The 117,074-nt window shown below is 35.6% G+C and overlaps 17 protein-coding genes, 3 long non-coding RNA genes and 4 pseudogenes across 32 annotated transcripts; 16 read left to right on the forward strand and 8 right to left on the reverse strand.

Annotated features, from left to right (window-relative positions):
• Positions 1–2,423: 2,423 nt before the first annotated feature.
• LOC104746883 (DNA-directed RNA polymerase D subunit 2b) lies at positions 2,424–8,605 on the reverse strand. Of its 7 annotated transcripts, none has more exons than XM_087489039.1 (8): positions 8,433–8,605; positions 6,890–7,318; positions 6,458–6,685; positions 5,444–6,324; positions 4,800–5,091; positions 3,767–4,660; positions 3,376–3,683; positions 2,424–3,134 (listed from the first exon to the last, which is right to left on the reverse strand). In XM_087489039.1, exons 2-8 carry the CDS (start codon positions 7,262–7,264, stop codon positions 2,633–2,635), a joined length of 3,480 nt encoding a protein of 1,159 aa, XP_087345165.1. In that variant the 5' UTR covers positions 7,265–7,318; positions 8,433–8,605; the 3' UTR covers positions 2,424–2,632. The 7 variants fall into 7 exon arrangements, with proteins under 7 accessions (XP_087345165.1, XP_010466726.2, XP_087345167.1 ...); XM_010468424.3 differs by having other exon boundaries at positions 6,872–7,318; XM_087489041.1 differs by having other exon boundaries at positions 3,295–3,683; positions 6,872–7,318.
• Positions 8,606–9,088: 483 nt separating this feature from the next.
• On the reverse strand, positions 9,089–10,557 carry LOC104748502 (beta-glucuronosyltransferase GlcAT14A pseudogene; annotated as a pseudogene). The gene is made up of 3 exons (XR_015581646.1): positions 10,496–10,557; positions 10,259–10,413; positions 9,089–9,672 (listed from the first exon to the last, which is right to left on the reverse strand). The product of XR_015581646.1 is annotated as a beta-glucuronosyltransferase GlcAT14A pseudogene (transcript).
• Positions 10,558–11,404: 847 nt separating this feature from the next.
• LOC104746884 (protein TIC 22-like, chloroplastic) lies at positions 11,405–13,966 on the forward strand. The gene is made up of 7 exons (XM_010468426.3): positions 11,405–12,060; positions 12,149–12,223; positions 12,805–12,861; positions 13,080–13,139; positions 13,235–13,315; positions 13,409–13,444; positions 13,557–13,966. The coding sequence occupies exons 1-7, from the start codon at positions 11,518–11,520 to the stop codon at positions 13,635–13,637; spliced, it is 933 nt and encodes a 310-aa protein (XP_010466728.1). The 5' UTR covers positions 11,405–11,517; the 3' UTR covers positions 13,638–13,966.
• A 3,254-nt stretch (positions 13,967–17,220) lies between these two features.
• LOC104748503 (uncharacterized) lies at positions 17,221–18,192 on the forward strand. The gene has a single exon (XM_087487144.1). The coding sequence runs from the start codon at positions 17,305–17,307 to the stop codon at positions 18,190–18,192; it is 888 nt and encodes a 295-aa protein (XP_087343270.1). The 5' UTR covers positions 17,221–17,304.
• Positions 18,193–18,316: 124 nt separating this feature from the next.
• LOC147926659 (uncharacterized) lies at positions 18,317–18,829 on the forward strand. Its single transcript, XM_087488109.1, has one exon. It carries the CDS (start codon positions 18,317–18,319, stop codon positions 18,827–18,829), a length of 513 nt encoding a protein of 170 aa, XP_087344235.1.
• Positions 18,830–23,593: 4,764 nt separating this feature from the next.
• LOC147926660 (uncharacterized) lies at positions 23,594–24,295 on the forward strand. Its single transcript, XR_015582549.1, has 2 exons — positions 23,594–23,743; positions 23,901–24,295. It is a non-coding gene; the product is annotated as an uncharacterized LOC147926660 (long non-coding RNA).
• A 1,465-nt stretch (positions 24,296–25,760) lies between these two features.
• On the forward strand, positions 25,761–26,514 carry LOC147926661 (putative defensin-like protein 252). Its single transcript, XM_087486885.1, has 2 exons — positions 25,761–25,891; positions 26,033–26,514. The coding sequence occupies exons 1-2, from the start codon at positions 25,825–25,827 to the stop codon at positions 26,254–26,256; spliced, it is 291 nt and encodes a 96-aa protein (XP_087343011.1). The 5' UTR covers positions 25,761–25,824; the 3' UTR covers positions 26,257–26,514.
• A 5,967-nt stretch (positions 26,515–32,481) lies between these two features.
• On the reverse strand, positions 32,482–35,818 carry LOC104748504 (uncharacterized; annotated as a pseudogene). The gene is made up of 10 exons (XR_015581647.1): positions 35,804–35,818; positions 35,527–35,576; positions 35,124–35,193; positions 34,782–34,905; positions 34,560–34,690; positions 34,320–34,455; positions 33,948–34,234; positions 33,607–33,672; positions 33,226–33,467; positions 32,482–33,059 (listed from the first exon to the last, which is right to left on the reverse strand). The product of XR_015581647.1 is annotated as an uncharacterized LOC104748504 (transcript).
• Positions 35,819–39,577: 3,759 nt separating this feature from the next.
• Positions 39,578–41,458, forward strand: LOC147926662 (glutathione S-transferase T3-like). Its single transcript, XM_087487145.1, has 2 exons — positions 39,578–39,735; positions 41,005–41,458. Exons 1-2 carry the CDS (start codon positions 39,578–39,580, stop codon positions 41,456–41,458), a joined length of 612 nt encoding a protein of 203 aa, XP_087343271.1.
• Positions 41,459–42,994: 1,536 nt separating this feature from the next.
• Positions 42,995–43,861, forward strand: LOC147926663 (uncharacterized). Its single transcript, XM_087487146.1, has 3 exons — positions 42,995–43,202; positions 43,341–43,469; positions 43,530–43,861. Exons 1-3 carry the CDS (start codon positions 42,995–42,997, stop codon positions 43,859–43,861), a joined length of 669 nt encoding a protein of 222 aa, XP_087343272.1.
• Positions 43,862–46,344: 2,483 nt separating this feature from the next.
• On the forward strand, positions 46,345–47,928 carry LOC104746886 (putative xyloglucan endotransglucosylase/hydrolase protein 16). Its single transcript, XM_010468428.2, has 3 exons — positions 46,345–47,078; positions 47,167–47,360; positions 47,454–47,928. The coding sequence occupies exons 1-3, from the start codon at positions 46,806–46,808 to the stop codon at positions 47,860–47,862; spliced, it is 876 nt and encodes a 291-aa protein (XP_010466730.1). The 5' UTR covers positions 46,345–46,805; the 3' UTR covers positions 47,863–47,928.
• A 467-nt stretch (positions 47,929–48,395) lies between these two features.
• On the reverse strand, positions 48,396–51,519 carry LOC104746887 (uncharacterized). The gene is made up of 8 exons (XM_010468429.3): positions 51,120–51,519; positions 50,876–51,030; positions 50,688–50,781; positions 50,330–50,598; positions 50,122–50,215; positions 49,224–49,930; positions 48,893–48,991; positions 48,396–48,760 (listed from the first exon to the last, which is right to left on the reverse strand). Exons 1-8 carry the CDS (start codon positions 51,445–51,447, stop codon positions 48,662–48,664), a joined length of 1,845 nt encoding a protein of 614 aa, XP_010466731.2. The 5' UTR covers positions 51,448–51,519; the 3' UTR covers positions 48,396–48,661.
• A 570-nt stretch (positions 51,520–52,089) lies between these two features.
• LOC147926664 (uncharacterized) lies at positions 52,090–53,403 on the forward strand. Its single transcript, XR_015582550.1, has 2 exons — positions 52,090–52,723; positions 52,886–53,403. It is a non-coding gene; the product is annotated as an uncharacterized LOC147926664 (long non-coding RNA).
• Positions 53,404–56,263: 2,860 nt separating this feature from the next.
• Positions 56,264–57,376, forward strand: LOC147926665 (uncharacterized). The gene has a single exon (XM_087487148.1). The coding sequence runs from the start codon at positions 56,264–56,266 to the stop codon at positions 57,374–57,376; it is 1,113 nt and encodes a 370-aa protein (XP_087343274.1).
• A 5,064-nt stretch (positions 57,377–62,440) lies between these two features.
• LOC147926666 (uncharacterized) lies at positions 62,441–68,461 on the reverse strand. 2 transcript variants are annotated; one of them, XR_015582551.1, is made up of 3 exons: positions 68,222–68,461; positions 63,089–68,024; positions 62,441–63,000 (listed from the first exon to the last, which is right to left on the reverse strand). XR_015582551.1 is itself a non-coding variant. In XM_087489085.1 (2 exons), the coding sequence occupies exon 2, from the start codon at positions 67,431–67,433 to the stop codon at positions 66,477–66,479; it is 957 nt and encodes a 318-aa protein (XP_087345211.1). In that variant the 5' UTR covers positions 67,434–68,024; positions 68,222–68,461; the 3' UTR covers positions 62,441–66,476. The 2 variants fall into 2 exon arrangements, 1 of the variants encoding a protein (XP_087345211.1); XM_087489085.1 differs by having other exon boundaries at positions 62,441–68,024.
• LOC147926667 (uncharacterized) lies at positions 62,597–66,355 on the reverse strand (annotated as a pseudogene).
• Positions 68,462–68,716: 255 nt separating the features above from the next.
• LOC147926668 (uncharacterized) lies at positions 68,717–69,444 on the forward strand. Its single transcript, XR_015582668.1, has 2 exons — positions 68,717–69,116; positions 69,196–69,444. It is a non-coding gene; the product is annotated as an uncharacterized LOC147926668 (long non-coding RNA).
• Positions 69,445–71,958: 2,514 nt separating this feature from the next.
• Positions 71,959–72,420, forward strand: LOC147926669 (uncharacterized). The gene has a single exon (XM_087487149.1). The coding sequence runs from the start codon at positions 71,959–71,961 to the stop codon at positions 72,418–72,420; it is 462 nt and encodes a 153-aa protein (XP_087343275.1).
• Positions 72,421–72,622: 202 nt separating this feature from the next.
• On the reverse strand, positions 72,623–75,814 carry LOC147926670 (uncharacterized; annotated as a pseudogene).
• Positions 75,815–76,728: 914 nt separating this feature from the next.
• LOC104746889 (receptor-like kinase TMK4) lies at positions 76,729–80,144 on the forward strand. The gene is made up of 2 exons (XM_010468430.3): positions 76,729–79,262; positions 79,415–80,144. Exons 1-2 carry the CDS (start codon positions 76,988–76,990, stop codon positions 79,933–79,935), a joined length of 2,796 nt encoding a protein of 931 aa, XP_010466732.1. The 5' UTR covers positions 76,729–76,987; the 3' UTR covers positions 79,936–80,144.
• A 1,659-nt stretch (positions 80,145–81,803) lies between these two features.
• Positions 81,804–83,632, reverse strand: LOC104746890 (uncharacterized protein At4g14100-like). Its single transcript, XM_087489086.1, has 3 exons — positions 83,240–83,632; positions 82,142–82,298; positions 81,804–82,054 (listed from the first exon to the last, which is right to left on the reverse strand). The coding sequence occupies exons 1-3, from the start codon at positions 83,537–83,539 to the stop codon at positions 81,942–81,944; spliced, it is 570 nt and encodes a 189-aa protein (XP_087345212.1). The 5' UTR covers positions 83,540–83,632; the 3' UTR covers positions 81,804–81,941.
• A 1,738-nt stretch (positions 83,633–85,370) lies between these two features.
• Positions 85,371–87,304, forward strand: LOC104746891 (putative glucan endo-1,3-beta-glucosidase A6). Its single transcript, XM_010468432.2, has 3 exons — positions 85,371–85,485; positions 85,570–86,910; positions 87,080–87,304. The coding sequence occupies exons 1-3, from the start codon at positions 85,440–85,442 to the stop codon at positions 87,115–87,117; spliced, it is 1,425 nt and encodes a 474-aa protein (XP_010466734.1). The 5' UTR covers positions 85,371–85,439; the 3' UTR covers positions 87,118–87,304.
• A 3,180-nt stretch (positions 87,305–90,484) lies between these two features.
• Positions 90,485–97,037, forward strand: LOC104746892 (putative acyl-activating enzyme 16, chloroplastic). Of its 4 annotated transcripts, none has more exons than XM_010468434.2 (18): positions 90,485–91,053; positions 91,404–91,595; positions 92,017–92,131; positions 92,674–92,801; positions 93,207–93,415; positions 93,497–93,612; positions 93,724–93,873; positions 94,002–94,069; positions 94,404–94,509; positions 94,603–94,761; positions 94,884–94,937; positions 95,040–95,120; positions 95,325–95,462; positions 95,929–96,088; positions 96,212–96,291; positions 96,390–96,538; positions 96,656–96,713; positions 96,808–97,037. In XM_010468434.2, exons 3-18 carry the CDS (start codon positions 92,075–92,077, stop codon positions 96,898–96,900), a joined length of 1,806 nt encoding a protein of 601 aa, XP_010466736.2. In that variant the 5' UTR covers positions 90,485–91,053; positions 91,404–91,595; positions 92,017–92,074; the 3' UTR covers positions 96,901–97,037. The 4 variants fall into 4 exon arrangements, with proteins under 4 accessions (XP_010466736.2, XP_010466735.2, XP_087345214.1 ...); XM_010468433.2 differs by having other exon boundaries at positions 90,594–91,053; positions 92,714–92,801; XM_087489088.1 differs by having other exon boundaries at positions 90,600–91,053; positions 92,714–92,801; positions 93,182–93,415.
• Positions 97,038–106,873: 9,836 nt separating this feature from the next.
• LOC104746894 (selenium-binding protein 3-like) lies at positions 106,874–109,463 on the forward strand. Its single transcript, XM_010468436.3, has 8 exons — positions 106,874–107,113; positions 107,280–107,443; positions 107,575–107,770; positions 107,863–108,090; positions 108,211–108,442; positions 108,529–108,636; positions 108,707–108,979; positions 109,056–109,463. Exons 2-7 carry the CDS (start codon positions 107,332–107,334, stop codon positions 108,890–108,892), a joined length of 1,062 nt encoding a protein of 353 aa, XP_010466738.2. The 5' UTR covers positions 106,874–107,113; positions 107,280–107,331; the 3' UTR covers positions 108,893–108,979; positions 109,056–109,463.
• The last annotated feature ends 7,611 nt before the right edge of the window (positions 109,464–117,074 follow it).

A 117,074-nucleotide genomic window follows, 5' to 3' on the forward strand; every position in this document is an offset into this window, starting at 1 on the left:
ATAATTTAACTTTTATTAATCTTTCTTTAAGGTTTTAATCGTGAAACTTTTACTGCACCCTGTATATTGTGATATGTTCTTAAGGTATAAATACACAAGCGTAATTCTTAGCAGGAAAAATAAACAATACACAACGTAACATCTTCTTTCAAAAATCGAATTTAGTCTCCCTTTCAGTTAACTCGTTACTGCTGAGATCACACGACGATGGCCTCAACCTCTGAAACTTAAGTCAACGGTTCTAACGGCGGAGATCCAAACAAGAAACCTGAAGAACTCCACAAGATCGCATGTGCTTAGATCCATGAACTCGCCTTCCATTGATCTATCTCGCTCTGTTACGTTTTGATGATCTGTGGGATGATTTCTTGCAGTTGAAGGTATGTTAATCTTTTGATGTGCATGGACTATATTGATGATTTTTTGTAACCTCAAGTCTTATTCGGCTTTCATGGATTTGCAGGTGAACAAGGATCTTTTATTACATCTACTGCTTTAGCTAGCAGCTTGTTGATATGAGAGTTGAGAGCAAATATGAAGCGAAAGTGGTGCAGAAGCTGTTTTATCTGACACCTTAAAAGAGTAACTCGTGTTCTTCTTATCTTTGTTCAGAGTGTGAATACTCTTACAAAATTAGCCTTGAGTAGTCGAGTAGATTTCTTTAGCTGCGTAGGCTACTCTTGTGTTTAGCTTCTTGTACAAAAATTTCTTACGAAACTTGTTGTAATGCATCTTTACTTGCACTAACATTCTTCTGTAATTTATCACAATAAAATTTCACGAAACCTATTTTGCTACCTACGTACCATATGAGAAAATATGAATATATGGCTTAGAGTCAGTTTTTCCAGAAAAAAAAAAATGTTTAGAGTCTCTAGATTTAGAGATGAAGCAAAACAAAGTGATTTGGTTGACACTTTTGTCTTTGTGGGTAAACTACAACAACAATATCCAGATGAGAAAATATAAAGTCCCTAGCTTAACAGATTTTTACCCTCTTTAATTTCTTTTAACTTATAGTAAACACAAAACCACCATTTATATATATACAAGGCACATGAAGATATATATAGCCGAAGAAAACAGAGGATCTCCTCAGTTGCCGTGGGCTCTAAGGAAGCAAATCACACACGAGAAACCTATACATTCTCTCGATATACTTTTGTATGAAACATACATTTCATGATACTACACAAACATAAAGCACCTATCATTTTATCATTCATTCATTTCGCTGCTTTTAAGTACGGATATTAACACTGTAAGATAGGTCCGTGCAGCTATATTTGGTGTTTGATTATAAACCAAAATGACTTGGTTCTTGATTTGTTGCCGCAAAAGCGATGAATACTCTGCATCCGAACTGGAGAAGAAAGGAAAGAGAATCAGATAGTGTTCCCTGTAAAAGTTAGAACCAAAATCTTGTAAGAGCCTCACTTGAATATCAAAAGAAAACAATTTGATTTCATCTAAGGCAATTATCTCAAGCTTAGTTCCTAGCTTACCCATCTCATCAATAGATTCCATCGGTTTTATTGTTTTTAAGTTCTACAGCCAATGGATTGATGGACTCTCTGAGGTCTTCAGATCCCTGATAGTTTCATGTTCAATGTTAAGCACAAGAAGAATTATACACTCTAGGTTAAGTGTATGATAGTGTAACTTTGGAAAAGGATAATGGCTATTGATATAGTATTTGTTCTTGGATAAGTATTAAAATTCATAGTTTTAATATACAAAAGCTTATCACAATGTCATCCAAAATTTGATTCGCATCCATTAGTTCCACATATCACATTTGGAGGGAAACTGTCGGCTGTTAACACAGTCAACCGGATGAAATATACAAAATTAAGTGTCAGATTGCAATCTGATAACATAGAAATGTTATAAACGTATCGGTTTTGTCCACAAGATAGAGCCCTGGATCAACAATAACTAGCTTCAACCTCCTTGACCTACACGAAACCAATACAAAATGCTCAAAAATTCCTTAGTCTGACCCGATGAGAGAGCAATAATCTCAGAATCGTTTCCTTTGATCACAGTAGGTATTAACCCGAGAAGCTCCAAACACGACTTTAATCGGAACCCGGAGCAACTCACGGCGGCGGGATCAAGAACCCAAGGCTTTCCGAGCTGAAAAGCGACCTCGGCGGCTGCTTTCATGGAGGGAAGCCATTCAGGTGAAATCAGGAATCTCGACGACTGAATGGACCATCGCCGGAGACGCGCCGGCGGATAAAAGCGTGTTGGTTACGAGATCCATGGAGACGACGCTCCACTCCTTTATGCTCTGATTTTGATTCCAATCTTCGCTTAACCAGTCCCTCGATCACGATTCAAAATATATACAAGTAAACACGGTTTGGCAAAAACCGGGATTTTATTTTATATCCTGAGATAAACCGGGATCAACCGGATTATATAAACCGATTTATTATGATACGATAATCATTAGCGGTTAAGAGTCAAATCTCACAAAAGCAACTGCAACCACTACGGGTTAGTTCAGTGCAGTGGTTCAAACTACACAATAGCATGGCTATTGGGAGAGTCTTAAGGCACTAAGCCATTATTATACCGTTAAATATTATATATAGACAATAAATAATAAAGACAAGGGAATCAGCTAGCAGAGCTTGGTGTCGAAGTTGAGAGTGATCCCCATGCTGAACAGCTCCTGACACAGAAGCTTAGCTCCATACGGCACATACACCCTAACCACATGGTCTGGGGATTCGCAAACTCTGCAGTAAGGCCCTCTGATCTTCCTTCCACTGCTTGGAGTCCTCTCGATTACGTTCGCATAGGTCTTGCAATTTCTGCAGATGTGCATCTGAGAGGAGTCACTTAGAGTGAAGAGACGCTCATGCAAATTGGCGGAAGCACCATGAGCTATTAGGCAGTCTCGCTCCATTTCTCCAAACTTTATTCCGCCGAACCTCTTCCTATCTGCCACTGGTTGCCGTGTGAGCGGGTGGACTGGTCCCGTGTTCCTGAACTTTACTTTGTCCTCTGACATGTGGACAAGTCGCTGGTAGAACGTTGGGCCCATGAATATCAGAGAGCGCATCATCTCACCAGTTCTACCGTTGTATACCCTTTCGTTTCCCCATCTTGAAAAGCCAGCCCTAACCACAAAATATATTTACCATTGGCAATCAATCACGACTCAAGAATCAACAATAATCTAAGAAAGGTTCAATGAGTTTATGCATAATCACAAGGCTCACAGCATCAATCCTCTATAACATCTTCAACCAGGTAATATTATCAATATATAGTTCCTACCCGTAATGATATCATTCATTTGTACTCCCTAGGAAACATGCTTAACGAGCTAAAACCCAAGTGACAGTGTGAAGAATGTACATGTGAAGCTGCTCAGTGATTTCATCGACACTCGGAGTGGAGAAAGGAGTAGCATGACGTGTCAATTTGGTGTATGCAGCAGAGCTACCCTCCTTCTTTTGTACAGGACTAGCGATTCCTTTGGAGAGCGCAGCCTCCAAGAGTTGACCCGGTGTTTGCCTAGAAGGGAAAGCGTGCGGGTTTATCACAATATCAGGAACTATGCCTTGGATCGTGAAAGGAAAATTCTCTTGTTCCTCTAAATAGCCTAGAACACCCTTCTGCCCATGCATACTAGAAAACTTATCTCCAAGGCATGGAGAACGAACCTGCAACCAAAATGGAACATTAGATTCATCATAGGAACACATTCTTTGAAAGACACCTCGATTCAGTATGATCTGAAACTTACCTGTCTCAGAGAAACCGAAGCTAAATTCTTCCCCTCATCATTAGATGACACTACCACTTTTTGCACAATTCCTCTCTCAGTGTGCTTGAGCTTTATACTGTGATCAGCCCCAGACTCGGTGCATCTGCCAATGACAATATCGCCAGTGCTCATGTTAGCACCAATGATAGGAAGCCCGTCATCATCAAGGCTGTCTACTTTGCCGATTTTGCTGTGTGTCTTTCCAAACTGAACAACCTCATCCATCTTCTTCCTCTTCTCCGAGTCTTTGCTATCAACCTCTGATTTGTAGCTTCTAATCTGCTCTGAACGGAACATACCACGTTCCAGTGAAGCCTTGTTCATCACAATGGAATCCTCTTGGTTGTACCCGAGATGGACATTCACAGCAACAATTGCGTTCTGGCCATTAAACAGCACTTCTTTTTTAAGACACTCCGACGCCAATGTTTTGAAAAGTGGCTTCTGGGGATAGAACAGCTGCTGGGACAGTGTATCGCAGCGGGTGTTAGGGTTTGTTGATGAGAAACCAATGGCTTGTTGGCAATGCTTCTGGGACTGGTAGAGAACTCTTCTCCCATGATCGTGGTTTGCAAATGGGACAATTGCACAGCTCACACCCAGCAGGAATGACAAGTCTAATTCGCAATGCGTGTAATTCTTTGGTTCCTTCAGAAGCTGTTTGATTCCCCATGCTGTATTACAGTCTTCTTCTTCTTCAATCCCGATCAACTCGAGAATCCCTTGGTCAAGAAGATGCTCAAAAGAATACTGACTCGGTTTGTCTTGCTTCAACTTGTGGAGATTTTCCACAACCACGAGAGGTCGGAGTAGTCTACCAGCGTCAGTGAAAATTCTCACCTCATTGTCATCTTTATCTTGTTTAATTTCCATCTGCATGAGAAAGTTGTGACACATAAATATATATATAAATGATATACGACATAATAGACACATTTCTGAAAGCAGAAAAATCCAAAGCAGCACAAGACATATCGAAATAACGCTAGACATTTGATGAAACAGAAGATACCTCACGAGGTAATTCACTTCGGCGCCGCCTGCTCTTTAACTCCGCGACAAAGTATTCAGAATCTGAACATAATCCAATCCAGTCTCCATTGAAAAGAACTTTATGTTTGCCACACAATGGTGTGCTGGTATCATCCATCAGCTCTTCCATTCCACAATCAAAGAGCTTTTCCACCACAGGCTCCAAAGTTTGAGTGCTAACAAGTCCAAGAAGAGACATGTTCTTCACAAGACCACAATTTTCACCATCTGGAGTTGATAAAAAGCATACTCTGCCCCAGTGAGACGGATGCCTGTAGGCAACATTACAAACAATGCAGCCATAGTTCAGTTTCCCAATACGAACCAATTGTGTAACCGCTCACATTAAAAAGCAACCAAAATGGATAGATTGACTAAGGGACAAAGAAACAAGAAAGACAGTATCAGAATCTCTTAATATCAGTTTCATCTATACAAAAACACTAATATACACAGATCATAGAAGGGAATCTGCAGAAACAGTATCACCATCATATACGAAATTGAATAAGAACATCATTAAAATAGTCTAACGAACATGTAAATTTGAGTAATTGAAGACCATACAGCTTAGTTAAAATACGTGGGATATAAAAAGGAGGGGAGGTGGAAATTTTCACTTACGGATATCTAGCATCTCCAACCTTGCCGGTATATAGGACTTGCTGTCGCGTTCTCCTCAGATCAATCAGAGTCTGCAATGGATTTGCACGACCCAGATTAGCTACAACACCTGAAACCCTTTCCATCTTCCTGAAAGGATGAGACCATGCTCCAGTGGAGAAGGCTCTAGTAAGCCCATTTGTGATAATGGAAGCATCCAAATAATGCTCAATAGGCTTCAAATCACCATCGCCTGCGAGGTGTTTCTGCATGTTCTTGGTCATGGTTCTTCTAGCATGTGCCAGATGCACCCTTATCTCCCGCTCCAATAGTTCTCCAGCGAGCTCAATTCGCTTGTTCCGGAAACTATCCCTGTTTTCACAGTTTCTTTTCCCCGCATATGCGCTGAGAAGGCACTTCACCATATAGCCCAGGAAACGGGCTTTCTTCTTCAAACCTTGGAGGCCTGGAAACAAATACAGGCGGAGGCAGTCATCCACACTTTCAAGAGGAGGGAACTTGGTGCTTTTAATCTGCTGTTCCACATATGCTAGAGCATTGTTCCCACAGCGAAAAGCTTCACAAATTGCATCAGCTTCATGGATAGAAGCTATGAGACTGTTGGTAATGTTTGCATCATCACCATCGAAAGCAATTAAATCCATGGCTTCTTTGTCTGACGAAACACCCAGCGCAAAGAACATGAGCCAGACTGGAATCTCAGTCGACAAGAAGTACACTGTCAGTACTTTCTCCCTTCTCTTATAGTCTTCTGATTTCAGATTCTCTGCGAGACGCACAATGAACCGATTTCTTTTAGTTTCGGACCTGAAGGAGACTGTCCATGGTGAATTAGAAATCCACAGTCTCTTTGTGCACATCTGTTCCTGAGCTATAAACACCTGCAACGCACAATATAATCACATTACGAAGTTGTATAACATCCTGAATATATCTTTTCCAGTATATATTAGGAGAAGAAAAAAAAACTAACTACAGTAATTTCCACTAAAATAGAAATCTGATGTAACTCACCTTCTCAGCCCCCTTTATCACAAAGTATCCACCCTGATCAAAGGCACAATCCCCCTTATTGCAGTTTTCCTTTCCTTGCACGCTTGTATTGCAAAGGACAGACTTCACCATGACAGGTATTCTACCAATTAGAATGTCCTGCTTTTTGACATCTAGTATCTTCTTCTCGACATAATCGTCTTGTCCGGTCTTGAATTTGTCACTTTTAACAACACTTTTTGTGAACACCTAGTCAATTCCATTTATAAAGTGAAGAGACAGTTAGACAATAAACAAAGCCGTGATAAGAAGAAAAAGATATATGGAGAGCAAAACAGAAACATCATCAAAATCTTGACAGTACGATTACTTCATCATTCCATCAAATCCAGAAAAGATTACTTCATTTCCAGACAAAGAAGATTGTGGTGGGACCTCAACTTGGACATTTACTTTGATCCTTGCTGAGTAAGTCATGTTCTGAAGCCTGGCATGCCATGGGAGAAACTGAAGCTCCTTTTCATCAGAAAAGAATGTGGGCATCTCGACGGTGACTAGTCCGAATCTAACAGTAGCGTATCTCCAATCATCGGCCTTCTTCTTTGAAATATCAAAAGACGGTTCAACGAGCATCTCACCAAAGGAATCAAACACATTCTGAAGCCCGTGTTTGATGAAGAAGTCGTAGGAGTTGAGCTGATGACTTATAAGTCCATAGTTTTCAAAGAAGGATGTTGCAGCTTTTTTGCAGAAACTCTGGAGAAAACTTTCTCCTAGCTCAGAAAGATTGATCTCCCCAGCAGCCTCGATCTCATCATCAATGTCCATCTCTGGTATATATTTCAACACACACTGTACCAACGCTTTGAAGAAATGATTACTCTGCATAAATTAAAAACATCATTGTGTTATGAGTAGAAAGAAAAAGAAAAACTACGAAATCATCTGCTATACAAGAAACAATGTAGAAACTCAAAATCATAAAGGCTTAATCTGATTTTTCATAGCATAATCCCATTCTAAGCAGAAGAGCAAACACAAAAACAAGACTACAAAAGAATTAAGTACTTATCATAAGTGAAGCTAATCAAGACACAAGTAACAACCACAGAACAATCATGAATAACCCCAAATACAAATGGTAAGTGATAGAACATCGCCCAAACAGAAGAGAAGTACAGAACCACTAAACCACAGAACAAACAAGGTCAGATTAATCGCAGAACAATGATAGACAATTACATACAGAAAAAAAAGCGAGTTAATTCAGAGGTATATGAGAGTAAAAGAGGAAGAATGAAGAGAAAAGTTTGAACCTTTTACATACAAGAATCGTTTTCACAGTGTCATAACTCACAACTCGTACAAGCCATATTCATAACAAACAAAATTAGATTAATCACAGAAGAATCAAAGATAATTACATACCAAAAGAGCTTAATCATTAGAGTTATATGAAAGCTAAGGGGAAGAAGAAAATAAAAAGAGAAAAGTTTGAACCTATTACATGCAACAATCGTTTTCATAGTGTCACAACCCCTATACAAGCCATATAACAACACACATTCATTAAGAACAAACAAAATCAGATTTAATCACAAAAGAATCATTTACATACCAAAAGAGCTATATGAGATGAGAGTAAAAGGGGAACGAACAAAAAAAAAAAATAAGAGAAAGTTTCAAACTTTAACATACAAGAATCGTTTTCATAGTGTTACAACTCACAAGCCATACTCACAAGAAAGAATCAAGCAGATTAGTAAACCAAACCCTGTCGTGCACAGCACAGACACATACGTTAATGCATCTAGAGAAATCAACAGCTATAGTGAAGAAAAAATCAAGAGATTAACACTATCTACAAGCAAAAAAAAGAGAGCTTTGTAAACTAAGAACAAAAAAAATGCAAAACCGAAAAGGCTAAAGCTTTTGAAGAGAAGAAACTAAATCATATATTCTCTGGAAATTCAACGCTTAAAAGCATAATAAGTACCTTAGATTGCTGAAGCTGACACGGTGGAGTAAAACGGCGGTGTCGGAGGAGAGTTGAGTAAACGTCGCCGGAACTGGAAAATCAAAACCCTTGGCTCACTTTTTCAATGGTTTTCTTTCCCAGTCGGACTCGGAGGAGTGAAGAAGAAATTGGGGACTGTCCCTTGTTGAAATAACCATTATGCCCCTCGCTTTTGTGTGCTTTATTTCTTCAAACATGAAGGTTAACTACGTCATTTTGAAAAATAACTTATGCTTGCATATTTGAGACTTTCTTTTATTTATTACTGCAGAAGAAATCCCCACCCGAAATTATCCTATTATAATCTCTGTAATACTAGAGTCGTCCTTGAGCTCAACACTAGAGAAGAGTAACGTTTGTTTCTCGGATCATCGGTCCATACCTACAAAATATGTTCCAACATTTCTTCTATACAACTTTGAAATATTACAAGATGATTGCCAAAATTTATACCGGTTAAGAAGACTCAACCAAGTAAATCAATGAAACAGTCAGTCGTTACATTTCTGACAATACAAACGAAGGTAGAATAACAAAGCTTCGAGATGTTACAACAATGAATCACCTATCTCAAACTCAAAGATTACTATGTAGAAGTCGAACTCTCTACAGACTACAGATACTGAAGCGTACACTACCCCGTTATCTTCTTCGCGTCTAAAACAACTATATACTATCGAAAGCACGTTGAGGAGGATTTATTCGGATATGCATTGGTGCGATCTGAACCAATCGTTTGACAATAACTTAACAATCCGTCTCTCAAGTCTATCAGAACCAGAACCAGGCCTTAGAATGCCCGAGTCACCCCAGACGGAACATGAGCTGCTGTTCTTACCAGAATCTCCCAAACACCAACCACCAGGCACAACTTCACCGTGTTTCCGTCCCAGAAGTTCATGATCGATGCGATCAAGGACAGGGTCATCGGACCTGAATCCACTTGCAAATGCTGATCCGGTTTCAACCATTTCTGTGAACTCTTTAGGATCAAGCCGGTGGTATCTTTCTTTAACAGTCTCGTTAGAAGCTACGTAGAGTAAGTTGTTGTTGATGATGGTCTTTTTGAAGAGACTTGAGTTGCAGAGGATAGTTGGGAAGTAGTTGGAGAGGGAATCAGGTGTGTTGGACAAGTACATGAGTAGAGTCCGAGGGAAGTTGTCAGTGCCCAAGACACAGTGCTCTATAAAATTACGGCTTAACATGGAGAAAGATGGACCTGCCAATAAAGAGACGATTGCATTTAGTATAATCCTCAAAGACATATGACATTTTCTCAGACCATTCTTTTCACCTATGTTAGTTCACTCTACTAGTTATACGTTCCCTAGAACATACTAAAGAAGTTCCCTTAGCAACAACGTTTTACATGTCATCCAAAATTTGATTCGCATCCATAAGTTCCACAGATCACATTTGGAGGGGAACTATACAAACAACAAACTTGTCGCAAGGAGAACCATTCCAGGTGATTCCTAGACTTTGGCTTCCCTTTCCTGACTACCTGCTTAAGGCCTTAAGCAGCTAACAACACGTTCTGTAGTCTATTTCCTTCGAAGCAAGTTTATAGCAATAGATTTTTAGCATCTTCTATCACGTATTTTACCTACAGAATAATTATAAAAACGAATTATTTCCTCCTACAGAACAGCATGATTAGGGAAAAAGTATCCAGAACATTATGCTTGCATGACACACACAATATGCTAAGAACAAACAAGATGATTGGTCCACAGAGAAGTGCAAAAAACAGAAGATAGAGAATAGACAACAAGTAATGCCAGCTTGGGGAAAAATAAAGATACCTGAGAATAACTTGAAAGCCTTAGGCAATTCCCGTTTCTGTGAAGCGAAAAACATATCGGTTTTCTCCACAAGATAGAGTCCTGGATCAACAATAACTGGCTTCAACCTCCTTGACGTACAGGAAACCAATACAAAATGCTCAAAAATTCCCAACCTACGTTGAACCAAAAAGCGTCTATGGAATCAAATTAAGCCCACAAGACAAAAGGGTTTCTAAATGAAATCACAAATCTTACTCTTTCCAGCCAATGTAACTAGTGTGGTTCACAAAGTTCAAGTCCTTAGGAAAATGTGACATAATGTGAAGAAGCTCTACACAAAATCAAATTCACTACTACGCATCGAAGTCTGAAGATAGAATCTTTTAGTTTTAATTTAAGTAATTACAGTATGTAGCTTGCTTAATTGTAACGACGATGTTATTGTCAAAGAGAGAGATTCGTGTGATTAGAGATTATTACTAAATTAGGATATAATTAGATTCTATTACATCATATATATACACTGAATAAAATGATCTATTACACATTTTACACGGAACAAACTTTTGTAAATTGGTACTATTCAAGTTTCTGAGCGGCTTCTTCGCCCATGTAATTGTAAAGTCAAAATTTACAAATTACAAATATGAGAAGAGCTATTTTCACTGAAGCATCATAAAATTCCTATTGCCTGAAATAGTCAACATTCAAATTCTGTAAATATATATCTAAAAAAAAAAAAATTAGGATTCATGGAATCAAGAACGGGTACATGAAAACGTATTCTTAAAAAACAAATTGAAAATGTATACAATATATACATTTTACATATATATATATATATATACGCAAAATTTAAGCTCATATTAATTAAATTTTAGAATAAACTTTTTTCGAATAAAGATTTTGAGTCCTAGTATGAGAACAAGCAAAACCATCCTAGAAATTACGTGTAAGTATATTATACCGCAAAAAAAGGCTTTACAATTCAATAAGCAATTAAGCATGGTCAGAGTCTCAGAGAGATGGAGATAGAAGTGACGAAGTTTAGTGTATACAGTATGTGGTTTTGTTTTGCATTTTTGAAACTTGGAGAGCTAATTTCTAAGAATTGGATATAATGAGGGTCTTTTTATAAAATGAAAAAAACTCTAATAGTTTCGTATCTTTAAGCAAAAAGAGATCAAATCTTTTTCAGTGTCGTCGTCTTCGCAAAGCCATTTCAAAAAAAAAACCCTTCACTACTCTCTGTAGTTTTCCCGAGAAAATAATTAATAATGAATTCGAACATTCCCTCACAGTCGAAACATCAGAACCATGTTAATATACAACAATCTTTCTCCAATCTCCAATCCCAATGCTCCAATTTACTCCACAACGTTTCGCAAAACCTTAACCCAAATATCTTCTCTGCTCTCAATTCGTTCCGAGATCAAGCTAAGCAAGCTCTAGATTCCGGACTCTCTCGCTTCAATCCCGTTTCTCGCTCTGGTAACACACCCCTCTGGGCGAGAATTTCTGAGGGCGACGGCGGCGGTGGTGGTGGGGCGAGGACTCAGGTGACGGCTCCGGTTCGCGGAAGTAGCGGGAAAGGGTTATCAGCTGATGCTATTGAGGAGAGATTAGCGGGAGTTCCTGTTTACGCGTTGAGCAATTCGAATGAGGAGTTTGTTTTGGTTTCGGGTACTTCTACTGGGAAGTCTCTGGGTTTGTTGTTCTGTAAAGAGGAAGATGCGGAGACGCTTCTTAGACAGATGAAGAGTATGGATCCTAGTATGAGGAAAGAAGGTTCTAAAGTTGTTACTCTTGCTCTTAGCAAGGTTGTATTAATGATTCAATTAACTCATTTGGATTCTATAACCATTTACTTTGGTCTCTGATCTTCACTGGTGTGTGGTGTTGTTGCAGGTGTTCCAGTTAAAAGTTAATGGTGTGGCATTTAGGTTGATTCCTGAGTCTACTCAAGTGAAAAATGCTCTCAAGGTTAGTTGGATTTTTCCCTAGTCTTTGGATTGACTGTCTATGTCATCATTCATCAGTGAGGAGCATTTTTAATTACTATAGTTAAGTCAGTTAGCTAGAGAGGTAACTGATTAGAAAGAAGTTGAGGCAGAAGGAGAGGGGATTCTGGATTAGTCTAGCATTTGTTTGGGGTTTAGGAGAGCTTTGGATGCTTTAGAATTCATCTTAGGGTTCTATCATTGGTGCTTTGATTTGGTTTCTTCTCAGTTGTCTTCTGTACGTTGATTTAGAGAGTGCGTAATAAACAGAGTTTTGTTTTCTCTTTATTATCGGACTCTTCCTCTATATCACATTTCTGATATTATCTGACATAGCGTATATGGGTAAATGTAAACCCTAATCCTAGACCATGGAGATGCAAGAGTCAGGACTTCAGGTGGCTCTTTGGATTTGTCTCATCATGGCATTAGGAGTACACTAGGGTTTCTCTGCAGCATATAGGTCTTATGGATGTAATCCTTCCTAGATGTACCATTGTTTTTCTGAAAACAGACTGTAGCATTTGGTTAGACACAGTGAAAGTAAATTATATGTGTATACAGGAAAGGAAAACAGCTGGTATCGACGATGATGACTTCCATGGTGTTCCGGTTTTCCAGGTAATGTGCAAAAAGGAACCAATGCTTTTAGTGGTTGTGAACTTTGGACTAGCTTTTTCGTTTTTACTCTATCTAGTTGTCTATAATTTAGTTTCTGAGACTATTTTTCCGGCTGCATATCATCCGTGGAAATCGAAAAAATTTGAGATGATTGCTTCCTTTCAATGTTTGAGACATGTTTTTCTCTTCTAAAAATCTGACTTTGTGTTGTCTCTCAGTCAAAGAGCTTGATTTTACGAAGTGAAAACATGAGTTATCGCCCTGTTTTCTTCAGAAAGGTTAGTTAAAATTACAACTTATAAGACCCAGTTCACCTTTGTCCATACACTGGTTATATGGTCCGCAAGATTGAATCTTGGTTGAGTTTTGACAGGAGGATTTGGAAAAATCCCTAGTACGAGCGTCCAGCCAACAGAACCGACTCAACCCTGCTCTGAAACCAGGCGATATTCAGGTTTTCTTGTTATTTAACTTGAATCTCATATATCTTGTCAGTCCATAATTTTCTCATCTCATATTAAAAAATGCATGAATTTGTATTCCAAAGGTTGCAGTATTCGAAGATATTGTCAAGGATATGAAGGTAAAAAAAATCATAGAGAAAACACCACAGACGTTCAGTAGTAATGTATTTGACTTTAAGAATGATGGGTTTTGCTGAATCTGTTTCCCGGGGTTTTGTATCGAAATTGCAGGAAAACACAAGTTCAAGCTGGGACGACATTGTGTTTATACCGCCTGGTTTTGAGGTTTCAACAGAACAAACCCAGGAGTAGGGGAAATCCTTGGAGCCTCAACCCGAACCCAATCCTTCTCCATTTTCGCATTCCTATCTCATCATTCAACAACTTGATGAAGACAGAGAGTTAAGAGATAGGGTTAATGATGTTCCCTCCATTAGCATTCTTCTCAAATTGTTGCTTCTTCTATGTCGTCCTATGATTTTTAGCCTCCTTGTAAGTTTTTTTTTTTTAATTACATATTTCGCTTTGAATTCAGTCTTATAGTACTAGAACAAAGTAAGAGTAGCAGCTGGTACTATTATTTACTGTCATGTTTTTTCTAAGACGAAATTGTTATTATAAAGTGTTGTTGGATTGTGGTTTTTAATGCGTTTCAACTAACATATGATATTAGTGGATTTTGACATCCAATGCGCATATGCATGGGTTTTCTAATGTATTTGAAAGTCATTACATGGTTTTTCTAATGCATTTGAAAGTAATTACTTAATGTATGACACAAATCAAAATCCCAAATCCAATTTAACTGTTTTACAAAATGGAAATCATCAAACGGTTAATAGGAGATTCTAGAAATCAATTATATTAAACGAGAAGTGAAAACGTTCCACATTCAATCTCAGCAAAATTTTACCATTATACCATTAATGAAATTGCCTTTCACGTTGAAATATTTTGCCCCTGGACGTAAAATTACCTATTTTTCGCATTAAAAATAAATCAAAAATTGGATTAGAAATAATTTAATTACATAAAAAGTTAATTGCACAAATAGAATTTGCTAAATTAATCCCTAAATTTTATGAATAAGATCTCTTTCACGCTTAATCAAAGGATACATGACCATAATATAAGACGCATAAATTGGGTAATTAATGGGCTTAGGTTAGATTGTTTAAAGATCCACGTAAAAAAAAATTATGGGTTTCTGCATAAAAAAAGCCCGATGAGAAAACACATCTTTTCTGTAAACCCTAAAAACTTAGAAACCCTAAAAAGATAGATGGGCTTAGGTTAGATTGTTTAAAGATCCACGTAAATAAAAAATTATGGGTTTCTGCATGAAAAAAGCCCGATGAGAAAACACCTCCTTTCTGTAAACCCTAAAAACCTAGAAACCCTAAAAAGATAGATGCTTTACAACTATAAATAAAATGATTTCGTATGCTTTCACCATAACCCGAAAAAAGCATTCTTCTCTTGAATTTTAATAATTCTTTTATTATGTTCTCAAATTTTTATTTGTATTCTGATCTTGCTGTTTTTAATGATACATCGACTGATCCCTTTTATTTTCCTGTTCGTATAGTGGTTTCTTGGAAAGCAAGATCCACAAATCATAAAGCTTTGGTTGTTGTTGGTTCATCTTCTAATCAAGGTATAAAATCGTTTTTTTTTTTGTTAAGTTTTATAGATTCGTTCATATTCTCAATTTCTAATTTGTATTCTGATTTTGCTGTTTCTTATGATTCACTTTTATTTTCCTGTTCGTGTAGCTGTTACTTGGAAAGCAAAATTTCAAATCTTACTGTTTTGTATTATTCACCTAATTAATGTGTTTTCCTGATTGTGTAGTGGTTTCTTGGGAACCAAGATTCGAAACTCACCAAGCTTCGGTTATTGTTGGTTCACCTTTAAAAAAGGGTCTAATATTTTACTATTTTGAATGATGATTTACATTAGTTTCTTTTGTCATGATCTCAAATTTATATTGGTGTTCCTATAATGTGTTTATGACTAATCTACAGATCTACAGATTAATTGTATTTACCTGATTTTATGGTTGTTTCATATATAATAATTGTATTCAGATTTTGTTTTTTCTTATGATTCACTTTTATTTTCATGTTCGTGTAGCTGTTACTTGGAAAGTAAAATTTCAAATCTTACTGTTTTGTATTATTCACCTAATTTAATGTGTTTTCCTGTTCGTGTAGTGTTTTCTTGGGAACCAACATTCGAATCTCACCAAGCTTCGGTTATTATTGGTTCACCTTTAAAAAAGGGTATAATATTTTACTATTTTGAATGATTATTTACATTAGTTTCTTTTGTCATGATCTCAAAATTATATTGGTTGCGAGCCAGAGATTATATATTACTATATTTTACTATATATTAGTTTCACTACAGATCTACAGATTAATTGTATTTACCTGTTTCTATGGTTGTTTCATATATAATAATATAATAATAATAATTACTTGATCTAGGTATTGTGGAGCAGATTAAACGATACAGGAATTTGATACTAAATAATATCAGGTATTATTTCAGGTGTTTGCATGAGAAATGGTACGTGCACTAAATTTTTTCCAAAACCATTCATAGAAAATACTATCGTCGACGATGCTGGTTATCCAATATACAAACGGAGGAAAAACGGGAGATTCGTGCATAAAAAAGGTTTTGATTGTGATAACAGCTTTGTTATTCCGTATAACCGGGAATTATCTATCCGTTATTGTGCTCATATTAATGTTGAGTGGTGTAATCAGTCACGTTCAGTGAAATATCTTTTCAAGTACATTACCAAAGGGCCGGATTATATTAGAGCTAACGTAGGAGAGGAAGACGATTAGAATGAAATCAAAAAATACTTTAACTGCAGGTGTGCCTATTTATTTAACACATATGTCTAATTGAAAATATGTGTAATCCCTAATAATTTAATATTTATTAATAGTATTATTCTTTTATTAGATATGTCTCCGCATGTGAAGCAGCTTGGCGAATATTGGCTTTTCCGATTTGCTATCGTATTACTCCCGTTGAGAAACTTCTGTTTCATCTTCCTGGAGAATTGGTAGTTTACAATGAAGATGATCCTATTGCAGATATAATGAAGCGTTCAGCCAGAAGATATAAACTGTTGGCCTGGATGGAATGCAATAAAAAACATCCGGAAGGTAGAAGTCTCACTTATGCTGAATTTCCAAATATGTTTGTGTGGATTAATAGTAAAAAAATCTGGCAACGAAGATCTGAAAGAAGAAAAAGCTTTGCAATAGGTAGAATTACATATGTACCACCTTCGATAGGTCCGGCGTACTACTTGAGAGTTTTACTTAATACAGTTCCAGGGGCCACAAGTTTTGATTTTTTTAAAACGGTAAAAGGTAAACTGTACAAAGAATTCAAAGATGCATGCTTTGCATTGAGATTATTGGATGACGACAAAGAATATATTCTAGCTATAAAAGAGGCAAGTGTGTGGTGTTTTGGGCCGTTCTAAGGAAGTTGTTTGTCATACTATTGCTTTCAAAAAGTGTTTCAGTGCCTCTCGATCTCTGGCTCGCTACAAAAGACATATTGTGCGAAGATATTTTGTATTTGCAAAGGAACCGTACGAACAACCACAGTAAGTATTTAGTTTTTAAAATATAAATAAATATAATAGTATTTTTAAAATTTACTGATCTACACTAACGTATGCGATTATTATTCTGATCATAAATATGTCAACTAAAAAAAAATTATCCCTAATGCAGGTCTAATGTTAAGTCAGGAACAGATAACAAACTTATGCTTAGCTGAGATTGAAATAATTATGCGGGCCAACAGAAGCTCTCTGACAACTATTGTGAATATGCCTAAACCAGACCAATCTGTGATGGATAATAATGAGAATAGGCTTCTGATAGATGAGAGAAACTACAACCGTGATGAACAAAGAGAGAATTTAGACAAGTGGTTACGTATGTCGACCGATGAGCAACGAAGTGTCTACCTAGAAATTATTGAAGCTGTGAATTGTAACAAGGGAGGTATGTTTTTTGTTCATGGATTTGGTGGTACCGGAAAAAAATTCTTGTGGAGTATACTTGGCGCTGATATTCGATCTAGGGGTGATATTGTTCTTAATGTTGCATCGAGTGGTATAGCTGCTTTACTTATGGAAGGTGGTAGGACAGCTCATTCTAGATTTGGTATACCCATCCATGTGGACGAATTTACAATATGTTCAATAGATGGTAAATCACATGTTGCCGAGTTAATTAGAGAAGCAAAGCTCATTATATGGGATGAGGCTCCGATGATGAACAAATTTTGTTTCGAAACCTTGGATAGGAGTATGCGAGATATTATGAAGTGTGATAAGATTTTTGGAGGTAAAGTTTTTGTTTTAGGGGGTGATTTTAGACAAATTTTACCGGTTGTGCCAGAGGCTGGGAGAGTTGGGACAGTTTTAACCTCTATAAACTCATCATTGCTTTGGGATAGTTGTAAAGTATTTCGGCTTACACAAAACATGAGGCTTTGCAAGGCGAAAAATAGTCAGGATGCAGATGCTCTCTCCACGTTTTCAAAATGGCTACTCCATATTGGGGATGGCAAGATCAACGAGCCTAACAATGGTGAGGTAGAAATAGAAATACCCGAGGATTTATTAATTGTTGCATGTGACAATCCTATACAAGCAATTGTTAAACAGATATACGGTCCATCATTTGCAACAAGGACCGATGCAAAATTCTTTTGCGAAAGAGCTATTCTTAGTCCAAGAAATGATGACGTCGATAAAATAAATCAATATATGCTCTCTCAACTTCCAGGTAAATTAAGAGTGCAACTTTTTAAAAAATAATTTTTTTGCAAACAAAATTCAATATAAACAGTTTCTTATTTGAATTTTATTATATCCAGGGAAAGAAAGACAGTATTTGAGTTCAGACAGCATCGAGACTTCCGATACAAGTGCATACGACGATATGATCTACACTCAGGAATTCTTAAACAGTATTCACGTTTCTGGATTACCTAACCATGTTCTGACGCTAAAAAAGGGAGCACCTATCATGTTGCTTAGGAATATTGATCCTAAGGGAGGTTTATGCAATGGTACGAGATTGATTGTCACACAAATGGCTAATCATGTTATTGAAGCAAGGATTGTAACAGGTAAAAGAAACGTCAACGACAAAGTTCCTATCCCTAGGATGTTTGTGACGCCACCGGATGCAAAGTTTCCCTTTCGTATGAGGCGTCGTCAGTTTCCCGTTGCTCTTGCATTTGCGATCACTATAAACAAAAGCCAAGGACAGACGTTGGAACATGTTGGATTGTATCTACCCAAGCCCGTATTTACACATGGACAACTATACGTTGCATTTTCCAGAGTGACAAGCAGAAAAGGATTGAAGATTTTGATTACAGATGAAGAAGGGAAATGTCAGAACAGAACCCTTAATGTGGTTTTCAAAGAAGTCTTTGAAAATATATGATTTTCTTTTAAGCATCTAATATCTACTATAACGTTTCATTCCATAATATTGTCATCTGATTCTCAGTTTTTTCCCCTTAATGATATTACCTTATAAAATATCAATATACGAGTGTTAAGTTTTTAAAATTGAGTACGTAAAAACATCTTAATATCCAAGTGTTAAGTTTTGAAAATTGAGTACGTATAAACATCTTAAACACGTTAACATAAATTATATTTTCTACATACAAATGTGATAAACCTTATATTAAAACTGTGTTTATTTATAAAATATTATAATTTAAAATAATCAGACTAAAGTGAGAAACTACAAAGATTGAGACGCAACATTTAGTCGTGACTCTTTGTATTCTTACAAATCAAAAATCCCCTTTTTGTTTTCGATAACATAGAAGAATCCAGCAAAACCTAAATTGAGAAAATCCTAAAATTCGATTATATTGCTGATCTGGTTCGCGAAAGAACTAATTGGTGTATCAACGTCAAGGTCTTACACTCTTGGACAGTCAGAGAGTTCTTCAAAAAACGAGTTCTGCTCCTTGTGGATCAAAAGGTTAGAGTCATTATCTGAATGATTTTTACTTAAATTTCGAGTTCTAACAGTTGTTGTATATAAGACTTCTTACAAAATTTTTGTTAAACTGTGAAGGGTGACACAATTGAAGCTCCTTATTTGAACGATACACTCGCTAACCTCCCAAAATATATATACGATGGTGAGTGGTACAATATTAGAAATTTCAAAGTGATCTATCCAACCCTGGAGGATAGGAATACTCATCACCCCTATCAGATTAAATTTACGGGTCAAACCACAATGACGCTGCTCGAATCATTGAGTCCTAAGAATTACTTTAGGTTCGAGGATTTGGATAACATAAAACATGGAAGAATAGATCATCCTATCACTTTCGGTAAGAATTTTTTTAATTGATTATATTAGTTTGAAACAATCCGTCTATATAGTTAATTGGTATCTTTGTGTTTGAAAAACTAGATTCTTAATTTTAGGATTTATGGAACTTTGTGTATTGGTCCTTCACATAAAAAAGGAAGAATAACACTTTACCAATAATAGATTAGCAACACTTTGAAAACCTATATTCTCTATTTTCCCAAATTAGATGTTTGTGCGTGTATAATGGATGTGGAAGATAGAAGAAGGCCTGCGAGTATCATTGATATTAATGAAGTTGTTCTCATATTGTTGAATGGCAGGTACAAGATATTTACTTTGCCTTGTTACAATTTAAAGTAGTTATTGTCAACATTTTAATTGAGTTGATAAACATGTAGGTGTGAGACTGTGAAGTACCGTCTCAAAGACAACCACGCTACTGAATTCAGGACCATATGGCAATCAAGCGGGTGCCATCTCATATACAAATCCGAACCTGTGTTCTGTGTAATGCGGTTTATGAGGATTGGAGAATATGAAGGTATGTAACATAAGTTTTAATTATCATAAGGTAGTCAATAAAATTACCTAAAATTCTAAATGTCCATAGGTTCACCATGTCTTGAAAATACCTTGGACTCTTCGAAGATCTTCATAAAACCAGAGTACGAAGGACTGGAGCATCATCAGGCTATGTAAGATGTAATTATGTTTATGAAATCAAGTTCTGTATGATGTTAAAGTCAAATTTCTTAAAACAATATATATATATATTTGCAGGACTGAATTTTCTGGGCGTTATTATATAAAACATGTGATGAACCAACAAAGTTAAAGCTCAGCAACTCAAATGTGAAGAATGGGATGTTGGCTGTCTTTTTTTTTTCTTTTTGAATGACTATATTTTAGTTTTTGTATTAACCGCTACTCAAATCCAACTTTCCGTTACTCTAAACTTTATTTTGTAATTAAGATAATACATTCTAATATCGAACTTTTGGAAATTACTTACGCTCTTACAAAATTTGGTATTACTTATTGAATCTCAATATCTGTTTACTACAGTTTAGTAGATATGAAATCCTTGAGAAAAAGTTAGTATTGTGTTTGTTTGTGTTTTAGGAGTAAAATACTTTTAAAATCCAAAATAATACAAAATATAATGGATATATTGATTAATAGGTGGTTTAAATGTATTTTAGAATACGCCACACAAATATAAAATCCAATAACACTAGATTTTAATGTTTTTCAAATACACAATTGAACTAGATTAAGACTCGAGTTGAAATTTATTTTATTTATATTATATTTTTATATAAAATATAATTTATATGATTTTTTTAAAAAATTTTTTTGGATAAAACATTATGCAATAGAATCATTGTTAAATATGATGGCTTGAAAAAAGACACTTATTTTGTAAGTTTTATATTGTTAATGATTTTAGATAAGTACCTGTGCTATAACACTGGTTAAATTTTATTTTATACAAAATTTGGTATATTTTCTATTTTAAAATAAAATTTTAATATTTTGTTTTAGTTTATGTATATGAAGTTATTTCAACAGTGTATATTCTACATCATGACTTGAATGTCATTATAAGACATAATTTTATAAATTTGGTTTTTTTGGGGCATTCTCAAAAATGCCCCTTTTTCCATATCTCTTTTTAAAAATACCCCTTCATGTTGACCATTTTTAAAACTACCCCTCTTTATATACAAAATGACCAAATTACCCTTTTTGAGTGACAGCAAGAATGTACAGTCATCAAAATCGAAAATATTTTCCCGCCAAAAAAATTTCCCGCCAAAATTTTTTTTCCCGCCAAAATCGAAAAAAATTCCCGCCAAAAATATTGAAATTTATACCTTTTAAAAACCTTGTAAATACTTTTAAAAGCGTTTACAAGGTTTTTAAACACATTGTAAACGCTTTTAAAAACCTTGTAAATGCTTTTAAAAAGCTTGTAAATGCTTTAAAAGGTTTTTAAACACCTTGTAAACGCTTTTAAAAACTTTTTAAAAGCGTTTACAAGGTGTTTAAAAACCTTTTAAAAATTTTATAAAAACTTTTACAAGGTTTTTAAAAACATTGTAAAAGGGTTTAGAAGGTGTTTAAAAACCTTTTAAAAATCCTTTTAAAAACCATTTGAAAACCTTTTAAAACCTTTTAAAAAGCTTTTAAAACCTTTTAAAAACTTTTTAAAAATCTTGTAAAAGCGTTTACAAGTTGTTTAAAAAACCTTTTAAAACTCTTTAAAAAATCTTGTAAAAGCCTTTACAAGGTGTTTATAAGGCTTTTATAAGGTAGAAACCTTATAAAACCTTTTAAAAACCTTGTAAATTTTTTTTGGCGGGAAAAATTTTGGCGGGAAATTTTTTTTTTTCGAAATTTTTTATCAAAAGTTTTTTGACAAAAAAATTTTTGGCGGGAAAATTTTTTTGAAAATTTTTTGGCGGGAAAATATGTCGGAAATTTTTGGCGGGAAAATTTTGTTTTTCTTTTTATTGAATAAAATAATTTTCATCTAAGGGTAAAATGGTCATTAAAAATTAAAAGAGGGCATAAATAAAAATGGCCAGAAAAGAGGGTATTTTTGAAAAGGGGTATATCAAAAGGGGCATTTTTAACAAATTCTCTTTAAAAAGTTAGTTATTATATTATGACTTGAATATATTGTTATTTTTTTTGTTTTAATATACTTGGTTTCTTGAAATTTTTTCATATTATAGTGACATATTATTGACATTGCTATAACAAATCAATTTAGAGTGTTTATAGTTTCTAACTTATATATCAAGTTTCAATATTTTAAAAATATTTCAAAATAAATTATTTAAAGTTTATTATATTATATAAATTTATAAAATTCAACAAAAAAATATGAAATTGAATTTAAATATTCAAATTTTGACCCGTTACTCAGTAAAATTTTTAATTCAATAGATATTATTTTTAAATAATAATATTACTAAAGCTTGAATATTTTATAGATTGAATATTTATATTTGTTTTTAAAAATTCAACTTATGGTATATCCGGAAATAAAACTATTTTTTAATTATAATAAATAATATGATAATTTATTTGTTTCACAAAATAGAGTCATATATAAAAATGAGAGGTGAAGTATAATGATAATGAACAAATTAATATATTAAGTTAGATATTAAAGAATTTTATTTCATGGATAATTTAATAAAGGAAATTAATATGGTAAGTTATATGATATCAAATGATTCTTTAAAATATTCTCTTTAAGATTTATAATTTAAATAAATTAAGGTTGCACCCACTACTGTTTAACTTGTAACCAATTAATCTATAGCCTATTTGTAACCAACTTATTAAAATTATATAGTCTACAAAACAATGTTGTATACTTCCGTTTTATTATATATGAGATAACACTTGATTTCAAAAGTACATTCAACTCTTTAAAAATATAATATTGAATTCTATTTATTATTCAAACTCTCTTTTTGAAATGAAAATTAAATTAAATATGAAAAAAAATGAGAACTCTTGTTTAAATAATCAAAACTCGTTTTTGAAATGAATGTTAATTTGATTGAAAACAGCAAATTTTCTACTATTTTTTTAATTTATTTTGACACATGCAAAGAAATTGAAAATAAACATGAAAACTTTTTTTTTTGGTGAAGTATAACATGTTAACATTATCAAGAAGAATTCATCCAAAAATAAACATCAGATTCTTTTTTATCTCGTTGACTTGGCCTCGCCACATTTCTTTTCTATTTTTGATTTTTGTTTTTCCCCTAATTTAATTTAAAAACTAATTTAAGTGTGTGTGTCATGTTATATATTGAGAAAAAATAGCAACAAATATTTGCAAATAATACACACAAGACTGTTTGTCCAAAAAAAAGGAAAAAAATACACACAAGCCTTCACTATAGTTTTGAATCAATCATATGAGATATCTTATTTCATCTATACTTTTATGTTTTCTTATGTTCCTCGTTATGAACAATGTTAAAGGTAATATATTATTGTCGTTTAGATTTCAAATACATTTTTTACAAGCTACGAAAACATTAATTAGTTCAATCATACAAGATGGTTTGAAAATAAAGCTTCAATCTTTTCGTAACTGTTTAACTAAAACATCTTATTGTTTTTAATTGATTGATAATAGGAATTGAGGCGAAACCAGCATGTCCATATGACCTGAGGAACCCTGGAAAATGTGGGGCTAACAAGATTCAGTTTTGTGTGGATGAATTTAAAAAGACTAAACATTTTTCTAAGAATATTACCCAGAATATGACCCGTTGCCGGCCGTGTAGAGACACTAAGGTGGAAAACAAGGACGTTTATAAGTGCATATGTTATAGTAGAGGGCTAAAAGATATATGTTAAAGAGTACTTTTGAGTATCTTACTCAATCTTCTCAAATTTTCCAGTTCTTTTTTGAGGTATAATAATACTAGAAGATGAAAGACCTTGATGTATTTTTTCATCTCGTAATGATGTTTATTTCATTTATATATATTTTTTTATTTTATAAAACTAGTCATTATATATTGAAAACAGTAACATATGATATACTCAACTTATTTATATGATTATTAGAGAGAAATCCACACCATGCGTGGGACGATGATTAAAAATGTAATTGCTAAAATAATGCAACAATAAGTCTTTTAAAAGATTGTATTTTGGCCCAAAAAAAAATTGTTTTAAAAGATAACAGAAAAAAACAACCACAAATTTAATGTCATGTACTAAAACTTTCTACTTTTACAATTTTTTGATTAAAATTCATTTCCACAATATCATTTTGGAGTCCGTCAAAAGAATACATGATATTCCAAACGCTGATATTCACGAGAACCATATATATACACATAACACGATCAGGATTCAAGAACCTTGTCAAGAACATCATAACATAAATAAGCAAAGACTGTAAAGTAATTTGAAAGATGAAGACGTAAATATTTTTTAAGAGCTACTCAATGTGTGACATGATTTTGTATGAAGACCTAAACAAATAGGAAGAGAAAGACGAGACCATAATCTGTGGAGAAAAAATCCCACATCTGATAGATAAAGGAACTTTAGTAATATATAAAAGATTAGAGCCTCTCCACTCATTGCCAATTGGTTTTGAGTTAGAAGCTCACAGTAAAGCTCAAATCTAATATGGTATTAGAGCCTACACATGCTGGCTCATTAATTAATCCGGCCTGGATAGAGGCCCGATCACTCCATTAATTGATGGCCCAAAGAAAGGCCCAATTCCATCGAGATAGCTAAATAAAGAACATAATCTCGAGGGGCGTGATGGATTGTCGAGATTAATGGCTAGAAGAGCCATTATCTCGAGGGGGCGTGTGGAGAAAAGATCCCACATCTGATAGATATAAATGGACTTTAGTAATATATAAAAGGTTAGGGCCTCTCCACTCATTGCCAATTGCTTTTGAGTTGGAAGCCCACAGTAAAACCCAAATCTAACATGATATCCGATCAGGATGATCTTGACCCGGACGCTCACACATCTGTTCGAAGACATTCAAGGAAGTCAATCGATAAATTGGATCCAAGCCGGCGACAAAGTACATGCATAAATCAACATATCCACATGCAGCAAGCCATTTTGGACCTCTGGTCTCATATGTTGATTGTCAACCAGTTGTTGCTTGTGGCGCAAAGACATCTTGAAAAAATTTAAATAACTAATGGTCAACCAGTTGACAATTTTTATAAATTATTTTAATAATTGATTGTCAAGCAATTGTTGCATTATTTTGGACAAGAATTGAAATACATTTTCTTTCTTTTGTTGGAAAAAAATTCTTGAAATACATTGACACGTTCAATAAGAAATTCCTAAGTACCCGCAATAAACTACCAGGTTTTTCTACCAACATTTTTTTTAACAATTATTTGTAATTCATTATTAAAATGTAATATAAAATCTATTTTTAGTATGTATCAAGTATATATAACCATGAGTTTCAGCTAAGAAAACAATTTTACTTATTTCATCCAAATTTTTTAAAAAAGTTTATGCTTAAAAAAAGAGAGCTTTTGATTTAAGGTTTGGAGTCATCATGAGGTGTGTTACTTCATTTGTAGTTTTGTGTATTCTCATGATCCTTGTTTTGAACAATGTTAAAGGTAAACTATTATAATATTTTTATTTATGCTGAGTTATTCAAATATTGATTAATTTTTTATTTTATTTTAAAAGAAGCTTGAAATTCTTTGTTTATCAATATAGTTTGGTTAAATATTTTATTTGTGGTTGTTTGAACACAGTAGATGTGAAAGCACAACGACTGAAACCTCTGTGTAAGTTTACTGGTTGGCCAATACCTGGAAAATGTCCCATATCTATGCGTGATGTAAGCGGCGAGTGCTATCGCAATTTGGCGTCTCGTGAGAGGACATATAAGACTTGCGACTGTCATAACATTAAAGTGCGAGGGAAATACCACCATCAATGCACATGTTATACAAAAATCCCTTGCAACGACAAATAGCTTTCAAATACCAAAATGTGCTTTCTCAAAATAAGAGATAAGAGCCGTGAGTTTTTTGTATGTTATCTGAATGACAATATATATCAATCCTTTTTTCAAATTTACTTTTGTATTTCAAATTAATTGAATTATCATGAGTTAATTCTCAAAATGTAGTTCCTTTGTTTCAATCAATATTTTTTCTTATTCAGTTTTTCTCAGTTTAGTTGAGTTATAACATTAAATAATAAAAAATACTTACGTTGTAGTATCAGCTTTTACTCATTCTTTATTATGTTTATTTTAACAGTTTGTTTCATAAAATTAAACTCTAGTGACTGGTTTACCTTTTACATGCATGATTCTATATTTTGTAATTGTAGAAGATAGCACACCTTAATAGGACGTCATATGTGTTTGACAAAAAAAAATAGGACGTCATATGTATGCAGTGAATATAATGAATGGATTGAATTAACTTCGTGAAGTTTCATCTTATAATAAGAAGTATATATAGAACAGAAATATAAATCAATATAGGATTATAAAACTAGTGATTATATATTGAAAACAGTCACATATAGTCAACTTATTTATATGATTATTAGAGAGAAATCCACACCATACGTGGGACGATGATTAAGAATGTAATTGCTAAAATAATGCAATAATAAGTCATTAGTTAAATTGCATTAAAAACTAATAGAAAGAAGAAAAAAACCCACCATTTTTTTAACCCACAAATTTAATGTCGCACTCAAACGTAACTTAGACTTCTATATTGCAATTTTTGGATTAGAATTCATTTCTCACTTTGGAATCGATCAAAAGAATACATGCATGGTATTCAGGAGAACCATATACATATAAATCAAGAGTCAAGAACCTCGTCAAGAATATCATAACATTAAATTGGCAAGGATCCAAGCCGGCGACAAAGTACATGCATACATCAACATATTCACATGCTGCTGCAAGACATCTTGGACCTCTGGTCTCATATGTTGATTGTCAACCAGTTGACAATGTCGATAAATGTATTTCAGTAATTATTGTCAACCAATTGTTGCTTTTTTTTGGACAAGGATTGAATTACTTTTTTTTTTTTTTTGAAAAAATTCTGCAATACGTTGACATGTTCAATAAGAAATGCCTAAGTACCCGCAAGTAACTACTGGTTTTTTCTACCAACATTTTTTTTTTACAATTATTTTTCTTAAATTTTAATAGAAAAAAAAATCTCTTTTTAGTATGTATCAAGTATATATAACTTTGAGTTTCAAATAATTTTTTTTTTACTTATTTCATCTTAAAAATACTAAAGTTTATGCATTAAAAAAAAAACTTTTGATTAAGTTTTGGAGTCGTGAGGTGTGTTACTTCGTTCGTAGTTTTGTGTATTCTCATGATCCTTGTTTTGACCAATGTTAAAGGTAAACTACTAAAAAAATAGTTTTGGTTGCTTGAAAAATGAAAACAGTAGAAGTGGAAGCACAAGCACCGGTTCCTCTGTGTAAATTAACCGGTTATGAAACTCTAGGAAAATGTCCCGCTGACGGAAACACGTTTTGTCACCGCGAAATGGATCAACGTAATGTAAAATATAAGCGTTGTGACTGTCAGAACACCATATGGCGAAATTGAAAGATAACCATCGCTGCACATGTTAATTATATGTCTTACTCCATTCGAACCTACCATCCGAATAAGTAATTATAACGTAACAAACCCAACGAGTTTGATAAGTATCATAGAGTATATATAAAAAAGGAACAGTGCTTTCGCTATACTCAAATCAGAGAGATGGTTACCAAATTTTATATTATTGAGCGATGTATTAGATAGATGGCGTCTCCCTCCGTTTCTCACCAGAGAACGGGCGACGGAATATTACTTAAGGAAAAAGAACACTACTTACTTTTTTTTCATCCATGCGTGATGGTACATAGTTGGCAATTACTGAGGTATGGAAAAAGAAGTGAAACACCAAATTTGTTATTAATATACAAATATAAACCAAACAAACTCAACGATCATCTCACGAGTATAAATACCAAAACATGAGGGAGACTGCCAAGACAAGCAGCCAAATTAAAAGAAGGCAAAAATATTCGCAACATGATGTCTCAGATGATTACCGGCGAAGAGAGAGATACCCGCCGTAAAGGGTGGTGAAGTAGTAATCATTGTTGCCGGTGAAGAAAGCACCACGTCGAATAAGCCCAATAAGAGTTGTTTTGTAATAAGTGGGTCATTGGATTGTATAAGGCCAACGAGCAAGTCAAATAATGCGTTTGTGTTGTTAGCTTAGTTTAGCTAAGGTTAGTTGTTAGAGTTTGCTTATCTCTTCAGCTAAATTAGAGTGATGTATAAGGAATACTGGTGTGGCTTGTGTAAGAAAGTAAGAACCTACAAGTAATACTTAGCAAAAAAAAAAAAGGAACCTACAAGTTTTGTAAATACGATATTCGATCATATATCCAAAATCCAATAAACAATCAGATATTTAAATCTAATAAAAAAAAATGTACACTTATTATAGCAAAATTCTTAAGTATATTCTTAGTATCTTTACGCGAGTTTTACAATTGTCTAAATTTTCGACCTAGAAACTACCGTAATTACTGTTTGAGGTTTACACGGATTGTATATATCATTTATAGATGATATGGGTGTGCGAGGAGTAGCATAATTTGATATCATTGCTAAGGAAGACAAATGATGATGTGTCGACTCCAAATTCCATGAATTTGCATGGATACGGTTACGGCATATATGATATACCTAATGTAAAGTTTTTTTATAAAAAAGAGTATGGCATTGAATTGAACTCGTGACTATATATTAAGTCAAACAAAATTTATTAATTTATTGAAATGGATGAGTGGACCACAACAACACACCATAAGTCATAACCATTCCTTATTTAATGTATTTTGGGAGAAATTAAAGCCAAACCATAACTCAACGTATAACTCCATTTATTGATTTCAATATACGTATAGGTTACACTGTATAAAATGAAAATATATACTTCATGAAATTTAAATTTTAAAATTTCTTTCAAATATATGTTATTTTATATTTTAATGTAAATTTTCAATAAATTTTGTTAATTGTATAAAATGAAAAAGACATTTTTTTTATTTTATTTATTATGTTTGATATAATATTTAAAACATATAATTTAAAGAGAAATTCTGAAATTGTTAAGTCATGCCGGAAAAAAATAAAGTGCAAAAAGACACGTATACAAGTATTTTCATTAGGAATTCTATAAAATAAATATATATATTTTAGGGTGAGTTACTAGAATATTGCATAAAAGCTTCTTTATTACAAAAGTAAAATACAATTGTTTGTAATTACTAGACTAACATATTGTACCTATACTATCTCTGAAACTAGTGTTGGGAAAAAACGTAATTACGGCTAATGCCATTAGAAAAAAAAAAAAACATTGGAAGTTGGGACTAAGTCTACCGATCCTTTGATGGTAGATTTATACACATGGACTGATTAAAGGTGTACATCAGATATTTTTGGTACACTTAGTTGTAGTGCTGGTACACTTAACCGTGGACGTAGATGGTACACTTAGTTGTAGTGTTGGTACACTTATCGGTCGACGTATATGAAATCGATTCGTTAGATTAAGTTGGTAGAGGAATTTCCCTTTGATGATAGACTTATGTTTTTAGCGCGTGTAGCAACAAACGTAAAAAGGTGGGAAGATATTTATGGTAGACTAATGGGCTGTTGCGACAGATTTATGCGACAGCCTTCTCTCGTTACAGATATTTTTGGTATACTTTGTTTGTTTTTTGAAATAGTTTTCGTAGTGTTGTGGTAGGCTTCTTGTCCGTGGTAGATTTAGTAAGCAAGATTGACAGCTGTAAAGTCTTACCAGAATAACACGAATTTGTTTGAGCTGGCAAAGACAGTCTAGCGTTGCGATAGACTTATTGGAGGAAGATCTAAACAGGTTTGCTGTTCTTCCGATTAATGGTGTTCATGTAAGTAGCAGATTCATCAATCGTGTTCTGTTTGTCGGCCGGAGCAAACGTCTTTTTCCTACTCAGTTTCGGAAATCTTTCCTCTGGGTTCATCCATGGAAGAGCAAGATATCGTTTTGGAAATCTATATAACTCACTTTTTATAGGTTTTTAATTTAGAAATCAGATGTTGAGACGAAAATGTATAATAGTTGAGTAAAAACCCTACAAGTGAAACCAAAAAAATAGACATAAGTCGTGAAAAAATAAAGTGAGGCAGGGAAATAGGGTTTTCAGTCGTATGTTAGAGGTAGAAGACGAGGATATTCTGGTAATTTCGGGTTCATTAAACCTAAAATCGAACGTGTACGTACTTATAAACGTGTACGTACATATGAACGCATACGTACATAATGTTCTTGAGATTAGTGTACGTACATAACGTTCTTTTGCTTAGTGTCCATAAATCCGTTTTAATGAACGATATTATTGTAATTTTGTAGTTATCTTCAACATATATTCTTCTGCAACCCTAGCTAATATTGTCGTTGTTGTTCACCGGAAATGGAACAAGTAAGAGATGTTACTAGAAAAAGTAAGAGATGTTACTATAACAACCTATGTAATTCGTAATTGTTTATTTATTTATTATATTTCCGAGAGGTAATGAATAATAACCACACAAAATTACATTTTAACTATAGAGGGTAATATTTAGATAACATAAATATATAATACTCAGTTCAACTAGGTACAACAACTAAATATATATTTAGATTTACATTTATATTTAAAATATGAAAATGATAATTGAGGTTTATAAGAATTTCTTTACATATTGAACTATTAAATAACCATGTTTAATCAACAATACAAGAATTTATCACTTTCTAATATATACTAACGTTTTCACATAAAACACTCTTTAAAGTATAAGGAAGACTTAGTAAGTGATCACCTCAAATGAAGCAAAAGAGGTGAAACCCAACCTTTTATGAACATTGTGTTATGAAAACCTTGTATATGCTAATTAATACTGATAAATCTTGTGGTCAACTGCTAATTAATAATTTATATTATAGTCCAACTGGAAATACGAAAAAATGCAAAAGTTCAACTATGAATATGAGAGTACAACTGGACAACTATGTATAATTATGTGTATACCAAATAATTTTTTACTAATATCTTGTTGTCTTTGGTTCATTTTACCACACGTGTGATGATTTTAAACGAATATCCGCCGCCAAAAAATCTATTTTTTCCGTTTTCACATGATCCATATTTAAACTTATTTTTATAGCTCTAGTACAGTTGCACCAAGTAGTTCAAGTTATACTGAAATTTTCTCAATTGTACCTAAGTGATCTAGTTGTACATAAAACCTCACATTCACCCTAAAATTCTATTAACTACAACCAAACAAATCTCTGTCCTTCGTCTCTGTTGCAGCTCTTTTATCTTCTGCAAAGGCTCCATCTTCTACTCCTTATAGCTTCTAAGTAGATATTATTTCCCATCTATCACTTCATTAAGCTTACCCACTTCTTTTCTCAAACATCTCTACATCAAATACCTTAAGATGTTATTTTACAATAGTATACAATATATATATATTTTTTTTTAATCCAGAATGGGTACAGAAGATGCAGTTAACAACGATAAAAAACGATAAACCAAACGGTTAACAATGGATTGTTATCTAGGTTAAACGTAGACAAAATATCATAGGGTTACATCAAAAAAAAATAACCTAACCAATAGTTTCATAAGTTATAAAATCCCAAAATATCAACTCATCTCTAATTAGTCTTAGAATCAGAGTTGGCTTGCAGAAGGTGCAGTTGATGATATGTCTTCAACGTGAGCTTCCTTAGCTTCCTCACTGAGACGCCTTCTCTTTGCCCTCTTTAGACTGCCAAAATATAAATACAGTCAAGAGTCTCTTCTGAATTGGTTAATTTGAGCTTTGATAATATTAGTAAGGTTTATTGCTATGCATATATATATATAAGTCTTTGAATTTCTGCAATACTTAGCCATTTTCTCTTCTGTTATGCAATGGATATTCCTAGTTTTGCGGCTATGTTTTCTGTTCGTCAAAATCTCTTCTTTAGTCTGAGGTCATATGTTTCTTCTCTTACAAAGAATGCATATTTATTGTTCTCTTGCTTTCTTCACAAGTTTGTGCCTTTTGTCCTCCTAAATAACGACACTTTTGAGTTTTTATCAGTTGAGATGTGTAGTATCGTTTCTTGTGTTTACCATGATTTTACCATTGCCCACAACGTAAATTTAATTTATTTTCAAGAATGATGGATTGAAGGAAGAGAATGATGGGTTTATAAATAATCTCAACACCAGACGGCAACTCATCGCGGATAGCTGCAACTTTCTCTTCGCTTCGGTTCACAACCACCATTTTGGTGCAACCTTTAGCAACCTAGTGCTTGATTACAAGCTTCCCCATCTTTCCAGCACCAATTACTAACATCCTAGCAGATGATGCATGTGAAAAATCTGGAAACTTCATGAGAGCAAGTTCGACTGCAGCAGAGCTAACGGAAACAGCTCCAGCAGCGATATTTGTCTCTGTTCTCACACGCTTCCCAACCGTGATAGCGTGTTTAAATAGCCCACTAATGTTCCTCCCAAATCCATTGACTCCTTGACCTACTTTAATAACTTGTTTAACCTGTGCAAGTATTGACCTTCTCCTAGGACAAGGGAGTCCAAACCAGCTGAGACTTTGAATATATGTTGTGTGACGTCCTTGTTGTACAAGAGAAAACGGTGCTGACAGATCTCCGAAACTGGGATTCCACTTGTCTAGCAAAAAACATAACAAACGTCAGCATTTTGCCATTGAGATTGTAATATAGCGATGAGAACATTTGAAAGAGAAATCATCAGATGGGAGTTGTTGTCACAGGTACTGAAAAGTGCAATCTTAATGACCGGGTGAGATTAAAGCATGGTAATAAAAGGGAAAGACCTTAGACATCCACTCAGTAACTTCTTTGACACCACGATGTTGAGAGAGAGCCAAGACATAAATCTCCATTCGGTTGCAGCGACTGAGAACAGCAGCTTCTTCGATATGATTCAAACTGCACAACTCAGCGATAGCTCGTGGCCATTCAGCTTCAGGAATAGCAAGCTTCTCACGCATCTCAACAGGAGCTGTGTGAATACTAAGCCCAATCACCACAATACTGCTTCTTTCCTTTGTGTATCCTGAAAGCAACCATGAAAACAATCGGAGTTCAGTAATCAAATGCAACTAAAAAAAATAGTAAAGCTCAGGGAATGAACGAGATCAGCCTTAGGAGATCAATAATATATCGTAAAGATGATTGCTTTTACATCACTTTACCCTGATCATCTACCTGCAGATCTAGAGGCCAAATTTGCTTTTGACTAGCTATATCTTTCTTGATACCTGAATCACCATCAGTGCCAACAATCTCATGTTGCCAGACTTTTGAAACAGTCAGATCAGGATAAGGTTCAATAATAAAACAATGTATGTCACAATCTGTCAACATGAAAAACTGCCAACAAGACTCTCTTGCCAGTGATAAACCAAGAGAGACAAGTTTCTGTATCCATACCACCGGAGACACAAGCATCACCTGGAGAAGATTGAAAACCACAAACATTCCTCAAAGAAACTGTTCCTACTTCTATCTTAAAGAAAGGCAAAGAAATACTAACCAGGATAACTTTGTTCATCTTGCAACAATTGAGGAAACTCTCCAACGAATACAGGCTTCAATTGATCTGTATCATCTCCTCTTTCACCATTGTTTACAGGAGAAACTCTTAACGACCATGAACAGATAAAATCAATACGCCAAATCGAAGGAACAAAAAAAAAAAGTAGAAATGTAAGCAACGAAGGTGTGCTCTCAAATTCATCTGATATTATCGTTCTGAACTCAGCTAGTCGTGATAGTAGATACTTGGCTTGAGCAAGCTTCACATCAGCCAATTCCGGGTCCCTAGAAAGAAGTAAAACATGAGATGAAAGTTGAAACATGAGTGTAAAAAAAAGATCATCTTTAATGTTGTGACAAGTTTTTGTACCAGTAAAGATGTGTGTTTGCCACAATAACAATGTGCTCAAATGGCTTATTGATTCTGAAAGCAGCCATTATTCCAACACAATCGCGTTTTAGTCTCACTAGTGGATCATTAAGGTCACGACTGTCTTTTCGAGAATCTTTTGTTTGGGGCAGATTTGTGGAAACATGTGAAGAGAACAATAGATAAAAGTTGGTAATGATGTTGAGATATAAAAGAAACAGCACAAAAGGACAATTTTACCTTTCGCTTTGTCATCACCTTTTCTTTCGTTGGATGTCTCAATCTTCTGTTTGCTGCAGGTAACACTATCTGCCTTTATTGAGTCCACAAGATCATTATATTCGATCCGTTCCTTGGTGATCAACTCTGCACTAAATCAAAAGAAGAATGTGTTGTTTCAATCAGATTAATGTTTCTGCATCAAGTTTAAAAGTCTTATCACGCCTAATGTTTTAATCATACCAGTTTGGCTTGTAGAAGATTGCACAACCATCACGCTTCCTCTGTCCTGTTCTCTGAATATAAATCCCAGAATAGCCCAGAGACTCCATGTTTTTCTGTAAAAGCTATCGTACTCATCTACTTCCTGCAAAAGTTGTAACAATATAACTAAACAAGTGGAGACACCATTTGATACACACAATTCATAGGCACTATGAACAAACAACACTAACATTTATGAACATCTAAAATTTTCTAGTGGATTGAATAAGAGAGAAGGAGGAGTTCTGTCTCATTAGAAAAGGATACCTCAATTCTAACCAAACAAAAAAATAAAGAAGAAGAAGATTTACAAGAACAAACCTGCAGACAAAGGAAATCAGCCTCAAGATTTTTGAGTACGCTGTAAATTGCATGTGAACGAGCTTTCCATCTGCAACAAAAGAAAAGGAAGACCAAGTCACATTTACAGCATATGTCATAACCTTTTAAGAAGCACCTTTCTCTAAGCTTTTAACAAAGATAATTTATGGCTAAATCCAAAGTTCATATTGGTCAATGAATAATCAATGTGACAACACCATACACAATAATCCATGCTTATTACTAAGTTCAAGCACATTCATAGAATCCATTGTTTGTTTTTCTGAAGCAGATCTTGACTTGGAAGTTTATATACTCCAAACCATTAATTACAACACAAAGAACTCTTGACTAGTATAAGAAACTTTGATCTTGAAAACTGAGAAATGTAGAGAATAATTACTTGAGACAGGCAGGTGGAGAGTGTGGGAGAAGGGCGCTCTTCATATAAACCTACAAGAAATATGAAGCTCACATATATCAGGAAACATATCTAAAGCAAAGAGCTAAAAGAACTGCTTTTATCTCTAAATCAATCACAGAAAACACAATCCAACGACGCTGTTAGATGTGAGACCGATTAAAACTTACAAATCCCTATTGAACAGTTCAAGAACAGAGACGAATCTTGGCCGGAACGGGAATCTGAAAAAGCTTGATGTCTCTTACAACCACCTCACCGGACTTATCCCCATGGATTTATGCAGAGGCGAGAAGCTAGAGATGTTGATACTCTTTAACAACTTCTTCTTCGGTCCAATCCCAGAAGAGCTTGGTAAATGCAAGTCCTTAAACAAAATCAGAATCGTCAAGAATCTTCTCAACGGAACTGTACCAGCGGGGCTTTTCAATCTACCGCTAGTTACGATTATCGAACTCACCGATAATTTCTTCTCCAGTGAACTCACCGATTCTCGAACTCACCGATAATATCTTCTCCGATAACTCAGACAAAATAAAAACTAGATCTAAAACTTTGTTCTTGAGAGAGAGAGAGTGAATCAAATCAGAAGGAATCAATATGATGTTTTTTGTCCACCCAAATTTAAGAGAATCCAAAAAAACACGAATCGATCATTCAAGTTTTTTTTGTGTTTTTTTCTCTTTAAAATCAAAGACAATTTAAATGTAAGAGCATATCCAAGATCTCAAGATCAAAAGCATAAAATCTCAAATTTTTTTTCAACCAAATTTAATTATAAATGGCATAAACCGTAATAAAACACACAATCCTAGTTTAGAAGTAATAATCAAACTTTTATGTGTTATTCTACTAAGTCGAAAATCTCAACGTGTTAGTCTAGTAATAAACCTACTTTTATGTAATATTCTAGGTAATTTCCCTATATTTTATTTAAATATAATAAGTTTATAGACCATCTCATGGTGATTCTAAATCAACTTTTCTAAACTCAAACTTGTTAGAATTAAATCAAAATGCTCAAAAAAAAAAAATAGAGTTGGTTTTAAATATGTATAGAGGTTTTGGAACCAATTCTAAGGCTTTGGAATCAAAACTTTGGTTTTATTTTTTTTTTCTAAATTATAAAAATAAATAAAACTTCCAAATTTGGAACCATGGTTGGTTGGAGATGGTCTTATACACATTATTAGCATCTGGATTACATATAACTTATTACATTTATTACATTCAATGTATTACCACATCATCTAAGTATAGTTTTGTGCTAAAAATGGATATAGTGTTGATATGTAATATAGAGAAGTTTCTTCACAAATCTACTCTAGGATTAACCTATCACCTCACTAATATTTTAATGGAAGTAATATAAATTATTAGGCAAATGCAAAAATATTCTAGTCTTCTTATGATTTTTCTTTTCTTTTTTTCGTTTTTGCAATTAAAAATTGTCTTCTTTCTTGTATATTCTCTCCATCGCTAGATCGCACTAGAGCAGATAAGATCTACATAGAACTTTGAAATGTGTACACTAATTAATTAGTAACAAAAACACCCCAAGATTTATATTGACTAATGTCGGATGTAATCTGCAACTGCAAGCGCATGTTTTCAAATTCACGTGTTTATGTATTGCTTCATGTCAGATATTGTGTATATCAGTTTAACTTTTAATTAAGTTTCTAAATCGATTAATATATACATCAAAAATTCTTTTCATTTTACTTAGTCCATACTCCACTGTAATACACTCTCTAGTTACACTTACACCTCTCTTCTCTACACAGATGATAAACGACAGATTCAGATTTTACATAACGATGAGATTTTATATAGTGTTATATAAAATGTCTGACAAGTTTATCACTGGATTTTATTTTTCATCATGTGCACAGATAAAAAAGTATTTTAGTGTGGAGGAATAGCTAGTATGAGTGGTATATTAACTTTCTGACAAAATTTATCTGTGTTTTCATTTTTTCATCATGTGCACACAAAAAGAAAAAAAGAAGAACAAATGCTAATTAATAGTAGTGAGTAATGAATGACATGAGAAGTAATAATAATAAATCTGGTTACAGATTTAATACGTACTACATTATTGTGATCAGCTCTAAAGCCTTAAGGTGCCCACCTGTAGTTGATTATATTTAAAGACGAATAATTAGCTAATAGTATAATGACTTATATCCCCTTAAAGTGAAGGGGTTTTGTAATCTTCTTTACATGGATTAGCATAACAGCATCATGTCTTATGTAAATTTATAAATTCGACAGATTAAGAATGATTAAGCACTGTCATCCACCCACATAGTATAGGTAATTAGACCTTAATCATGGCTTGATCCAAATTGTTCTTTTATATATACTGTATATTCTTTGTTGAGATTTGATCTATTGATATAATTATTTTAAAGACGCCAACGAAGTGGAACTAAATCTGAAGATGTATAAAATAGGAGTACAAATTACTTTGGTGATGTTGTTTTATTTTAATGTTATTAGATGATTACGTTAGTGTCCATCGCACGAGTAATTCAAAACCTCCTCGTGTCAAATAATTAAAGCTAGCTAGGGTAGATAAATGAGTAGATCTAATAGCTTGCTATACAAGTTTCTTTAAAAACCTATTAATACTCGGTCACGTTTCATAGCAAATATCAAAGGAAAATTTTCATATGCCAGATTCGATTCAAAATCTCTATATTTATGGATTAGGCTTTAGAGTCTCGTGTTTGGAAGAATTGCGTATAGCATTGGAATCTTTTAGCTAGGGGTGTCAATCGGGCTGGCCCGGTCCGGCCCGGCCCGAAACCCGTAAAGTCCACATATGTTTGAGCCCGGCTCGGTCCGGCCCGAAATATTTCCGAGCCTATATTTCAAAGTCCGAGCCCAGCCCTAATAGGGCTACAGGGCTTTTCGGGCTTTTCGGGCTTATCTTACCGATCAAAAATTCAAACTTATAAGCCTTAAAAAACAGTGTTTCAAGGTGCACTATAAAAAAAAAAGCAATCAAAAATTTTATAACTCATCTATATTCATTACAACCAACTTAATTTAATATAAAAAGTTTAAGACTAAACAAAATTTCGATACTTTAACCAAATAAACTAATATATAATTCATATAAAATATTATAGATAAACATTTTTAAAGTATTAAATATGGTTATTAAGTACATATAAAAACTAGGATTAGAGTTTAAAACTTTAATTACAATAAATTATTAATCAAATATTGCAATCAAACAAAAATGTTAACAAAAAAGTATAAATATTTTTGTTAAAGGGCTTTTCGGGCTGGCCCGAGCCCGGTCGGGCTAAGCCCGAAAAACCCTATAACCCAAACGGGCTGAGCCCGAAAGGCCCGATTTTTTCTGGACATATATACTTAAGCTCGAGCCCGCTATTTTTCAGGACCGGATCGGGCCAGCCCACGGGCTTTAGCCCTAATTGACATGCCTACTTTTAGCACTATTTAAAACGTACACTATTCATATCAATTTGTGTGGCGTGCCTTATGCTATAATTTTGGAATTATATTATCTCAAACGAGATATATAGAATTAATTGGAACGGGAAATCTCCCACGATGAGATTAAAATATTTTGGATAGTCAACCGTGATACACTTGTCACTTGTGGAGCATGATCCTACACAGATAAGTTTCAATACTCCCAAGCTTAAACTGTTGTACTACCGTGACTAAGACCTTCTTTATCGGTAGTATTTTATGGGGTTGTTAGTGGAGTTTTTAGTGTTTTGTAGAGAAAAAATAAATGAGAAAAAAAGAAAAAACATAAGAGATCTTTTTATATAATAGACTATCTTCGGATGTAAAAGGCACTACGTGTCTTTGTTTGGTTGGACGAGAGTAAAATAGAAAAGGGAAAAATAAAATTTGACGGAGAAATTTTTTTCTTTCTCTCTTTCTCTCTTTCTCTCTTTCTTTCTCTCTCTTTCTCTCTTTGTGTCGCGATAAAATTCTCGATCCGACTTAGGAAGTTCTGCATGAATCGGAGGTTAAAGAATCAATGGAATGTTGGGTCGGAGGCGATTTGAATCGGCGTGATCTTATCGGAGGCGACTGTAGGGCAGGAGATTTGAATCGTCATGGAGATGGTATCGGAGGCGAATTGAAGGAGAAGAAGGCGATTCAATCGGAAGAGAGTGGATCAATTCGATTGAGAGGGTAAGTTTCTCAGTACAATAGTATGATTAGGTAATCTGTTAGGTTTATTTGATTTTGGATCGCAAATTAGGGTTTTTGATGTTTGTTCGAGAAATTGGGATCTTGGTGTGTTTGTATACCGATTGATAAGTGATCTTGTGTGTGGTTTAGACATGATTGTAAAAAAACGAAGTATATTGTTCTTGTTCGATTTAGGTTGTATTAGTATCTACTCCTTGTGATATTCATTGTAATTTGCGTAATTGTGATATATGTCTCTCTTTTGTTTTGAGGTTAAATGGGCAAAAGTGGATTGATGGATTGAGAAGTATAGAGTGTGCTACCTATTCGGACATGAAAGAAAGTAATTATCAGTCTATTCTTTATTTATTTATTTGATGTGAGTTAAAGTATGAGTTGAGTTACTTGTTGTTGTTTGTGTTTGTGTTTAGTACTTGTTGTTTGTGTTTGTGTTTAGTCTAGTTAGTCATTGTTTGTGTTTGTGTTTAGTACTTGTTGTTGTTTGTGTTTGTGTACCGATTGATAAGTGATGTTTTGTGTTGTTTAGACATGATTGTAAAAAAACAAAGTATAGTTCTTGTTCGATTTAGGTTGTGTTGTTTAGACATGATTGTAAAAAAACGAAGTATAGTTCTTGTATCCACTCCTTGTGTTTGTTTGATATTCATAGTAATTTGCGAAATTGTGATATATGTCTCTCTTTTGTTTTGAGGTTAAAGCTTGTGTTAGTTGGCAGTGATAAATGTGTTTAGTACTTGTTAGTGTAGCTATTAGTCTAGTCAGTCATTGATGTTGTACTTGTTAGTGTAGCTATTAGTCTAGTCAATCATTGATATTGTACATTGAAGTTTTGTGTTAGTTGGTTGTGAGATGTTTAATGTGTGGTTTTTGTAGTTTAGGTAAAGACTTAATTTCATAATTTGAACCAACTAGTTGTAAAAGTAAATAAAACATAAACCTTATAAATTAAAAAATTTCCCCTTCATAGTAAAAAAACAAAACTCAACCAACTAAACGCTTTACCAATCTCTTCATTCTCCTTAAACACAAACAAACAAAGTAGGATATGGATCCAAACAATTACATGAATCCATATCGTCCCACCTCTGGCTATTTGAATCTGTTACAAACTCAACTTGATACCCAAAACCTCGATTACTCTCCTTCTCTAAGTCAATATTCTGAAGCTCCATCTTCACCTACATCCCCACAAGAAAACCGCAAGTCAAGGTAAGCATGGTTACCAACAGATGATATCATGTTGGTCAGCGCTTGGCTCAACACTGGCAAGGATCTGATTGCTTCCAACCAGCAAAGACTTGCATCCTTTTGGGGGAGGATTGCGAAATACTTTGCATCCTGTCCGAATGCTGTTGGTCGGCCAAAGAGAGAGGCGAGTCACTGTAAGCAGAGGTGGGGGAGGATCAACGACTTGGTGTGCAAGTTCGTTGGATGTTACGAGGCTGCAACAAGGGAGAAGTGTAGTGGACAAAATGAAGATGATGTGATGAAGTTAGCACATGAGATATACTTCAATGACCATGGACAGAAGTTTAACTTGGAGCATGCATGGCGAGACTTAAGATACGATCAAAAATGGTGTGCCTCCACATCTATTAAAAGTAATGGTGTGAAAAGGGGAAGAGTGAGTGTTGAGGCTGCGACTGATGTCGATGAACCATTGCCCCGGCCTCCTGGTGTTAAGGCTGCGAAGGGGAAGTAAAAAAAAAGCTCCAAGGCCGAACCGAATGTGGAGGGAGATGGTAAAGCTTAATTGGAGTGTCAGTTGGAGCGTGTGTCGAGGATGTATGAGATGAAGGAGAAGGACTTTGCATTGAAAGAGAAGGAGTTTGCATTGAAGAATGAGCATATCAAGCATGTGATGCTTGAAAATCTGATTGCTAAAAAAGATTCACTAACTGAATCTGAAAAAGCTCTTAAGAAGGAGCTAATTGATGACATGATGTCTTAAGCTTGAATGTTAAAGAATGTAGTGTTTTTTTAACTATGTTTGTGTTTTTAGTGTTTTAAGTATTCAGTTGTTTAATATTTGGATGGTTCTTGTGTTTTTTGTAATTGGACAAGTATGTGTAAGTCTGTTTAAGTATGTGTAATCGAATGGTTCTTATGTTTTGTTTTGTTTTTTGTAATCAGACAAATATGTGTAAGTCTGTTTAAGTATGTGTAATCAAATGGTTCTTGTGTTTTGTTTTGTTTTTTGTAATCAGACAAGTATGTGTAAGTATGTTTTGTTTTATGTGTAATCGAATGGTTCTTGTGTTTTGTTTTGTTTTTTGTAATCGGACAAGTATGTGTAAGTATGTTTTGTTTAAGTATGTGTAAGACTATTTTGTGTTTTCTTTTGTTTAAGTATGTTTAAGTATGATTTGTTTAAGTATGTTTAAGTCTGTTTTGTGTTTAAGTATGTGTAAGTATGTGTTTTATTAATACGGTGCAGTTGTGTCTTTTTCTGATAACAGGTCGAGAAAGAAGCTCTCTCATGCTCTGGCAAGCCAACCTCTCATCAGTCTGTGACCACATAACGCTATCTCATGTCCGTGACCACATGTTTGCAATATGAGCACATGTTTTTACAACCTCTTTTATATTTTTGTGCTTCTACCACATGTAATCGGACAATTCTTTTGTTTTTTTTTTTGCTTTTACCACATGTTTGTACAAGTACTTTTGTAATTTTTAACCTCTACCACATATTTTTACAATGTTTGTGTACCACAAATTTCAAAAACTCTAGCTACCAGAACAATTTTCTATAAAATGATCAAACCTAGCAAACAAAACATATCACAAGCAGTTTTCTATTATTCTTAACACCAACAAAAAAACTCCTCCTCTTTAGTTTCTTTTTTTCCACAATGGCTTCTTCTTCCCAAAATGATGTTGATGACATACTTGATGAATGTTTTAATCAAACATGCGATCAAATCACCAATCATGTATGGAAAAATCTTCTTACTCCACCAATCCAAAGTCAACCACCACCTAAACCAAGAAAAAGTGAATACACATTGAAAGAAATCGAGAAGTCGGTCATGACCACTTGTGAAATGATTATTTCAGTGAGGATGCTACTTACCCTCCCAACATTTTCCGTTGCCGTTTTAGAATGAACAGGCCATTATTCATTCGTATTGTGGATAAGCTCGCAAATGAAGTTCTCTATTTATAACAAAAAAGAGATGCTACCGGAAGGTTGGGTCTGTCTACATTGCAAAAGTGTACAGCAGCAATTCGTATGATGGCATATGGTTCTGCAGCTGATGCGTTTGATGAGTACCTCCGACTTTCTAAAACCGTGGCGCTATCATGCTTGGACAATTTTACAGATTCAGTCGTAAATTTATTTGGAGATGAGTACTTGAGAAGACCTATACTAGCAGATCTTCAACGACTACTCGACATTGGCGAGTTTCACGGATTTCTCGGCATGATAGGAAGCATCGATTGTATGCATTAGGAGTGGAAGAATTGTCCCACCGCATGAAAAGGTCAATACACCCGCGGATCTGGAAAGCCCACAATCGTTTTAGAGGCGATGGCTTCTTATGATCTCTGGATCTGGCATGCTTTCTTTGGACTACCAGGTACAATAAACGATATCAATATTCTTGACCGATCTCCAGTCTTTGATGATATTTTGCATGGTCGAGCTCCTAAAGTTAAATACAGTGTCAACGGACATGAATATAAATTGGCTTACTATCTGACGGATGGTATTTATCCAAAATGGTCTACTTTTATCCAATCTATTCTACTGCCACAAACTCCAAAAGCCTCTTTATTTGCAAGACAACAAGAAGCTGTGCGTAAAGATGTAGAGCGTGCTTTTGGGGTTTTCCAGGCTCGATTTGCCATAGTCAAAAAACCGGCTCTTATTTGGAAAAAGGTAAAAATTGGGAAAATAATGAGAGCGTGTATCATACTGCACAATATGATAGTAAAGGACGAACAAGATGGGTACACTCTGTTTGATGAAACTGAATTCACACAAATGGAGTCAAGTAGAGCTTCAGAAGTTGACTACACGCTTCCAACACCCAGGCCTTCATGTGTCGCTACTATGCTCAAGAATCGAAAGGATGTTCGTGATCGAGAAAAAAAATAAATGCTTGCAAGATGATTTAGTTGAGAATATTTGGGCAAAATTTGGAGCAAATCAGTATTAAAATTAATCATTCTTTCCATTTATAAATTGCACTTCTGTTGTAATATGTATTAATGTTTTTATTATGTTTTGTATGTTTGAAAATTAATTAAAATGTAATATTTTCTAATTTTATAACATCTTAAATGTTTACACATTTATACCACTTCTATTCTATTTAAAATTTTTAAATTTTTAAAAACAATACTTTTAAAAATAAAATACCCAAAATAAGAAGAGAAAATTTTATCTAAGAGATCATGGGTTCTTATATTCCAAGCAATACACAATTAATTCATAAAAAATTTAACAATACATAATTAAAATTCATAAAAAATTTGAGAACCCCCTTTAGGCCATCTTTATAGGGAGAACATGAGGGGTGTTCTTAGCCCAAAAAAAATAAAAAAAATAATGAATAGTGATTTAGAACACTTTTTTTAGTTCTTGATGTAGAACTGATCTTGGCTCAGTTCTAAGCTGACGTGGCAAGCTGTGAATGGATACAATTTTTTGCAAACAATTTTTCACAAATTAAAAGAGGATCTTATTGAGAATATATGGAATAAATTTGGACATTAAACTATATATTAATTAAATAAAATGTTTGTGTGCTTTAATTAAGTAATATGTTTTTTTTTATCTTTAATGTTTTTGTTGTTTCATAAAAATTTGGTATTGTATTTTGAATTTTAGTAAAAGTTTTATAAGTTTGCAATTTAAATGTTATTTTATAAGTTTTTATAATTGTAATATGTTTAATAATATTATATTATTAAATCTTATGATCTTAAACATGTTCTCCCAATAAATAACTTTTTAATAAAAGATCTTAACTACTGATCTTACATTATTTTCATAATATTTTTACTCTAAGAACACCTAAAATAGTTCCCCTATAAAGATGCCCTTATAACATTCTGCCAATAATTATGCTCTAATGGTGTTGTCAATTTTATTCGGTAATTATAGCACAGCTCTCTCTCTGTCTTTGAGAGTAAACCAAGTCGCTTTCTCTTATGACCTTACCCGGCTTATTCACGAACTGAGTCATGTGGTGACTTTGAAGCTATGGTCTTTCCAAACTTACTCTAAGGGTAAGATAGTTTTATTATTTTTTGTGTTTCCCTGACAATTTGATCATTATTTTCATTTTCTTTGCAGGTCTTTAGTCTATTCCGAAAATTTTCAAACATTTACGACCAAAAATGCAAATATCAATGAAGTAGTATTAAAATTTCAATTATTACATGATACTCCCAATGTATAATTTCCGTCTACCGATTTTGGAGTTATTTTCTAATTAGTGTTTTGGTTGACAAAAAAAAAAATGTTCGTCTACCACATAATTACGACACAGATTTCACGAGAGGAAAGCCAATCAGGTCTTCCAAAAAAAAAAAAATTCCCAATAAGAGTTGCAGAAAAAGCAAAGAGGAGGGAAGAAGGATATATGGGATGGATGATCAGAAAAAAAAATTTGCACAATTGAAGAATGATCAAGAAGTATTTGCAAAAATTATTTATTTGATAAAAGAAAGTCTATATTTATTGGCAGGATAAAATTCAATACGTTTTGAGGAATTTATGTTCTTGATCCGGTAATTATTAGGTTTTTGTAGCTCTCCTAAATGCATTGTAGAAAAGTGGTTATTGAGTTACTTGAAATGTGTTTAATTTCTTTTCATAGATCTCTCCCCAAAATTTGAGTTTGAGGATTTGTGCAACGTTATTTTTTTAGATTTACCCTCACTTATGATTGCTTAAAATCCAAAAATTGTGAAGTGAACCTTTAAAGTTGCATAATTAAAAATGAGTATTGTGAAATTAAACCAACTTCACTACGAATCTTGTGAATTTGGTTTGGAGGATTTGTACAAAAATTTTCCATTCTATCCCTCTTATGGTTGCTCAGAATTCAAACAGAACTGATTAATAATAATGATATAAAAAGGTATTTACACAGAAATATTATGATACAAATAGTATACCCAACACAATAAATCAATACAATTTCGATGTAAAGGTTGAATTAACTCTAACTACACTTCGGTAGGTTTTTTAGGCAATAGATGTATAATGTATAGTATAGTCATCTCATCACACGAATGATAAAGCAAAATTCATCAGTAAATTAAATATTTTTAAAAAATATTCTATGATAAATTTAATATTTTGAAATTATATTAAGAAATAGTGGAACTTTATTCAAATGTGAAGAAAGATAAAGGCATGCTCCAGGTTTGATGGGAGAAGGAAAGAGAGCTGGCAACAGCTATTCTCTTACTGATAGATCACTCTCCTCTGTCCCGCACTCCTCTCTTTCTTTTTTGTTTCTTTCTTTTCGACAGCTTTCATTTGATTCTCGATTTTAAAATTTGAATATCTTATTCTCGTTTACTGATTTACATAAAACGTATATGAATGTACTAAATAATCTCTTTATTACGAGGCAAAAAAAAAAAAAAACAGAAGACAAAGTTACAACATGTCTCTTAATAATTCACTAATAGTAAATGTAGAAATAATAAGAACAAAACTACTTCTAAACTTCTAAAGGTTTACAACATACATCATTAATGTTCATCTTGAATCTTAGACAAGAGTTTCAAATCTGCATGGGATTATAAAAGGGAAAAGTATTCATTAACGTGTTTTTTTAATTTGTGGTTTAAGGATGCTAAGTGTTGAGATTATGCTTTTCCAAACAATTCAAATAAAAATAATTTCTGAATTTAGACAACTGTAGTTGGTTTCCCAAGGCTGCTGCTGCTGCTGCTTCACCTATATTACTATATATATACACCCTATCCTCTTTGAAAACTCATCTCACATCACATTTCAACACTCTCCTCGAACAAACGAAATAAACCCTTACACTTTCATTTCTACAATCTTTCCCCCAATGGGTCAAATCTTGAACCCTACCTTGTTACTCACCATTCTGGTTCTAACAATGGTTGGGACAGTTTACTCCGGTAACTTCAACGAAGAGTTCGACTTAACTTGGGGTGAACACAGAGGCAAAATCTTTAGTGGAGGGAAGATGTTGTCACTGTCACTAGACCGGGTGTCCGGTTCGGGTTTTAAATCCAAGAAAGAGTATTTATTCGGAAGAATCGACATGCAGCTTAAACTCGTCGCCGGTAACTCCGCCGGAACCGTCACCGCCTACTACGTAAGCCTTCTTCTTTAAGAAACACACCTCACTTTTGTTTTTGTTCTTTTTTGGTAACACAAGACTAATATAAAAGATGTGTTTGCAGTTGTCTTCAGAAGGACCAACACACGACGAAATAGATTTTGAGTTTCTTGGTAACGAAACAGGAAAGCCTTACGTTCTTCACACTAATGTCTTTGCACAAGGCAAAGGAAACAGAGAACAACAGTTCTATCTCTGGTTCGACCCAACCAAGAACTTCCACACTTACTCTCTTGTCTGGAGACCTCAACACATCATGTAATGAGAATTAATCAAAAACAATCTAACGATCAACACTTTTTTATGTTTCTTTTTATCGACTCTTGAACATTTTTGTGTTCTGTTTTACAGATTCATGGTGGATAACGTTCCGATCAGAGTATTCAACAACGCAGAGCAACTTGGTGTTCCGTTTCCCAAGAAGCAACCAATGAAGATATACTCGAGCTTATGGAATGCAGATGACTGGGCAACGAGAGGTGGTTTGGTTAAGACAGATTGGTCTAAGGCTCCTTTCACAGCTTACTACAGAGGATTCAACGCTGCGGCTTGTACTGTTTCTTCAGGGTCATCTTACTGTGATCCTAAGTTCAAAAGCACGTTTACTAATGGTGAGTCTCAAGTGGCGAATGAGCTTAATGCTTATGGGAGAAGAAGATTGAGATGGGTTCAAAAGTATTTCATGATTTATGATTATTGTTCTGATGTCAAAAGGTTTTCTCAAGGATTCCCACCAGAGTGTAGGAGGTCTAGAGTCTAATGTTTTGTTGTTGTTTAGTGAAAAATTCTCTTTGTTGTTTTATTTAAAATAAAATTGATTTGATTACTTCACTGGCCTTTGCTTATTCCAATGCAATATTCATTCTACGAGTCAATAAATGTGTCACGGGACTCACTATACTGTCCTAAAAAGATTTTTAAAAAGATGAAGCTGTAGATTCTTGAAGTTGCGGACGCCAGTACAAACAAATAATTTAAGTATGAACACTTGACAAACATGACTTCACCTAATAAACCAAATTCCAAATTAGAAGGTACAAAGATCACGTGTAGAGGTGTCAACTTGGGAGCGAGAGTCCGTCCAATGGGTTGGACACAAACATGACTTCATCTAATAAAAACCAATCCAAATCAAAAGCCACAATGATCGATCACATGTTAGGGGTGTTAACTCGCAGCCAAGAGTCCAATGGGTTGTAACTTGATGGGGTGGCTTAACCCGCTTTAACAGTTCTAATCAAAGGCAAACATGTAGAATAAATAACATCTATGTTGTTATGTGCAACTTGCAAAGAGATCACAGGAGGTATACTTTTATAGTCTTTTAGTATGTACATAGAACAAGAGGTTATACTTTTAAAAATGAAAAAAGAAACCTTATAATAAATAAGATCACATGGACTATATGTAGAACCGCAAATTTGATCTATGATGCTTCTATCCTGGTTAGAAAAAGACAGCTAGTAGTAGTACCTTTCTCACTTTTCAAAATTAAAAACATGAAATTGGATATTCTGGAGACAGATAATGACATTTAAAAAGTATCCACACTAGTTGCTTCAGGGTGATCTAGTGATCAAGTTGTTAGGTTCGGATGCTTTTAAGATCGTCTTCTCGTGGATGTAATGAGCAAAATTCACTCTTGCTCGTTGTTCGTTCTGGAGACAAAAATATGAGCAGTGAGAATCATGTGTTTTAAACTGCTTCAACTAACTATGATTATGGATAATGGATAATCATGTGTTCTTAACATAAAAGCAGAATGAGACAATTGATTATGGATAACTCACGGGTATTCTGCAGTGAACTTGAAGGTCATCGTTCATCTGGTGGAGACGGCTTTTTGCTAGCTCTACAGCCTCACCAGCTCTCTTTGAAGCTTCACCAGCCTGTTTACAGAACAATATTCAGATTCAGTAAAAGCCTCCAAGATAAAGTTGCACACTTGCACTAATCCATTGACCATTTAACAAGTCTGTAATGGGGTGGTTAAACATATTTCTTCTCATCTTAGTTACTTTAGTGAAGATTTTGAACCAACAAAACTGATAAACCAAAGAGATTGATTGGTGTGAATCTACCACTAAAAGGAACTGTTATGAAGTTTTGTTCTGCACTCACCTGACTTTTGTAGGACTCATTTTGATCTGCTGATTTCTCCAACATGTCCCTGAGACGAGATATTTCTCCAACTAGATCCAACACCATTACTTCAGTATCTTGTAACTGATTTCTTGAGAACTCAAATGCTCTTTCAGCGTTTAGACGGAAAGAGGAGCAGTTCAAACAAGAGCATGAACCTCTACATCCTCTCATACTTCTTCTCAGAATCCCTTTTGAAGGAGAAATGGAGGGAGGAGTTGCCAATACAGCAGAAGAGTCAAGCAGCTCAGCTGTTAGTTGCTCTGCACTGATTTTTGCTTCTGTTTCCCCTGCACCATTCATATTTTCTCCGCCCACCAAATTGTTGACGGATGTTTTGGGCATTGCAGATGAAGCAACCTCACTTGAACTTCTTAAGCCAACAAGAGGAGATGATACTGGTATCTCAGGGCCTAAAGGAGTTTCTGAGTTCTTTTCAGTATCTGGGATGACATGCTTAACTTGGGTTTCTTGTTCCTTGTCAGTATCAGACTGTTCTGGAGATACAGATAAATGTTCACAAGGAATTGACTCTTCGTTTTCGTTAGAGCTTGTATCTGATTCTCCAGCAGCATTAGATGTCACCATTTCCTGTACCCCTTCATTCTCAGAGACTAATGTCGATGATGGAGTATTCTCCTCTGTGTTCTTTTGCTGATCTGGATGATCAACTGTTTCAGGCACACCTAGATAAGTCAACAAAGACAAAGAAACATCAGTATCTCAATCTGTCAAGTTTCTTTTCCTTCCAACACAAAATAATCAGGCAGATACTAGCCACCAATATACATTAAGCAACTAACTGTACCAATGCATTGTTACTACTAACCCTAGATATAAATTACTAAGAGTTGTATTGGATTAGGAATAGGCTTACAAGGATTATTTTCTTGAACATCTCTGAGATATGGAAGCATTCTTCTGTAATTAACTGAACCTGGTGTTTTGAATAACTTGCGCCTAGAGCATGCCTGTTTCATGTCAAAAAGAATCTCATGTTGGACAGATACCTGGAAAAAAAAAACGTAAACAGAAGCTGAAATTCTCCATGGCCAACATGGAAGTGACCATAAACTAAAGCTTACAGCTTTCTTGTTGGGGCTGGATGCAATAACCCTCTTCAAAGGACTAGTGTTTCTAGTTAAGCTTCCAGCTGAATCTTTATCAAAGACCGTGTCAACAGACTGCGAAACAGGTTTGGCGGTTTCAGGAAGTTGACAGTTGGGTGTCATCAATTCACTAACTTGCTCCTCTACATCTTCACCAGTTTCTCCAGCTTCTCTGTTACAGGACAAACTAATATCTGGAGGATTCTGGCTTAAAGGTTTTGAGCACCGGCTTGATGATGTTCCATCTGTAGAGACAATCACCAAATTAGCATATCAATTTTAATATCAATTTCAATTCCTCTTATGATGCGCATAAATAAAACCAAAGACTTACCATCTACAGCTTGCATCAAGTATGGAAGCAATCTCTTATAGCTTAAAGAATTAGGGTTCTTGAATATCTTAGCTATAGAACATGGATGAAGAACCTGGTACGAATACACACATCAAACAAGAATCAAATCAAGCAACCAACATAAACATAGTAGCTTAAAATGTAACAACTCAACAAAATCAACATACCGATTTGTTGCTCCCGAGATTAGTAGTAACGCTTCTCTTCACTGATGCTGCTACATTAATCTCTTCATTTACCAATTCAGAACCAGCCGACGTCGTTTGAATCAACTCCTCTGCTTCTACATTTCCTAATCCACAAGCATGAGCTTTGATTCCATCTTTTCACCACAAACAAAACAAAAACATAATTATTCTCCTAATTTTTGTAATTGTGATCAAATATGCCTAAAAGATCAAAGAAACTTACTGTTCGAATCTGGACAGTTGCAACGACATATATGGTATTGTTCTTCCTTGTTTCGGTTTAACCCTTTGCCGTTTAATTCGCAGTCGTCGGTGGAGATAAGACTCGGGGAGTAGACTCGTCTGAGACGCAGATCCTTGATGGTGACTCGCGGATATGTTCGATCGATTTTTCCGGTGAGTGACGGTGATGGATGATGGACGCGAGATCGGTTCACAGTTAGAGAAGCGAGTCGCTGGTGGTTCAGTAATTTTTTAGTAGCGAGGATCTCTGTAGCTGAAGGAGACGAGAATCGCATCCTCTTCCGCGGGATCTGGTTTGGTTCCGCCATAGCTTGTAGCTTCGTCGACCACAGAGAGAGAGAGAGAGAGAGAAGAGTTTTTTTTCTAATATTTTATTTGGCGGGGATATAACGAAAGGTCGTAGATGTTTTGGCGGGAAACTAGATGGCGGGAAGCGTGGATTTTGTGCGGGAAATAGTATAAAAGGCCTTACAGAATATTATTGAGATGGGCCCAATAGCCCATTATGAATATAGCCCAAAACAGTTGTGATTGTTGCTTTGTTATTGTATTTATAAACCAAACCGGATGGTTTCAGTGGGTCGGTTCAATTGTATTCCGGATCGAAACAATCGTTCGCTTTTGTTTTATATGAACCGGTTTTAATTTAATCTGTCGTATAAGCTTTATGCATATGCAAGAATATATATATATATATATTTGTGTTGTAATCAAAGATTACATTTACATTTTAATCGTTGGAACCTAATTTATTTAATGAAAATATAAGTAGCAAGGATATTGTTTTAAATATTGTTGCATTTGGTGGAATTGGTAGTGCCGTGTAAATCTAACTATTCTTAATTAAAAAATCTTACGGTAATAGTATGTTTAAATTAATCTCTGTTACACAAAAACAGCTTCGTGTAAAGTGGAAACGCATATAGTCAATCAATAAGGCAAATACTTCTAGTCTCGACAAAACAATAACTAGTTTGGGACACCCCGAAAAGGGAAAAAAAAAACCTTAAAGGACATGCAGACACAGGAACAGACTGTCATATGCAAATTCTGATCCAGTGATCATCACCAAGTTTCTCACGTCCACACATATATATAAAAAGCAGATAACGCATTTTAATCATTTTATATAATCAATGTAAATACTACTGTATAAAATCTCTATAGATGAATTGGGGAGAGGACTCTCTCTCTTCTCTCTCTAAATTTTTCAGTGAGAGTAAGTCTTCTCCGATAATCTACCTTGGCTCCGGCAACGACTAGCTTTTTCAGTGGTGTTGGTCGGCTTTCTTCTAGCGTTGTTGGCTCCCATAGCAACGTCGGCTAGCTTTTCTACAGCATCGGTGGCTTTTATAGCACCGTTGGCTGGCTTAATTCCGGCATCGGTGGCTCCTTAGCACCGTTTGGCGCGGCCCTTGGCTCCGGCATGCATCTGCTTTCTATGGGATGATGTCCGGCTTTGTTTCTCCGGCAACGATGGCTTCTTTAGCATCGTTTTGGTCGGCTTTCCTCCGGCAGCGGTGGCTACCTTAGCATCGTTTAGGCCGGCTTTTCTCTGGTAGATCTGCCGCCTCTCTTTCGGAGGTGTTGGATTTTATCTTTTTGTTGTCCCATCTAAATTGGTTCATCTTCGGATCTGCTTTTGATTGCTTCTTTCATTCACTTGGTTTGATTTGAAGTAATTGATGATGTTGCATGTTTCTATACCGAAGTTTGATGGATCGGTGGAGTTTGTTTGGCTTGCAGGTTTATGATATCGGTTCTCAGCAAAATTGGAATCCGCTGCTTTTTCTGGGTGTAGATCGAGATTTCGATCTACCCTCTTTGAAGATTGAAAGTTTTTTCCGAAGAAGAAGAGTAAGATTTGCTTCGATGGAGTCTGTTTCTCAGCTAATTGGAACTCGCCCTTTCCTGTGGGCGTAGATCGAGAGTTTTTTCTGTTGTTCGTCGGTGATTTCAGCCGGAAATAAAGTTTTCCGGCGATGCTTTCCGTTGCCGGTGACCGGAGACCTTCAGACTTCTACCTCTTCGTCTCGCACGTGTCCTCCCTGAAGCTTCTCTTGTGACACGTGTTCTGTGTTTCAGAGATTCTTTCTTCTCAGAAGGGTTTTCTAATTGGGCCTGTGGGCTTTCGTTTTTAGTTTGTTTGCATCATAGACTTGTTTGTAGTTGGGCTTTCGTTTTTAGCTTTTTGACTGTAATTTTGGCCTGTTTAATTGGCTTAATAAAATAAAGACACTCTTGTGACAAAAAAAAAAAAAAAATCTCTATAGATAGACCATGAATTTAGGACAAATTATTTTTCTCTTTTCTTCCACAATACAGCAGCGCCGCCAAGATTCGTAAGAATGATTTAGTCACAGGCTCACAGCTCATCATCGATGTTTTGAATGGATATAAAACAACACACACAGCTCATCGAATGCTTTTTGTGTGCTCTACTTTACTAATATGTCCTCATTCATTCATTTATATCTATAAACCATATATGCAAAATAATTTCAACTCGTATCAAACGTCTAGTAATGCCAAGAAAACCAAAATCAAGTATTAGTATCAGATTATAAACTCCCTTCTCAATCTATACACGCGAAATGTTACCGTAAATGTGTAATCGATTTAATTGAAAGCAAGAAGCATATGTATTAAGATTATGTGGTTGTAATTAAGTCACAAAATTTGAAAAAGTATAATATAGCTGTGTCAACATTTTAGGAAGTTGCCTAATCGAACTAAATCTATACTAATAAAAAGTAGAAGTTATAAGTTTTTAAGGCTGTTCACCTAGGATTTAAAATCTCCAATTGTAATAAGACATATCACTCATTAACATTTTTTAAAATTTCCAGAATTTTCTATATTAAAAATTATTTTAAAACAACTTATCAGGATTTGACATGTCATTTATTAACTTTTTTTTTTTAATTTCCAGAATTTTTTAGAAAAAAGAAAATTTTAAACAATGCACAATATCCCACATCAGCTAGAAAAGTTTTAGACAATGGTTCAGAACCAGTATAAATAATATTAATATGCTTCCAACAACGAATGAGCAGGAAACCTTGATTTATCAAGCGTCCAAGTTTAAAAATTATTCGGTTTGATCCAGTTTTTTATTTGATCAAATTAAAACTTTAACAAGTTTCAAAAAAATATTATAATTTTTAAAATTCTTAAAAGTTTAAATATTATAATTTAAAAATTTTAAAAGTTTAAAATATTATAAATATTGAAATTTTATAAAAGGTTCAAATTTTATATTTCGAAACCTTTTAAAAGTTTAAAGTACTATAAATATTGATGTAAAACATAAATTATTTTATTTATCTACGTTTGTGCTTTTTATTTCTTATGAGCTACAAAACATATTTTTGTGTATGATTTTATAGATGAATTGATATTCTTTCATTATTTTTTTTATTTTTGCGTCTAAAGAAGAAGGATTGACATCGCAAGACCTTGATTTGATGTTTGAGTCAAATTTTGGAGTTTAAAAAAGAAAGATGGACAACAAACACACATGTTTTATTAGCTATACATAGGCATGACCAGAGTTACGGTTGTCACGGTTATGGTTTATTAACCATCAGTTATGGTTAGAAATATTGTTTAACCTTAACTATAACCGTTTATTAAACGTTTAAATACGGTTCCGGTTCAAGTGGTTACGGTTATATACGGTTACTGTTATTTGAGAATACGATACAATTGATATTATTTGATGATATAACATAATTGATATTATTTATTTATAATTAATATGTTCTTATAGTGTACTCATATTTCTATATATCATATGATTCATATTAAATAAATTATTATTAGTATATTTTATTATGTTTTTAAAATATTATAAACCAAGTAAGGATTTTGGTTGGGGAATATTCTAAACGTGTGGATCTAAAACAAAATAAGTATATAGATAAAATTATCAATAATTGGATGCATGTGTTAACTATGCTGCTCTTCATAAGTTTCACAAATTTTATGAGAAAATAAATAATTTTGTTCTTGGAGTTTGATGGGTTAACAAGTTGTGTGGTAGTGTAAAAAAAAGGTTTTTCAGTGGAAGAATGTGAAAAAGTTGACGAGTAATAAGAAGAAAAAAAGTATACCGAAGAACCAGACGGTAAAAGTAACAATGAAAATTACCACAAATTTTGACAATGAAAATGATAATACTAATTTAATTTTTTTATAAAGTAATATTTTATTACCGTAATCAATTATATAAAATTTTTATCAAAATATATCTAATAAACCCACGCGTAGCGTGGGTTCAAAACTTAGTTAATAAATAGATAAGAAAACCTATATTACAAAAGGCTGATTTTCAATAAACCAAAAATGTTATGTTGGGCGTTTAGAAAAGTATACGGTTGTGACTTGTGACCATGCATATCATGCCACTTCATGTTTATAAATCATTTATAACCAAATAATTTTATGTAGTAGCATAGTACACAGATATCGAATTGACATCAAGTAGCATGTATCAACCGAAAATATGCGATGATTTTTTTTTTAAAGTACAGTGTACATATATAGATTAATTACTTTTCCAGTTTTGCTTCAAACTATATCAGATTAGCCATTGATTTTATTGGTCGGTTGTATACAATAAAATTAAATACACGTTACATCTTTTATTTTAAAAATATATTTTTTTCTGACAAATTTGGTCAAAAGAAAGTGACCGCCTCTCTTTGGTGAGGTTTTTTGAGGTTTTAATAAGCCATTGACTTTTTATTTTCTATTTGGAAATGTTAAACAAATTCCATTCGTCTACTATTTTAATATCTAGAGTGGTAAACTAAAATATAAGTAATATATCTTTGATTTAATAAACTATATCTTTGTTGAAAAAAAGAAAAAAAAAACAAGAGAATTATACAAAAATTTAAAGACCTAAAGGAGAGCTTGTAATTATAATGCCCAAATACCCAAGTAGTTCCATGCATGTGCTTATGTATTTCCTTTTTTCTCATTAATATTTGTTATCACAGAAATGAGACCATTCTAGAGTCTATATTAGTTTATATTATAGACTTATAGCAAGAAGAAAAAAAAAAAATGAGTGGCGGCGATTTTAGGGTTTCGACGGGTGCGAATGAGGTTGCGATGATGGATACGGGGGAGAGGGTGAGACCTCCGGGGGACCCACCGGACATGTCACAGTCATGGTTTCAGAAGGTAGTGGGGAGTATAGGCGGCGGGATCCCGGCTCCGGATGAGATGCTGTCGGATGAGTTTGTGACGGAAAGGGTTTCGCTGGCTTTCCCGGATGGGGAGGACGGGGAGCCAGTGATAACCATTCAGGATGAGGTTCTAAAAGCTATGCATGGGCTGTGGAAACAGTGTATGATTGTGAAAGTTCTTGGGCGTAATGTTGCACTTCCTGCTATGATCCGCAAGTTGAGGGAGATCTGGAGGCCGAGTGGTGTGATGAATGTTATGGACTTGCCTAGACAGTTCTTCATGATTCGTTTCGAGAAAGAGGATGACTATTTGGCTGCCTTGACTGGGGGACCGTGGAGAGTGTTTGGTAGTGTGTTAACGGTGCAGGCATGGTCTCCAAAGTTTGATCCTCTTGTTGATGACATTACCACGACACCAGTGTGGATTAGGTTAAGTAATTTACCGTTTGACTTTTACCATAAGTCTATCTTGATGTGTATTGCTAAGGGCTTGGGGAGACCGCTTAAGGTTGATAGTAATACACTAAACTTGGAGCGAGGCAGGTTTGCTAGGGTTTGTGTGGAGGTGAACCTGAGGAAGCCTCTAAAAGGATCTGTGGTGGTGAATGGGGAGAGGTTTTATGTAGCATATGAGGGTTTATCTACCATCTGCTCTGCGTGTGGTATGTATGGGCATGTGGTACATCATTGCCCGCAGAGGGTGGACAGTGCGAGTGGGGAGGTGATGACTGCTGGGATGGGGGTCTCAGCGTCAGAGCTGGTGAACTCAGGAACTCAAGGGGAGGCAGGTTTTACACCGGTTCAGCGTCGTGGCCGGCGGGTGGATTCAGGGTTGACTGGTACGTCTCAAGTTGTAGCAGGGAGGAGTAACAGTGGCCAACGTCGTAGTACCGGGGCTGTGGCTGAAAATGCAGTGATTGCAGTCTCTAATAGTTTTGGTGGATTGGAGGTGGATATGGTGGAGAAGGAGTCACGGACGGATACAGATATGCCAGAAGGGAATAAGGAGAATGAGAATTGGGAGAATGTGATGGTTTGATCAGAGAATGTGACAACCGGTAAAGCATTGGTGTTTGGGGTGTCAGGTAGTACAACTCGCGGTGGGACACGGGAAGGTGTGGTGGAGAAGAAATTGGCCTCGAAGAAGCACTCGGGTGTTAATGGGCCTCGGCCCAATTTGAAGAAACCGTTGCGGCCCACAATGGGACTAATTTATGGTCCACCTAGTGGGGTGACTGACTTTTCATCTTCGGGGAAACGTCTGCGAGTGGAAAGCGAGACAATTGGGCGATCTGGTGGTCTGTTCACGGCGGATACCGGTAATGGGGTACAGGGAAATCAGTCGGAGAAGAGTGATGTAAATGGAGTGGGTGATAGCTCCTCGCCTCCGGGTGTCTTGCTGTTGACAGGGGAGAATGACGATCATGGTGGTATTCTGTCTGAAGAGACGGAGGCGGTCTCCGTCTAGTGATGACCCCGGTAATTTCTTTGTTTATCTAGTAATAATGATAAACTGCATTATGTGGAATTGCCGGGGGGGGGGGCAAATAAACCCAGTTTTAGAAGATCGATTCGATATCTATTGAAGAAGTTTGCGACGGATATGATTGCTATTTTTGAAACCCATGCGGCGGGAGATAGGGCAGGTAGGATCTGTAGAGGTTTGGGGTTTGATGGGTCGTTTCGTGTTGATGCTTCGGGGCAGAGTGGTGGCATTTGGCTCTTATGGAGAGCAGGGGTAGGAGATGTTACAATAATTCAGTCTACAGATCACTTTATTCATGCCAAGGTGGTGAATGGGGTGGATATCTTACATTGTATAGCTGTCTATGCCGCTCCATCAGCTAGTAGGAGGAGTGGGCTGTGGACTAGTCTAAAGGAGGTGGTACGGAGCGTTGATGGTCCGGTGATAGTAGGGGAGATTTTAATACCATTGTCAGGATTGATGAACGGTCTGGGGGGAATGGTAGGTTATCTTCAGATTCTTTGGAGTTTGGCGATTGGATTAATGAGCTCTCGATGATTGATATGGGTTTTCAAGGAAATCAGTTCACTTGGAGGCGAGGGAGAACAGAGAGTTTCGCTGTAGCTAAGCGTTTGGATCGGGTGTTATGTTGTGCTCATACTAGGCTAAAGTGGCAGGAGGCAACAGTGACTCACCTTCCTTTTTTGGCCTCGGATCATGCACCCTTGTATGTGCAATTGTCGCCGGAAAGGAGGAGTGACCCAAGACGGAGGCCTTTTCGTTTTGAAGCAGCTTGGTTGACTCATCCCGGTTTCAAGGAGTTGTTGGTTAACTCCTGGGATGGCAGTAAGACAAAACCGGAGGCGCTAAAGGGGTTGCAGAAGACCCTACAAAAATGGAATAGGGAAGTTTTTGGAGATGTGAACAGGAAAAAAGAGGGGTTAATGAGTGAGCTTACGGCGATACAGGCCCAACTCGACATCCGACAGACCGATGATCTTTTAATCCGTGAGGCTGAACTCTTAGAGGAATTTGATATGGTGTTGGAGCAGGAGGAAATTATCTGGTTTCAGAAGTCTCGAGAGAAAGGGTTTGCTCTTGGAGATCGCAACACCAAATTTTTTCATACGTCTACAATCATCCGTAGGAGAAGGAATAGGATTGATCTGTTGAAGAATGATGCAGGTCAGTGGATATCGGATGCAGTGGAGTTAGAGGAGCTGGCTACTAACTACTACAAGCGTTTGTATTCCTTGGAGGATGTTGATCCAGTGGTGGAGAGTTTGTCTACTGACGGTTTCTTACGGGTGTCTTCTGCGGACAAAGAGGAATTGAGTAAGCCTTTTTCGGAGTTGGAGTTAGAACAGGCTATTCGTAGCATGGGTCCGTACAAGGCCCCTGGACCTGATGGTTTCCAACCAGTGTTTTATCAACACAATTGGGAGATAGTCAAGGAGTCGGTGACTCAATTTGCTCTGGAGTTCTTCAGAACAGGTTTTTTACCACCAGGGACGAATGATGCTCTACTCGTACTCATTGCAAAGGTATCAAAACCAGAAACTATTGTACAGTTCCGTCCCATTAGTCTATGTAATGTGCTCTTTAAGACGATTACTAAGACTCTCGTGGGAAGGCTTAAGGGTTTGATGACGAAGGTGGTTGGTCCTACTCAAACAAGCTTTATTCCAGGGAGGTTGGGGACAGATAATATTATTATTGTTCAGGAGGCAGTTCACTCCATGAGAAGAAAGAAGGGGAGGAAAGGATGGATGCTGTTGAAACTCGACCTGGAGAAAGCTTATGATAAAGTCAGGTGGGACTTCTTAGAAGAGATGTTACGAGTTGTTGGTTTGGCTGAGGAATGGGTACAGTGGATTATGCAGTGTGTTGCAGGCCCCTCCATGAGTTTGTTGTGGAATGGGGAAAGAACAAAACCGTTTAAACCATCACGGGGGTTGCGTCAAGGTGATCCACTATCGCCATACCTTTTTGTCCTGTGCATTGAACGTTTGTGCCATTTGATTGAACTGTCGGTTGTGCAGAAGCAGTGGAAGCCTATTAAACTATCGGGTTCAGGTCCTCATTTATCTCATATATGTTTTGCGGATGATCTGATTCTCTTTGCTGAGGCATCAGTAGCACAGATTAGAGTGATACGGGGTGTGTTGGAGAGTTTTTGTAACGCTTCAGGCCAGAAAGTTAGTCTGCAGAAATCAAAGATCTTTTTCTCTGAGAATGTGTCCAGGGAGTTGGGGGATAGGATCAGTGCGGTGAGTGGGATTGAATCAACGAAGGACTTGGGGAAGTACCTTGGTATGCCAATTCTTCATAAGAGGATTAACAAAGAAACGTTTGGGGAAGTTCTGGGAAAGGTAACTTCGAGACTGGGAGGTTGGAAAGGACAGATGTTGAGTTTTGCGGGTCGGGTTACACTAACGAAGTCAGTACTCTCTTCGATACCTGTGCATACGATGAGTACAATTAAACTTCCCCAATTTACTTTGGAGAGGTTAGACAGAGTTTCGAGGGACTTTCTTTGGGGAAGTACAGCAGAAAAAAGAAAACAACATTTGGTTGCTTGGAAACGTGTGTGTTGTCCAAAGAGTGAAGGGGGTTTGGGGATTCGGGTAGCCAAGGAGATGAATAAGGCTTTACTAGCAAAGGTGGGGTGGAGAGTCTTGCATGATCACACTAGCTTATGGGCACAGGTGGTGAGAAGGAAGTATAAGGTCGGGAGTGTGCAGGATCTTAACTGGATGAGGACCAAGAGTAATTGGTCGTCAACGTGGCGAAGTGTGGGTTTAGGGCTGCGTGAGGTTGTTTGTAATGGTTTGAGCTGGGTAGTGGGGGATGGGCGTACAATCCGCTTTTGGAAGGATAAGTGGTTGTCCGGTGCGTCGCTTATGACCAATGCAGTGGGTGTGGTTCCACCGGATATCGAAGATTTGACAGCTCGGGAACTGTGGAGTGATGGTCGAGGTTGGGATTTGGCGCGTATAGCGCCTTTTGTGTCTGATAACACAAAGCTTGAGTTGGTGACTGTTGTGTTAGATAGTTTCTCAGGGATTACGGATAGGATGTCATGGGGTGAGACAACTGATGGCTGCTTTACTGTGAGCTCTGCGTATGGTTTCTTAACGAAAGAGGAGAGACTTGGTCAGAATATGGGCTGCTTTTACAAACGGATTTGGCAAGTTGTAGTGCCGGAGCGAGTCAAACTCTTTTTGTGGTTAGTCGCACAGCAGGCTATAATGACTAATACGGAGAGACTGCGTCATCATCTTAGTGACTCCGATATCTGTACGGTTTGTAGAGGTGGGGTGGAGACGAGTATGCATGTGTTGCGTGATTGTCCTACCATGTCTGGTTTATGGAGGAGAATTATACCATCAAGTAAGCGGCGGGAGTTTTTCACAATGTCCCTACTTGAGTGGCTGTACCATAATTTGGAGAAGGGTATAGGCGTAGGTGAGGGAGATTGGGCCACTATGTTTGCACTGGCCGCTTGGTGGGGGTGGAAATGGCGATGTTGTGATGTCTTTGGGGTGAAACTGGTCTGCAGGGATAGAGTTTCCTTTGTAAAAAAGCTTACGATGGAGGTGACTAAGGCACAGTCGCTAAGGGGGAACCAGGCTGGTGTACGAACAAGGGTGGTCAGAGATATAGGCTGGGTGGCACCAGATCCTGGGTGGTTCAAACTCAATACTGATGGAGCGTCAAGGGGGAATCCAGGTATGGCATCTGCAAGAGGGGTACTGAGGAATAATGTGGGTGAATGGTGTGGTGGTTTTGCAGTATGTATTGGGCGTTGTTCAGCGCCGTTGGCAGAGCTGTGGGGCGTCTATTACGGGTTGAGCTTTGCTTGGGAGGCAAAGGTTACGCGTCTGGAGGTGGAGGTGGACTCGCAACTGGTGATTGGTTTCCTTACGACAGGGATAGGAGACTCTCATCCGCTGTCTTTCCTGGTACGCATGTGCCATGGCTTTCTTACAAGGGATTGGATAGTCCGTTTTCGTCACGTTTATAGGGAAGCTAACTATCTTGCCGATGGTTTAGCTACCTATGCTTTTTCTCTTTCTTTAGGATTTCATGTTTTTAACACGGTTCCAGAGTCTGTTGCTGAGCTGTTGCGTGCAGACGTTACTGGCCGCCTGTGCCAGAGACATATTAGTGTGTAATTGTCTTTTGTTGTTCTAATAAAATCTGGGGTAATACCCCGGCCGTTTACCAAAAAAAATAGACTTATAGCAAGAAATTGTTGGTGTTCAGTTACCAATTTTTATATAGCTTAGATCCTGGCGGGATCCGTCGCCCCAATACATATCTACGATCATTGAAAAATTACCAAAACGAGTGTACAAAATGCATTATAGGTTTTTGAGAAAGAAGAAGAAATATGATGAAATCCTACTTCTCTATGACTGTTTATCTCTCATCTGATCATATACAACACCTATATAATTAATTAATGTGAAAATCTCAATCGAAGAAGCCCATTGAAAGTGTAACAATCTAGCTGCTAAACATGAGTCCAAGCTAAACTTCAATTTTGTCCATCATTGTTCCATCTAGTACAAATGTACAATGCTTAAAGATTCACCTTAAACAATACGTAGAACAAATTAAAAGACTAAGAACTCAGACTAACTATAACATTGTTCACATTGGGCGAGTTTTTTTTTTTTTTTTTTGAATGAATGTGAAAATATATCAAACAAAAAAAAATTATTTTTTACATGAAATGCATTCTTATGCCAAACACAGCTGAAAGATTAAAATGAGATACATAAAATGTTAAATGCGTGTTGACAACCAAAGCTGGAGGCCATCTCCTAATTTAGATGTCCGTTTTTGAAGGATGAGGAGTTTATTACGAATCAAATGGTCTAGATACCGGATTAGATGCTCAGGCGTGCTGGACATATCACCGTGCCGCCGCCGATTCCTTGCCATCCAGATTGTGTGAACCGCAGCCTGGAAGAGAAGACGCAATAGGAAGCTGGTAGTACCTTTAAGTGTGTGACCAGAGAGCAAAGCCAGAATTTGAGTGAAGCAACCAGTATAATCCCGAGACATAAGCTTACGGGAGAGAGCCTGCCAGATCCGAGCAGTGTAAGGATAGCCAAAAAACAAGTGCGGTAGTCTTTCCAAAGGAGCCGTGCAGAACACACAACCTGGATTCACTCCCCTGTTCCAAGCTAACATTTGATCTCCTGTGGTAAGTCGACTCCGAACAGCAAGCCAGAGTATAAAAGCATGTTTTGGGATCGAGTTAGAAAACCATACCTCCTTATACCAACTAACTCATAAGCCTGGTACTCAAAGCTGCTGCCAAGTCTCGGAAGTAGAGAAACTAGGCAAGAACGTGGTATCCGGACGTCGCCAAATGGCCTTGTCCTCAACTGCACTATCTCGTCGGACACGTAGATGAATGATCTCCGTTCCCAGCCGATTCAGCAGAACCGAACAATGGTGGTGTGATGTATGCGTTTGTAGAACTGTAGAAACAGATGCGTTAGCCGGAATACCCATAGCAAAGAACCCACGCTCCCCCAATAGCTCATGTAACCGCCCAAGAGAGGACCAATGATCATACCAAAAGGAAACCAAAGTACCATTCCCAACCTCCATTATGTGAAATTCCCGAGCCTGCAATCTATATTTGAGAAGGCTTTTCCACATCAAGGATCCCTTAGTGGTGGAGTCCTTAACCGACCAAAAGGACGCCGAACATAGTAACTCTCGCTTGATCCAATTAACTAGAGAGAATTAGTTGCCAAAGTAATACGCCATATTAGCTTAAAACAGCTTACTTTGTTCACCTCCACTAGCGACTTCAAGCCAAGTCATCCTTATTGTTTAGGCATACACACATTAGCTCAAGCAAGCTTGTTCTTCTTTGCATTAAGCTCTAGTCCAGACTTGAGAAAAACTGCACAAATACGCTCAATCTCCTTGACACACGCACTGGGGAGACGAACGCAGAGACCCATAAATTTGTGAGACTAGCGATAACAGAGCTGAAAAGCTGCAAACTCCCTGCAAATGAAAGAGCACGATGCTTCTAGGAGGCAAAACGTGATCGGATCTTCTCAATAAGCGGAAGGCAGTCATGTAGTGTCATTCACTTAGTGAGCAATGGCAACCCCAAATAGCGAACAGGTAAGGAACCTGACACAAAAGAGAACTGGCCTGAAATCACTTCACGGTCATGACCAGAATCCCCTGCTAAGAACAAAGTTGATTTCTCCAAGGTGATACTAAAACATGAGTATGCAGCAAAGTCCTTAAAAACCTCTAAAACCCCTTCCAAATAAGAAACCTTGCCATCCATAAAAACCATTATGTCATCCGCAAAACAGAGATGGGTGAGATTCATACCATGACAACGAGGGTGATAGCCAAACTGTCGAACCGTAGCTGCTCGGTCGAGCATGGAGGATAAAACATTCATACAGATCACAAAAAGATATGGAGAGAGAGAGCAGGCTTGACGCAGACCTCGCTCGCTTTGAAAAAAGCCCACTAACTCCCCATTGATCTGAACCGAGAAGGAGGCAGTAGACACACACAAATTGATCCAATGAATAAACGTGGCAGGGAGATTAAGTGCCGTGAGCACATTCAGTAAGAAAGACCACTGCATCAAATCAAATGCTTTAGAAATATCAATTTTCATAGCACATCTTGAAGACACACCCCCCTTATGATAATCTTTCACAAGCTCAGTGGCGAGAAGCAGATTCTCCATCATAAGCCGATCTTTAACAAAAGCTGACTGATTTGGTGCAATGAACTCTAGCAAGATGGTTTTGAGACAATTTGCTAATAGCTTCAAGATGATCTTATACAATACATTATAACAGGAAATCGGACGATAGTCCTTCATTTCACAAGCAGAAGGCGTTTTTGGGATAAGAGCCAGGATCGTTGCATTGACACTCTTCGGGAGAAAGCCAAACTTAAAGATTGATTGGACAGCCATAGTGAGATCAGAGCCTATAACAAGCCAAGCACCCTTGAAAAATTCCACTGTATATCCATCAGGACCCAAAGATTTATTCAAAAGCATTGAAAAGAGCACCTACTTGACCTCCACAGTCGAGACATCCCTAATGAGGAAGTCTTGTTGTTGCAGAGAACACCGGAAAGATAATAAAGACTGCAATTCAGCAATAGAGATGCCCGTGAACTCAGGAGGCGTAGAGGAGAATATATGCGAGAAAAAACGCACACCTTCAGCCTTGATATCAGCAAGATTCGTAAGACAACAACCACTAGGATCAATGATCTCATGGATATAGTTGAGAGTGTGACGCTCCTTGATTGCAGAATAAAATGCTCTGTTATTTTGATCCCCAACTTTTAACCAATGCAACTTGGATCTCTGCTTCAATTAACTCTCCTCCAAGCCTGAAACTCTCTCCCATCTATCATGTGCAAGAACTTCATCTGCAATATCTTGAGACAAAGAACTCGATAAAGCAGCCAATTGTTTAGCACATAGATCCTCATAGGCAACTGAAACTCGACGAGAGATATCAACTAATTTGTTGCGGCTTAGTGTCCTTAACAGAGGCTTGAATTGCTTCAGTTTCTTACTCAACAGGAAGAGCGAGGAGGTTGAGTGGTATAAAACAGGGGAGTCTCCCCAGTAATCTTCTACAGTTGACAGTTGACATAAAATCAGACTGAGAAGCCATGACATTTGTGAATTTAAAGGGACCTTTATTCCGCTACATTTCCGAGCCAAGACAAATCCTGCCACGGAGGTGATCATAACAGCCCCATGCCTCCATCACATAGTAAGAATTAGGGAAAACCTGCGGCCAGTCCACATTGAACAGGACGCGATCCAGTTTTTTGCAGAGTGGACTATTCTCTTGATTGTTGGACCAAGTGAACAGCGGACCTGTGGCCCTCATATCCAAAAGCGCACAATGTCGTAAAGTTTCTTGGAAGTCACGCATTCCCGATGTAACAAAAGGAGCAATAGCAGTCTTAGAGTGCTCCTCAAAATTAATGGTTTCGTTAAAATCCCCAAATAACATCCATGGCTTACCTCGAAACGAAGCAAGATCATGTTGACGCTTAAGATCAGACCATAACTCTTTCCTTTCTTCAGCAGTGTTACGTGCATAAATAAATGAACACCAGAACTCCTTAGAAGTGTCTCCGAGTTTAACAGAACAAGTAATGAGCTGCCCACTCTTGAACACAACTTGCAGCTTCGTTTTTTGATTCCAAAGAACCCAAACTCTCCCAAGGCGACTATACTCATAGTTAGAAGCCAAATTCCAATTGCCAAAAGTATTCCGCAGCACCTTACCCACATTGTGCTCTTTTACCTTTGTTTCTAAAAGACAACCAAACTGAAAATCATTCTTCCGAATCCAGTGATGGACAATATCATGCTTATTTGATTTATTTAATCTTCAAATATTCCAGAAGAAACCCGACATTAATGGTTTTTATGAGAGTTCCGCTCGTTGAGGTTGCTAGAGACTGCGTCTTTAGCTTTTTGAGAAGAGTCTGCCAGAAACTTATGCGCATTCTTGGAATTCCGAGGCTGTTGCACTCGCACAACAACAAGATCCTTAGAAGCTGGCGGTTTGCAGACTGTTGAAAGAACCGTCTTTTTCACAGAATTAGAAACCGGAGAAAGAGCAAACTTCTAAACCTCGACTTTGCTTGTATCTGGGATAATCTCACCATCCTCTGCATCCCGCAAAACATCAAAACGTGTTGGAGAAGCGATGCAAACCTGACCAAACAACAGTTGCTTCTTCAGATGTTGCAAACTCTTACCCCCAGAGTTGGTAACCTGAGTCCAATCCCCTTCAGATAAAGCGACCTTGTGAGTCTCATCCGACAAACCAGAGGACTCTACCAGAGCAGCACCCCCCAACCCCACAACAGCCATAATAGAAGGCTCAACTACTACCAGATGCGAATCAGTGTTCATCAAGTTCCGCTGTCCTAGCTCCGAACCCAAAGGAGGAGACTGGCCAGTAGGATCAACAGCCTTCGACCTAGCCGGAGAAGTAGCAGGTTTTGCTAACTTCACCAAACAATCATCATCAGAATGTCCCCACTTACGACAAAATCCACAGTGTTGAGGCAGCCAAGGGTATTCATACTCCACACAAACTTCTTCATCACGAACCTTGAAGAAATAAGTTTTTGGAAGAACCTGCATCAAATCTACCTCCACAAATATTTTTGCATCGTCAAAACTAGTAACGAGCTCTGTATCCAGATGCAACCTCTTAGGCTCCCCCACCGGACTCGCAAGAAAGCTGAGGCCACCCCACGATAACAGAGAGTGCAAAAAATATTTAATAGTAACCCACAACGACATTGTTCTGATCTCTGGTTGAGCGTCCTCCAATATTGGGGTCCACTTAGAAACGATCATTAGCAAAGCACATATGTTCCACATACCTCGTCGCAGCATACACAGCCTAGCAGAGGCATTGTGAATCCGGAATTTGACAGTAGGCTCATTCACTTTATAGACATCAATCTTAATGTTCTTGTCACCCAAATTCCATATTTTGTTCACAATGACATGGATCTTGGCCACATGGGGTGCATCCGAAGGAAACCGCCCAAGGAGAAATCCTCCCATAGAGGTGTTGAATCATTCAGAATAGCTTATGGCACAGCCACCAGGGATTTGCCATCAACCACAGAAACTTCAAATCAAACTTAGAGAGACTTGGCTTACTACCAACAACATTCGCGTAAGACTTAGGACTGGAGATCCCATTCTGAGATCCCGAAACCGGAACAAAACCATCACCGGAGCCCTCCTCCATCATGGCAACCACTGGCGGCAAACCACCAAGGTACTTCTGACTTGCGGCGGATGACAAAACCCTAATCGTCTTTTGGATCACACCTATGCTGACATGTCACTTTTTAAAGATTTTTTCCAGAGGTTTTAACAAGATTTTTATTGCCCTATTCAAATTCAGTCGACATCACATAACGAAGCGAAACAAATTCAGAACTTCCTAATTAAGAAGAAAATGATATGTTTGAAAAAGTTCTTTAAAAAGAGTTTCTTTGAGGAGTATAAGAAAATTAAAAATCAAAAATTTTACTTAGTCAAACAAGAAGAAGCGATTCTAAAAGGTAGCTAAAGTGACTGATTTGTAGTACCGTACGTTCGGATTATGAGTGGAACCACGTGCGCGTGTTTTGGCTTTTCCTACCCCTCATGTTGTTGGACACATAGATTTAAGGGGCATATAAATATTTTTTTGTTTGTATAGGAAAAAAAAATTATATAACAAAGGGGCACAAAAAAAGAAAGGTTAATTTGCCAACTAGCCAAATTTAGACATATAATTAAGAATATAGCATACTATTTTAATAAAATAAGTGAATAACATGAGGGGTAGGAAAATTTACCTTTGATGGTTTAAAACACTGACTTAAGACACCATCACACTAGAGATCGAATCCCGCTCCCTACAAATGTAAAGATTTGGCTAATGGATTTGTTTGTTGTAACCTAATGGTTGACAAAAAAAAAGAAATAATTGTCTTCCGCGGGTTAAAATCTGATAGTATATTAGAAATATCAAAATATGAAACATCAACTGAAATTCAGGAAGTCAAAAATGCACTAATTAAACATAGTTTTAATCCATTCACAGATCCATCAAACTTCAATTAATATAGTTGGTAATTAATATGGTGAGTAATTAATGTTTTCAAATTTTGTTTTGACTTCTTTTAAAATTTTCTGTTTATTTTTTTTTTGACTCTTTTTAGAACTTTATGTTAAAAGTAAAAAAAAAAAAAGAAAAGAGAAAGATAATACATTTTTTAATATGGTTAATGGGTAATTAAATGTGTGATATTGTATTTTTTTTTCTCTTCATAACTACAACTTTTATCTTTCTTAAACAAAGTTGGAAGTATGCTTATATATACGAAAGACCAAAGTACGTATATTTTGAAGAACCAACGCAAAGAGAGAGGGAGAGAATGGTTAGGACTTATATCTTGTATATGTTAATGTTTACGTTATTGGTGAACAAATCAATATCATCCCAACCTAATCCTACATGTAGCCACACAAAAGGTTCTCAAGATTTGTTCTTTTGTGGCCACTCGCTTATTTTGAATATTCCATGGGCGGCTCCAACACAACTATGCTGCAAATATTTAAAGATGGATAAAATGTATTGCCTTTGCCAAGGTGTTACAAAAGTTTTCATGCAATATTACGATGTAAATAAGCTTCCTAAACTCTCTCAATCATGTGGCAACCTCTTGAGTCCTGGATCTTACTGTGGAAGTAAGTATCATTAGATTGCTTCTTAAGTTTCATTTTTATTATTATATTTATCTAATTTGTAATTTTGTTGGTGTCTCAGTTTACAAAATTCCTGGTGGTGCATAAGACTTTAAAGATATTGAGACATTTCATCATCTCTTTACCATATCAATATGTATTAGTTGATCCAATTATTTAGATAGTGTGAGGAGACTATTATAAATATTAATGTCCATAACAAAAAAGTTAATATAATAATATTAATGCCCACTGATTAAAATATTGTTTTATGTGGTCAAAAAACAATGATTGATTTTTTACTCCAATAAAATGTTTTCAGTTGGGTATATATATACTTCCATGTGCTCATGTATTTCTTAATTTCTTCTCATTAATATTTGTTATCATCTGGATAAATGAGACCATGCTAGAGTCTATTACTCTATATTAGTATATTCTATTATGGTAACAAATTGTTGGTGTTCAATTACCAATTTTTATCTGACTTAAAACACTCACAATTTTTTTTTAATAAAAGTTACATGGTGTATAGCGAGCAAAAGTTGGCAAAACGCTCTCTCTCTTCCGACTATCGAGATCCTTTGCGTAACTCCCATCTTCGACGCCGGTAAAGCTTTTGTTTGCCGGCGTCGGGACTTTTACCCCTCGTTCGTCTCTTGTTTCTTGAAGATCTTGCTTATAATGTTGTTTTGGCCACCTACTCAATCATCTCAATCTTTCTCCGCAAAACCTAGTTTCAACGGCGGCTTAATCTCCTCTGTGAAAGTTGAGAGGCTTGTCACGGCAAACCTCCACTCATACCAATCGCTGCCAGCTGGTTGTCCAGCATATCTAACCCTAGAAAAAACCCCTTTGCCCAGCGGCGCTTCAATTTTCAATTCTGAGGTGGGTCCTTCTGATTCTCCCAGATCTAAAGAAGCTGATTCCCCTTCGTTGAGAAGCCTACCATCGAACCGGTTCCGACCGGTGTTTGCTCCGATGAAGACGATGAGATTGAGCGGCGGCGGCGCAAACCTAGTTTCCTTTGGTGCTCCTCTTTTGGACCCTTCATCTTGCCAATTGGGCTTCGGCCCATTTCTCTTCTAATCGAGGCCCTGTGAACAAAACTCTATTTTTCAAAAGTCCAGGTTTGTGCCAAACTCTGCTTTGTTTTCCCGTAAGTTACTTTTGTGTCGAATTATGTTACCATTTGTCCAAAGACTGCAATTGGGACATATTCAATCAATGTTGCTATGGGGGTACAAACTATACTTGAGAACCTTGCCATTAGAATCACACAGGGGTATTACTCATGTTTGTCAAAGTTTGAAGAAGACTGGCATTATGACACCGTCTCTAAGGAACAGCTGTTACCGGAGCTACTTCAGCTTGTCCTCCTCTCTGCTCCACTGGTTTACCGAGCCCTCACAATTCCTATGTTACAACATCTTCCCCAATATCCAAAGCTTTTGGAAAACGGCATTATGATCTCCTTGCCAAGGCGATGGGATTACCGTACCTTCCTCAACCTTCCCTTTCCATCTCCCTTACTTCCTGAGTCCGTTCAAGCGCAAATCACCAAAGATAGGAAGATCAGTCCCTCAGTTCAAAGCTTGAAGTGTAACGGCATTATGACCCCACCTCCTTGGAGTGGTGGTTACCAAAACCTCTTCAAGCAACCTCTACCAAACCTTAAAACCGATTCCACCATCTACCTTGTTTATGAGCAAATCATTCCATCGAGCTTCTTGGCCATGGAACCTTTCTCAACGTCCCAATGTCTACAGATATTACAGATAAGGACAATTTTCCATGTTCAGGCTTTGTCTGTGAGTGTGGTTTCGACGCCCCTTGAAATCGTATGCGACTTAGTGCTTCACTGCCCTTGTCTCCGATATCTCTTGGATTTGATGTCGAACTCTCTATCCCTTTATCGCTTTTTAATTATGGTTGTAACTCTCTGCAATCTTGCCTTTTGGCTAAAACTTTATGCGTTGTAAACTCCTCCTATCCGGTTGATTGATTGAGTGAAATGATATCTTTGCACAAAAAAAGGTGTATAGCGAGATCTCCTAAATCACCGTGTGGAATAGCATAGATCTTCACGGGATCCATCGCCCCAAAACAAATCCACGTTCATTGGAAAATCGCCAAAATGAATGTACAATATACATATAAGAGATTTTATGAGAAAGAAGAAAAAAGATTATGAAATCCTACTTCTATATATATATATCTCATCTTATCATATACAACACCTACATAATGTGAAAAGCTAGCTTAGTCAAAGAAGCCCATTGAAAGTGTAATAATCTAGCTGCTAAACATGAGTTCAAGCTAAACTTTAATTTAGTCCATCATAGCTCCATCTAGTACAAATGTACAATGGTTAAGAGATTCACCTTAAACAATACGTAGAATTAAAAAAAACTAAGAATCAGAAAAAAAAAAAAAAAAAAAAAAGACTAAGAATCAGACTAACTATAACATTTTTCACATTGGGCTGTTCTTTCCATGGATCCTTCTATTGCCTTCACTCTCATAACTTAAATATAGAAGTTTCACTCGTACATAACAGTAAGTAACTAAATACAATCATAAAAACTTGCTTACTAATTAGACATCATATTAGCTTAAATTATGTAATAGACGAAATATGAATTAAAAAAATATATATGTAAATTTTAGAGTATTACGCAAGTTAGTTTGGTTAAAGTTAGGGAAAAAATCTGAAAATATGTCATCTATTTTCTTTTAGACGTTTAATACATGTAGTTATTAAAGTGGACAAAAAATACCTGATTTTATTTCTGTTGTCTTAAAACCCATTTTTTTTATTTAAAACGTCCTCAAATCCGAGAGAATGGTGAGCCAAAGTTCATGGTCTGATACGAATTCGAGCCAAAGCTGGGGTCCTCTTTGCAGCACTTGTGGTAGAGTTACGACCGTTGCGAAGTCATGGACCAATGATAATCCGGGTAGAAGATTCTATAAATGTGTTGTTCATGGATTCTTCAGCTGGGCAGATGAACAGAAGCCATATGGGTGGCAGAAGGTGAGCTTACTAGAGGCGAGAGATGAGATCAAGCAGCTGAAAGAATTTCTTAGGGCAATGAACAAACATATGGTGAGTGGTTCCAACACCGATTTACTGAAGACAGAGGATGAAGAGAAAAAGAAGCTCGAAAATTCAGTTATGGCAAGTAATGAGAGGGAAAAAAATTCTTTGACAGTTCATTTTGTTGTTTTGGGGCGGATTCATTGTTGTAATTGGGTTGATTCTTGCAATGGGGAAGTAGGGAACGTTGGGGAGTTTTCATGGTAGTTGTTTTCAGTTGTTTTAACTATCTTTATCTATGGTTGTAATTGTAGTCTTATGAATGAAATCCAAAAACCTTGAAATCCAAAAAACTGAAATTGAAAAAAACATCTAATGTCATCTGTAGGCGTTAGTTTTAAAATATAAGGATCCCTCCACCAAAAACAATCAGGATCCTACGAAAAGAAAGACATCTTCCTACTAAAAATCATCCTACAAGTGATCTTTGGTAAACAAAAGATTGGTAAAGACTGGTCTTTATCTTAATCCGACTTTCTCTCAGGTCACCAAACATCTCCACGTGCCTGTATGTACCAGTTTTTTTAGTTGCAGCTGGAGCACTTGAAGATTGCGGAACTTCTTGATTTTGTGTGGATTGACTTTGAGCTAGAGGTGGTGTAGATTGACTTTAAGCAGCCCTCCACCATTGTGGTGCATTGTGGATGCTCCATGGGTCATCATTATCCTATAACAACCATGATTAGGTATTGTCATACTCATATAAAACAAAGATCATCTTACACCTAACAAAGACTACTTACCAGACTTTTCCGTGGTCTGCCCCTTTTGCGTGGAGGAGCAGATTGTACTGCTTGTTGTTTGCAGGTTCCCTTATTGTGACCTATTTGCTTACAGTTGCTACAAGTCACAGTTTTACCTTCTCTTGTAAGCTTAGTTGATGATTCATCTGGCTCTTTTATCCTATTAAACTTCTTTGGGCGCCCTCGCTTCTTCCTCTTATTAGGCACTTCAATTGGTCCTTTGTCGGTTCTCTTCAACAATCTTTCACCATTTACAGGATCTATGTTCTTCTTGTATGTATCTTTCCATACTGTTGTTTGTAAATGTCTATCAATATAACTACACCGAAAACATCACATTATTCCACAATCACATTAGCCCACTTTATATGCGCAAATTCATAGTTACTTACTCTTCTGGATCATGATTGTGTTATGTGATGACAAATACTGCATGTGGACAGGGTATGCTTTTGAGCTTCTACTGGTTGCAAGCACATTCTTTGTGAAGGAGGTTGACACTGAAGCTTCCAACACCCTCTAACACCTCATACTTGGTCTCACCACTTTTGAGGACAAAGAAAAATTTGGCTGATTTGCGGTTGGCTTCGAGGATCTTCATAATTTTAGGTGTAAACCTCTTATCACACTTCTTTGTCTTATCAGCCAGCTTAGCTATACGCTTCATGGATATTCTCCTGACTTCCTTGAGCATATGTATAACTGGCAACTTCCGAGCATCCTTGATTGTTCTATTGATACTCTCAGAGAGGTTGTTGCAAACACTCTCACAACTAGAATGGTAACTGAAAAAAGTTTTGCACCATGACTTTGGTTCTTGCTTCATCAAATCCTCATATGCAAGTGGATCATAAGCTTTCAAAGTTTCCAATTATACGTGAAATCCCCTTCAGTTGAAGTGAATACAATAGTCTAGAAGAAACTCTCATGTGCGTAATCACCATAAGCCTTTTTCCAATTGGCATATATGTGTCGCGCATAATGCCTATGTTCTGCATTTGGAAACAAATCTGCAACTGCATTGATTAAGCCCTTCTGCTTATCTGACATAATAGTCAAACCATCTCCTAATCCCAAATCCAAATCCTTCTTCAACTTATCAACAAACCAAGACCATGATTCATTATCCTCAACTAAAACTATTGCCCAAACAATAGGATAAATCATATTATCTGCATCCCTTCCAACAACTTCTAGAATCTCACCTTTCAATTCACATTTCAGAAAATCTCCATCAAGTCCTATAATAGGCCGACAACAATTCTTTCATGTTCTCCTTAGTGTCGGAAAACAGACATAGAACTTGTCAAATTATTGCTTACCATTAGCATGCAGAATGGTGACAATCTCTGTGTGGGTGCCTTGGTTAGACCTCTTTATCTCACTTTCGTAGTCCAACAGCTTTGCAAACTGTTGTCTATGTGTCTGTATCACCAAATCAAATGCTACCTTTCTTGCTTTTTGGTAGATCCATTTAGACACCAAGATCGTGTACCTCATCATGATCTCATCCTTAATGTCAGTCCATCTCAAAGACAGTCTCCTTCTTGCTTCATCTCTGAATAATCTGCCAATTACACCTTGTTTCAACATCCTAGCTTTCCCACTCACAGCATGGTTATGGTTATCAACATATGTTTTCAGTGACCATTTCCCTATGCGCTTATCCACAGAACAATAAATCTTCCAACTGCATTTTTCATGCCTGCATGTAGCCACCAACTGTGTCTGACTCCATTTACATAGCTTCACATCGTAGTTCATCTTCAACACATACCTTAAGAGCTGATCCTTGAACTCCACTCCATTATGAAACATCTGCTTTATCCACAAGTAAGGTGGCTTATCCTTGGAGTAATTAGCTCTAGATATCTCTCTTTCTTGGCGTCAAAAGCATCCCATTCTTCATCTGTGTCCATAATAGGCTCAGGATGCTCAGGATCCATGCATTGCCTCTCAAATTCTTCATCCTCTTCCTCTTCATGCATTGCATCTTCTGCTTCATGACGAGCTTCTTCCTCAGCTTGGTAAAGAGCAGCTTCTGCCTCAGCTTGGTTACAATCCTGACCTCCATCATCAGATTCTCTATTAATTTCTTCGTAAAAAGCACTAAACAATGGATCATTCTGATCCCCAAGGCCCCAACAACTTCTTCTGCTAGATCATCTCCCTGATCCTCGTGAACCTCACACCTTTATTTACTTCAATGTCTTCATCAGACACTACATCAGCTTCAACATCACACTGCATCCCAGGCTGAGACAGATGAAATGGTTCAGGTTGAGACACAGCTTCCTGAAGGAAGATGTCGACTTCACCACCAATCATGGCTTCACTACACAACTTTCTAATGCCACTATCTTTGTCTTCTTCGATAACTCTTGCAGAAGTCATGTTTTCGTGTGGAAGCTTGTACCATAATTGTTTCACTACCCCCGATACATTATTGTCTATGCAGATCTCGCTGAAGATTGACCAGGTCATAAAGTCAGGATCAATCAACATATTCTTAGCCTCTTTTCCTCCAATATAGACGAAAGACCCATCCTTGAACGAGACATCTCCTCTGTAGTGAATATTGAGCTTAATTTGCTTGAAACAACTGAAAGTTAAAAAAAACATTAATTGATTAGGCATAGAATAACTATCCCCAACCCAGAAAACTTGATTTAAACTACAACAAATACAAATTCGGAACCTTAAATCGAGAACCATAAATCGCGAACCCAATTGAATACCATAACGCGCCGATCACATCACAACAAATACAAAATCGGGTCCTAATTGAATATCTCTCCAACCCTAAATCGCAAACCCTAAACATTGCAATTGAAATTAACGATGGTTTCATACCTCATCTCTCTGTATTTAACGCGTCGAACACACCGGACAATCCACCAGAACCCCAACTACTTAGACGGCAACAATCATCGCAATCAACAAAATTTGGGATTTGAGGACGTTTGAGAAGAATTTTTTTTGTCTCTAGGGTTCGAAAATCCCAAATCGATTTGGGGGAAAAATAAGAAGGCAAGTGTTGTTAATAACCAATTAACCATGAGAGGTTATTTTTTTAACTGTAATTAATAATTTTGTCATTAGAATTAACGACTGTTAAGTCGTAAGTATCGATTTACCATTGTAAATAAAATAATGGTTTTTTTCCGTTAAAGTTACCTAACATTGCATGTTATCAATTTCTCTAATTAATAACCGATCAAGTTGCATCATAAATTAAGAATTTCCCATTTATGGAAATATAGTAAATGAAAAATAATAATTTGCTCCACGCAAGCTTCGAATCACGGTGTGGTAACTGGGAAGGCTGCAGCAAAGCAGTGCAATGAATGTTGCATCAGTAGGTATGCATGCTGGTCAACACAAAGTATATAGGCTATAGCCATTAGCCACCACTATAGAAACTTTGTGGTCCTCAGCCACCAATAGGTTCAAGGTTCGACCACATTCAAAGAATCATTTCTAAACACATAAATAAAATTCCATTTTTGTCAAAAAAAAACAATAAAACTCCATTACTACCTCTTTAAATTAAGCTTCAAAAATTATTAATTACCGACCATACTACACCAAACACGAATTATGATTCCAAATTTAATCTCCATTATTACAACCACCTTCCTTCAATGATTATTTCAATCAATTTACCCTTTTCTCCATTATTATCATCCATATATTACAATTTATATAAAAAGGAAAATATTGTAAAAAAACGCGTATTTTTTTTTTCTGTTTTCATAATTTGTTTTCAAGTGAATTATATAAACAGTATATTTTTTAAACGGAACGGGACGGGGACTAAACGGTTAGGTTTATAATAGGCCTTGACACCTCACTCTTCGTTTGCTTCCCATTCATCTTCTCTCTCTCTCTGTCTCTCTCTTCTTCCAAAAATCAAAAAACAGAAAGCAAAAAAAATTACCAAACCCTAAACCAAATCCTCCTTCATCATCATCTTCTTCATCTTCCTTCCTTCTACATTTACAACGCGCCGCGCGTGTTCACTTAAACCAATGGAGGCTCCAACGCCTCTCCACCTCCTCCTCCTCATCCTCGCCACATTCCTAACCACATCCGTCGCCGATGACGGAGCAGCAATGCTCGCTTTAGCTAAATCATTCAATCCTCCGCCGTCAGATTGGTCAACAACAACATCAACCGGATTCTGCCAATGGAGCGGCGTAAGATGCACCTCAAACCGCGTCACTTCAATCAGCCTCGCTGATAAATCTCTCGCCGGCGTTATCGCTCCTGAGATCTCGACTCTCTCCGAGCTCAAAACCCTTGCTCTTCAGCGTAATAGACTCACCGGTAAAATCCCTTCGTTTGCTAAACTCTCTTCTCTCCAAGAGATCTACATAGACGAGAATTTTTTCCTCGGAGTTGAGACCGGAGCTTTCGCCGGACTCACTAGTCTTCAGATCTTGAGTTTGAGCGATTGCAGAAACATTACTCCTTGGGGTTTTCCATCTGAGCTCGTTGATTCGACTTCCCTCACTACCATTTACCTCGACAGCACAAACATCTTCGGAGCTTTGCCTGACGTTTTCGATTCCTTCGCTTCTCTTCAAAACCTCCGCTTATCTTACAACAACATCACCGGAGTTTTGCCGCCGTCGCTTTCCAAATCTTCGATTCAGAACCTCTGGATCAACAACCAACTCATGGGGATGACCGGAACGATCGAAGTCCTTTCGAGTATGACGTCATTGTCACAAGCTTGGCTTCAGAAGAATCAGTTCTCTGGACCTATCCCAGATCTCTCCAAGAGCGAGAATCTCTTCGATCTACAGCTCCGAGACAATGCTTTAACCGGAATTGTACCTCCGACGCTTCTTTCACTTGGAAGCTTGAAGAACGTTACCTTTGATAACAATAAGTTACAAGGTCCTTTTCCTTTCTTCCCACCGGATGTTAAATTAAGCACGAAAGGCAACGTATTCTGTACTAGTGTACCAGGACAGAGCTGTAGTCCTCAGGTGACGACGCTTTTAGCTGTGGCTGGAGGTTTGGGATATCCGCCAATGCTGGCTGAGTCTTGGAAAGGTGATGATGCTTGTAGTGGTTGGGCTTATGTTTCTTGTGATTCAGGTGGGAAGAATGTTATCACTTTGAATCTTGGGAAACATGGATTCAATGGTTTTATATCTCCGGCGATTGCGAATCTCACTTCTTTGAAGAGTGTTTACCTTAATGACAACAATTTAAGTGGTGTTATCCCCAAGGAGTTGACGTTGATGACTAGTTTGCAGTTGATTGATGTGTCAAACAACAATCTTAAAGGGGAGATACCGAAGTTTCCTGCTTCGGTGAAGTTTAATTACAAACCGGGGAACTCTCTGCTGGGAACTAAAGGTGGAGATGATTCAACGCATGGAACTGGTGCTGATACTAGTGGTGGTTCTGGTGGGTCTTCTGGTGGTCATGGTGGTAGTAAGGCTCCGGTGATCGTTGGTGTTATTGTGGCGGTTTTAGTTTTTCTTGCTATTTTAGGATTTGTGGTTTACAAATTTGTTATGAAGAGGAAGTATGGGAAGTTTAATAGGACGGATCCTGAGAAGGCTGGGAAGATTTTGGTTAGTGATGCTGCTATATCTAATGGTGGTGGTAGTGGTGGATATGCTAATGGAAATGGAGCTAATAACTTCAATGCTTTGAACAGTCCTAGTAGTGGTGACAATAGTGATCGTTTCCTTCTTGAAAGTGGAAGTGTTACCATTCCAATGGAGGTTCTTCGTCAGGTAACAAACAATTTCAGTGAGGATAACATATTGGGAAGAGGTGGTTTTGGTGTTGTGTACGCTGGGGAATTACACGATGGAACAAAGACTGCAGTCAAGAGGATGGAATGTTCAGCAATGGGTAATAAAGGACTGAGCGAGTTTCAGGCTGAGATAGCGGTACTCACTAAGGTCAGGCATAGACACTTGGTCGCTTTATTGGGTTATTGTGTGAACGGGAACGAGAGGTTGCTTGTCTACGAGTACATGCCACAGGGAAATCTTGGACAGCATTTGTTTGAGTGGCGTGAACTCGGATACTCTCCTCTGACATGGAAACAGAGAGTGAGTATTGCTCTAGACGTGGCAAGAGGTGTTGAATATCTCCATAGTTTGGCGCAGCAAAGCTTCATCCACAGAGATTTAAAGCCCTCTAACATCCTTCTAGGAGATGACATGAGGGCCAAGGTTGCTGATTTCGGACTGGTTAAGAACGCACCAGATGGGAAATACTCTCTTGAAACAAGATTAGCAGGCACATTTGGTTATCTAGCTCCAGAATATGCCGGTAAGTTCACATTATTCTTATCTCTACTCATGTTAATTTCACAATGTGCCTAGTCTCTGTTATGGTTCTATGCAATACATTATGCCATTTGTGTTATTTGTGCTTATAGTATCTGCATTGGATACTGATCTTATACTTGTATATGGTTGCAGCTACTGGAAGAGTAACGACGAAAGTGGATGTGTATGCATTTGGAGTGGTTCTTATGGAAATATTAACTGGAAGGAGAGCTTTAGATGATTCATTACCAGACGAGCGATCTCATCTAGTAACATGGTTCAGAAGAACGCTAATCAACAAAGAAAACATCCCCAAGGCGCTCGACCAAACCTTAGAGGCCGACGAGGAAACAATGGAGAGCATTCACAGAGTTGCTGAGCTTGCAGGACACTGCACAGCCCGAGAACCTCAACAAAGACCAGACATGGGCCACGCGGTAAACGTGCTAGGTCCACTTGTAGAGAAATGGAAACCGTCGTGCCAAGAAGAAGAAGAGAGTTTCGGGATCGATGTGAACATGAGTTTACCTCAAGCTTTACAGAGATGGCAAAACGAAGGAACATCATCATCGACAATGTTCCATGGAGACTTCTCTTATTCTCAGACACAGACTAGTATTACTCCAAAGACCTCTGGTTTTCCTAACACGTTTGATTCAGCTGATGGTCGGTGACACCAAACTTTGTGTCGATCTGTCTTAAATCGGTGTTACTAAGTTTTTTCGTTCTGGTTTTGGCTTCTCTCTTTTTTTTTTTTTAATGATATGATGATTATATGTAATATGTTGTAAGCACTAAAGCACATATGTATCTTGTATTTGCGTCTGACCACTTTGAGCTTTTGCATTTGTTCATTCTTTTTAAGGAAAAATTGTATTACGTAGCTTTGGTTTTGTAGAAAAGGGAAGATAAGAAAACCAAATGTTAGTTTGAAATTTGAAGTGCTGTAACTAGGAATCTTTTACTTAGCTGTGAAATTTGTGAACAAAGTTTCTGTTATTTTCTTTTTTTGTTTGTTTAGTTTTAATTTTGCCGCGTGAAACGGATATGACTTTTTTAGATAAATGTAAACGTCGTAATCATTTGATGAGTTTTTTACAGGCTGTGTTTAATTGTGGAGTTATAGAGCCAAAGACTTATTTGCCACCTTTTATGGCTCAAATTCTGGAGATAATATTTAGGGTGTTTGTTTTTGTTGTTGTGTTCTGTTGAGTCACAATCTCTTATTTGGTTAATTGGCTCAACTAATTCTTATCTACCTCTTCTTTTCCTTTAATTTTTGATGTAGATACTACTAGAATCGAAGCTTAATATAAAACGCGATATGATAAAGGTTAATAGTAGAAGCACTTTGAAATATTTTGTCTAAAGAGAGTATATTTTTTATCATACAATTTAACGTTAGAATGGGAAGAAAGTATAAAGAAATAAGTGATGGGAAATTGATTTGGAGACAACAACATTAGGTGACGCATATGATGGGGTGACGATAAAAAGAATGTCAAAAGCAAAGATCCAACTTTAAAAGTGAATAAAGAAGAGAAAGAAGCATGTTACTATATTCCCCGTTATCTTTAATTTTCTTTATAGTAAAAGGAATAAAAGTTTGATTTCTATATGTTTCTTTTTTGTAATACTAAAAGATGGAGATCTTTTTTTTTTTTAACTCTAAACCTTAAAACCCAGTTTATGTGTTAAGGTTTTTTTCATATTTGTCTTTTCATCTTTACTGATATTCCAAATGGTTTATAATTGCAATTTGCAAAACATGTAAAAGATAGGTTATAAAAAAAAGAACATTTTATATTTTGCCATATATTTGGAAAAGATAGGTTATATTACAAAAGTAATTGCAAAACAGCTAAAAGATTGAGATGTTTAATTCTAAATGTCTATATCACTACTCATATACGCTTCTTTTTCTAAAATAAAAAAATGGACATCTGAATTATCTATTAGAAGACAGAAAGTTCAAAGGCTAAATAACCTTTTTGTGTTCTGTCTAAATTAATATATGTTTAGGAACCTATTCACATGTGCATTGGTAATTTGGTCTCTTGACTTTATCCTCTCCCATAATGATTCCACAACGCTAAACTTATAGGTTGGTTTACTTATTTTTAAAACGCATTTGCTTTAGTATTAAACTAATGGATTTGGATACGCGTTATGAAAAAGATGAAACTATTCTGATACTCTGATTTTATCATCTATGCTTATTGCTAATGTCATGACATCACATAGATTCTCTTTTGAATGTTGTCGGACCTACTTTTTAACTTATTATGATTACTTGGCCCCCTTGCTAATTGCTATCCTAATTTGTCTTATATTATTAGCTAACCACAATTTACATTTTAGAGAATTTGGGCAAATGGGTATTAGAGAGTACAAGTAAGATACGTTTGGGGACCAAATAAGAAGGTGCTTAGTAGACCTTAGCTTTTGTTCAAAAGAAAGAAAAAAATAGACCTTAGCTTAGATAAGAAGGTAATTACAAAAGAAATAGTGAAAGCCCAGTATAGGCCTATAAATAAATGAATTGAGACAAATCTACTTTTATTTATACTCCACAAGATTACATAAAACCAAGTTTTTGATTATGACTTCCTCACTGAACGGTTGACATATATTTGAAAGATGCTCAAAACTCTACATGTACAATGAAACACAATTTTTACTACTCACTTTGCTTCTTCTTCTTCTCATTGTGGAAACAATAGACAGGAGCCTGCCATTTCTCGTCTTCTAGGACAGCTCCAACCTCAAATGTCATCACATGAGCTTCCCTCCCTGCAATATTATCTCTCACAATTTGGTTAAACAAGACAAGTAAACTGATTAACTGACTCATAAAGTCAATAGTATCAATCACTTAACCTGTATAGAAGATCCATTGTACAGGTCTCTTGGTGACAACATCCTCATAATACCATAAGAACTCAACCTTCTCCCATACGTTGCATAAAAACCCATTTACATGTCGTTGGCCCAAATACTTTGCTCCATCTAGCCAATTTGGCCTCAAGATTCCAACCTTGAATCCATTTAGACAATCACATTTTCAAGACTAGTCTCAGCAACTAACTAGAATACAGTTTATGTTTCTGAAAGTAAAAACATTAAAGATCTACAAATTGTACTCTAAATGACGATTGCATAAACTTAAGTGTATCATCAAAAAAAAATGCTCTGAGAAACCTTGTGTTCCTATCATAGGCATAATTTTCCCATCCAAAGTCTTAAGATCTCTAAAAATGTTAGTCCAAAAATATTCTCAAGTCCTCCTCACTATTTTTAGTTAGATTCCCATTGTGGCTCATTATGACCATCACTTGAGAGTGAATTGTAAATTTTAAGATGAAGATAGGTTTTTATCAATCAAAGAAAAAAATCAAAGCATTACTGTGGGCTCACGTTGACACGAAAACACCCATTTGCTTGCAATAAACACTGATATCTAAGAAGGAAGCGTAGTAGGCTATATACTCTCCAAGTTATGAAGGAGGACCAGAGGCAACTTCAAAAAGTCTCAACTGAATGAAATGTCACGACAGAAACTTAGGACATGATCTTCAAGTTTCTTTTAGGTGTATTTCAATTTCGAAACACTACAAAATTCACAGGAATCCAAAAGTTGGCCTTCTTGCTTCAAAGTTCAAACTGTGATATATTTTGGTAGTTCTCTAGCCAAAACACTACAAATTCTCCTCAAAATCGACATAAACAGCAAGAAACACACATATGTGCCACTATGCATTATGAAATTCACACTAAGAGAGTGGCCATTATGCAATTCACAGTGTACATCTCTAAAAGTTTATCACAATCAAAATTCACAAGGTCTTAAAAGTTTCTTCTTCTTTCTTCAAATTTGATCAATGTCTTAGTCAATTACACTAAAAATACCCCAAAAAACCACAGAGAGTAACATAAAGAGCAAGAAACAGAGGAAGTGATAATAAAGAGGATACTAACCTCGAAATGAACGGTGCGGCAGGTTCTGGATTGGTCGAGGGAGTAATAGAAAGAAGTGCCATTGTTCCACTCGAGGTCATATTTGAGCTTGCCAAGCTGCTTCTGAATGATGTTAAAGTTACGTCCATTGACCCAGTCGTACCAAAGGTCTACAATTTCCAAGGATCCGGATTTATTCATTAACATCAATGCGTGAAACTGCTCCGGCCATGGCGCAGGAACCGGCTCATCATCGCCAGCGGCGGCTGAGTGAACGAGGTAGAGAAGGATAAGGAAGGAGTAGATTTGTCTGAAGGACATGTCGATTAGTGTGCTCTTGTTTCAGACAAGATGATAACACTTTATGGTCACAGTAACGTTTTGTTAAGATATCTTTCCACGGTGGAATATCTTAATTTTTAAAATAGTATTAGATGAAAAATCTATATAATAATAACAATCTGAAAAAATGCCAACAACAGTTACGATTTTTCGTCGTACCTTTTCGTAAAAATATTTTTTTTTGATAGAAAAATTCAACAGTTGCGTCTCTTTAAAAAGTTGCGTCTGTTAAATGTAGAGTTGTATCTCTTACAAATAGTTGTGTCTATTCAAATGTTCACATCTTTATAAATTTATATATAAGTGATTTCTCATCATTGTATTCAAATTTTCTTTATTTTATATTTTTAACAGTAAATTTTTACAGTTGCGTCTCTCTAAAAAAGTTGCGTCTGTTGAATATATAGTTGTGTCTTTTACAAACAGTTGTGTCTGTTCACATCTTTAGAAATCTATATATAAATAACTTTTCATCATTGTATTCAAATTTTCTTTATATTTGTATAATTTAAAAGAGAATTTGTTAGAAATGACGTCTCATCACTGTGAGAAATTTAATCCATTTTGATATATTTTGTTAATCGTTGTAATATTTAATTATATTCAGTCCCTAGGTATACAACCATCTATTCATCGAGGATTATCATTCTATTGGTATAAATCCAAACCAAATTTTTTGTTTTTAGCTGTTAAAAAATGTGGTTCAAGTTGGTTTTAGCATAACTCAAACATATTATTTGAAATGAATTTAAACAAATCATTCTGTCATTTTAAGAATGGTCCTCAATTAATATTTTTAATATTTGTAATTTATTATATGATTATTTAATAAATTTATATTGTCTTATACAATGTATTCATAATTTTATCATTTTAAAAAAAATATTTAAAAATATAATCATTTACATATCATATTTGACAACAAGAGAACAAGTTGTAACAGTTCATAAAATATATAAAAATGTGACTGTAAAGTTAAGAAGAGAAGAAACGACTGTAGATTGCATTTATTTATTTTTCAGAAATTAAAAAATATTTTACGAAAAATTACGACGAAAAGACACAAATAAAAGGTTACATTGAAAAGATGCGAACGAAAAGTTATGACGAATACAAGCGAACGAAATAACACGACTGCAATGTAATCTAATGGCAGTTAATCGTAAAAATTTATTTAATTTGATGTGTGTAGCATTGTTAATTATATATTTAATCATATGTGAAGGTAAGATTATTTTTAAAGAATATTTTTCAATAAAGATATAAAGAATGTTTCAAAAATTTGTATGTTTTTGAATTTTTTATTAAATAGTTTAAAAATTTCAATAGTTTAATAAATAAATTTAATTAAAAATTTTTGTAATGAATATTTTACTAAAATGAGTTCCTCCGCGATATCGCGGGGCTCCATACCTAGTACTTTTAAAAATAAAGTACAGAAATGAAGATAAAAGAAAAACTAAATATTTCTTTATTTTCATATTGTAAGTTGTAACAACATTTTTGTTGATGAGATACAAAATTTAACATTCAACTAATATTTTAATTTTAATTTTAAATAGCAATAAGTCTACAGAGTTCGAGTGAACAATTTGGCAAAGCGTTGTTGGTAACCTTTGAACCATCAAACCAACCAATCTTCTTTTAAACATTTTATATACTAACTAAGACACAAATTATAGAAAGAAACACCAAAAGAACTGTGAGAATTCAAGAAACAATAAGTAATAGTCAACCGAAAAGCTTTTCTTGCATGAATGATTATATCTAATCCTTAACACACAATCCCTTAATATTTCCTCTTAAATACTACTCACAAGGTCTCTTCTCCTTCATCCCAAATCACTCTCCTCTCCAACAAAAGAAACAAAAAAATACAATGTCTCGTTTTGCTCTCTTCCTATTCACTCTCCTTGTCCTTTCAAGTAAGTCTCATTACATACATATACATTAAGATTACTTAAAACACAATCTTTCTTTTTATATAACTGTCTAATGTTTTTTTACAGGTTCATGTTGCTATGCGATTGGTTCCCAAAGCAACAGAACAGTGTTAGCACTTGCAAGCAGGATTGGGATCAACTATGGGAAATTAGGCAACAATCTTCCTTCTCCTTACCAATCAATCAACCTCATCAAATCCCTTAAAGCTGGCCACGTCAAGCTCTACGACGCTGATCCAGAAACCCTAAAGCTACTCTCTAAGACCAATCTTTACGTCACCATCATGGTCCCTAACGACCAGATCATTTCAATTGGCGCTGATCAAGCCACTGCTGACAACTGGGTTGCCACCAATGTCCTTCCTTTCTACCCACAAACCAGAATCCGATTCGTCCTCGTTGGAAACGAAATCCTCAGCTACAGTTCTGATCAAGACAAGCAAATATGGGCCAATCTAGTCCCTGCCATGCGTAAAGTTGTGAATTCTCTTAGAGTTCGTGGGATTCACAACATCAAAGTCGGGACTCCTCTAGCCATGGACGCTCTTCGTTCGAGTTTTCCTCCCTCGAGTGGTGCGTTCCGTGAAGATATCGCTGTCCCGGTGATGTTACCGTTGTTGAAGTTTCTCAACGGAACAAACTCTTTCTTCTTTCTTGATGTTTACCCTTACTTCCCTTGGTCCACTGATCCGGTTAATAACCATCTGGATTACGCTCTTTTCGAGTCTAATTCGACTTATATCGATCCTCAAACCGGTTTGGTTTACACCAATCTTCTAGACCAGATGCTCGATTCGGTTATCTTTGCAATGACCAAGCTCGGTTATCCGGACGTCCGTCTCGCAATTTCGGAAACCGGGTGGCCTAATGCCGGTGATATCCTCGAAACCGGTGCCAATATTCTCAATGCCGCGACATATAACCGGAATTTGATCAAGAAGTTGACCGCTAACCCACCACTCGGTACACCAGCTAGGCGCGGTGCACCTATACCGACGTTTCTGTTCTCCTTGTTCAACGAAAACCAAAAACCCGGTTCGGGAACCGAGAGGCATTGGGGCATTTTGAATCATGACGGTACACCTATCTACGAAATCGATTTCAGCGGTACAATTTCAAGCTTCGATAAGTTGCCTAAACCGAGTAACAATGTTCCGTTCAAGGGAAATGTGTGGTGTGTGGCGGTAGATGGGGCAGGCGAGGCAGAGTTAGGGCAGGCACTCAACTTTGCTTGCGGAAGAAGCAATGAAACTTGTGCAGCGTTGGCGCCGGGGAGAGAGTGTTACGCGCCGGTCTCTGTATCTTGGCATGCAAGCTATGCATTTAGCTCATACTGGGCTCAGTTCCGGAACCAAAGCTCTCAATGCTACTTTAATGGCTTGGCCCGTGAGACGACGACCAACCCTGGTGAGTTTCTCTAAACTTGTCTCTCACAAAAAAAACTCTATGACAGACTTCAATGCAATTTTGTTCTAAATGTAGTTTCTTTATGGTAAAGGCATTTCTTGACTAAGTTAAATAATAATCTTATGTTTGTTAATTTGTTATTTGTAATGACTACTTATTTTTATTACAGGAAATGAGCGTTGCAAGTTCCCTAGCGTTACCCTGTGAGGGGCTGCCTCGTGTGACTTAGGCGTGTTGTGGAGAAGAAAGGAACAAAAGCTGGATCTTTCGTATTAAGTCAATCTAATTCTTGATAATTATTGTTAATTTACTTTTTATTCCAAGCTTGTACGATCCTTGTTTCCTATTGTTGGGAAAGATTGAATAATCTAAAAAAAAAAATTTGTTACTGATATTTTGATGCGAAGCTTGCAATCCCCTGATCTTGTCTCGTTTATCTAGTGACAAGTAGTTTATTAGTCTTCTGAAGAACATTATGAGAAGTTTATAAGACGACATGGTTTGCTCATAATTACTATACGAGAAATAGGCCAAACTGTGTCGCATAAAAAATTAAGTTTTTGATTTACGTTTATGAATAAAAAAGATAATATTCTTGTTCTTTTAACCAAAAAAAAAAGTTCTCTCATCTTTTTTTTTTTTTTTTTTTTGATATGGGCACAATCTATTTTCCTAAAATTACTTTAAGATATGAAAAACAAATTATATCGACTAATTAAATTAAAGCATATACAATATAATAGTTTTCTTGATTGTAAAAGAGTACAATGTTTATGAATTTACGTTACAAAGTAAAGAGGAGACTCATCTCTCTTGTAATCCATTCATGAGCACAAACGATCAAATTCGGAATCGGAAGGATCTATCGCATTGTGAAGCAAAAGAATCACTAAAGTGGAGTAGTCATATAATTCACATTAAAACCAAAAAAAAAAATGGAGTCATGCATGAGTCATCCGATTCGCACTAGCTAGTAGACAACACTTTATTTATGTCTTGTTTGAGTCTTTTCTAGATTCTATGTTATTCATATAATAATTCTAACGTGAAAACAACAAATACTATTAGGTAGTCTTCTTACAATTCAAAATTTCACATTTTTGTTTTTAAAAATAATTGATTCCATAATGCTTCGATAATAATCAAAAAATAAGTCATTAAATGTAGGACATCATAATTTTTGGTTGATTTATTAATAATTTACTAGGAGATATCCCGTGCTTTAAACACAAAAAACATTTTTTAAAAAATTATAATATAATAAGAAAATTATTGTTATATTATTTTAAAAATTATTTCGTTTGAGATAATATTTCTTTTTAATTATTCTATAAGTCTATATATGTCTTTTTAATACTAATTATTTTAGAATATTATAGTATTTTATTTTTTTGATGTATATTACGGTTTTATATTGTTTATTTGTTGTATTTGCATCAATATTTTGTGAAATATGAAATAGTAATTTTAATATTATAACTGTGAGCAAATAAAATTTATTAACTTATCAACTATATAAATTTAGTTTTATCAAGCCACCAATGTGAAAATTTAAACAAACAATTTTTTTTCTATAAATTGAGTAATATATCTTTTACATTAAAAAAAGTAATATATCTTCGTTTTTAAAAATTCAAATCACAACATATGCAGCAGAAATTCTGCATATTTATTATATGAAAATTCCAAACAATTGGTAAATAAAATAAAAAAATATGATAGGAGAATCATAATTTGAAATCCTAATAAAATCTTTCAAATCTAGTTATTAAAAATAATTTTATTGTCTACTTAGATATAAAATCTTAGTTTTTGAAATTCTAATTGGTTTATATTTCAAAATAAATACTTAATAATTTGAAATCCTAATAAAATCTTTCAAATCTAGTTATTAAAAATAATTTTATTGTCTACTTAGATATAAAATCTTAGTTTTTGAAATTCTAATTGGTTTATATTTCAAAATAAATACTTAATAATTTTCGTCCATAATTTTATTAGAGATAGAAAAAAAATTTTTTAACTAATAATTATCTGTATTTTTTAAAAATCTTAGCTGTTAATTTTTTTTTTATCAAGTACATATTAGTTTTAATTTGAATAGATTTTTTATTTTATCTGTCAGCATTTTTTTAATTAATTAGATTTGTTTAATTAATTAATTAATCTTAATTAAATTTTTCTAATGGCAATTAAATGTAATTTTGTACACAATCTAAGGTTAGTTTTATATTTGTACTTCCCAATTAATACAGTAGGATAGGGAAAAATACTAAAGAATAAAGAAAGAGACACAAGTAGTTCTAAAATCAAAGTTGTAAATAAATATATAAATAAAAAATCAATGTATTAGTGTAAGTATCATCAACTCTTATTATTATTTTTGGTAGATTGATTGAAAACTTTGATTTAATCAATCAATCTAGTTGATATTAATTTTTTCCAATTTCTTTTTATTTTTTTAAAAATTTATTTCTACTTAATTTTTTTTTTTTTTTTTTGCAGCCACGAACTATTGGTTTACGGAAATTTGTGCCTTTATTCTTATTGCACAAGGTCTCCAGTCGATGGTCGCTATAATTTTTCAATCGATGAGGTTGTCGATACTTTTCTGTAGACTTTTTTTATTCTACCGTATGCACTTGTTCTTTTTGTTGGCAAAAATGCACTTGATTTCCACTTTTATAATTGAAAATAACAAATAACAAATATTATAACATCTTCAACCCCACTTTATTTTAGAGTTAAATACGTGGTTTAATGTATCATTTTAGAAAAATATCTTATTCATTTATTCATTTTAATTGTTAACTTTTAGGTTTGGATACAAATATATTGATTAGATATTTGGTTACTGTGTAGGATTTAATTTAGGATATAAAGATTAGAAATTGATTAGTTTTGATATATCTCTTTTGTAAATGAAGTATTTTGATTTTCATGATTTGTTCTTGTTATATACAAAATAACCTTAAAGAGACCAAACTTGTTTAACCTTAAAGAGACCAAACTTGTTTATGTAAGAATTTGGATTTTCTATGTTTTATATTAGTTTACTTACATATTATGTTATAATTGTTAAAATGCATTATTGTGGTGTTTTGTTAGTATAAACACAATGTTTTGGAATTTTCATGAAATAACTACAAATTAGTAGAAATGTGGAAAATTAGCCAAGATAAATTTATGGCATTGATTGTAGCAAATAGCCACATATTAATTTCTTGCTAACTTATGGCTATAAATAGACACATCTTTATCAAATCTGAAAATTTATAAAATTTTATAAGATTTATAATGTATTTTTGGATATTAAATAATACTTGGAGACTCGATCCACATATTTATAAGATTTTTAAAAAGGTTTTAAAAAAAATTATACGATATTTATAATATATATATATATATATATAATTTTACTTAAATATAAAGATAGTTTATGTTTATAAAATACACACATCGAATAAATATCAAAATTTTAATGGTATTTTAAATAAAAATATTAAAAGGGATATTTTTTGTGAAATGTGATTTTGGAAAAGATATATATATATATTTTTAAGTCCTCTATTAAATAGTGCCTCGAAAATAATCATAAAACAAATTATTAAATAAGAATCATAATTTTTGGTAGATTGATTTAACTTATATAAGGTGAATGACACGCAAGTAGTTCTAAAATCAAAGTTGTAAATAAATATATTAATGTCAAAAAAGAAATGTAATAGAGTATGATCAACTCTGTTTTGTTTTTATTATCTCTGAGACTCTGAAGTTGCCATGCTTCTGTAGCGGTGCCAACCAACTTGGAACTGATCTTTCTTTCTTTCTTATTTTTTTCTCTCTGTGATATAATCGTAATCACGACATCGACATGCTCTCTCGTCTCTTTCTTCTTCTTCCACCTTTCTTGCTTCTTCATCTCTCTCTCTTTCTCCTCTCATCTCTCCTCACAATAACCCTTTCTTCGTCCTCTACTCCTCAACCATGGCGTCAACGTCTCTGGGACCTTCGATTCTCGTTTCTCACGGCTCCCCTGCTCCTCAATTTCAAGTTTCTGGGGTCAGGTTGGTGTTTGGTTACAAGGGTTTTGACCGCAGAAGAGCTTCACGACGGGGATTTCGAGTTCTCTGCGAGTCCACGGCGAGTTCTTTTAATCACTCACTTCGAAAATTTCCTTTTTTGGGTTCGATTCTTTTGTTGCGAACTAAATTAAAAACTGTTCCTTTTTGGTTTGTGGACTTTAAAAATTGCTCCTTTTACTTTGGTTTTAGAAGTAAGTAATCTGAAAAGAAGGGTTGGTTTAAGTTTAGCTGTTGCACTAAACCAGAACAACAACGAGTGGCTCAGTCTTGTTAGTTTAAAATACTTGTCTAAGGTAGTGGCTAAGTCTTGTTAGTTTAGGATTAGGATACTTGGTTTAAGTCTTATGAAAAGCTGAGTTGACTTTGATTTGAATGGTATGTAACACCCGTTGTGTATCTTTATTATAGATTCAGGAGAAGGAGTTAAGGCGGTGTTCTCCTTTCTTGGAACGCTCATCTTTGCCAAAGGAGGCTGCTTTACGCTCTAATGAATGGAGGGCTGTTCCTGATATTTGGAGATCATCTGTTGAGAAGTACGGTGACAAAGTTGCGGTGGTGGATCCCTATCATGACCCGCCATCTACGTTCACGTACAGACAGGTAACAGCTGCTTTGCTGGAGTCACTTTGGATCTCCATACTTTTGGAACAGAGGTCTTTTTTAAGTAGGAGTCAGAACTTAGGGAAACAACTGAAGTTCAAGAGTTGAGATTGAGTTGGCCTTCAGCTTTATTTCTTTATCTATTAGTTCTGTAATTTGTATAGATATTCTGAAGCTGCGTATCTTATCTGCTTGTTAATTAGTGAAGGTGCTGAAGATGAACCATATTTGTATGTTTGGAAGCATACTAAATTGATACTTTTAATGATTATCGTCTGGCATGTCCCTTTGTGTTTGTTATTTTTATTTCAACTGTATATCTGCCTGATAAATAGGTGGGTTATAACTTTTGAAGTTTTCAGTGATGTTAAATTTGGATGAGTAATTCGATGTTTTCATTTCAATCATCTTAAAACTGCAGTTGGAACAAGAAATCTTGGACTTTGTTGAGGGTTTGCGAGTCGTTGGAGTGAAAGCAGATGAGAAGATTGCACTTTTCGCTGATAACTCTTGTCGATGGCTTGTTGCGGATCAAGGTATGTGGTTTATTATATAGAAACGCTGTAGGAAACTCACTAACTATTGTCTATTACATAATTTGCTTAAAGCTTGAGGCTTACCCGTTATTGGATTATGTCATGAAACTTGAATATTGAGCTTGTCATTGCTTACCGTACACATTAATTATCGGTCATTTCCATTCCAGGACAACCAATGATCTGTTGAAATATGTTTTGGGGTGTTTCTGCTCTTTGATTTTCGTCCTTATAAATTCATGCTGCTTCACCTATTCAAACACCTATCTATCCATTCTTTAAATGTTTCTGTAAGGGAAAATGGTTCAACCTTAAGACTTTTAAAGTTTTTTACTTTAGTTCGAAAGCCTTTCATTTGATAGATAATCATCTATGCCTAAATTTCATGCCCAAATAAGTGAAAGTATGGAAATTTATATGACATTATCAGTTCACAATAACCTTATGATGCTCACATGTTAAGTTGTTTTAAACTGCCCTGCTTTACTGCAGTCATTCTAATTATGTCGTTTGGTTCTTCGATTTTTCTTTTTTCTCCGCAGGTATTGGTATGTTTACCTACTCTTTACTACTTTATGCCAGGTATAATGGCTACAGGAGCAGTCAATGTTGTTAGAGGATCCAGATCCTCTATTGAAGAGTTACTGCAGATATACTGTCATTCGGAAAGGTACATCTAAACCATTTCGTTCCTTTGTGTTGAATTTTTATCGCCACATTTACTTACCACTTGTGTCATCAAAATTTCTTGTTTTCATGAACCATTTTTAGAACTTCTGTCACTTCAGATAGCATCTTGCTATTTTTCTGAGTCCATGAGAGATTTCGTTTGGTTTCCATAGTGATCCACAGTCTTTATTAGGCGTAAATTTATTCAACATCTTGATTTCACATTTGTCTTATCATTCTTCATTATGTGACTTTCCTATAGAGGCGTCGTTAATCAAGGAGATTCGTAAATGACAGAGACAGAATTCTTTGGTTTTTAGTTGTCTTTTAAATTACCTACTATGCGCGTCTCTAATTCCTTGTTTTCAAATTTTTTTACAGTACGGAGTTGTGATTTGTTTTGCAGTGTAGCTCTTGTTGTGGATAACCCTGAGTTTTACAACCGCATTACTGAGTCATTTTCTTACAAAGCACCTCCAAGATTTGTGATTCTTCTATGGGGAGACAAATCGTCGTTGGTTACAGTGGGTAGGCAGACACCAGTCTATAGTTACAACGAAATTAAAAGATTTGGACAAGAGAGACGTGCAAAATTTGCAAGATCTAATGATGCTAGTAAGTGCCACATCTACTCTCTTTATCATTTATGTAGCCACTTTAGTGTTTTTGGGAGTGCTAAAAGATAAATGACTGCAGGGAAGTATGAATATGAATTCATCGATCCAGATGATACAGCCACAATTATGTATACCAGCGGAACCACGGGAAATCCAAAAGGTGTTATGCTCACACATCAGAATTTGTTACACCAGGTTCAAGGCCAAGACTTCTCATCAATTTATGTTCACCTTTATAAAATACTGAGTTTGCTATTACGTTCTGAAAGAAAATTTGTTTGTTTGGTATTTTGAATTACTCTACAGATAAGAAATTTATCCGACTTTGTGCCTGCTGAAGCTGGGGAAAGATTTCTAAGTATGTTGCCATCATGGCATGCCTATGAACGGGCTTGTGAATACTTCATATTTACATGTGGAGTAGAGCAAAAGTATACGTCTATAAGATTCTTAAAGGTAAGTCTCTCTATGTTATTGTTACACAGTGAAAACCTAAAAGAAACATCTTATCCTTGAAAATGGGAGACGATGAAACGTTGCACCTTTGGATTTGAAACATTTTTTTTTTTTGGTTTTTGTTACAGGATGATCTCAAGCAGTATCAACCACACTATCTCATTTCAGTTCCTTTAGTATATGAGACACTCTACAGGTATGCAACTTTACAAGCATTTTTTGCGCATAAGATTCAAATACTTTCAGATAGGTTATATTGTTACTGAAGTTTACTGATAAGAGATTATGAGTCACTGTTCGTATGCATATGTTGTATATATTTTAAAGCCATCTCACGCAACTGAGAGCTAAGTATAAGATTTCCCTCATGGCTGTATCTACTCGGTCATTCAAGATTTACAATGAAATTGTTTTTTTTTTTATTTTTTGTTTTTTTTATTTATTTTATTTTATTTTTTTACAATGAAATTGTTTCTTCCATGATTTCAATCATTATCTAAACATCTTTCTCTATTTTTTGGGAATTGCAGTGGGATTCAAAAGCAAATTTCTACAAGCTCCCCTGCTCGTAAATTTGTGGCGCTTACATTGATCAAAGTCAGCCTTGCATATATGGAGATGAGAAGAATTTCTGAGGTTTGCAAACCAGATGTGTCCTCTTTAGTATTTCGTACTGCCTAATAGTTTGTGGTAATAGAGTTGTGATAAGTTCTTTGCTCTTGTATCCAGGGTCTTTGTTTGACAAAAAATCAAAAGCCTCCAATGTATGTTGTTTCGTTGGTGGATTGGTTATGGGCGAGAGTAGTTGCGTTTGTCCTATTGCCATTGCATATGTTGGCTGAAAAGCTTGTCCACAGAGAAATCCGTTCATCTGTTGGAATAACAAAGGTAGTATTACAACTTTCTACTTCCGGTTTCCTACTTTTATATTTCTAGGCGAAGAAAGATTCTTTAAACTTATCAGAAAGATTGTTAAACTGACTTTGCAATCTAATCTTTGTTTCATCCAGGCTGGTGTTAGCGGAGGTGGTAGTTTACCGATGCATGTTGACAAGTTTTTCGAGGTTAGACTACCAATTTTGCTTCTAGAGATTAATGTTATTTTTTTTTTTGGCATTTAAACAAGTTATTTTGTTCATATGTAAACAGCTTAGTTCTTTATGCAGGCCATCGGTGTGAATGTACAAAATGGGTATGGTTTGACAGAAACCTCACCGGTTGTCTCTGCGCGGAGGCTTAACTGTAATGTAAGTTTAAACTCTCACCAAAGTGACCTCTTCCTTTGTGATCAAGGGAAAATAAGCTCTCATCTTGCACCAAAAGTTTGGGTCACAATCAGTCCAAAAGAGCTATAAAAGAAGACATAACAAGTCTCCTATCTTTTACTCTCTATGTTATGTTACACAGTGACATATTTGTTAAAATTGTATTTTTTTTACTGTTCTATGAAGGTTCTTGGCTCAGTTGGGCACCCTATTAAAGATACAGAATTCAAAATTGTAGATCCTGAGACCGGTTCTGATCTTCCACCTGGTTCAAAGGGCATTGTCAAAGTCAGAGGCCGACCGGTGATGAAAGGTTACTATAAGGTGATACACACTTTCTGCCCTTTGTTTACGACAAATTTGTGAATGGATGACACAACAGTTACAGAATTTTAGCCGTCAAGATTTTGTTTATGATTCTTCTGTTCGTGAGTATATATATTGGCTTCTATGGTGCCCCTGTTTCTCGGATTAGTTTGTTATTAAAAAACTTGTTATAATCTGTGCTGTGCTTTCCGTAAACGTTGATGGCTATCGAGATTTCTTGTCTACTTGTTATACTTTATCCAGAAAGAAATGGACACCTCTTAACTAGTCTATGTATAACTCTTTTCATCTTCAAACTCATCATTCCTCATCTAAAGCATCTCATTGGAATCTAGATTTCTTGCAATCCATTTATTTTTTTTGCTAAATGTGTGAACTCCTGAAACATTCTCTGTGATTTGGATGAAGGCTTTGGGTTTGGTGGTTAGATCAAGTTAACTCATCTTTCTGTTGATTACCTCAGAATCCACTGGCCACCAAGCAAGTTATAGATGAAGATGGATGGTTCAATACTGGAGATATGGGTTGGATTACTCCTCAGCATTCAGTAGGACGGAGTCGTAGCTGTGGAGGTGTCATCGTTCTTGAAGGCCGTGCGAAGGACACAATTGTACTTTCCACAGGTATATCATCTTTTTACACTTTCTTGAATTAAAATTCTGTTTCCAACTGTCTGTATGATTAGCATACATTTTAAACACCGCATGTATTGTTAAAAACGTATGATAACAGCTTGATCGTTGTAGGTGAAAATGTGGAACCATTGGAGATTGAAGAAGCAGCCATGAGAAGCAATTTGATTCAACAGATAGTGGTTATTGGACAGGTACACTTGTTGGAAAGTTTGATTTAGGAACAGTGGTATGGGATGTTTTACGGATTTAATCTTTGGATTTCGATGTGGCCATAATCTTTCGTTCTCAGGATCAACGCCGCCTCGGAGCTATTATTATCCCAAACAAAGAAGCAGCAGAAGGAGCAGCAACGCAGAAAATTTCACCTCTAGATCCTGAAGTCAATGAACTTAGCAAGGAGACGATAACTAGCATGGTCTACGAAGAACTGAGGAAATGGTAATGTATCAGACCAAGTGTTACTCTTTGAGCATCTGGATCCCTCTATCTAATGTATGATTTAAGCGTATACTTGCCCCTAATCAAGCAATTACTCATACATAAACCATAATGCAGGACATCACAATGCTCGTTCCAAGTTGGACCGGTTCTGATCGTGGATGAGCCTTTCACGGTATGTTCTTTTGTTCGGTCTCATTCATTATCTTTTCATTTGGGACTCAAAATATTCAGTCCTTATGTTAACGTTCTATGTAATATCTTTACAGATAGACAACGGATTAATGACACCGACGATGAAAATAAGACGGGACAAGGTGGTTGATCAATACAAGAATGAAATAGAAAGACTCTACAAGTAGCCTAGAAATTTTAGCATGCTCCTTTACGTTTACCTTGTTAAGGATTAGCAAATGTGGACCAGTTCTTACTCAATTGTTAATATAAGCTGCAAATATCGGTTCACGCAGTATAATAAAGCATACCACTTCATGAAAAATAATAAGCTTTTTGTTCTTCGACTATGATGAATTATCCAGTTCTGCAGCACTATAGATACTTATTAGATATTCTTGTACGTTTCATAGAATAGAACTAGTGAAAACCAAATTGTACGTTTGAGTATTAGCGATATCTTAGACTTCTATGTGTAGTTGTTGATACAATTTTTGTATAGCTGGGTTATATTAGCCTCAAAACTCGAAAGTGACAACTTTTGACATTTAACTATATTATCACTTCAAAGCCAAAAGGAGAGTAATGGGAAGTGATGCTTTCTTTTGTATTTCATGTAAAACAAATGCCAAGTATAGCTCTAAAATGGCGGCCATGCTTACGTCATAAGATGTAAAATATACCGTTTTGGTGACTTGACAATATTAAGGTGTGTTAAATGTGTTAGAGCTTCACCTAACTAAGGGTTTGTGCAAGTTGTTTGAAGATCGAATGAGCCTATATGTATTAGTCGATTAGACAAGGACATTTTCAAAAATACATTTTTCTATGTCATTTTCTAAAAATATTATTTCTATGTTGTTCATCTTCAAAAATACCCTTTTTAATATACAAAATAACCAAATTATAAACTCTAAATCCTAAATACTAGACATTATTTTCTTAAAACTATATCCTAAATGTAAAACATAGAACACAAACCTAAAAAAAATTCTAAAAATTTATTTAACATATTATAATTACTAGTACTTAGCGTGTACACTCTCTAAAGGAGATTAGTCTGATGACAAAAGATTCTTATATATGTCGTTCTTCACAATCAAAATAACATATAAGATCACTCGTCGCTGGTCCAACAAACGATATGTCAATCAATTACAAATCTTATATAATATGAGAATGTTTTTTCTAACTTTCTCTGTCAATGCGACACTTGGCGCTCTAAATTTGTGACACATGTGACATGTTTTTCTTATTAATTTTAGAAAGTTTTTTCTAACTTTCTTTACCAATGCGACACTTGGCGCTCTAAATTTATGACACATGTGACATGTTTTTCTAACTAATTTTAAATTAAATATTTTTTAATCTACTTCATTTTATTTTTATCTTATATGGTGTATAGTTTGCTTAAAAGTTTTTTTTCACATTGTTAGAAAAAAATATTTCTACCAACTTTTAGTTTTAGCATATAAGATATTTCCTAATGAAAGCATATACTCCCTCCGTTTCAAAATATAAGATGTTTTAATTAAAGCACGCAGATTAAGAAATTTTTACTTTTAACAAGTTCAACCAATCAGAAACAATACTGCATCATATAAAATACTAAACTAATCTAAAAGTTGCATAGAAACTTGAAAACATCCTATATTGTGAAACAAAAAACTTTTCTAAAACATCCTATATTTTGAAACGGAGGGAGTACCATATAACCTAAAAATAAAACTACTGATCAAACCAATAAAAACAAAAAAAAAGTTTTTATACTTTTAAACTAAAAACTGAAACCAAATTAATTTATGATAGAATAATTTTAAAGTACCAAATATATTCTAATATATTTTTAAAAATTACATTGTATTCAATAATCACATTAATTGTATTAAAGACAAACACAGAAAAATTAAATGTGTATTTAATATTCTATAAGTTACTGGTTGAATGTTTGTAAAACTTATGTACTAAAAGAAAATAAAAATAATATAATGGTATCAGAATATATTTGCTTAATCACCTCATGAAATTACAGAAAACAATAGTTTCCAAAAATAATTTAAAAGGTAATTATTTTTTAATAATTAGAAAATAGAGATAATATATCGAATCTAAAAAAAAATTTGACACACTTTTCTTTTCATGAATTTTATTCATAATTAAATTCGAGATATAGTATAAGATATTTATTAAAGTTTTATGACATGAGCCATAATTTAATATGCATTATTCCAAAAAAAATATATTAAGGGTGATTACTAGATTAGAGAGTAAACACTGAAGCATATGTTAAATCGGGAATACACTTATTATTTATTCAAAATAATCAATGGTGATCCCTCTGTGTAAAACATATTGTCTAGATCATAATCTCATTAGTAAAATACAAAATTCAGGTTTCAAAAGTTTAGTTTATTGATTGGTTGGAGAGTTCATTTTTTTTTAATTAAAAGAACACATTTTCAGCATTCATATAGAGTTTCTAATTTATGATTAGTGAGAAAGTCATGTATCACAAATATAGAGCGCCAAGTGTCGCATTGGCAGGCAAAGTTAGAAAAAAAACCTTCTCATATTACAAATATATATTATTATTGTGACATTTGATGCATCTTCATAACGATAAAAATCTAGAATATACATTTTGCTGAAAATATCTATATTTATATATATATATAATTTTTTTGTCAACCAAACATTCTATATTTATATATTTATTTTTGTACAAAACTGAAAATATCTATATAAAAAGGAGATATAATTTTTTTTTTGGTTTTGTGGGCCTGTAGTTACTAAAGTCCAAACTACAAATAATTTAAGTTAATAAGGTCCAAATAACAAATTAATTAGGTCCAAATAACAAATGAATACATGTGTCAGATATACAGCATGCCAAGTGTCATCTCCTTAGTAAAAGTTGAGGAAAACCTTCTCATATTATATAAGACCTTTTTCTAACTTTTACTCACATTGCGACATTTTGCATTCTCTTTTACCGACACCTGTCATCCTTTATTTATATAATAAGAGAAGGTTTTTCTCAACTTCTCCTTAGAACATGACACCTGGCTTATTATATAACTGACACATGTCCTTTCTTAGTTTTAAAGGCCATTATTTTTAAGTTTTCATATTAGGCTTGACAAAATAAGACCAATTACAAGCCTAACAAATATAATTGACAGCCCTTACACTCATCAGGAGTATACGAACCAATCGATGTCGAATTCACCTGTACTCACCTTCTCACAACCATCGTTCCCAGCAGCTACCACCTCCGATGTACCTTCACATATCTCATAATCATTGGGTTTCTAACTTTTACTCACATTGCTCCATTTGGCATTCTCTTTTACCGACACCTGTCATCCTTTATTTCTATTTTATTATTTAACAAATTTATATCATTTTCAATTCCAAATAGTCATAGTTCTCTTCCTAATGTTGGTACAATTGACATATATTTTTAAATCCACATTAATATCTTAAATTTTTTTATCAAACAAAATCAAATTATTTTATAATAAAATCTCATATTATGTATATGATAAGAAATGTAATATTCTATAACATTTCCTAATAAATAACTGATATTTGATACATCCATTTTAAACATTTTTCTTACATTTTATTTAATTTGTCCTTCATCCTTAAAGTAAAAAAACACACTATTTTATAATAAAAGAAAATATCATAATAAAAATCATATCTTGGATGAGAAATGAAATAGTTTAAATACATGATTATGATTAAGCCTTAATGTAATTTTATAAACCTTAATTTTCACACGTTTTAAAATCATATAATATTTTCTTTCATTGAGTAGACAATAAAGATACATGATTATGATTAAGCCTTAATGTAATTTTATAAACCTTAATTTTCACACGTTTTAAAATCATATAATATTTTCTTTCATTGAGTAGACAATAAAGTTAGTCAGTTCCATACTTCCACTAAAATCCTATTAAATTATGATATATTATACAACTATAGCATCAAACCATACCAACATATTGTGGAGTCAAAAGAAAATCAAATATTAAGATTGAGTTAAAAAATATATAAAGTTGTAAAATCACTTGCAAAAAGATCAATATTTATCAATTTGGTTTTACGATTGAGACTAAAACATATTTTGATTGATTTAATTTCATGGTTACTGACTTCATAATAATTTTCTGGTTATAAAGATCTAGCGAATCATCATATAAGTCTTGATCGCATCCATATATTAAAGCTTTGGAAAAGATGTAGGGAAAAATGAGATTTATCTGGTAATATTTGAGCAAACTATTTTCGTTTTATCTGGTCTCTACACAAACCTAATTTGTGCTAAGACTATCTTTAATATATATTCTATTTTTTACTCTAAAATAGAGCATAGTTTTTTTCAATGTATCACTCTATTTTTGACTCTAAAATAGAGTTAGTGTAAAAAAAAATTGAATATAGAGTAATCCTAGCATTTATTCTTTATAGTAGTGTTGGAGCAAATATTACTCTATAATAGAGTATTGACTTTAAAATAGAGTGTGGTTGGAGATGCTCTAAGAACCTAACAATTTATCACAAAACAATAAAATCCAAAACAAAAGAAATTTGAGGGATTTAATTACTTTAATCAAAAATATTTTTGATATATATGTTTTGTTTATTTTATTTTGCGTCAAAACATGAAAAACCATATATATAAAGGAACACATATTAAAAATTTTAAAATTTTATTACAAAAATTGATTTCTAAATTTGATATATAATATAATTAATTAAAAAAATGTAAATATATCTCGTGCATTGCGCGAGCCTATTTCTAGTTTTAATACGATGACATTGCGTGTCAATCGCAAGAGTTGTTTAGCAATTGTGTAGGTCAGAAATTTAAGCTTGAAAAAAACAATTCATATTGTATCTTGAATCTTTCATACAAATGCCAAAAATCGTAAAAATATTAATATGACTATATACATCATTATGGCTTTTGGTTTGAGTATGTTTCACGAATCGGGTAAAAGAAAGTGAAAAAAAAGGTTAAGAAAAAAAAAAGAGGGACTGATAGACTCACTTTTATATAGAATTGAATTCAGAAAACCTAATGTATTATTATGAAATGAGAGGGGTTATTGGTTCTATGATTTTAATGGATTTGGAAATCATGTGTTATTCAATCATTGATTTAAAAATACTTATCAAAATTATGTGTTATTGGTTCTATGATTTACAAATACTTGTTCAAATCCCATGTTATTGATTTTAATGATTTATTTTTGGATTTCAAAATCCACATTATGTTTTAAATGGATTTGGATGGATTTGAAAGTGTAAAATAGATAGATCCAAATCCAAGGATAAAACATGTTATTTCAAAATCCATGTGTTTTGATTTTTAGAATTTACAATTCCATATGGATTTAGAAATCACCTCTCCCATATGTATTTAATGAGAGTTTTACCTCGATAAAAAAATGAGTGTGTGCGCAGAAGTCCTAAAAAATACGTTTTGTAAAATAGATGAAGTATTGCTTAAAATCATATATATAAAAGTAGAGTTTCAGTCTCTCCTTATTGGTCCACTTAGCAATGCAATTTTAACAAAAAAAAAATATATTAAAACACAAATTTAAAACAATTAATTTCCACATTTAACTCACATAATATAAAATTGAAATCTTTATAGCTTCTCCCTATAAATTATGCATTAACTTTATTTCTCCACTAAGGTGTATTAATCAATTGTATTAAAACAAAACAATAAATTAGAATTGTAACTCTCATTTTTCTAAATGTAATTTTTCATCATTTCTCTTCCTATAAATACTCATTATCTTATTCTCTTAGTCTATCACTCTTTCATTCTCTCATCTTCTTCCACTACTCTCAAATCTCTTTTTTGTTTTGTTTTGTATTTTTTTTTTGTTATTGTTGTTGTATGGGTTATAAAAAATCAAATCAAATATCATTGTAAAAGCTTAGTTTTAGAGTTTGTATGATATGTATATCTTATATATTTATTTTAATCTTTTAAAATGTTTATCTCCATTTTCTATTTTGTATTAACATCTTATAAGTCATTATTTTCATACTTCCTTACAATATTCACCACACAATAAGATCTTAAAGTTGAAATGATCCATATGTAGTTATCTATTATGTCTCTGGTTATCTCAAATATTCATGTATCATTTTAAATAATTTATAAAGATCAATATAATATTTAAAGAGCAATATAATTATCCATTTATCCATTTATAAATACTATTTTGTTTTGTGATCCAATTGTTAAATCTGCAGAGATCAATATAATATGTATTTTTTTTTTATGATTTGAGGTTTTTGAAAACAAAAAGAACATAATCAAACAATTGGTTTTTTGTGTCTTTAATCAAAATAAAAAATGATCCAAAAAACAAAACATATTCAACTGGAACTTAAATATAAAAATAAAATATAATTTTAAAAATATTATTTCACTAAATTCTCTAAAGATGAAACCATTAGTATGAAATCTAGCACTATAAATTAAATTGATGAGTGAAAACCAAAAAAAATATAAGTTATCCTTGGGATTTTAAAAATTATTGAGATTGAAGAATTCATATAATTTTAAAAGAAAACTAATTTAGTTTGTCACTTAAAAAGTAATATTTTTTATTTTGAAATATTATGTGTAAGTGTTGAGTTTATATCAACAAACAACCAAATCATGTGAATTTTGATTCAGCCACTTGGTATTCCTTTTATTTTAGGTTATAAAAAATTAAAATATTTATTTATAATTAAAGACATGTAACTCCATTTAACTCAAATGTAACTCATATCCAATAATTGTACATTAATTCATTCCTCCTACTAACTTATTATCTTTCAAGAGAAATTATTTTTGGTTAAATTTTAATATTTTTTATTTATTTTGGTTGGCTAAACTTATATTCATATTTTGGTTGGCTAAATTAATATATTTCTCATGTAAAATTATTGTTTATAATATATTTCTCATTTCAAAGTTTAAAGCAATATATCATATATATAAAAGTAAGGTTTTGGTCTCTCCTTATTGGTTGATTTTCATTTAATTTTTTCTATTTTTTTTTTATTTTTTTATTTGCTTTCTAATTGCTTTAAACAATATTTAAGATCCAATAAACACAATACATTTAACTCACACATTAAAATAAAATTATAACTGAAAATAAAATAAATTATGCATTAATCATATTCTACCACTCAATTCTATTCAAACACAATAAATTACTATTGTAACTCCATAGTTCTAAATGTAACTTCCATCATTTCTTATCATATAAATAAGCATTCTCTCAATCTATCATTCTCTCATATTGACATTCTTTTACTATCTCATTTTCACATTCTCTCATTCTCTTCTACAATACCTCAAATCATATTTCGTTATTTTTTTGTTATTTTTGATTTCTTATTTTTGTTGTATGGGTTGTAAAAAAAAATGAAATATCATTGTAAATTGTTAATGCTAAATTTAAATTTTAGAGACTACATGATATATATTTTACATTGTTCTTATTTTAAAAGATTTATCTCCTTTATCTAATTTGGATTATTATCTTATAAGTAATCATTCTCTCTTCCTCTCCCACCAATATCAAATGTTGTTATATCTCATATGTGTTGTAAGAGTTTGATTCTATATTTTAATTTAGAAAGTATTATATATATATAGATATTACATTGTTCTATTTTTTAAAGATTCATCTCCATTATCTAATTTGGATTACCATCTTATAGTAAACATTCTCTCCTCCTCTCCTACCAATATCAAATGTTGTTATATCTCATATGTGTTGTAACTTGTAAGAGTTTGATTCTATATTTTAATGTAGAAAGTATTATATATATTTAACATTGGTTTCAATTTTTATTTTATTTATATAAACAAATATTTCTTTTATATTTCTTGCCTTTCTAATCTATTCATATTTATTTTTTAAATTTGCATAGTTAAATTTAAATTCACATATGTTGGTTTTAACAAAACAATCAACTTTATTTGAGAATTAGATGTTCCTATTCATTTTTAAACGATCAATGTGTAACATATAAGCATTTTGTCTTGCAATCACAAGTTCCATTTCCATTGCTTAACTCCATGGTTAAACTATAATATATGTTGTCCTATTTGTAGGAATAACAACATACTTATTTAATTTATTTAAAAGAGCAGATGATTAAACGAAATAAACATTTCTCCAAATTTTATAATTCAATCAGTGAGTGTACTTATTACTTTGAAAAACTTTTACATTGAAGTTCATAAAATCATATAAGAAAACTAAAATACTATATCACTTCAAATTTGGAAGGAAACACTTGGTATTCCTTTTAAAAAAAGTCAAGACACATATAAAAATTTATTAATATTTAACTCACTTTAAAGACATTAAAGGTCATTTAACTCAAAAATAACTTCTATCCAATAATTTCATACATTACTCCCACAAATAAAAAAATATATATATATGTTCAAGATTGTATTTAAATATTACATAATTTTTTAGTTAGCTAAATTTATAGTCACATATATACAATATATATACATAAGAATTTATATTACTTATTAACACCATAATTCGACCCATTATTTGCTTAACTCAATATTGGTTTCAAAGCCAACTAAAGAAAAACAGAAACAATCTTATTGATATTAGACCAAAACATGGGCATACAAACATAATCACTTACACGGAAGATATTTTTAAAAATAATTTATTATTACAACATCAACGTATGAAGGGTTTACATAAACAGATAATTAGAAAATCTATAATACAATAAATGTATTGGAAACAATATCAGTCAATGATAAGATTGAATCCTCAAAAGCAAGAAACAACATCTTCATAATTCATAAAAAGTAAACGCCACAATTATACACATCTGAACGAAATGGTATAAACATATAGTGTATAAATAAAAGTGATGGCAAAGCCCGTATATGCCTAATTAAAACGAGATAATACAAAAGAGAAAACAAAAAAGACCAAAAACAAAAAAAAAACAAAGAAGTGCCAACTACACCACAACCCACGCATTGCGTGGGAAAGCACCTAGTAACTACAAATGTTAGGTTTCATACCACTAAGTTTTGTCAAATATCAAATGATAAGTTTCTCTTAATGGGTGTATTTTTATAACTTTCATTAAAATATATATACAACAATATATATTTGGGAATACAATCGAGGTGACCCATACATGGTTTCAATGCAATAAATAGCTTATCAGCTTATTAAGAATACTCTATAGAAACTGAGTTTGGTCCCTTCGTATATATATCATATTGCATTTATATTAAAAAATTATCGAAAATACCTATTAAATTTTGGAAAGATATATAAAAATAATATAATTCTTCGTAGGAACCTAATGACTAAAATTAAATAATATTGACTGAAAATTTATGAGAGTAATTAGGGTTTGAATTATAATTTTATGGAAAACAGAATGAATTTTACTTTTAAGGAAAACGAATTGGTAAGATCTAATGAAGAATAAATGAGTAAGCAATTATCAAATTACTTACGGAAAACATCCCACCATTAGATTATATAAGACTAAATGCCAGAAACTAAGCAGGAATAGAAGTCCAAAATTTAAACTTTGAGCCAAAATTTTATGAACTGATCAGAGAATTTTGAGAACACATAAACATCTCACAATCTAACATAACCTAGAATCGTTTCTTGCCCATGAATCATTTATAAGATTGAAACCCAGAAATAAATTTTATACATAATTCAGAATCTGTTTTTTTTTTCCCCTAAATCATATACAAGATTGAAACCCATATTTATCATTTCAAATTAAACTGATGAATGGTGGCTTTAAATCAGAAGGGATCTACAACTGGTTCTTATTGAAAAAGGGAAAAATGAAATGTTGAGAGTATTTTTTTTTGTTTTATGGACCAGTAATTACTTAGGTCCAAAGTACAAATGAATTTAGTTAATTAGGTATAAACAACAAAATAAGACAGGTGTTAGATAGATAACATGTCAAGTGTCATCTTTTTAGTAAAAATTGAGCAAAATCTTCTCATATTATACCAGATGTAAAAGATAGTAAAATTTAAAATGTTAAAAAAATATATTTTAAAATGGTATTTCTAACAAATTTTCATTAAAGAAGTATAAACCAAAGATGTAAGCAAGATTTCTCCCGAGAGGTTTGAGCTTTTTTTTGTTGTTTCTCGTCGATGGTCTAATAAAATAAAATAAAGAATAGAGCAAAGGTTCAAAGAAATAGTAAAACGATTATATTGTCTATCTTCAGCAATGCCAAAAGAAGCCAAGAAGGGCCACCAATGGATATATACGACCTGAGCCTGCCTACCATCCCGTGTCGCACTCTTAGCAAATGTCTCGTGCCGACGTATTCGATTTTTTCTTGTTTCTTTGTTTTTTTTTCCATATTTATAAAACAAAATGATTAGTGATGAATTAAAATGATAACGGTGTTATATTGATACATATATTATTAGTTTACTTCCAAGTTCCAACTTGCAGAAAATATCAGTATATAAAACCAATATATGCAGAAGTAGCTGCTGCATTACTAAGACAGCTTAGTAGAGAGATATAGAAACTGAGATGGAAGCGGCGGGTGAAGATTGCTGTGAGAGCGGCCCGGGTTACGCCACGCCTCTCCTTGCCATGTCTGGTCCACGAGAGGAACTCATCTATGTCACTGCCTTATACACCGGTAAACTATTTTCTAGCTCTTTATATATGAAGTGGAATTAAGAGTCATTAAGATCAACTAATGTCATTATAAGATTTGGTTTCAAACTTTGTTATGTCGGCTAAAGGTTTTTGGAAATTGGTTTGGTCCAGGAACTGGGACGGCAAAGCCAGATTACGTAGCGACGGTGGATGTGGAACCGAGTTCAACGACATACTCTAGTGTCATCCATAGACTACCAATGCCTTTTCTTGATGACGAACTTCATCATTCAGGCTGGAACTCTTGTAGCTCTTGCTATGGTGATCGTGCTTGTGAAAGACGTTACATCATCTTGCCTTCTCTTCTGTAAGAAACTTAACAACATCTCTCCTCTGTTTCTTTTGTATCTGAATACTTCTCATGTATTGTGTTCACATCTCACACATGTCGGAAAAAAGTTCTGGTCGCATCTACATCGTCGATACGAAAACAAACCCGAGGGAACCATTTCTACACAAATTTGTGGAGCCAGCGGAGGTTTTGGAGAAGACGGGATTGGCTTATCCGCATCAACCTCATTGCTTAGCTTCCGGAGACATTCTTGTGTCTTGTCTTGGGGATGAAGATGGAAACGCAAAAGGCAGTGGGTTTCTCTTACTTGATTCCGAGTTTAATATCAAAGGAAGGTAACATCGAGAATAACGGATTTGTACTGTTTCTTAGATGGCAAGAAAGAGGAACCAGACCTAATTGTTCACTTAAGGATTTTGAGTAACAGCTAATTTAATTTAAATTTCTTTTAAAAGGTGGGACAAGGATGGACACAGTCCTTTGTTTGGGTATGATTTCTGGTACCAACCTCGACACAAGACGATGATTAGTACCTCTTGGGGAGCACCAGCCGCGTTTACCAAAGGATTTGACCCCAAGGACGTCTCTGATGGCTTGTATGGAAGGCATCTACATGTCTATAGTTGGCCCGAAGGAGAATTGAAACAGATACTTGACCTCGGTGATACCGGACTTGTACCCTTAGAGGTAAACACTAGTCTTGCAAATCTCAGCTTATACTACTTTCTTCTTCCACAAGAAACAACATCATCCTCCTCTGTTTTGTTTTGCAGATAAGATTCTTGCACAACCCGGATAAAGCTATCGGATATGTGGGGTGTGCGTTGTCGAGTACTATTGTCAGATTTTTCAAGAAGGATGATGAAACATGGAGCCATGAGGTATAATGAATCTTCATTTCTTTTTCTTTTTTTTTTCTTCCTAACTACAAACAACCTCTCCAATTTTAAGGTGGCTATATCAGTGGAACCTCTGAAAGTTGAAAACTGGATTCTCCCGGAAATGGGAGGCGTTATCACTGACTTTCTAATCTCACTCGACGACCGATTCCTCTATTTTTCCAACTGGTTTCAAGGAGATATTCGCCAGTACAACATCGAGGACCCGGAAAACCCTGTTTTAACCGGTCAACTATAAGTAGGTGGGCTAGTCCAAAAGGTAAGCGATGTCTTCGCCTTAGGAGAAGATGGAAAGAAGTTTCAGTTCGATGCCCCTAAGATCAAGGTCCGTTGTACAAAATCTAGAACGTGTTACTTGTTATACACGCTATTGTAATAATTGGTGTTTTTCTTGTGTGAAGGGTCAGCGTCTGAGAGGAGGTCCTCAGATGTTTCAGTTGAGCCTAGATGGGAAGCGACTGTACGTGACGAACTCGCTGTTTAGCGTTTGGGACAGACAGTTTTACCCTGAACTTGTGGAGAAAGGCTCACACATGTTGCAAATTGATGTAGATACAGACAAAGGTGGTCTATCCATAAACCCTGACTTCTTCGTCGACTTTGGGTCCGAGCCAGATGGTCCTGCGCTCGCTCACGAAATGAGATATCCTGGCGGGGACTGCACCTCTGATATATGGGTTTAGTTTAATTCACAAAATGACTAAACAAACCTCTATATGGAACCTAGAACAAAACGCAGTTGTTTATAAAGGGTTTGTGTGATCAATAAATTAATAAAATCAATAAACGTTGATACTTCAAATGCAAAATAGATACAATTTAATTGATTCTTTACAGTTTTCACCCTCGTTCAAACACAGAAACATATGCTAACGATCAAGACAATAGCTACTGTAACATTAACTCATGACTTCATCATACAATCAACTAAAAAAAACTTATGTTCATGTCAAAAAAAAGTTAAAGAATCAATACAAAAAGTTAGACACCTAATGGGCGACGTGCCAGCTTAATACAAAATGTTGAATTGCTTATATGGATGGCTTGAGAGGCTTCAGTGAGCCCCTTTTATTAGATTCCCTCTTCTTCTTTTTTTCTTCTACTATTTTTTTTTTTCCTCCATTAGCTAGAAAACCCTAGAACGGCATAAACTGCTCTTTGTAGTTTTTGGGTAATGGAAGTGTAATAGAAGGTAATCTCTTGTGTATTCTTATCAAATATGTAAAGTAATTATACAAAAGGAGTTGCCTAAAAGTGATAAGACCGTATCATAGTAAATCTAAGGATATAGTATATTAACATATATCCTAATCTAATATCCCCTCACGTTGATGTTATGTAATCCATAACACCTAACATGGACAAAAGTCGTTGAAATGTCGGTTCTGGTAGAGCCTTGGTCAGACAATCAGCAATCTGATCATTAGTAGAAATGTGTTTCGTAGTAATGAGCTTGGCGAGGACGGCATTCCGAACTTGATGACAGTCGGATTTAATATGCTTTATCCGTTCATGAAAAACAGGATTAGCTGCAATATGAATGGCAGCATGACTATCACAATGTAGTGATATCGGAGAAGGATGATCAACGCCCAAATCCTTGAGAAGACCCTTCAACCATTTGATTTCTTTGAGTGTGTAGGTAATGGCACAGTACTCTACCTTAACAGAGGAACTGGAAACCATCTTTTGCTTCTTCATCTTTCAAGAAATAGGTGAGTTTCCTAAATAAAAGACATATGCGAAGAGTGAACGTCGAGTAATAGGACATGAGTTATAATCAGAGTCGCAGTAGGCGAAACTTTGAGGTCACAATCTGATCGAAGAAGAATTCCTTGCGCAGGAGAGCCTTTGAGATTACAAACAAGACAGAGAGCTGTTTCCCAATGAACTTCCAAAGGTGCTTTCATGAATTGAGAGAGAATGTGTACTGCGTAGCTTAAATCTGGCCTGGTAATTGTCAAGTAGATAAAATGACCGGAAAATCGGTATTTTCTTACCCCAACTAAGGGGCTATGTTGAATTACTACTCCAGCTTTAACAATGAGCAAATTCATACATTAACTTAAATAAAACTCAAATTCACTACTCCAACTTGTAAAACGGTGTTAAATCATACACAAGCTGTAACGGTGTTAAGAGAACATTAACGATTGCGTACGTGGAAGCCACGTAAGAAACGACGTCGTTTTGAGAAACAAAATAAACAACTTATGTTTCTCAAAACGACGTCGTTTAATGCTTCTTCTTCCCCTTTTCTTTTTTCCCGAATCGAGTTACTTTGCTCAATCTCCAAATAAAAGCTGCAGTTTCCATCACTCTTCTTCTTCAAAATTCTCAAATCATCATTACCACTTCTAATTAATTCAATGGTTCTTGTTCGTGAACGCCGTCAGATCAACCTCCGTCTACCGCTTCCACCTCTCTCAGATCGCCTCCTCTATTTCTCCTTTCCCTCCTCCACTGCCGCCGCCATCGCATCCACCGCTATCACTAACCGGATCTCCGCTTTGGATATCGAGAAACTCCACATCCCCGGAAGCGGAAACGGCGGGATCGTATACAAAGTCTGACACAAAACCACGGCGGAGCTTTACGCTCTGAATACAGTCAACGACGACATGAGTCCGACTTTCACGAGACATCTAACCCGCAAGATAGAGATCCTCCGCCGCACTTATTCTCCTTACATCGTACGGTGCCACGGGATCTTCGAGAAACCAATCGTCAGACAGTTTCCGTTACTTCCTCGGGGACAGAGACCTGATTGGGCGACGCTGATGTGTGCCGTGTGCTTCGGAGAACCGCCACGTGTGCCGGAAGGATGTTCCGACGAGTTTAGGAGTTTTGCTGATTGTTGTCTACATAAAGAATCGAGTGAGAGGTGGACGGCGACGCAGCTTCTCGGTCGCTCTTTTCTCCGTCAAAGTGTTTAGATTCGATTGCTCTTGTGGTATTATATTACGGGTCTGTGGAGATTGAGCAAAGTAACTCGATTCAGGAAAGAAGAAAAGGGGAAGAAGAAGCATTAAACGACGTCGTTTTGAGAAACATAAGTTGTTTCTTTTGTTTCTCAAAACGACGTCGTTTCTTACGTGGCTTCCACGTACGCAATCGTTAACGTTCTCTTAACACCGTTACGGCTTGTGTATGATTCAACACCGTTTTACAAGTTGGAGTAGTTAATTTGAGTTTTATTTAAGTTAATGTATGAATTTGCTCATTGTTAAAGCTGGAGTAGGAATTCAACATAGCTCCTTAGTTGGAGTATGAAAATACCGATTTTCCTAAAATGACCCACCAAATGACAATATTGTTGAGGGTTGTCGAAAATCGGTCCAATGGCGGAAGCAAGTTTATGATTAACCTCGATAGGTACCGGCAACGGCTTACAACCAAGAAGGCCAGCCTCATTGGTTTTGTCAAGTGCATATTTTTTTTGAGAGAGACAATAACCATCCTTGCCACGAGATACCTTGATGCCCATAAAATATTTCAGCCGTCCAAGATCTTTCATATGAAAAGACTTGTGGAGTTGATTAAGACAACATCTTAAATTAAGCATAGCCTTGCACCATTCTTTGATTAAGACAACATCTTAAAAATGTGTTGGCTCTGTGCTGTCAAGGATGGCTACCATGTAGGAAATATCATTGACCAAAAAACACGCGTCAGATAAATACATGGAAATAGGATAAAAAATCTTACCAGAGACCGTAGATGAGAAAATTTATTCGGAGAAACTGAGAGCGAGAGCGTGAGACAAGAGTGTACATGAGGAACAACGTAGTCTTTTAGTAGAACTGACGGGATCTTTTTATGATGCCCTTATCCCTATAACTCGAGTAAACCAGGTAAGGAAACCTCAACGATATCAGGTAAAGTAGTCTGCTAATAGTGTAGAAGTGGTAGAACTAGACGACGCAGACGTCTCAGGAGTGAGCATCAGAGCAGGCGGCATTGGAACCTTAATAAACTGTGTTGGAGTAGAAGAAACAACCTCCACCAAGGCTGATGCGAGCGTCGGTCGTCTCGCGGTACGGACAGAACGGCTTGGCTTCGGGACGCTTAGGTTAGAGGCAACTTTCCTCGGACCAAACTTTGTAAAAGAAATGTAGGATGAAAACAAACAGTGGAAACGGAGTTTGGCGGTAAACAGACGAGCGGATCGAAAGTTTGAACTTTGGTCTCGTCGTGGTCGGGCGGCTACGAGAGGCTGCGAGTGGCTACGGAAGGCTGTGAGCGGCTACGGAAAGCTGCAAGCGGCTATGATGCAGAACGACGATGGTTACAAGCGGCTACGATGCGGAATGATGATGGTTGCGAGCGGCTACAAGATGATGGAAACGAAGGTGGATCGATGCGACGACACACGGGAGATGGCACAGCCCGTGATACGGTCGGACTAGAAGGTCTCAAACCCGGTTTGCGAACCTTCTACGATTTTTCGAGAGCCAAGTCCCGGACTTGGGCGGAAGAGAGGGGTGAGACGAAAAACAAAGACTCTCTCTTTGGGTATTTTAATTCTTATTCAAGTATGAGTTTTACAAGAGGGTTTAGGCCTTTTTATAGGGAGGCTTACATATGGGAGACACTAAAACCCTAGACACGCGGCCAAAGCTAAGGAACACACATGTCCCTAAAAGCAAAAGAAAAAGCAATTCAAAACAAAGACCAATCCAACAGTCATAAGAGAGTTCAAAGGAAATAAAGTAAAGGAAGGAAGGAGATAGGGTTTCCACGTCATTGGCTGGACGCGGTGGATAGGATCTTCACTTCCGTGGCCCATAATCTTGTCAATGAAAGTTTCCAAGTCATGAGCCAAGCGGAAACAAAGTGGAGATGCACTAGAGTTCGATGCCTCATTAAAACCCCTTTGGTAAACCCAATGGGACAAACCCGAAGAAGGAAAAAGAGTACAACTCCTTCTGATGACTTAGGGACATCTTCACACTAGCGTGATGGTGAAGACACACGAATCAAGCTTCCCAAAGCTGGTCGCACCCAAGGCTCTTCTTTGGTGATGCTAGCCATGAGTCCTTAGTGTAATGGTTGGAGCTTGGCCTGGAACTGCCCATTAGATGACCTTGTCTTGCTCCTCCTTGATGATCCTTGGGGAATGAATGATGCCACGTTGATGTTCCGGGCCAGATACTTGCCACCTACGCTAGCTACTGGACACTGGTACTGTATGTCCGAGTGTCCGAGAGGCGTCCGAGAGGTGGCCGAGAGGTGTCCAAAGGATGTGAGTGTTCATGGCCGAGTGACCGATCCCGTGCTCACATCATTCCCTCCCTCTTATAGAAGTTTTGACCTCAAAACTTTGCTCATCACCTGGATCAAAAAGGAAAACCCAAATCAGCAGCATCAAAAGTTCAACCGCGGTTTAATTTACCGGGATCAAAAGGAAACAGTAAGGCCTTAAGAGAAAATGATAAGACTTCCCCGTTAAGGAAAGTGGCGTTCGTCGCTCCGATCCCTTCATGAACCGTGGTTGGTTGCTGAAGCTCTCCAGGATGCCACACAAAAGTTTTATCCGCACCAAAGTTGGACAAATGCGTCGCCATAGGACCATGTGTGGTAGTGGTCTTGGCGCTAAGAATGGAGAAAGGCGGCTCGGTATTGGCAACTCCCAGCTGGAGTATACTACTTGGAGTAGTTAAGAACAATACCAAATGAGATGATCCATCAATGGCCATCTTCGGTGGCTCAACTTGCTTGAAACTCCCCATTAACAAGCAATCGCCGGATATGAAGTTAGTCGCGCGGGCAGACTCTTCATTGGCCTCGCCTAGTGACTCGGTACGCGTCTCGGATGAGGATTCACGTACCATGGTCGGCTCTAGACGCGGCAGTCGAGCGTTGGCTCGGTCGTCAAGATCGGTAAGGAATTGACCGTAGTCCGCATGAGACTTCAAACTTGTACCTCCGAGTGTGATAGCTTGGTGATCGGGAGGCTTGGCTGGCGTCTCTATGATTCCGCCTGAACCATAGACGTCCTCTATATTGTCCGGTTCATGCCCATATTGCTCCGTGGGTTTGGCGTCCTCAATTAAGTCGGTATTCGGCCTGTTCCGCGTCAAAGCATCTTGTTCTGGCTGGTAAGGAACTCGCGGGACCGGTGTTGGTGAAGGTACAAGGACCGAGTGTTGGTTCCGTGATGATTCTCCATAGGCGTAAGATGTCTCTACTTGGTCTAACATTTCTCCAAGGTGTTGGAGTTGAGATTGGATAGAGATCAACTCGTCCATGAAATTTGTTGCTCTGGGAGAATGCACCGGCTTCCTTGAGGCTTGTTCCCTTGACTTAGTCCGTGATTCCACAATGCTTGCCTTGGCCTTGTTTTGACCGCAGCTAGAGTTGTCGGCTGGTGCTGCGCGTGGTTCCCAGCTCGGGAGGCCTCTGTTCCTAGTACGGCCGACACCTGTCTTGATGGATAATGCGTACGGTGTCCAGGTCGGAATTCCTTTAGCGCGTCTTGGGAACTTCTCCTTCGGTTCTTGGTGATACCGGGGTGGTGAGTAGTAACGACCCAAGTTGTCGCTATCGGATTCTTCGTCAGTAATCGGCAATGGCTCGCGATGAAGTGTGGCTTGTGGAGCTGACGGCCAATTATAACTCGGTGGTCCGTGCTCGTGTTCCACTTGAGCCAGCCCTTCTTCATAGTCCTCTTCGTACCATGATTCGTCCTCGGTAGCCTCTGGATCGGTACCATGGCGTTCGTCGTACCATGGCTCGTCTTTGGTGGCCTCTTGTTCCGGATCAGGACCATGGTGTTCTTCGTACCATGGTTCGTCATCGGAGTTAAAATCCTCATACTCCATACTTGATCAAGTTGATTCAAGCATCGGCTATCGATCGTGGACTTGGGAACTAGGTACGGTCGACGGTACGGACGACAACCGGTGGTCAGCGACGGTACGTATGATAGGTACGGACGGCTGGTACGATGACCGGTACGGACGATGACTTGCGGTATGGACGAGAAACTTGAACGATTGATGTCACGAACAGGCTTCGGATCGCGAACGGTAGATACCACGGTCGGGAAATGATTCTCGAACGATGACATGGACTTGGTCCGTACGCGATGCATTGGCCGAGTGAGTCACGTACCTCGTCAAAACAAAAGGAATATTTGTGAGTATAACGCGTCTAAAGCTGGCGGATTAGATATCTCTTTGGGCAAGACAACGATTGAAGACAGCTAAGCAAAAAGAAATCTATGACTAAACAAAAGCAAAAGACGAAATTTTATCGATCTACACCCTAAAAACAACCAAAACAAAAGTGACAGTACCTAAAACAGATCTAGACTAACAAGCTAAGAACATTCAAGAACAACTAAGAACAAAGCTAGAAACGAGATGGAAACTAACAACCTAGAACACAAAGAAAGCAAAGGATGATACAAGATGCAAGAATAGAAAGGTGAAGGAAAGATACAACCTTTGGAGGAGCTTTTAGCTCTGATACCAACCGATGCAAGCCCCGATCGTCTCACGGTACAGACAGAACGGCTCGGCTTCAGGACGGTTAGGTTAGAGGCAACTTTCCTCGGACCAAACTTTGTAGAAGAAATGTAGGATGAAAACAAACGGTGGAAACGGAGTTTGGCGGTAAACAGACGAGTGGATCGAAAGTTTGAACTTTGGTCTCGTCGTGGTCGGGCGGCTATAGGAGGCTGTGAGCGGCTACGGAAGGCTGCGAGTGGCTACAGAAAGCTGCGAGCGGCTACGGAAAGCTGCAAGCGGCTATGATGCGGAACGACGATGGTTGCGAGCAGCTACGTGATGATGGAAACGAAGGTGGATCGATACAACGACACATGGGAGATGGCACGGCCCGTGATACGGTCGGACTAGAAGGTCTCAAACCCGGTTCGCGAACCTTCTAGGATTTCTCTAGAGCCAAGTCCTGGACTTGGGCGGAAGAGAGGGGTGAGTCGAGAAACAAAGATTCTCTCTTTGGGAATTTTAATTCTTATTCAAGTCTGAGTTTTACAAGAGGGTTTAGGCCTTTTTATAGGGTGGCTTACATATGGGAGACACTAAAACCCTCGACACCCTGCCAAAGCTAAGGAACACACATGTCCCTAAAAGCAAAAGCAAAAGCAATTCAAAACAAAGACCAATCCAACAGTCATAAGAGAGTTCAAAGGAAATAAAGTAAAGGAAGGAAGGAGATAGGGTTGCCACGTCATTGGCTGGATGCGGTGGATAGGATCTTGTCAATGAAAGTTTCCAAGTCATGAGCCAAGCGGAAACGAAGTAGAGATGCACTAGAGTTCGCTGCCTCGTTAAAACCCCTTCGGTAAACCCAATGGGACAAACCCAAAGTAGGAAAAAGAGTACAGCTCTTTCTAATGACTTAGGGGCATCTTCACACTAGCGTGATGGTGAAGACACACGAATCAAGCT

This window comes from Camelina sativa, chromosome 15 (assembly GCF_030686135.1).
Source record: "Camelina sativa cultivar CO46 ecotype springtype chromosome 15, ASM3068613v1".
In the NCBI taxonomy this organism is placed as follows: domain Eukaryota; kingdom Viridiplantae; phylum Streptophyta; class Magnoliopsida; order Brassicales; family Brassicaceae; genus Camelina; species Camelina sativa.

What these genes read in the sequence shown, in the direction of transcription:
- LOC104746883 (XM_087489038.1), bottom strand. Translation starts at nt 7,264, where the DNA reads ATGGACATTGATGATGAGATCGAGGCTGCTGGGGAGATCAATCTTTCT. An exon ending in CTTCTTTGTCTGGAAATGAA is followed by an intron (nt 6,686 to 6,838) that starts GTAATCTTTTCT and finishes GGAATTGACTAG; the next exon opens with GTGTTCACAAAAAGTGTTGT. An exon ending in ATCACTGAGCAGCTTCACAT is followed by an intron (nt 3,135 to 3,375) that starts GTACATTCTTCA and finishes TTTTGTGGTTAG; the next exon opens with GGCTGGCTTTTCAAGATGGG.
- LOC104746884 (XM_010468426.3), top strand. Translation starts at nt 11,518, where the DNA reads ATGAATTCGAACATTCCCTCACAGTCGAAACATCAGAACCATGTTAAT. An exon ending in AAGTGAAAAATGCTCTCAAG is followed by an intron (nt 12,224 to 12,804) that starts GTTAGTTGGATT and finishes ATGTGTATACAG; the next exon opens with GAAAGGAAAACAGCTGGTAT. An exon ending in TGAAACCAGGCGATATTCAG is followed by an intron (nt 13,316 to 13,408) that starts GTTTTCTTGTTA and finishes TGTATTCCAAAG; the next exon opens with GTTGCAGTATTCGAAGATAT.
- LOC104748503 (XM_087487144.1), top strand. Translation starts at nt 17,305, where the DNA reads ATGTCGACCGATGAGCAACGAAGTGTCTACCTAGAAATTATTGAAGCT.
- LOC147926659 (XM_087488109.1), top strand. Translation starts at nt 18,317, where the DNA reads ATGATCTACACTCAGGAATTCTTAAACAGTATTCACGTTTCTGGATTA.
- LOC147926661 (XM_087486885.1), top strand. Translation starts at nt 25,825, where the DNA reads ATGAGGTGTGTTACTTCATTTGTAGTTTTGTGTATTCTCATGATCCTT. An exon ending in TGTTTTGAACAATGTTAAAG is followed by an intron (nt 25,892 to 26,032) that starts GTAAACTATTAT and finishes GTTTGAACACAG; the next exon opens with TAGATGTGAAAGCACAACGA.
- LOC147926662 (XM_087487145.1), top strand. Translation starts at nt 39,578, where the DNA reads ATGGAATGTTGGGTCGGAGGCGATTTGAATCGGCGTGATCTTATCGGA. An exon ending in GGATCAATTCGATTGAGAGG is followed by an intron (nt 39,736 to 41,004) that starts GTAAGTTTCTCA and finishes CATGTTGGTCAG; the next exon opens with CGCTTGGCTCAACACTGGCA.
- LOC147926663 (XM_087487146.1), top strand. Translation starts at nt 42,995, where the DNA reads ATGGCATATGGTTCTGCAGCTGATGCGTTTGATGAGTACCTCCGACTT. An exon ending in CATGATAGGAAGCATCGATT is followed by an intron (nt 43,203 to 43,340) that starts GTATGCATTAGG and finishes TTGGACTACCAG; the next exon opens with GTACAATAAACGATATCAAT. An exon ending in GGCTTACTATCTGACGGATG is followed by an intron (nt 43,470 to 43,529) that starts GTATTTATCCAA and finishes AAACTCCAAAAG; the next exon opens with CCTCTTTATTTGCAAGACAA.
- LOC104746886 (XM_010468428.2), top strand. Translation starts at nt 46,806, where the DNA reads ATGGGTCAAATCTTGAACCCTACCTTGTTACTCACCATTCTGGTTCTA. An exon ending in GAACCGTCACCGCCTACTAC is followed by an intron (nt 47,079 to 47,166) that starts GTAAGCCTTCTT and finishes ATGTGTTTGCAG; the next exon opens with TTGTCTTCAGAAGGACCAAC. An exon ending in TGGAGACCTCAACACATCAT is followed by an intron (nt 47,361 to 47,453) that starts GTAATGAGAATT and finishes TCTGTTTTACAG; the next exon opens with ATTCATGGTGGATAACGTTC.
- LOC104746887 (XM_010468429.3), bottom strand. Translation starts at nt 51,447, where the DNA reads ATGGCGGAACCAAACCAGATCCCGCGGAAGAGGATGCGATTCTCGTCT. An exon ending in ATCTCGGGAGCAACAAATCG is followed by an intron (nt 50,782 to 50,875) that starts GTATGTTGATTT and finishes TATTCGTACCAG; the next exon opens with GTTCTTCATCCATGTTCTAT. An exon ending in AAGTTCACTGCAGAATACCC is followed by an intron (nt 48,761 to 48,892) that starts GTGAGTTATCCA and finishes TTTTGTCTCCAG; the next exon opens with AACGAACAACGAGCAAGAGT.
- LOC147926665 (XM_087487148.1), top strand. Translation starts at nt 56,264, where the DNA reads ATGGATACGGGGGAGAGGGTGAGACCTCCGGGGGACCCACCGGACATG.
- LOC147926666 (XM_087489085.1), bottom strand. Translation starts at nt 67,433, where the DNA reads ATGGGAGGATTTCTCCTTGGGCGGTTTCCTTCGGATGCACCCCATGTG.
- LOC147926669 (XM_087487149.1), top strand. Translation starts at nt 71,959, where the DNA reads ATGGTGAGCCAAAGTTCATGGTCTGATACGAATTCGAGCCAAAGCTGG.
- LOC104746889 (XM_010468430.3), top strand. Translation starts at nt 76,988, where the DNA reads ATGGAGGCTCCAACGCCTCTCCACCTCCTCCTCCTCATCCTCGCCACA. An exon ending in TCTAGCTCCAGAATATGCCG is followed by an intron (nt 79,263 to 79,414) that starts GTAAGTTCACAT and finishes ATATGGTTGCAG; the next exon opens with CTACTGGAAGAGTAACGACG.
- LOC104746890 (XM_087489086.1), bottom strand. Translation starts at nt 83,539, where the DNA reads ATGTCCTTCAGACAAATCTACTCCTTCCTTATCCTTCTCTACCTCGTT. An exon ending in GCCGCACCGTTCATTTCGAG is followed by an intron (nt 82,299 to 83,239) that starts GTTAGTATCCTC and finishes AATGGATTCAAG; the next exon opens with GTTGGAATCTTGAGGCCAAA. An exon ending in ACAATGGATCTTCTATACAG is followed by an intron (nt 82,055 to 82,141) that starts GTTAAGTGATTG and finishes ATAATATTGCAG; the next exon opens with GGAGGGAAGCTCATGTGATG.
- LOC104746891 (XM_010468432.2), top strand. Translation starts at nt 85,440, where the DNA reads ATGTCTCGTTTTGCTCTCTTCCTATTCACTCTCCTTGTCCTTTCAA. An exon ending in CACTCTCCTTGTCCTTTCAA is followed by an intron (nt 85,486 to 85,569) that starts GTAAGTCTCATT and finishes GTTTTTTTACAG; the next exon opens with GTTCATGTTGCTATGCGATT. An exon ending in TGAGACGACGACCAACCCTG is followed by an intron (nt 86,911 to 87,079) that starts GTGAGTTTCTCT and finishes TTTTTATTACAG; the next exon opens with GAAATGAGCGTTGCAAGTTC.
- LOC104746892 (XM_010468433.2), top strand. Translation starts at nt 90,898, where the DNA reads ATGGCGTCAACGTCTCTGGGACCTTCGATTCTCGTTTCTCACGGCTCC. An exon ending in GAGTTCTCTGCGAGTCCACG is followed by an intron (nt 91,054 to 91,403) that starts GCGAGTTCTTTT and finishes TCTTTATTATAG; the next exon opens with ATTCAGGAGAAGGAGTTAAG. An exon ending in ATATACTGTCATTCGGAAAG is followed by an intron (nt 92,802 to 93,206) that starts GTACATCTAAAC and finishes TTTGTTTTGCAG; the next exon opens with TGTAGCTCTTGTTGTGGATA.
- LOC104746894 (XM_010468436.3), top strand. Translation starts at nt 107,332, where the DNA reads ATGGAAGCGGCGGGTGAAGATTGCTGTGAGAGCGGCCCGGGTTACGCC. An exon ending in ATCATCTTGCCTTCTCTTCT is followed by an intron (nt 107,771 to 107,862) that starts GTAAGAAACTTA and finishes GTCGGAAAAAAG; the next exon opens with TTCTGGTCGCATCTACATCG. An exon ending in GAGTTTAATATCAAAGGAAG is followed by an intron (nt 108,091 to 108,210) that starts GTAACATCGAGA and finishes TTCTTTTAAAAG; the next exon opens with GTGGGACAAGGATGGACACA.